Source organism: Medicago truncatula, chromosome 3 (assembly GCF_003473485.1).
Source record: "Medicago truncatula cultivar Jemalong A17 chromosome 3, MtrunA17r5.0-ANR, whole genome shotgun sequence".
Classification (NCBI taxonomy): domain Eukaryota; kingdom Viridiplantae; phylum Streptophyta; class Magnoliopsida; order Fabales; family Fabaceae; genus Medicago; species Medicago truncatula.
In genome coordinates this window covers 28160028-28269534 of record NC_053044.1, presented here as the reverse complement: position 1 = coordinate 28269534, position 109507 = coordinate 28160028, and the positions used below count along the sequence as shown (strand labels likewise).

At 34.0% G+C, this 109507-nt stretch overlaps 10 protein-coding genes across 11 annotated transcripts; 2 read left to right on the top strand and 8 right to left on the bottom strand.

Moving 5' to 3' along the window:
- Positions 1-32347: 32347 nt before the first annotated feature.
- On the bottom strand, positions 32348-33733 carry LOC25490784 (potential E3 ubiquitin-protein ligase ariadne-2). The gene has a single exon (XM_024778873.2). It carries the CDS (start codon positions 33731-33733, stop codon positions 32348-32350), a length of 1386 nt encoding a protein of 461 aa, XP_024634641.2.
- A 7570-nt stretch (positions 33734-41303) lies between these two features.
- Positions 41304-46025, bottom strand: LOC25490783 (probable E3 ubiquitin-protein ligase RNF144A). The gene is made up of 5 exons (XM_024778872.2): positions 45365-46025; positions 45140-45211; positions 41983-42142; positions 41806-41869; positions 41304-41399 (listed from the first exon to the last, which is right to left on the bottom strand). Exons 1-5 carry the CDS (start codon positions 46023-46025, stop codon positions 41304-41306), a joined length of 1053 nt encoding a protein of 350 aa, XP_024634640.2.
- A 215-nt stretch (positions 46026-46240) lies between these two features.
- LOC25490782 (probable E3 ubiquitin-protein ligase RNF217) lies at positions 46241-47155 on the bottom strand. The gene is made up of 2 exons (XM_013604683.1): positions 46486-47155; positions 46241-46329 (listed from the first exon to the last, which is right to left on the bottom strand). Exons 1-2 carry the CDS (start codon positions 47153-47155, stop codon positions 46241-46243), a joined length of 759 nt encoding a protein of 252 aa, XP_013460137.1.
- Positions 47156-51675: 4520 nt separating this feature from the next.
- LOC120579576 (uncharacterized) lies at positions 51676-54222 on the top strand. The gene is made up of 4 exons (XM_039832020.1): positions 51676-52389; positions 52446-53430; positions 53629-53754; positions 54218-54222. The coding sequence occupies exons 1-4, from the start codon at positions 51676-51678 to the stop codon at positions 54220-54222; spliced, it is 1830 nt and encodes a 609-aa protein (XP_039687954.1).
- A 10997-nt stretch (positions 54223-65219) lies between these two features.
- LOC120579758 (uncharacterized) lies at positions 65220-66642 on the bottom strand. Of its 2 annotated transcripts, XM_039832470.1 has the most exons (5): positions 66485-66642; positions 66156-66226; positions 66018-66074; positions 65784-65918; positions 65220-65688 (listed from the first exon to the last, which is right to left on the bottom strand). In XM_039832470.1, exons 2-5 carry the CDS (start codon positions 66183-66185, stop codon positions 65326-65328), a joined length of 585 nt encoding a protein of 194 aa, XP_039688404.1. In that variant the 5' UTR covers positions 66186-66226; positions 66485-66642; the 3' UTR covers positions 65220-65325. The 2 variants fall into 2 exon arrangements, with proteins under 2 accessions (XP_039688404.1, XP_039688403.1); XM_039832469.1 differs by having other exon boundaries at positions 66018-66226.
- A 3239-nt stretch (positions 66643-69881) lies between these two features.
- LOC120579575 (probable E3 ubiquitin-protein ligase RNF144A) lies at positions 69882-70781 on the bottom strand. Its single transcript, XM_039832019.1, has 2 exons — positions 70121-70781; positions 69882-69964 (listed from the first exon to the last, which is right to left on the bottom strand). The coding sequence occupies exons 1-2, from the start codon at positions 70779-70781 to the stop codon at positions 69882-69884; spliced, it is 744 nt and encodes a 247-aa protein (XP_039687953.1).
- A 7472-nt stretch (positions 70782-78253) lies between these two features.
- LOC112417971 (uncharacterized) lies at positions 78254-79312 on the bottom strand. The gene is made up of 2 exons (XM_024774141.2): positions 79144-79312; positions 78254-78841 (listed from the first exon to the last, which is right to left on the bottom strand). Exon 2 carries the CDS (start codon positions 78801-78803, stop codon positions 78375-78377), a length of 429 nt encoding a protein of 142 aa, XP_024629909.1. The 5' UTR covers positions 78804-78841; positions 79144-79312; the 3' UTR covers positions 78254-78374.
- Positions 79313-83083: 3771 nt separating this feature from the next.
- On the bottom strand, positions 83084-83983 carry LOC120579574 (probable E3 ubiquitin-protein ligase RNF144A). Its single transcript, XM_039832018.1, has 2 exons — positions 83323-83983; positions 83084-83166 (listed from the first exon to the last, which is right to left on the bottom strand). The coding sequence occupies exons 1-2, from the start codon at positions 83981-83983 to the stop codon at positions 83084-83086; spliced, it is 744 nt and encodes a 247-aa protein (XP_039687952.1).
- An 8148-nt stretch (positions 83984-92131) lies between these two features.
- On the bottom strand, positions 92132-92666 carry LOC25490779 (histone H4). Its single transcript, XM_013604680.3, has one exon. It carries the CDS (start codon positions 92582-92584, stop codon positions 92273-92275), a length of 312 nt encoding a protein of 103 aa, XP_013460134.1. The 5' UTR covers positions 92585-92666; the 3' UTR covers positions 92132-92272.
- A 4694-nt stretch (positions 92667-97360) lies between these two features.
- On the top strand, positions 97361-98305 carry LOC25490778 (probable E3 ubiquitin-protein ligase RNF217). Its single transcript, XM_024780194.2, has 2 exons — positions 97361-98138; positions 98217-98305. The coding sequence occupies exons 1-2, from the start codon at positions 97408-97410 to the stop codon at positions 98290-98292; spliced, it is 807 nt and encodes a 268-aa protein (XP_024635962.1). The 5' UTR covers positions 97361-97407; the 3' UTR covers positions 98293-98305.
- The last annotated feature ends 11202 nt before the right edge of the window (positions 98306-109507 follow it).

Below are 109507 nucleotides of genomic sequence, written 5' to 3'. Positions count from 1 at the left end.
TAAAGCAAGTCTACAATGAACGTCATAACCTCAAAAAGGCTCAAAGAGGAAACATGACGGAGATGCAATATCAAATCCCAAAGTTGGAAGAGAATAAATGTGACAATGATATTATTCAAGACATATTTTGGACTCATCCACAATCGGTTAAGTTGTTTAACAATTTCCTGACATTTTGATAATGGATTATGTAACAGCCCGATTTTTAGCTAGATTTATTTTAATTACTTTTATTATGTGTTTGTGTGTGATTATTGGTGCTTGTGTGTAATTAATTGTCAGTGGGTGCATTTACATGGATTACCGTATCAGGAGGGTATTTTGGTCATTTGCCGGGTAAGGGTAAAATAGTAATTTTAGTGAGAATTATTTTAATATTTAGTGAGAACCCTTATTTTACTAAGTTAATAGTGTAGTGATTAGTTTTTACTGTTTGTGACCGTTCGTTATATTTTACCGTTGTTAGTAATTACCGTTGAGTGTATAGAAACTTTTTAGAATTATGTTAGAATGGGTTACGCCCATTAGAATTTGGAATTGAGCCCATTAAGGGAGATAACATTAGGGTTGTCATAGAAAATATCATTCATTCACTTCACAAAATATTTTCCTAGAGAGAGAGGTAGAGAGAGAAAGAGGTGAAAAGAAGAACAAGGGTTTTGAAGAGAATAGCTTGAGGAATCAATTGGGGTAAGCTTAGGAGCTGAATTGAAGCAAAAATTAGGGTTAATCTTCTTCAAAGGTAAGGGGGTTAGTTATTATCATAATCATGCACAATTTTTGCATTTTCTCATGTTGTATGAAAATGGGTTGATGAACAATTGTTGCTAAATTCGTGCTCTTGCTGTGATGCTATTTTCTTGTGCATGAATTGATGATTATGGTATGTTTGTGGGTGAAATTACATGTTTCAAAGTATGTATAAATGTTAAGTTATGAAATTATGCTTAATTGATGAAATTTGATATGTTTTGATTGAAATGAGATGTAATTCATATTCCATTGATGTTGTTATTGTTAACTTATGCTATTGTGAGTGAATCATGATTTGAGTATACTTAATTGTGAATTGATGATGAGAAATGAGATGTTGTTGTTGTTTTGAGAAAATGGGTCAAATGGTGATTTTGATTAAAATGATGTGTGATTCAAGTTTGTATATGGATTTAAGTGTATTTTCATGTCTAAAAACATTTGGGTAAACCTTTGGAATCAATTCGGGTAATGGGGAGTCGAAAATTGGGATTTTTGGGGTGAAAATGGGTTTTTCCCGTAAAACTGAATTTTTCTGGACTGTGCACTTCCGCCAGGCGAGCTAGTGGCGAGCAAAACCTTCTGCCAGGCGAAATTGCCAGTTCCAGCATCCCCTGTTTCGCGTTCTTGCGTCTTTTTCATCTATTTCTGTTTTGAATTGGCCTTTGGTGTAAACATGAAAGTTTTAGATAATTTTGTTAGCTTTCTAATGGCGTTGGTTTGAGGTCCAAATGATTTTTAGAACTTGAGTTATGATCAAATTACTACACATAGGTCATGTGGATTTTTGTGAAAACTTATCGTAACTTTTTCTTTAAGCCGTGAAACTTTTCCAAACTTGATATTGGGTTTAATAAAGTACTTAGAGTGAATGATTGAGTATGCATTTATGTATTTTGGGAATGTGAATGTGTTGATGGTTTAGGAAATATTTTGGGCGGAGTTGAATAAGTGAAAACGGGTTTTGAGCTAAATGTCGTTTTGTCTTGGTTTTTCTCATATGAACTTAAGCTATCCTTTGAACTAATTTCTAATAGTTTTTAAGTGGCTTAAGTCCTTGGCTACATGATTGATTAAGATTGAATTGTAGGATTTCAAATTTGAATAAGTTACCTAACTTTGAAAATTATCAATGTTGGCCGTTTACCACATGATTTGGATTTTTGTTGGAAATGTTTCTTTAGTAAATTGTCTTGTGAGTTATTGAGATTATTCTTGTATGACTAAGGGAAGTTGTATGAATGAATGATTGTATTTTGGATATGATAATTATCATGATAAGTGTATGCTATCTTACTTAAGATGTAAAGAATGTTTGAATTTGCGAAACTATATGTGATAGTTGATGATTGGATGACATTGTTGATTATTGATAATCATATTGATGTGTAATGATGAATACTATGATTTAATTATGAATGGGCATGTTTTCTTGATAATGCAAATGTTGTAGAGATGAACAATATAATTGGGTGTTGTCCTATATATTGTGGAGAAAATTGTGATTGTTGTCGCATTATCGAGTCCTTGTACATGTCCATGCATCATAGTCGTGTTGAGATACGATGTTTTATTCGTCATAGGGCTTCAGCCTGGCAGAGATCTTTTGAGATCTAGTTTTGGACTTCGGTCTAGCAGAGATCTTTTGAGATCTGGATACGATGTTTTATTCATTATAGGGCTTCGGCCTGGCAGAGATCTTTTGAGATCTGGATATGGGTGACGACCTTGTGGAGATTTGGTACCACATGCATTTATGTGTCAATAAGTGCATATCATGACATGAGTCTTGTTTGATAAATGTGATTGGTGATTGTTCGTGAAATGTGACTAATGACTATTCATGAATATTTGTGATTGGAGATTGTGAATGAATATTTGTGAACTGATAACTGCTCATGTGATTGATGATTATTGATGTGAGATATTGGGATGTGATGTAAGTATTAATGTGTGATTATTATTGATCAAATGCATGATGTTTATATTGAGATATTCATGTTATCTGTTATTTGGATTATGATAATGTAATACTTACCCCCAGTGGTTTTAACCGCCTACTTGCCTGTATGGGTGAGTAGACGTTGTGCAGGAGTAGTGCTCGGTGAGTCTTTGCTTGGGATATCGGGAGCTTTCTCCGATATCGGTGTTGAGTCGGCTCTGATCTAGGCTTGTTGTGTCGGTCTAGATTAGGTTGTTTTATTTTCCTTTGGATTATTGTTTTGTTGATGACTGTCCGTATGTTTGGGTTTTGAGATTCATCTTTGGGATATGATTTATTTGTTCATGACATGTACATATTTTGATCACTCTGATTTATATTCCGCTGTAACTGTTGATGTTTACATACATGTCTATCGGTTTTTGAATTTTGAATGTGGCGTAACCTCTATTTCTTGAATAAATGTATTATTCGCATGTTTAATTGCTTAAATAGAAATAGGAGTTTTACAGATTACACGTAAAAAATCAACTTGTACAAGATGCCATTGTTTGAGTTAGTTGGAGTCACCTCAATCGATATGACATATTCAGTTGGTTTTGCGTTTATGACGGCCGAGAAGGAGGATAACTTTACTTGGGCTTTACAAATGTTGCTTAAACTTTTTAAACCAAAGAGTGATATGCTTAAGGTGGTTGTGACTGACAGGGACACAACTTTGATGAATGACATAACATTTTTTCTCCCTGAAACTAGTCCAATACCTTGTTATTTTCATGTTGGAAGAAGTGTCTGAGCAAAAATGCATCACCGATTGTAGAGTGAAACCAAAGGTTGTCAAAGTGGACGGGAAAGAGAAGCTTGTCAACGAGGTGAAGCCTAGTGAGATAGTTGATACCATATTCAGTGCATGGGAAAAAGTGGTTGAATCTCCTACTTAAGAGTCATATGCAAGTAATGAAATGCAATTCCGAGATATTTGTAAAAAAATTCTAAAGTTTGTTGACTATGTTCAAAGTACCATTTTGGACACTGTTAAGGAAAAATAGCGAGGGCATGGACAAACCTTGCGTTACATCTTGAGTGCAGGATCACCAACAGAGTCGAAGGGGCTCATGGTAGAGTAAAGGCATATTTGACCACTAATATGTGTGATTTGGGTACTTGTTGTAAGAAAATACATGAGATGTTGGTAATCCAGTTAGTGGAGATACAAACATCATTTGATAGGAGCGTTATCTTGGAACATAGATACAAATATGTCATTTTGTACTCTGGATTTGGGGGGTAATATGTCTACTAATAGGATAAAACCGCAAGTGCACGGTTCTACCGAAGTAGTAATAAAAGAGTATCGTTCCGACAAGGAGTTATGAATTCAATTAACTTTCAACAATGATTAGATTGAAAGTTTAAAAGGTAGAAAGTTGTATTTTTGTTTAATTAAAGGAAAATAACAATAATAAAAGGAGCCTTGGAATTATTGGTCCATCATGGTGACAAACCCTTCTCAAATTAAACCTTTAAACCTAGAACTTTATGTTAGACCTAATTTCTAAAGACAAGTTTCTCTTTAGCCTATCACATCTCCTTTCGGTCTCAATGAGTGTGTTCCTCTAGCAACCACACCTATTTTCATGGTTGATTGCTATTAGAATCCTTGAAGTTCGAAACTTTATATGTCTCAAGGTTTGCTAGACTATTTTCATGTTTCGCAATCCTTGTCTAAATTCACTTGTTCGAATATCAAAACTCCACTTTCGTTTTATGAATTGATATTTGAGATGATTGATTAACAATTATCAAACCCTCCACTTTCGCTTATACAGTTTGATAATGGTTAATTCATGTTAAAACGATGAATTTAGATTAGAAACTAGGGTTACATAAGATTAGGGTTTAAGGCTTGGTTTGATTAGGATTATGTCATTAGACTTATCCAACAATCCCAAGAAAAGAAGAGTCTACTCACTAACGTTCATTGTAGACATAGAAGAGAAGAAGAAGAAGAAGAACGTAAAAGTAAATAACAATAAAATAAAGGTGAACTTTTATTCCAAGAACAAAAGATGAATTGTTATGATAGCTAACTACTCTATTTATAGTCTATAACGACTTAAAACCTAAACAATACATCACTAGAATGTTCCACAAGAAACCAAGGGCTTCTAGGTCAGAAATAAACAAATAGGTAGCTTGTCCGGAAAGCAAAAGCAGCAAAAGGACTAAAGTGGGGCGCGCCTCTTGTATATATTTGTACAAGATCTTCAAATTCTTTGCACATAATATTTTTGTATGAGATATTCATATTTTTGTCCTCAATCCTTGCACCAGATATTTTTTTGTATAAGATCTTTTATATTTTTGGCACGAATTAGCTCCAATTCTCCTTTCTTTTGCTCCAAGACTCAATCTTTAGAATATTTGTTCCTAAAATATAATAATATGCAATTGTAGTAAAAGAGTTCTAAAAAGGAAACAAACTTAAATAAAATAAACTCAAATATAAATAAAACGTATTTAAATATTATATTAAAATGACTAATTATTGACTCATCATCTACACAAGCCACAAACAATATTTTTGTGGAAGAAGAGTGCCCTAGGAAAACCTTCTGCATGGACAAGAAAACTTGCGGTTTTGTTCAAATGACATTGTATGGGCTACCTTGTGCATGCATCATTGCTATGAAAATCCCCACAACAAGCCTATTCGATTGGATGAGATAGACCTTCATTACCAAATGTTATATATGGGTGGAGAACAAAGTAATGAAGAATTTTTTTCTGACGCGAATGAGTGAAGTGATATTCAGGAACGTCTCTAAAGAGTCCCTTACCAAATGGAACCACAATGATGTCACCACCTCCAAGAAAGGTACCAACCAAAGAAGCCAAGAAAAATTCAAATCTAAATAAAAAAAATAACATTGACTGGTTATGGTGGGTTTAGGGCTATAGCCGAGTCCATGGGTTTGACGGAAGAAAGTCATGTTATGGTGCGGAGAGCACTTATTTGAGAGGTGAAAGTGCATAAGAACCACTACATGCAGATATATGCGGGCGAGGACCGTTATAACTATATTTTGAATGGATTGCATCCTCCACAAAATAACTAAAGGAAGAGATTACCATTGAAGGTGCTCTAAACACTTGACGACAACATACTCATTGTCTCTCCACCTATTCAATTACGTACCGTCTTAACCCTTGTTTTTTTTTTTGGCTTAATTGCACTTTTGGACCCCTATCTTTCCAAAAGTTGCGGTTATGGCCCCTTAACTAATTTAAATACAAAACAGCCCCCTATGTTTTGATTCTTTTACAGTTTTGGACCCCCCAGTCCATTAGTGAGGTGCCACGTGTATTATTTAGGGGGCCACGTGGCACCTCACTAATGAACTGGGGGTCCAAAACAGCCAAAAATCAAAATATAGGGGGCTGTTTTATATTTAAATTAGTTAGGGGGCCATAACCGCAACTTTTGAAAAAATAAGGATCCAAAAGTGCAATTAAAACTTTTTTTTTCTTCATCTACTGGTGTTTTTTTTTCCTTTCAATCTGACTTGCGTTTTAATCATTCAATTTATGTAATAATTTTTTTAGATATCATGTGATTCCAATTTTGACTCTTACTTCAATATGATATTAATTCTTTTAAATCGATAGATTATATCTTTAGATTCAAAGTCACATACTCCCGAACAAACTCATGTCATTCAAGTTAGTTAAATCATTAGAATACCATGTTTTAGAATTTATTAACGTTGACATCTAAATTATTGATTAAATCTGTAATTGATTGAAGTCGATCTTTTAATATAAACCAAACAAAAATCGCAACATGATGCAAAATCAACTCAGACCATGAAATCACACATAAACATATGAAAAAACTTGATATACGTGTAACTTATTTAGATTATGATACATATTTATTATTTATATAAAAATAATAGTAACATTTGTATACATAAAAACATAGGATAAATTAATGTCATCTTTGTCATTTTGCATTATTTTGACAAGTTTTTTAGTCTATCACTTTATAATATTTAGTTAAATTGAGTTTTTTTTAATGTATCTTCCAAATAATAATGATAATAATAAAAGTTATTATTGTCAAACTCGTAGACTCATACGAGTCTATAAGTCAAACACGAGTTGAATTGCATGTATAATCGTTTTTGCGGTAGGATAGAATCGTGTAGGCTCGTACAGACTCGCAAGTCTATTAGATTTTTTTTGAAAAAACAATTATTTTTTAAAAAAACTCAAAAAAGTTCAAACTAAACAAAATTTAAAGAAAAAAATAATCTAGAATCCTATATTTTTTTTGTCCTCACTCTCAATTTAGAAACGATCCTCCCACTCTCATCAAAGATAGAAGAATTCAGGTTATGCTCACATTTGTTGATATTTTCTTCTTCCTTATTCAACGATGTTCTCTTGTTTGTATTGAAATGTTGTGGAAGTTGATGTTGTTGATAATGATGTGCAAAGTGGCGGTGGAGGCAATGACGAATTAGGTGGAGGCTAAAATAATTCAAGTTAGGTTACGGTTAATGATGAATAAGATGTTTTATTTGGGGTTGAGTTTGATGATGATAGTTAGGATGGTGGTGAAGATGATGATGATGATGACAACAATGGTGATTTTGATGATGGAGAAGATTGTGGTGATTTTGATGATGGACAAGATTTTGCGGAAGCTTTAGATGTTCAAAACCATTAGCATATATGTTTTATGATTTTTTGGTATATGTAGTAGCCAATTAGAAGGAAACTAGGACCTTATCAACTTACTTTGATACTTTGCTTGATATGATATTTTTTTTAAAGTTTGTTATGGATTTTGAAATTTAAATTTTTATGATGATTGATGTTCTATTATATAAATATACAAGTCATTTATGTGTTGCTTACATATTTCTTTTAAGGTCAATTTTAATTTTTCAAAGACTAGTCTACAACTTGAGTTTACGAGTAGAGTATATAGACCTTTTTTGTGTCTATTTAGACTAACAAGTCTGACAACTTTGATAAAAGTAATTACAACCTTTTGTGTGTGGGTTCCTTAAACAATGTGCTCATTACATTTCTTAGCAAGACCCAAAAAATAAATTGTGCACATGATACATATTTAATATATAAAATTACAAATATTTGTCTATTACATATAAAAAACACATAACTCTCATCCTTATCATCCATGAAATGCTTATTATTTGTAGTATTTTGACATATTTTTAGTTTATCACCGTTTAATAACAATTATTTCATCTTCTTTATTTTAACGTTATCTTTATCATTTTTTTCCTTATTTTTCGATGCAAATAACATTGCAAATGCGCTTCAACCCATAACCCACACTTCGACGCTCGGTCCTGTAGAAGATGAAATAGAGCCAATTTTTATACCATCAATTTAAAAGAGAAGTAAAGGAAAGAGTACTCATAGTATAGATTATAGAAAGCAATGACCAATTTTACGTTGTTATTTTGTGTTTAGACTTTAGTGTCTCTTAAATATGAATGTGTGATGGATTCATATTGTGTTCCTGCTACGCATTCATAGTTTTGTAAATTTAGTTATAAGTTATTTGAAAAATTGCAAGTTAAGTTTGACTTTGGCAATACGAGTCAACTCTGTAATTAAACGTTTTTCAGACGTTCAATTCTTCTCTTGGAACAGATGAAATATTTTCTTTAAAATTGCAAAATATTAAATATTCATGTTCAATGAACGTGAATAAAATATCTATTCAACAATATGTAATAATGATGAGGAATCAAAACACAAAATATATTTGCATGACAAATACACCGATAAAGAATCAAAGCTTTTGCAGTACAATAATTATTACGACTAAAAATGATAATAAATTGTCTCCAAAGCTCTTGCTAAAAAAAAGTCTCCAAAGCTAAGTTAAAAGTAAAACATGCCAAATCTAGTTTTTTTATTAATCCTAGTATTATGTTGGTGTAACGTCACTTTTTGTTTTTAAGAAGCTTAAATGAGATATATATTAACACAGAAAAATGTTATTCACAGCGAACGTTATTTCACGATTGGTTTCCGAATTATGTGGCAAATTATTATCCCTTAGATTTCACGCTTATTTGACCACCGCTTCATCAAAAAAATATATAAGGCCCACCACCCCGTGATTTCCGTACAGGCATTAATATTATTGGTTAAGATTTGTTTCGTGATCACTTCGTGGTAAAATCCTTCGAGATGTTTAACCACCTTATCCACTTCCAAGCCTCTCCCTCATCCCAACCCAAGTGTTGCATCTTTGCTACCGTGCACAAAGAATTTTTAGCTAAAACATGCAACCGACTAAACCTATCACACAAAGGTACATCCCCTAACAACTTATCTGTCAAGAAAATACTACCATCTCCAACTTCCCTATGAATGTTATCATCGAACCAGCTCCCCACACCTTATACCTATACCGTCACGGATACCCTTCATACACTACCACCAAGGTGAGCGTAACCTATTCCCATCCTTAAGCCGCCCCCTTCCTCCCCATAACGAGCCTTAATTCATCACATTGTACCATAACCCGTCTTTATCAACCAACACCATTTACCTAGTAACGACAGGTTAAACTCCCGCAACCTCCTGACACCTAACCCTCTATCATCCTTACTCTGGCAAACTGAATCCCAGTTTACCCAAGATATTTTCCTAAAGTCCTCATCCCCCCGCCAATATTTAAAAAAAAAAAATAGATTTGATAGAAGAGATTATACCAAAGGTTTTACAACTCGAGAGTTTACCTCAACTCGTTTTGCCCAAGTAAACTCGACTCGAGAACTCGGACGAGTTTACCTAAAATTAATATTAAATAAAATTTATTATTTACATGACATATGTAAACTAATATAATATTGTAAATAGTCCAATACTGTAAAATATGACTAAATTATAAAGGTTTTCAACCACCATAATAAAACATTATGTTCAACTAAACATCAAAATACAAAATAAACTTGCAAAATCATAAGCCTCTTAAGTCTTAACCATCCAAAAATGCAAGTTTCACAAGTTCCCAAAGGTGTTAATAAAACTATAAACAAAAATTAGACTTACATTCCGATTTTACTCGATTTTACCCGATTTTACCTGTGTTTGACCGAGTTAACTCGAGTCAAACTCATCAAACATTCCGATTTTACTAGAAATCGAGTTTACCTCCGAGTTGACACGATTTTGGTACCTAAAAACGTAAACTCGGCGAGTTAACACTCGATTTGTGGAACATTGATTATACCTGTGGGCGCCTTGAAGAAGGAAAGAAAGTAAACCGGGAGAGAAGACATGACAAACTTCAGAAGGATCAGACGACCAGAGAGAGAGAGAGAGAGAGAGAGAGAGAGAGAGAGAGAGAGAGAGAGAGAGAGAGAGAGAGAGAGAGAGAGAGAGAGAGAGAGAGAGAGAGAGAGAGAGAGAGAGAGAGAGAGAGAGAGAGAGAGAGAGAGAGAGAGAGAGAGAGAGAGAGAGAGAGAGAGAGAGAGAGAGAGAGAGAGATTCTTACTTTTCCGACAAGACAACATGAGATTGATGCGTTCAAGGAGAGGGTCCAAGAATCTTAACGACGACTGACAACTATCCCCTCTGATAAGAAATCCTAAATACACAAAAGGGATACAACCAATCTTGCAATTCAGAACTTGAGATGCTTCCTTCAACCACGAATCAGAAACATTCACGCCGGTTAACATACTCTTCTGAAAATTAACTTCTAAACCAGAGATTTCTTTGAATAATAACAACATAGCATGTATTGACCTGACATTGGCCCAACTCTTATTTTCGATAATTAAAGCGTCGTTCGTAAATTGCAAGTGAGAAATATGCACGGGGGAGGTCGACCTGAGTAACCATGAAAAAGACCCGCATCAGTCAAGGATTGCATCAATACATTCACTTGATTAGCATGGATCCTGAGGTGCAAAATCATGACTTGTGTGGATTGTAAAATCTAGCATTTGCAAAGCATTTTTCTGCATAGTGAAAAGGAAAGACATTTTTTTTTGGTGAATTAAAAGGCAAGACATTTAAAAGACATGCACGGGAGAAAAATCAAAATTATTTAAATTATCCGAATCTTTTACCTTTACCTGAGATTGCTGGTTTGATTTTTCCTTATAATGAACCAACATTTAAACTAGTATTGCAAACCCCTCTAAAATTCAAAACACTTGAATTATCATCATTTTGCATGGTCAGTTTCTGTTTGCGAAAAGAATCTACCATCTTATACAGTTTTTATTTATTTATTTATTTTTAAATAGCAACCGTGACATTTATCATTCATCTAGTTCAAAAGAAGACTTGATGCCTCAAACAAAAGGCGTCACATCCTATATACATATATAAAATAAATTAACAAATAAAAAAAAGAATTTAATATATATATATATATATATATATATATATATATATATATATATATATATATATATATTTTCTCCACTAATTCAAGTGACTCAATGTTCCTTCAAAAAAAAAAAAAGTGACTCAATGTCTTTCATCTCTTTATTCATTTGTTTGTACCTTTGCACCTTCTTATACAGTTCATAGATGTTCATTTTAGCATTAGTTTCAACAATTTTTCCATTCATGTCCATGTCTTCACAATGTAATGATCTGGAATTTGTTTCACATCCCATATATATTACATACTTTCAAAATATGGCAACATAAAACACCCATTGTTTCACATTTGCTACAAGAAATTGTTTTATCTTTTGCATTGCCAATGACTTCATACTCTCCAACTCTATCAAAATTCCAACCGCGTATTTCATCATTTGATCAATTTCATTGCAAGAAAGAATATATGCATCAGAACTCCAATCAAACTCGTTTTGAAATAAAGAAAATGCAGGAGTATAGAGCTAGTCCAGCTTGCTTCAGCAACGGGGAGTGTTCCATCATCAGTCGAGGTAGCTTTTTGCACTTTATATCGCTAAGAATCTACAACTCGCTGAAAATATTTGAAAAGTTGCACTCTATCAAGGCTTTATGTCATGTATTTAAGTGCGTGGCTGTTAAAACTTTCACTACACATTCTTGGCCCTTGAGTACTACACATTCCAATTGTGTAAGCCTTCTTCATGGATCAACGAGAAATTTTTTCCTTCACCTTAAAAATACTCTCCGCCCATGTGTTTCCATCAACTTTGTATTTATACCAAACCTCGTGAAATTTTGATTCATCTTCATAATCATACATGCAAGCTTTAAATTCTTTCAAAATACCGGAATCATTCTTCGCCAGATTTCAAAATGCCTTATAAGTTATAGCATTTTGCATGATATGCCATACACAAAACCATGATAAGTTCGGCATTATCTCAGCCAAAGATTTTGCCATGATCTTTATCAGTGTCAAAATAGTTCTACGATTTTCAAATACGCATAGAAAAGACTCAGCCATCTCATCATACAATAGAGTAGCTACAAATATTTAAGTTTCTCGGCAATGATTAAATCCAAAGAAAACACCCAATGACCTATTTTTTTTTTTTATATTTTTTTTGCAATATGCGGTGTCAAAAGTGATTACATCACCAAATAACGTATAATCAATCATCATTCTTGCGTCAGCCCAGACAATATTATTAATCTTTTCCTCAAAATTTAATTGTATAGTATATTGAAAAGAGTGATTATCATGTAATCGGCGTAAAAAGTACTTTTGTATACTTCCAGCTTCTCCATAAACTAACGTTTGCTTCAAAGATAGCTCTTTTGGTCTTGTTTGATGTATCCAATGTCATTTTCCCCACATGTTCGCCTACTAACCAATTCATGTGTTTCCTTTGGCCTTATATCGGAGTCGTCTGCAAAATCAATCTGTAACTCTTGTACTTCTAAAATATTTCTCTGTGAAAGCATCATGTGACTAGTTTTTGATGTTCGGAGAATATGATTGTGATTTAACACAAGGTGAAAAATTACATACTATCCCCTTTCGCGGGCCAACTAGAGACTAGAGTGTCACTCTTACTTCACAACCTAACCTTGCCTCAGCACGAGGGTTTTCGTTAACGAGTCATCCTTATCTTGTCTTTGATATCCTCCTTTGAACATACAAACCTTATGCTATTCACACACTTGCCTATTTGTATACAATTGTCGTCGAATGTCAAAATGAACAATTCCACCGTAATATCTCAGAAACTCTCAAGCTTGTTGTATTGTATTAAACTCCATACCCAATTTTGGTATTTGTTATGCTGTAATTGGCCAAGTATAAAAAGATAGTATTAATTAAACAATGAAAAATATGAAAAACATTTTTTTATTTATAACAAAGTGACTATAGGTGAATTTTGAGAAAAAATACTCCTATTTATTGAATGTTACTGGTAAAGAAAACAAATACGGACATGAGAACCGCCTTCTTGATTGAGTTTTGTCAATTTCTTCCAAAATACGCAGATGATTTCTTCCGAAACACGTAGATGATTTAGAAATTTCTCTATTGAAACATCCTTCCATTAAACCACTTCTCACACAACATAGTGAATAGAGATGATGATTTTTCGGGTAAGTGGATAAACACGCGGGAAGCAACTTCTAATATTCAAAACATTATTTATTTTGATCCAAAAGACCAACTTCACTCTCACTTCATTAACATGAATGAAAGGTTGTGATCCAAAATACCCAGTTTCACGTTCACTCTCACTTCGATGTCGTTCCCGATGGTGGATGAAATATGTTGTCCCATCTTTTTCAAAGTCGCTGCTTCTCGTCTTGGCCAAAGCTTCAAAAAATGGCTCAAATAAAGAAAAGGGAAGAGATATGCAAAGAAACATTGGTCTTCCATTTTGCACCATTCAGAAAACCTTAAACATGCATGTCTATTATGCAATAAAAAAAAATGCTTCTAGGTTCAATTGGGTGATGCAATGTTAACGTGACTTGGTCTTGTACTTTGCAGAGTCACAGTGAAGTTTATATGGATTGTTCCTAAAGCTTAAGGCTCTGTTTGGATAACATGAAACTAACGGAGCGGAACAGAATGGAGCGGAGTGGAACTGAATGGAATGGAACGGAGCGGAACAAAGGTTCCATCCTATTGTTTGGATATTTTACTACGGAATTGAACTAATTTTCCACTCCATTGTTTAGAAAGTGAATGGAACGGAATGATTTATAACTTTTTTATTCCATTTTTACCCTTTACTTAAAAACATCACTATGTTGAATTCTCAACTCAATTCAATCAATACGTAGTTATTTTGACATTATTCATAAATAACACAAAATAAACAAGTAAAGGAATAAACACAAGTAGAACCACAAATTAAGATATGAACAAAACATTTTTAAATTTCGGTTATGGCATAATTTGCAACTACAGTATTTCCATTTGTCAGGTTAAATAAAACAATAATAATATAGGTTACACGTTAAAATTCATCTATTTTCTAGCCTATGTAGGTTACATTAGTTGCAAATTACTATTCATCGTATTTTTATATATAATTCAATATCAATAGTTTTTAGATATAATTCAAAATCGATCTCAAAGAGGTTTATAAATAAGAAACCTATGTGTTTTTCCATTTGTAACTACTATAGTCAATTTTCGCGACACTTTAATAGGAATGAAGAAGAAAGAGATTTATAAACAAGAAACAATCAATGGAAAAAAGAAACAGGGAATGAGGAGTGACTAATGAAATAGAAATAGTAGGGATAAAAATGTAATTGAGTTATTAATGTGTTCCATTCCATTGGATACACTCCAATTTGGGAGGAATGGAAAATTGGATGAATGAGTGGTATTGGATGGAATGAGTTCCATCACATTCCATTCCATTCCATTACAATTTTGCAAAACCAAACAATGGAATCTAACTCTATTCCATCCCATTTCATTCCATTCCATTCCACCACTCTCCATCAATCCAAACATAGCCTAAATGATTTATTTTACTTTTTACTATTTAAAAAAATAACAACAATAAATCCATGATTTAAAAATAACTGACTTTTTCTTTAAAAAAAAAAAAAAAGTAACTGAATTTTTTTGGTCGAAACAAAAAAGGTAATTGATTTTTACCGTGCAAAAAAATCATTCCCACCATTTGGTATATTTGAACAAAATACACTGATTCCATGCACTTTATTAGGACAAGTAAGTTACACTGAACCTGTACTCTCCCGTCAAATTCCAATACCGTCCATATTTATAGACCTCTCTTCACTTTGTTTCTAATATTTCTCTCTCTCTGACTTTTCTTTTTGACTATATCCTTTTCTTTCTCTTGTCCTTGTCACTCTATTTTCTTAATTTAATTTACTCACAACTCATTAACCATCCACAGAAAAATGAACAACCCTGTAACACCATTTCAACGTATGTTTCTCCCTGGTGCATCAAATTCTCCTCCACCACGTCAAGAGGTTGCTGCTAACAGTAATACTGGTCGTGTTCGCCGACGAGGTCTACCACGTAATGATCCAATCCCAGTCCCTTTCGTATGGGCAACCGACCGCCGAGCAAAAATTCACAACCTTAGTCATCTTCTACAAAATGGAATCTTTAACATCACCGGTGAGGTTCAATGCAAGAGTTGCCAAACAAAATTTCAAATGTCCTTCGATTTGGTGGCAAAATTTGATGTAATCGCTCAGTATTTGGTCACAAACATGAATACCATGCATGATAGGGCACCGGGAATTTTGATGAATCCAAGATTGCCAAGATGTGTGCATTGCAACAAAGAAAACAGTGTGAAGCCGATAATTGCCGAGAAGAAGAAGAATATCAATTGGTTGTTTCTGCTGTTGGGACAAATGCTGGGTTGTTGCAATCTTAAACAATTGAAGTATTTTTGCAAGTATAACAACCATCATAGAACAGGTGCCAAAAATAGGGTTCTTTATTTAACTTATCTTGAACTATGCAAACAACTTGATCCTTCTGTACCCTTTTAATGTTTATCGTTTACTCAACAAATTGATGGTACTAAGCCTATAAAGAACTATGAATAGAGTCTTTTTTCTATAGCTTTTATGAATTTATGTTAGTTTTAAGGTTTGTGTGTATTATTCTAATTGAAGACTCCATGAATACACTTATTTTATGGATTATGGAAATGTATAATTTTCCTTATGTATTCAGCAAAAACCAAAAACCAAAAACCAATTTTAAGTTTTATGAATTTTGTTCTGTCATTTTTTTTTTATTTTTTTTATATTTCATATTGAATTTGATTCAAATCTTTATATACACTATCCTCGTTAAAGCATACGACTTTGTGAGTTCCTTTATATAACCATGCAGCATAATCACATAATCTTTATATAACCATTAGACCCCCTTAAAGCTACTGGTTCCAGCGACACAAATCACTGCTCCTAAACATATCAATAAGTTCTTTTCATTGATGTGTAGTTAGTCTATATATATTTTGTGTTTGCTTTAGGAATAATGATGTTTGTTTCCATTTCTTTTTTCATAAACTACAAAACAATTATTGGTTATTGTATATGCATATTTTAATTCAAAGGTGTTTGATTTTTATTTTTTGGATACAATTTTGTTATTTGATCTTGTGTACCCACGGCAACAACACTTTGGAGTTTCTGTTAAGATACAACAAAATTTATTCTTAGTTTCCTGGACAGATTTTATTTCCAAGGCATTTGCTTTGGTTATTATTATTTTTGGATGTGATTAGTTATTTGATCCTTGTGCACTACGTTACCTGAAAAGTTTGCCACAAATAGGAATTTCTATTATATTAAGTCTGTGACTGTTATATCTATCCATTGTTATATCCCAGTCTTACTCATTCCCTTGAATATACATTCATGGAACAAACCTTTCCATTCATAACTTTTCTATCCTAGTCACTCTCCTCAATTCTTTCACAATCCATAAGAGAAAAATGAACGACTCTGAACAACCGATACAAAGTCTTCCTCTTCCGATGCTAACGCTGTTTCAATTCATATTTTCCCACCCAAAAATTCCACCACCTCATGATGTCCGCGCTAACAATCCTTCCATTTGCACTTGCTGACGATGTCCACACGTAACGGACCAATCCCTATCCCTTTCATATATGGGCTACCAACCGCCGAGAAAAAATTGATAGTCTCAATCATCTTCTCTAAAACGGAATCTTTAATGTCACTATCGACGTTCAACGCAAGAGTTGCCAAATAAAGTTCTAAATGACGTTCGATTTGGTGACGAAATTTGACGTAATCTATCAATATTTGGTCACAAACATGAACACCATACATGATAGGGCACCAACGCTTTTGATGTATCCAAGATTGCTGAAGTGTGTGCATTTATCGAGATAGTGTGAAACTGGTACTTGCCAAGAAGAAAAAGATAATATCAACTAGATGCTTCTGTTGTTGGGACAAATGCTTGGCTGCTGCAAGCTTGAACCACTGAAATATATTTTCAAGTCAACCATCATCGTACCAGTGCCAAAAATAGGGTTCTATATTTAGCATCAAATGTATGTTTAAGAGATTTCAAACAAACTATAATCAAATAAAATTGCATTATTAATAATAAAAATAAAAGCTTGCATTCCTTAAAAAAAAATTGCATTATTACTTTTAGGAAAATGCTAATTTAGCATGACCCAATAGTATAATTTCATGATTGCAAGGACTTGCAAAGGTGATTGTTAAGGACGAAACTGATGTAAACTAAATATTAATTATAGATGATTTTTTTTTTTTTGAAGAATTTAATTAATTATTGATGGATAACAAATTCCTTAATCTTTTTTTTTTTTTGAGAGAATTCCTTAATCTATATCTATGTTTTGTTTCTCCCTAAAAAAAATCATTAATGGGGCACACGTCATTAATACTAAGAGAATTAATTTAATCAATTAATTCTTTCAATATAGGTCAAGTCTGTTAGTTATTTGACTTGAACAAATTCCACAGATTCATAGGCAATTTTATTTGGAGCATTCATTTTTGTTTTTGTTTTATGACTTAGTTATTTGATAGTGCAACGGCAATTATTATACTAAGAGATTTGATTCTTTGAACTTGGACATGCAGTATATTCTTAAAACAAAAAACATAAGTCTAGGAGTTTCAACATTGAACTGAATCTATCTTTCAAAAAAAAAAAAAACATTGAACTGAATCTACATTCCATTCTCTTCAAATTTAAATGGATTAATCTATTTATTAGTAGTATTTTTCTCATTCCCTTTTACTCGTATGAAGCCCAGATACCTGACACGATACCGATACGGGAAATTTTCAAAATTCCCGATATGATACAGCCTCAATACGTTATTAAAAAATTAAATTGAAAATTAATAGTATAAGTGCACAATGTATAAACATAACTAAAAATGATGAGAAACAAACATTCACCTTAATGAAAATGATCAAAACAAGTGACAATTACATATTTTTCCGCACAAATTAGATAGAATATAGCTAAACATCATTAGTGCCATCCTAACAAAACATCATAAGTACTATAAAAAAAGAACATCTTTGTCTAATGTTGACTACTTAACAGTTAACACTAATTTATATCGAAAACAAACAGCAGAAGAAACATAACATTAGAGAGAAGAGAAACAGAGTAGAATTTAATCAGTGGTAATGGTTAAAAAAGAGAATAGCTATTGCTATGTGGTGACGAGAAACCCTATTTTTTTTAGGTTAGAAGAGACAATATGATTTTGATAGCGCAGCCAGACTTGATAGGTGTCGGAGTATAAGTAAGCTGTGTCGGAGTACAAGTTAGTCGTATCCGACACGTATCAGTCATTTTATTTACTTCAAAAAATAAATATTAATTGTCCGATACTTCTCCAATACGCGTATTGGGACGTATCCGACACGTATCGGTCATTGTTTTTCAAAAAAATAAATATTAATTGCGCGATACTTTTCTGATACTCGTATCGGGACGTATTGGAACATATCGTTATCAGATACGATACTTCACCATTTTTGAAGTATCGGGGCTTCAGAGTTTTACTTAATCCCTTTCACACTTACGTTTTCTTTCTCTCCTGGTCAATCTCTCCTCTTACTTTTTTCACAACCAATCCAAGAAAATGAACACTTCTCTAACACCATTCCAACGTATATGTTTATTCCCAAGGCATCAAATTCTCCTCCATCTCAAGATGTCTCTGCTAAAATCCTTCTGTTTGTCCTCGCTGACGAGGACCACCACGTAGCGGACAGATCCCCATCCCTTTCATATGGGCAACCGATCGCCGAGCAAAAATCCACAGCCTCAATCATCTCTTACAAAACAGAATCTTTAACATCACCGGCGATGTTCAATGCAATAGTTGCAAAACAAAGTTCCAAATGTCTTTTGATTTGTTGGTGAAATTCAATGAAATCTCTCAATATTTGGTTACAAACATGAACACCATGCATGATAGGGCACCACAAATTTTGATGAATCCAAAATTGCCAAAATGTTTGCATTGCAATCAAGAAAATAGTGTTAAACCGGTGATTGCTGAGAAGAAAAAGAATATCAATTGGTTGTTTCTGTTGCTGGGACAAATAATTGGTTGTTGCAAGCTTGAACAATTGAAGTATTTTTGCAAGTACAACGGTCATCATCGAGCTGGTGCCAAGAATAGAGTTCTTTATTTGACTTATTTTGAACTATGCAAACCTGATGAGCAATATGGTCGTACTATGTATTTATTATGGCTATGATGATCTATGAAGTTTTTTTTCTTTTCTTTTTCTCTTATGATTTAACTAGTTTTAAGGTTTGTGGTTATTTAATTTTTTGAATTCGCGGACTCTATCTAAAAGAATACATATTCAACAAGAACATGATGCAATTTTAATTTTCCTAGTCATTTTTATGACTTATTATGAATCTGAGTCAAATCTTCCTTCAAAAAAAATAATAAAAATGAATCTGAGTCAAATCTATATACCAAGATTCCGTTCCTTAATATTTAGTTTATCTAGATTTTTTTGTATGCGATCAGGAGTATTGACGTGGATCCTTTGCATTTTATTGTTTATTCACGCTAATAAAGTCAGCATAGGTATATAGAAATGCTAGATGGTTTTTTTTTCTTCAATTCTTCTTCTTATTCTTTGATTATTTCAACTATTGGATTTTTCCCCTTCAAGTTTCGTGGATGAGTGAGTATATATTATTTACCTTTTTTTGTAATTTATATTTGTTTTTAAAGAAAGATTGGATTTACAATTTTTTAGAATAATAGAATAGGTACTGGCCTGCCACAAATTCTCATGGGCATGTGTGTAAAATATTGATACATTAATTTTTTTTAAAGTCATTACGTCATTGTATATAGAGAAATGCTATAAATATTCTCTTTCAAACACTCTTTCTTTCTTTCTTATTCTTTTTTTTTTTTTTTTTTTGGTACATCTTTCAAACACTCTTTCTAATACTCTTTTATTAGGACAACTAGCCCAATATGAGTGCACCAACAATGAAGTTGTAAGTCACATTTTTTGAATAAAAATATTCCTTGTTTATGGATTACCTTTCAATAATCGAACTAATCTTAGTGCAGCTTCCCAATTAATATTCAGTATGTGATTGATGCATGAATTGAGACGGTGTCGGTATCCGTGCTTCATAGATGGACACTCTATGATACTCCTTGCCGAGTGAAACATATATAGATTAACAATCAAATGTTGATATTGATCGGTATTTGAAAGAAACTATCTAGTAGCAAGTGTGTATTTACCCTGACAGATAAATGCAGTAGGATTTCTTGCGACTTCAATACCTAAAAAATACTATTTTCAATGATCAAGAAGTGCAAATAAATGCTGATGGTCGGTTTAGAAAGTGTACTACATTACCACCAAGTATTAATATTTACAAAAGTTAGTATCCGCGAGGATTGTGAAATTTCGACCAACGACTACGATTTTGATTAGGATATGTAAATTAGGTTGAACTTCTCAATGGTTGATGCACTTGACAAAATAAAACAGACAAAACAATGATTATATCATGTTAGATTCCCTTCTCTTTCACTACTTGGTATAATTGGGTCCAGTGTTTATAATTGCTTATTTAGTTTCACGATGTTTTAACAAAATAGATAAGTTCAATGTCTTGATACTTAATCCGCTTCTCCGGTCACAACCCCCTAATATCTAAGGTGATTTTTTAACCTTTTAAGGTTTGTTAAAACTCTTATTACAAATTAGAATATGTCTAAAGTTATTACAGATTTAACACTTAAAATTAGGTCAAGCCCCAAACTAAGAGTTAATAATCATTGAAACCTAGATAAGTTTATAGACATTTGTAAACGCATAATAAGCATTAAAAATAATATTAACCAAATACGTAAAACTAAGCAACACAATTGCAATCAAAAGTAACTCAAAAGATTACATGGTTTAAGTAGCTATGTCAAAAAGGTCAACTACATGACCTAACCTAGGAAATTAGCCACTCATGCTAACTAAACATAAACAAATGAATGTAAATGAATACATGAATAACGATCATTGTGTGATGAATCCTCACCTCAAGGATGCTTCCGGTCTCTCCTAGCCTTTCCAAATCTCAAATTAACCTATTTCTGATCGTCAGACTGTGTTTTTCAAATGAGGCAGATTCTTTCTATATAAACGCGAGAATTTCCAATATTTTCGATTTCTATATGCGACGTACACAATCTTGTGCACATCATGCATGAGAACACTTGACAAATTTTCCAGTCTGGCGCGATGCGTAGCTCTGTGCATGTATCGTGCATCTACCCGCGGCTTGACACCTCTGAATTTCCTTCAATTGTGTGATGTGTGGCTCGTAGTTGATCCTTTACATTCTCTTCATCCCTTGTCCCATTTCACCTCATTGAAACATATGAGGCGAATATACCCCAAGAAATCAGTTGATATATAGCACGCCCACATAGTTTTCTGGTTTTTAGTGATTTTAAATGTTTCAAGGTCTTGTATGCTTAAAAGCTCTTGCATGCAACAATTTTGTTTCTAACAATGAACAATATGTTGATAAGCTACAATTTGTAACAATTAAACGATATATAAGCTACAACTTAAGAATTTATTTTTGTGTATTTTGATAGAGAAATGCTAAGGATTTTGTGTATTTGCATTTGGTTTGTTAAGTTATCGACAATTTTATTTGTATATTTGTGCTATAAATGAAAATTACTACGAACCAAATAATTGAGGATGTCATTACTGTAATGAACCAAATTCTTCTCTAACTTCCCTTTCTTTTTAACATTTTTTAAAGTAACTGTGTGTTAATAATAAGGATGTTGCTATCATGGTATAAAAGAATTTATGGATAAACACTACTGTTTTGGTTACATGAGATGATGATTTTTTTTTTATAAATTTGTGGTCATGGTTGATGCTTCTGTTCCAGGAAATATTGGCTTGGATCCATAATAGAAATGAGTTTTGGTATGATGGTAATAGAAATGGATGTTGATAAGCTATAATTTGCAAAACTTTGTTGTTTATGATGCTATTAATCGTTATTCTACCAAAAAAAAAAAATAACAGTGCTTATTCCTCTACCATTATTTGAGGATAATCTACATTTTACATTTTTTAATTTGACAATGGGTTGTGGAATCAATAACACAAAAGCTTTTCATGCTTCGTTAAGGAAAGCCATACAAGTTATTGTCTTACAAAGTTTTTTTTTTTTATTGCATGTATCTATAGTTTTAGAAAGCATTCTCTTTCATGAGTCCAATTTATTGCACTTTGAAACAATTTTTTGCTGCTTCATATGGATCGAGTTTTGAATTTTTTTATTCTAAATTTGAAAACTCACAAGTCACAACTCTATCCATTCAATGTAACAATGAAACTCTACATTGTGTTTGAGGATACTCAACGGATGAAAGAAAAATTTTAATCTAAAAACTAATTGTTAACATTTGGCCATTTAAAAAAAAAAACTATCCTTTATAAAATTAAAAATTACACCAAAATAGGGAACATAAGAAAAATTAAGAAAATCAAATTTTCAACATTATTTCTCTTGTTGTGCCTGGAAAAACATTACTACTATTTTTTTGGAACAAAATAAACATTACTACTCTTTTAGCGAGAATGCAATATTACAAATGTTATTTTCTTGTGATAAACTATAACTAAGAACTTCATGCAATTTTCCACTTGAGATTTCCAACCCTTTTTCCACCTGTGATATGCCAAACTGTTAGTGGTTTTACATAAGTAAAAATTATATGTATTTGATCTGAACATAAACCAAATACACATAATAATTTGATTTTTTTTTTGTTTCAAATTTTGGAGACTATATAAGGAGTATGTCATACCAAATCATCTTAAAATATTGTACTAGAAAACTCAATACCCCATTGTCATTATAAAATTTAAGAACTTCAATTTTTTACCATTAAATTAATTATTTCAATATGCAAAGTTACCTATGAAATCTTATGGTGACTGCCGCCTATTGCATAAATGTCCATGCCCCCAATTCTTCCCACACATGTAACAGAAATTACATCCACACCTGAAAAGACAAAATGAAGTTATTATAATTTTTTTCTTCATTTTCATCGTTATAGAATTAGTAAATAAGTGAAATAAATCTACATAATACAACCTGCAAAGAATATGTTCACATCCATGACTTTTCTCAACATAAATAGAGCATGTAGGACATCTCTGCCATGATTCTCTTTTGACCAACTCCAAAAATTTCCTATCATTTTCAACTTCATCTTTCATCTTCACCAGTTTTTTTACTATACACATCATATTTTGAGTCCCACCATTTATAGGGATTTGGCTATTTGGTTCCCATAGTAAAGGAGTAAAAAAAGGGGTCAGCATAACAAAATTGCAGTGGATAACAATTAATTATTTAGTGTATAACGATACGAGTGCACAGAATTATTAAACGAGAACCTAACCGATAAACTCCCTATAGTAGGATTGGAAATAGCTGGCCAGGTCATCAAAGAATATTTTCAAGTCTAGTCTTACTTTTCGAAACTTTAATTGGAATAAATTATTCAATTTTCTATATAGAGAACTAGTAAATCACCAATTTTTTTTTTGTTAAGTAATCACCAATTTACTTCGTCATTTTCTTGATAAATTTATTTATTTATATCAGCGGAAAGACAATCACTAACGTGTCTGTTGATAAGACCGCAAGATCAATGTTTTATCATCCTAATAAAAAATATTGATCCCACATAGACTTGTGAATCTTAATGCTACTTTTTTTTTTCTCTCCTATAAATATACAAAATAGTTAGTTTTTTTTTTGGATTTTATAAAATTAATGGTTGAAAATGTTTCCAAAATATGCAATAATAAAAAGGTCTTGGATAATTGTAGTTCATCATTAAGAAGAATATTACAAATCGTATTCCTTTCTTTTTCCTTAATTTTTTTTTTAAGAAGGTAAATTAACCCACCCAAATTGACACCGGTGAGAATCGAACCTGAAATCTCGAGGAGGAGCACATTCTCAGGTCCCAAGCCAGGCCAACCCAAGTGGGTTTCTTTTTCCTTAAAATTGTAAGCATAAGGATGAAATATTCTCTTTTTAATCAATTAATCTCTATCTAGCAATAAAAGAAGTGTTTCACCAACATGAATATTCCTATGGTTTCGACGTTGGTATGACCCGTTAGGCCTGAATCATCACAAACGTCTGTAGGCTTTCTCGTGCTTCAAACCTTTTGTCGAGTTTTATATTTTTAGCAATCTTCCTTCGTTCTCTTTTTTTGGAAGATTGCATAAGTTGTGATTAAGTAAAATAAAGCTAGATTTAGGTGAATGCATGTTTCTTAACAAAAATTGTGATTATGTAAAGCTTCATAAAACTACTTTCCATGATCCCAAGACTAAAGGAAACTACTCACTCATTATAAGGATGAGATTCCTAAACAAAATAAAGAAAATAAACAAAGTAAAAACAAAAAAAGAATCAACTGAAAATACAAGTACAATAGTTCTTTGATGGTAAGTGGTGCCAAATCAAAGCAACACTAAGCCTATTTATTGGCTAGGCACTGATAAAAGAGGATTTATGACTTTCCTCAACACACTCGTAAGTATGCCGACTTTTATCAAAAGATAAAATATCGAATCCACGGATTAAAAGTACTACATAGATTTCTAACTATTTACATTCAATCTTAACATAAAAGAGTTTAGTTATCCATAAAATGCATAACTAACATAGGAGAGTTGATAGATGTTGGAGAAGCATCAACAAGCTTGATTCCAATCTTCCTAAACCTCCAATGGTGACTCATGCTCTTTGTCCTATGTCTTTCTCTATTTTGGTTCGGTTTTACAATGGCTAATTCTACTGAATTGACCTACACCTCTATTTATAGAGGTCTTGAAATGTTAAGTTCGTTAGGAGAAGTAAGGATCACTTAGCGAATCGAGGTTTCATCTTTGGGAGGAAAAATCAGTTGTGTTCGGATATTTTCATAAACCACCTTAGTTCGCTTAGCAGACCACATCTCGCTTATCAAACCACCTTTGGCTTTTCCTTCTAGAACTCTTTGTTTTGGCCCGCTTTCACCTTTCTCATCTCGCCCAACAAATTGGGCTTTTCACTAGATGTCGTTGTGGTGCTCTAGCTTGGCTTCTGACGCGTGTGCTTGCTTTCTTTTGCTCCGTATTGGTGTAGTCATTCTCAAAACCTATAAAAAAAAGGTATGGGAAATAGATGTAATAGCTTTCTGGCGTAATTTAAAAATATAAACTATATCTATGTCAAATTGGGGGGTTTTTATACTGAATTACTTGCAAAACTAGTCATAGGTGCTATGGAAAATAACAGTAATTCGACAGTTATCAAGCACTACTGAATTCATGTACATTTAAATATTTACAAACATAAGATTGGCATTACACAATGATCTTTCAAGTGCCAAAAGAAAAACCACAATATTGAAATCATCAAGATTACGGTTGTAGCCACTTACTATAGGACCGGTAATTACTATCATTGACCTTGCATTATACTAAGAAAAAAGCATCACCCATTGCATATTTTTAAGCACTGTACACATAAACAAAGAATCAGTTTAAACATTAACCAGTCTAATCAGAAAACATGTATCAAACCCCTCTTCTCTTTACAAGGCCAAAACAGAACCATTGTAATACTCAATGTAAATAAAGAGATTGAATTGTATTTGTACTTTGTAGATTCATAAATGTTTAGTTTATGATCTTTATTAGAGTGAGTATGTCACTATGTCTATAATTTTAGAGGTATACTATATAGGATTATTTCTTAAATATTGTTGATTTGATGTACATAACAAGGTTGAGTAGGTTTACGTGCCATCTTATATTGCCTTATTATTTGGCTATAACTTGTTAATGAGTTTCCTCAAAAAAAAAACAAAAAAAAAAAAAAAAAATGAAAAACCTAATGTCTATTGACTATTGCCAAACAAATCATCCCAACACTTTAAGTATGTTTTCACCACATAAATGTGCCTAAGAAAAACAGAACCAATCAATACCCAATAGAAAACTTAAAATTTCCTGCTCCATTGTCATACATTACAAGCATAGAACTAATCCATACACCTAACACAAAATTTTGCAATTGACATGTTCAAGGAGTTAACATGTCTATTATGAATAACCTCCATATTCACATAACAATATAAGATTAAATATGTTCATTTCAAATAAAATAGCGACCATTCCAGTTTTTACATAAACTTTATCCAATTTTAATCTCTATTTTTACAACTCTTTACAAAAAGTAGATATTTCTAGTTTCATTCGGACTAAAAAAGTAGTCCCTTATAAGGTAGGAAATGCACTTTAAAGTACACGATTTTTTATATACAGAATAAAAATAGTCCCTTATTAAACCAAGTGATTGAACTCAAGTGGTTAACAAGCTCAATTTGGAACAATTCTTGGTTAGGCTAGCTATACATACCTCGCGGATGAACTCCTAATTATCAAGTCCCCCTTCCCTTGAGAATCAGAGAGTATACATCATATTCTAACCAAAAAGGTCGTGTATCAAACTAGGTACGGGTTAGCCAGAGTCTTTTGATTGGTTCTTTAATAGTACCTCCATAAAGGTTAGAGATGGTCGGTCTACAAATTTTTTGAATGATCCCTAGTTGAACGATATTTCTTTGAGGATTTGTTTCCCTAGGTTGGTTTAGGTTTCTATCCAAAAAGAAGCTAAAGTAATATATATGATTCTAAGGGAGGGATTTGAGTGGGTGAGGGATCTTTGTGATTTTGAGAGAGTTGCTTCACAAAGTCTTATCTTCTCTAAAGGTGTATATTTGTGGGTATGGAAGAATGATTCATCTAGCATTTATTTGATGAGGTCAGCTTATAGGTTCATTCATGAAAGATCTAGTGAGGTGGATGAGAGGCCGGGATAATTTGTGAAGGCGGTGAGTCTTGGTCTCCTATAAAGGTGAAGGTTTTATCGGGATAATCTCTTCCTTAGGAGGATTATAGTTGACCATGTGTATTTCTTGTATTTTCTGCAATGAGCATGTAGAGTCGGCTTGTCACATTTTTCTTATAGATGTCCTTTTTTAGGGCAATAGCGGTATCATGTTTCGTTGAAAAAAGGAGGTTAGGTTTTTTTTTTTTTTTTTTTTTTTGAGGAAGGAGGTTAGGTTTGTTATTAGTCTGGAAAACCGTTGTGTGGTCCTTATGGAGATCTCATATTGCTGACATCATTTTGGAGCAGGAGATGTTTTTGCTATAATCGGTGTATATAGTTATCTTTATCTCTTGAAAGTGATTTTTAGAAAAGCATTTTGCTCCACATGTTCCTTCTATGCGTATGTGTCATGTGGCAGATTTGTCTATGAGTTGGTTTACTGTGAGATTCTGGTTCTATTCCTAGCTTTCCTCCTAATAGGCTAAGCTTCGGTGTTCCTAATAAGAGGTTAGATGGTCTTGCGCACGGGCGGATCTAGACTTTTGATACATGTGGGGCTAAATTTTCAAAGGAACAATAATGCAAATTACATTAAAAATAAGAAATAACATTGTTTGATACAATACATTACAATGAAAAACACGTTCAACACTTGCAGTTGCTACCGCGGCAAGAGCAAAACCAACTTCAAAAGTTAATAAACCATAATAAATGTGTTGCATTTATTTGTTTCCACAAGTATTTGCACAAAGATCTGAAAGCCGTTTCAACTTGCCAAATTTTGGATTAAATTGAACATTTGTAACATAATTCTTAAGTTCGCTCATGTTTTTAATAGGAAGGTTTTTTTTTTTTGTTACTATTCCACCATTCAAAATCTATTATTTCAGCTCATTGCTTATTAGAGTTAATTTTAATTGTATAGATGCAAAGAGTTTCATAGTTACCGCGAATGTTATAATACAGGCGTATCACACTTTCCTCCATGAATCCCCTCCTTACCACATTTGCAGCAGAATTGACATCCATACCTGCAAAGAAAAAATGGAGTAATTATAATCCATTTTTCAGCAATATAATAATGTAATTATAATAAACTATACATATTTAATTAAAGTTAAATTACCGAAAATGATTAAGGGTGCTTCTATATCAAGGTAATGTGAGGCTAAAAATATAAAAATTGTTTATTTTTAATTCTTTGGAATTAAATTTACACACAACTTCTCAAATTTTTTAATCCATGTTTAGAGTTTATGAATTCTTTTATTCCCATGAATATAATAACTATTAATAACTACAAATTTTCTCAAGCACACAAAATTTACCAAACACATTTGTGGAGGATTTCTAGAAAAACTAATTTGAGAATAAATTTTGAAATAAAAGCACTCTAATAATAAACCAAAGAGGGTAATATATATATATATATATATATAGACACACACACATCCACTAGCTCTCTGGACATGCATAAACTGTTAACTACTTTTTTTTTTGGTATATTGTTATGGTCGAAATTACCCTTATTTTTTTTTTTTTGGAAGGGTCTTTTTTAAATCTGTTATTAATCTACTAATATAAAAATACTATAATAAAATCGAGAAATTTCATAATTATCTTCGCTCATAATATTCTTAATTTTATGAGTTAAATCGTCATTTTGCAAAATAAAAAACATATTCATTTATATTTTGAAATTTTGTTTTGTTTATCTTACAAGCCTAACTAATTTCCCATATAATGTGTCATTTTGTAGATTTATCACTTCCAAACCTAATTAATTCCCTATTTTAAATTCTTTTCGTTTATCACTTTCAAGCTTAAAACAATTCCCTATGTTTTGCAAATAAAAAAGCCAATTTTATTTTTATTTTTTATCTTATTATCCGATTCCCTTTATTTTATATATTTCATTAATTTTTTTAGTTTATCGCTTCAAAGCCTACACATAATTCCTTATATTTTGTAAATAAAAAGTCAATTTGTTTGCTCATTTTTATCCTCTTTATTATCTGATTCCTTTAATTTAGTTTAATTAATTATTTTAGTTTATCAGTTTCGAGCCTAAAACTATTTCAGGGAGAGAATGTATTTCATAATCTGTTCTCAAAAGCAATATGAGCTATGAGAAAGAGCAAGAACTCGTAGCAATTGGCTTGTTTTCATTGACTTCTTTATCTTATATTTATTTTTGTGTTTAAGTTCATCATGAGATAAACCCCTTTAGTGGTTAAGACATGGCAGGGTTACAATTATATTTGCAAAAGTTTGGTAAGTTACATATTTAAGCTTCTTTTAAACAAGTTGTATAAACTCTATTGTATACAGTAAAAGTTGATCACTTTTATCTTTGTTGCCAAATTCCTTGATCATCGAGAGAGGATGGGAATGTAACTACTTATTTAATATGAGAGATATTTTTATGAGAGAGAGAGGGGGAGAGAGAGAGGCCACTTGAATGTTTATTTGAATTTGTTAACTTTGCAATCGCGAACCTCGAGAGATTAATACCCCTAAGTTAACCATATGATGTTTGTGTTGAGAAACCATTGATACAACACGATCTCGATGAAGTTGTAAATTTCTACTTCTTTGCAAATCTATGTTCATAACCACGTTTTGTCATTTGAGATCTTTAAGTATTTTATGACTTCAAATTTATTTTTAACATGTTAAAACCTTTAATGTTTTTTTGTTTGTTTTTGCACAAACAATTTTGCTTACTGAAAAGTTGCAGCGCCATAATCACTTGAGATAGTATATGCTTGCACTAGTTAGAACTTAAACATATAGTAGTATTTTCAAAGCCACCACCTGCCCATAAATTCATTCACCTTACTCGCACTATTCACGTCAAAAACGTGTTTTTTTTTTATTTTTTTTATATATACCATGCGCGCATAGTGTACTGCGCACAGTGCATGTTTTATGCGGAGTTTTTCCTATTTAAAGCATGTTACGAGCTTAATCTATTCATTTGGAAACCGGGCAGTTCATAGCCAAAGGAGTACGACTGAAGCATCAAAGAGGGGTGTTTTCCAACCCCCCTTCTTCTTGTTCTTGTGTATGTTACTATTTCTTTCTCTTTGATTATGTATTCAGTTTCGATGATGACTTAAACATCTTAGATTAGGGTTTACAGATGAACCTATGTTATTTCTTGGATTTATCTACAAGTCCATGATACTTTCCTTTATCAATACTATTTCTTGAATTGATCCTAGGTTAGAATTTCTAGATTCATTTTATTTTGTAATTGGAAATTCCTCTTGTATGACTAGGTTTAACGTTCTCAAATTCTCGTGAGAATATAAGTCCCTACTATATTTGTTCATACAAGAGGAAGGGAACAAGAGGGAGGGATTTGAAAGATCCTAATCGCCGTTAGAACTCCATCAACCCTTTTTTAATTGCGTAACAATCAACAAATCTTGCAAAGTCCCCCCAACTTACTATTTATTACTTGAAATAGTTTGGTCATGCAATTGCCAACTTCGCCATCGGTGTACTGCTGAATCCTACTATATCAGTGTGTATGTGATTACTTGTTGATGTGCATGATTATGGCTTTTAATAGCGATTTCTTTCCCTTCTTTTTGCACATGATTTAGATTCTAGAGTTATATATATCGATGACATGCGATTGTAAATACAGAGTCATCATCTCCCACATCTGATAATATTTTTTTTGTGTGCTCTGCTGCTGAGTGCTCTCCCACTAAGTTTGCAGATATGTTTTAGGTCTGTCACTAGCTGTTGTAGGTAGTTGGGCTTGTCTAATTCTGGTAGCAAAATGATTCATAATATTCCTAGATTTACCTGATAATTATGAACTTTGCAATAAAAATGATAATTTCATTCCACATTTCCACTTGTATTTCTCTGAAATACTTACTCCAAAGTCGAATAACTGTAGCGTTAAAACATATCATCATTACCATGAATAAATTCAAAATCACCACTACTAGAAAAAGAACAAAAACAAGACAAAAAGAAAAAGTTTGCAACATTGATGCGGTCTTTTAGCTACGAACTAGAGTGCCATGTACCAAAATTTCTATCTTTGTGATCACTAAGAACTAGAACTTCCTGCATTTTTTCCATGCGAACTTCCTCACTCGTAATAACCAAATATGTTTTCACCTGAGCTATCGTTATTTGCGTTTGCATCCGTGATGCGTAAACGCTGTAAACATAAACAAATTACAATCAGTATAAACATTAACAAGCTGAATATACAAAGGAAATTTAACAAACCCCTCTTGATATGGCCAAAACAGAATGCAGTAAAATAGAACCACCGTAAACTCAATGCTTTAGTTTGTGATTGTGATAAAGTGGAAATGGTTTCCAAATTTCCAATTGGCAACAATTATTTATGCTTTAGAAATCCTACTTACTAACATTGAGAACTTCTCTTTTTCAATTTTATTAGACTCACAATCCTAGTATGTGGGTGTGTGTGTATCGTGAAAACTAATACCTATTGCAAAATTACACAATTCGTCCATTAACTTAATTTCAGGTAACAATTTTGACTTTTATCATATATTTTCTCGATTTAATCATTTATGTTATAATTAGGTAACACTTTCGATCTTTTTCTTTTTATGTTATAAAATGTCAACATTGTTATCCTTTTTTATCAAGACAAAATCATAAAAATCCATAAAAAAAAAACTTACAAGAAAATCATCAAACTCATAAATACATCTAAATCTTCATCATACAAATATGTGAAAAACCGTATCCCTTAATACCGTTTTACAGTATTATGCTTCAAATATATGTTTTAAAACTATTTCCCTTAAAAAAAATTAAAACCATGTTTAATCCAACGATATACTTGGGAATTGGCAGTTGAAACTAATTCCGCAAATGGAAACATAAAACAGGTCGTGTATATCAAAATTCATCATTCGACAATTCAAAATCTTTTATTTCAGCTCATTGCTTATCAAAAATCAAATTTAATTCTATATGCAAAGATTTTCATAGTTACCATGAATGTTATAGTCTAGCTAGCTTGGAGTATTGCATGTATGTCCATAAATCCAATCGCTACCACAGTTGTAGCAGAAGTTACATCCACACCTGAAAATAAACAAAATGGAGTCTAAAATACATTTTTCATTAACATAATGTAATCATAATGAATTATACAGATTTAATAAAATTAAAACTAATGAAAATGATTAACGATGAGCCAAAGAAGCCAAGATAAACAACCTGCAGCGCATGTGTTCACATCCACCATTTCTCTGGACATGCATAGAGCATTTGGGACATCTCTGCCATTTTTCACTATTAGCCAACTCCAAAAATTTCCTTTCCAATTGTTCTTCATCTTGGTTGTCTTTCCACTCCTGAAACTCCTGACAATTCATATTTGTATGCCACGGAACTTTACATTGTGCACAAAACAGCCTATGACAAGATGGACATTCACAACTTGTAACAACCTCTACCTCGTCGTTCACCAACAAAAGAGAACAATTCTCATAAGGGCAGTACATTTTTTGCATCATAGCAATAGAAGATTCATAAATTGCAGATTCCCATTCAACAATGACTTGTTTAGGTATAATGGATTCCACATGTTCTGGTTTCAGTTCCACAGAACAATCTGGATTTGGACAATTTAGTTTCACCACGTTTTCTTTTCTCTGAACATCCACATACATGGATATGCAATTAGTACAAAAGGGATGATTGCATGAACTTGTTGTGAACATTTTAGAGACTGTTACAGAATCAAAGCATATACCACAGCTGAAGCTTTTCGAGGATTGACCTTGACAGATAATTGTCCTAGTGGTTGCTTGCTTCTTTTTCTCTTCACCATGATCTTCTAAAAGAGATTTTCTGTTCCTAGAAGATTGAGTTTCATTTGCAAAATGAGAAGTCAAGGGAAGACTATAGTTTTGACTCATGATTTTTTTAGGTCCCAGTGTTTTGTTTGCGGCACGATCTTCTAAAAGAGATTTTCTGTTCCTAAAGGATTGAGTTTCATTTGCAAAATGAGAAGGAGTCATGGGAAGTCTATAGTTTTGACTCATTATATTTTTAGGTCCTAGGGTTTTGTTTGATTCACGATCTTCTAAAAGAGATTTTCTGATCCTAAAAGATTGAGTTTCATTTGCAAAATGAGAAGGAGTCATGGGAAGTCTATAGTTTTGACTCATTATTTTGTTAGGTCCTAGGGTTTTGTTTGATTCACGATCTTCTAAAAGAGATTTTCTGATCCTAAAAGATTGAGTTTCATTTGCAAAATGAGAAGGAGTCATGGGAAGACTATAGTTTTGACTCATTATTTTCTTAGGTCCTAGGGTTTTGTTTGTGTCACAATCTTCTAAAAGAGATTTTCTGTTCCTAGAAGATTGAGTTTCATTTGCAAAATGAGACGAACAAGACCGAGTCATGGGAAGACTATAGTTTTGACTCATGATTCTTTTAGCTCCTAGGGTTTTTTTGGTGTCACCATCTTCTAAAAGTGATTTTCTATTCCTAGTAGTTTGAGTTTCATTTGCTGAAAGAGAAGAACTAGACCGAGTCATGGGATCACTATGATTTTGACTCATGATTTTTCTAGAAACAGAAAATGAAAAGGTTTTGGCTTGGCATGTGTTGGTTGGTTTGAAACTTATTTAATTAATGTATGTACGAATGCATTTGTTGTTGTTTACCTTCACTCTCGTAACTGTGCACACTCAACACGGAAGATCAAACGTATAGGCAGAGATGCAAGGCAACAGTATCGGATTCCTCATGAAACAATTAGCAGATAGATACGTGACTTAGTGAAACCCACCTATATATGTGTTCCTTTATTATGGGAGTGGGAAGGATAGCGATGGATGAGATGTGGTCTTTGCGACGTGGTTTGATTGGATTTTGACATTAAAAACAATATGAACAGTAAAAAACTAAAAATATGTGGCTTGGTATGGTTCAGTTGGTTTAAAAAAATTGAAGCAGACCAAACCATTTTGTTGTTTTTATTTTTTTCCTTCCGAGACAACACATAATTTAAAAAAAAAAGGGTTAATGGTGTTTTTCACCCCTGTAATATATGTCATTTTCGGGGTGTGTGTTCACATGGGAAAGGTTAATCCTTTCCCACCATGGGAAAGTTTGATTCAATGATTAGATTAAGAGAAGAACATATTCTTAACATGTTCTCTCAACACTAGATTTTTCTTCACACTATCTTCCAACAATTTAAAAATTCTGAAAATTAATTTTCAGAAATTAAAAAAATATAAAAAAATTCAGATAGTTTTTTAAAAAATTCTGTATTTCATTTATTGAATGTTACAAATTGTTTTTTGAAAAAAATAAAATTTTGGAAACTAAGATAAGTTTTTATTTTTATAAAAAGAAAATATTTTTTAATTTCATAATAAAATAAGATATTCTGAAAAATAAAATAAAAATCCTAAAAAAATATTTTGAAAATAATTTTTTTTATTTTTCTAAGAAAATAAAATTCTGGAATATTTTTTTTCATTTTTTCAAAAAAAAATTCTAACATTCAATAAATGAATTACAGAATTTAAAAAAAAAATTATTTGAATTATTTTCGATTTTTTTAATTTCTGAAAATTAAATTTTCAGAATTTTTAAATTGTTGGAAGATAGTGTGAAAAAAAATCTAGTGTTGAGAGAGCATGTTAAGAATATGTTCTTCACTTAATCTAATCATTGAATCAAACTTTCCCATGATGGGAAAGGATTAACCTTTCCCATGTGAAATGCCACCCATTTTCGGTTTTCGTCCCTATAAAATTTTCGGATTGATTTGCACCCTTGTAAAATTTTTATTTTCCGGGAAACACCCTTAATAGGCCATTCAAAAACCAAAATTTCTTGAAAAAAAATTCTGAAAATGGCCTATTAGGGGTGTTTTCTGGAAAATAAAAATTTTACGAGGGTCCAAATCAAACCGAAAATTTTATAGGGGCGAAAACCGGAAATGGCATATATTACAGGGGTGAAAAACACTATTAACCCAAAAAAAAAAGGTTAATAGTGTTTTACCCTTGTAATATAGGTCATTTCCGATTTTTCACCCTGTACAATTTTTTGTTTGGTTTTCATCCTTGTAATTTGAAGATTTATGATTTTGGACATTTTTGAATTTTGACAGTACAAAATCGACGATATGGCAGGGGGCTAAATCAAAATTTGCTCAAATTAACAGAGGGTAAACCAAAATTTTCTAAAATCACAGAGGGGGTAAACCAAAATTTGCTAAAATTACAGGTGGCGAAATTTGCCATGAAGGTCCAAAACAAAAAAATCTTCAAATTACGAGGACGAAAACCAAACAAATTTTTTTATAGGGTGGAAAACCGAAAATGACATATATTACAGGGGGTAAAGCACTATTAACCCTTTAAAAAATTCTATTAACAACCTCTCTAATCCTAGCATATCTAGCCTCTCTAGCTACTCCATCTCTAATCCTATCAACCTCTCTCCACCAATAAGAACAACTCCGACCCCCAACCGCCAACCTCCCTGCCTCCTCACCATATCTAGCTTCCAACACCCTATACCAAAAACCATCTCTATCCACTAACATCCTCCAACACCATTTTCCTTAAAGAGATAAATTAAACTCCCCCAACTGCCTAACTCCCAACCCTCCAAGCTCCTTTGTAAGACAAATTGTATCCCAATTAATCCAGGGAATAAATTGATGGAACAATTAACTAGTTTCCAACAATTAAAAATTAAATTTAAATATCAATGGTGTGCATAAATTGATCACCTTAGAACTGAGATGTAAATGGATATTTATGGACGCGAATAGTATAATATATGTGTCCCCTCTGTTGGATAAATGTTGTTTTTTGAATTCAGAATAGTAACTTTAATAAATTGAAACTACCACCCAAGAAATTATCGGTTGGGTGACGACCATATTGCTTTCCTTGAGACGTTTCACGACACTACCTCAGTTTGTGCAAGGTAGACTAACAACCGTGCCGCCTCCAGGATATACAAGCCCAATTCACTTGTTCGATTACGTACTGCACCGTAAGTAATCGTTCTAGAAATAACACACTCAAAATATGGTTTGATCAATCGTTCGATTAAACCACTCAAAACGGTACGTAGACCGCATTCGAAATCGACGGGACAGAAAGGAGTAGAAGAATAAGAAGGACTCGTCAACAACTCGAAAAAGGGAGAAGAGAGGAAAAACATAGGAAACACTAACTGTGAATTTCGATGTACTGAATGAGTGGGGCGAGCTCTCCTTTTATAGGGAGAGCTCATAACAAAAATCGGAGTGACTTTCTGTTGGATTTATCCGGAACCTTTCGGATACACGTTTTGGATTGGATCGTAACAAATTTATTTGTTAATCTTTTTTTGACCCAATCCCAAGCCCGACTTGATAGACGGCGGCGGTGACGTCGTCGCGCGTGTGTAATATATATAATTTCTAAGTGCTCACCCGTTCGCAAAAGTGGGTATCCCAAGGGCACACCCTCGTAGACCACTTCCTACTTAGATAAACACTTACTAGGTAGTATGTCCCTCCAATGTGGATCATTTTTAAGTCATACCCACACTAGCTCTTTCTAACGTGTTTATTTCTTATCCAATTTTTTTTTCACTATGTTGCTAGTGTTTCAACAATTAATACGATATTCGTACCCTCTTCATATTTACGCAGATATCCGTTAAAGCGTATAATCTACAAATTTTGATGTATTCGCGGTTATATACAAATATCAATGGATACAACTTTTAAAAAAATATTGTTTACAAAAAATTATAATTACCTAAAATTTAACAACAAAAGTTCTTCAGATTAATTTTCTTCTTTTTACTAAAATATAATAGTATCCATACATTTCATTTCAAACAAAAAACGGTTAATCACATTTAACAAACACAAAGTTTCTTGATTAAGAAAAACATGAATAATGGGTAATATTATTATTATTGTTAAAGGAAAAACACCACTTTTCGCCCACTAAGTTTCAAAATGTTACGATTTTGGCCCTTTATTAAAAATGGCAAAAGTGACCCCCTATGTTTAGGGAAATATGCTCTTTTGACCCCATAACATAAGGGATATATGTTTTTTGAACCCTTATCTTTACAAAAAGTTGCGATTATGACCCCTTTTCTGGGACACGTGGCATCTTCTGAGCAATTTTGGGATGAAAGGGGCCAAAATTGCTATTTTTTTAACAGGGGGCCAAAATCGCAATATTATGAAACATATGGGGCAAAAAGTGCACTTTAGCCTATTTTAAAAAGAGATTTGAACCAACGTGTAAGAATATTGTATAATATTAGGTTTTGTTTTCACAAAGTTGAAAGGGTAGTAAGATTATTTGTGTAATTTACTTAGTTTAATATCAAGTATTGATGTGCGGAGACCATCAAATCCACATGTTTCGTCAAAAAAAATATAAAATCAAATCCACATATGTATCCATTAAATAACGGGTAGTTAAAATATCTATTTATATTATCCATGAATATCAATTAAGGTATCTATTCCATATTCATGACATATTTTATCTGCATATATCCGCGGATGCGGATTTTTTTTGTCATCCCTAATTAGAACATGTAACATTTCTTACTGTTACCAAAAAGTGAAATAATACAAACTTTTTCCAATCCAAAACAAGCTTTTCCTTGGAGCTTGTAAAAAGGGAAGAACTTGTCATTTGTAAACCAAACAAGTAGAAGCAGGAAAATAAGATTTCAATACCAAGTCCCATTTGGTGATGATTGCAAGATTATAGTGAAAGGCAAAGGTATTAACTTAATTCACTTGAAAGATGGAAGATATAATTATTTTTTAAATGTCTACTATGTTCAAAATATGAAGACCGATATTTTGAGTCTCAGACAACTGTTGGAAAAGAGTTATGATATTACATGAAAGATTTAAGTATCTCCATCAAAGATGGAAAAAGTAGTCTCATCACCAAGGTAGCAATGTCGAGAAATGGGACGTTCTTGTTGAGTATCAAAAATGATGTTGGAAAATGCCTCAATTCTTGCTACCGTTATGCTTTGTGGATTTGGCACCTTCGATTTGTGCAATTAAATTTAGAGGCTTAAGCTTGATGGAAAAACAAAATATGGTTAGAGTGCTTCCACTTATCAACCATCAATATCAATTATGAGAAAGATGTTTGGGAAGCAATTTCAAATGAGTTTTCCAAAGGAGTTAAACTCAAGAGCCAAGAAGTCGCTCGAGATTATACATGATGATGTTTGTGGGTCAATCTCACTAGATAAAAACGTTTATTTTCTCATTTTCATTGATGATTTTTCAAGAAAAACATGGGTTTATTTCTTCAAACACAAATTAGAAGTCTTTCCTACCTTTAAGAAGTTTAAAGTTATTGTGGAGAAAGAAAGTTGTCAGTGGATAAAAGTTGTGCGGACTGACCGAGTATGAGAATTCACTCCTTAAAGAGTTCCAAGAGTTCTATGGAGAAAATGGAATCAGCTGTCCACTGACATTTCCAAGATCCCCATAACAAAATGGTATGGCAGAAAGGAAGAATAGAACAATACTTGACATGGCTTGAAGCATGCTCACAAATAAGAAACTACTAAGAATTTTGGGCTGAAGTTATGGCGTATTCTATCTATATATCTAATCAATCTCCAACAAAGAATGTATGGGGAATGACACAACAAGAAGCATGGAGTGGAAGAAAGCCAAGTATTTCACACTTAAAGGTCTTAAAGAGTATAACCCATTTTCACATTCTAGATGAGAAAAGAGCAAAGCTTGATGAAAAGATTGAGAAGTTCATCTTTGTCGGTTATGATCAAAGCTGAAATGGCTACAAGTTATACAACCCATAAAACAACAAGATTGTAATTATCTGAGATGTGGTATTTGATGAAAAAAGGAGAATGGAACTTTGGAGCACACATATAGGAATACACATTCTTTACCGAAAGGATTACGACGAAGTGAAACAAGTGCCCTTCTCACCAACATCACGCACTTCTAAACAAACAAACAAGTAGTGAAAGGATTACGACGTCTACACGAAGTCTTCAAGATCTCTATGACAACACGTAAGCTTTACCACCACGAAGGCTTGAAGACCTCTATGAGGAAATTACAGAAATGGAGATCCAACAATCTAGAAGAAAGATCCAATAATTGCAACACTAGAGGTATATGCAAGGATTGGTCCTTTTAATTCTATTAAGAAAAGAATGATGAATAGCTCATTTAGAGAGGATCAAGATTGGAATCAACATGCAATGACATTACGTTTAAGGTATAGTCATCTCAAGACATAATTTTTTCATGCCTCACATACGTGCAGATCAAAGGCGAACAAATTATCACGGTGACATGACGATGGAGAAATAGTTGTGGAGGGTCTCTTCCTCCTCCAATCCAAAAAAAGGAACACAAGTATTTTGACGAGTTGTTTGCTCACAAAACTAGTGCTTGTTCCTGTGTTAAGAGTTATTGATTCTTGAATCTCATCAAATGATAATGACTTTCAGGTGACACATTTCTCTAGTTTAAGATTTTTTTAGGCTTGAAACAAACGGATTCAGATAAGGCTCGTGATGGGTCTGATATGGATTGAATCCTGGTTTTTATAAATAAATAAATAAAATTGGGATATTTGTGGAGGATTTGTTACCTATATCTGTTGGGTATTTAGGTATTGGCCTCATTGTTGTTAAAACAAATACTCATGTATGATGTTGGATACGATGTTCCAACATCTTGCCACGGTTTAGTGTGCCTTGTTTGTGTGGCTTGGTTTACACGAGCTTTATCTTTTTTAAGAAAACCACACCTTATTTCTTGTTCACCAAGTAACGTATTTTTCTCCAGAATCAGCTGGCCGATTTTTTCTTAAAGTATAGACAACAATTTAGGATTCCTTGGTGGTGTTATTTGGCGGTTCCTAAAAACGATCATACTTTTTAGGAGTTGTCATATTTGTTACTAATGTCAACTCTTTATGAAACCATTCAACTCTGTATGAAAGGGTATGGTTTGATACCTTATGACTATTCATGAAAGAATTGGTAGAACCATTGTAACCCTACATGAAAGGGTAGGTCCCCTCTCCACTTTCTCTATAAATATGTCTTGGGGATTATGCAAAAGACAATTCCATGTTATTACATACTTACCCATCAAAGTTTGAGAAAGAAGGAGAGGAAGATCCTATCCAACATAATTGGAATTTCAAGATCATCAAAGATCATACATACTCGTTGACAATCAATGGCTTCATCAAGAGGTAAGTTCTAAACCCTCTTATTTAATTTTAATGGTGTCCTAATTCATGCAACTATGATCAAGGTTTATTGCTCATCATGTGTATATTACATTTCATGATATGTGATGAATATTAACAAGCACCAGAATTTTAAGGATAGAAGCCATTATGGAAGTTAGTAATCAAAGCGGAAAAAAAATTAGTTGAATTAATGATTAGGGATAAGCAAGAGGTAAGTTCTAAACCCTCTTATTTAATTTCAGATGGGTTTATTGCCCATCTGAAATGTGCCTACGAGACAACGTCTTTACCAGAGAAAACAAATCAAGCTCAAAGGTTGTGAAGTGTGTATTATTTAAATTTGAATTAATTCTAAACTTAACACCAACATAAAAAATCATGTGCTTAGAACTTCTATATATACACAACACAATTTGTGTTGTTTCACACTTGCAAGAAAGCACTTAGAGGTAGTAGCATGTGTTATGTTTTAAAATTTTCACTTTGCAATATAATTGCCTGAGAAAAAGTGCACACTAGATGCTTCACTCCTACACAGTCTCGTTCTATTTAGTTAGACACAACAATTTTCAAGTATCATGGATATGTTAATATATTTCCCAGGTAATTATGAGTGTTATAAAGATGAATTATGAAAAGTTGAAAAAAAATATCAATCAAATATAAATACCAAATTGATTATTTAATTCCAGTTCCATCTCTGAAATACGTAAGTCGACTAAGTGTAACATCAAAACATATCTCTAATATTTAATTAAAATTCGCTTCAAAAAAAAAAAAAAAAAACGAAAAAACAACACAAGGAAAGTTTGCATCAATGATGTAGTCTTTTAACTAGGAATGTCATGTTACCAAATCTTCTATTTTTTGATCACCAACAGATAGAACTTCCTGCATTTTTGCCACATAAGCTTCCTAAAACCCGAATGTTCTCATTTGTCTTTGAGCCTGTAACATGCTCTTTGCCCTGTAAAAATTCATAAAAAAACCAGTTTAAACATTTGGAAGTCTAATGTACAACCAGAAGAAATGCAGTAAACCCATCTTTCGACTTATTTCTTTACATTTCATTATTGACATTTTCTAGAAAAATTATTTAAATTGCCTTGCTTATAAATACCTTGTAAAGTAACAAGAGAATAAATGAGTGAGTAATAAATAAACAGCATATTTACAAACAACATATTTAACCCAACTATATATCTGAGAGCTGAAACATATTTGGCATGGAAAGATAAAACAACGGGTCATGAATTCAAGAATTCATCATTCCACGGTTCAAAATCCTTTATTTCTGATCATTGCTCAACAAAATAAAATTTAATTCCATATGCAAAGTGTTTCATAGCTAGTTACCGTGATATCTTGCATACATGATTTGCAAAGTGAAATTCCTTGAATTTCTTACCACACGTGTAGCAGAAGTAACATCCACACCTGAAAAGAAAAAGGAGCCATTATAACCCTTGTTTCATCAATCAGTACAGTGTAATTGTAATGAATTATAGAATTATATAGATTTATAAGTGAAATTTATAAAAATGATGAACCTGCACTTCATGAAATCACATCCCAAAGTTTTCTCGACATGGATAGAACATCTCGGACATTTCTGCCACATTTCAGTTTTAGCCAACTGTGCTAATTTCTTGTCAAGTTGTTTTTCACCTAGAACCTTTTTTGACTTCTGAAATTGACGGCATTTCTTATCTGCATGCCATGGAACTTCACATTGTGCACAGAATAGCCTATGACAAGAAGGACATTCACAACTTGTAACACCCTCTAGCCCGTCATTCACCAACAGAAGAGAACAATTCTTATAAGGGCAGTATATTTTTTGCCTCAAAACAATAGAAGACTCGTAAATTGCAGATTCCCAATCAACAACAACTTTTTTGAAAAGTTTCTTCTTTTTATTTGGAAAAACTAAGGTCCGTGAAAAATAATAAACCAATATTTTTTTTTTTTAAAACTCGGTATTCGATCCAAGAATCGACTAATCCAAGGAACCAATCCCACCGCCCACTTGCGGGGCCTATGGACTTAGCCCACCGAAATTGACACTAGATGGAATCGAACCTAAGATCTTTGGAGGAGCAAACTCCAAGATCCAAGCCAACATCTGGGCCAACCCCAAATGGGTTTAATAACGCAATATTAATTATGCATATCTGCAACTTTCAAAATTGGTACCATAAAATGCCTGAGTTTCAATTTGACTTTTTTGTTTCACGAAATAATTCATTCAGATTTTAATTCTCTGACCTCTTGATCATGTATATAAACCATTTATCATCAATATGAACAATGTTTTGTTTTTTTGAAATAAATGGACGATGATGTTATACATCCCTACAAAAGTTGGTTTATGGGACAAGCTAACACCATCAAACATTGATATACAAATTGGCTTTACACTACAAGAAAATATGTGATTTGCTGCGATGTCTTTTGCAGCTAATTTCTAGCGAACAAAATTAGCTACAGATACACCACGAATACCTATTAAATTGGTCGTAGCACGGATTGAGTGACAAATTTTCTAGGGAAAAGTGAGAACCAGATATTCAGCGTTGAATCAAGGATTCGGTGAATCAATGATCGGCGATGGTGCATTGGTGAATTTGGGATTCAATGATGAAGAAATTGTGGATGAATCAGAGATGGATAGGAGATAATGAATCGGAGATGGTGAATCTGAAGCTGGTAGAGATCGCAGATGGTGAATCGGAGATGCTGAAACGGTGATCGGAGATGCTGAAATGGTTAACGGAGATGGTGAATGGTGATCGCAAATGAAGCTTCTGTTTGGGATTGAGAGTGGTATTTTTTTTATTTTTATCAAAAAGTAATGACGTAATATAAACTTTGTAAAAAAGTAATATAATCTCAAAAAATATAGTAATAATAAGTAATAATTTGTATTTTGTGGTATTTTGGTGGTATTTTTAATTAAGATTTGCTAGCAACACAATTTGTAGTAAATAATGGTAGCAAAATCTATATTTTGTTGCGGTGTTATAGCATTTCACATTCGCTGCAAAAGAAAGGTCTCTACTATGTAATAGTTGTCCTATGATGTAAAGGAACTTCACAAATTCGATCACAATAAAGTTGAACCCTCTTGCGACCATAATTTTTTGTCCTTTTACGACAAACATGCATGCCACTATTTTTTCCTTGTCTACAAATTCGACCACTATTTTTTTGGCCGGGGTTTGAATCTGAGACCTTGCATATTTTTCTTTTGGTTACATCTTGCATATATTATGCATTATCCCTATCAACTGAAGTAAGTTCACAAGGGCGTTGAACGGTACTTTTTGAAACTGAAAACTGTGATGCCACCATTTGAAGCACCCCATTTATGATTTTTCCTTCAACTCACTCATTCAAATGAGCATTATATATCATGAGTCTATCAGCATTACACACACAAAAATTCCTTGTTGGTGCTACTGAAACTTGCAAATTTGACACATCATCAACGCTATTTTCTTATGTAAAAGAAAAATATTTACGGTTTGAAATTAATGTATTCCATACCCAAAAGAATATTATGTATTCAAGTAAAATATTCAAATTATAATAATTATTCAAATTATTCAAGGAAGAGAGTCATGATTGGACTTGAGGCGGAGTGTTGGAAATTAAGTAATCTCACGTATGAGGGAACAAGAAAACCTATAATATTTATAAGTAATGGGAAGTTTTAGTCCATTTCTTCAAGCTTTTAAACTGTGTACCTCGACACTATAACACGAACTTACTCTTGTTATATTTCTACACTCCAATTGAGCTTGAGCGATAGTGATAATCCAACAGTGAATCTCCCAAAATTTAAAAGAAGGGATCAGAAAGTAAATCAGGTTTCTAAGCACACAAAAATCAGTAGAAACATAAAAATAACCGAAGTTCCAAAGAATAGGTTCAATGTCAACATGTCTGATTTTGGAAACTAATATGAAAGAAGGCAAAATTTTAGACACCCATAGAATAACATATAACCTTGGATTTATCCTGCCAAAAAGTTTCTTGATAAGCAAGATTGTGCAAGATAAAGCATTGGTTTGTAATTCTTGAACTTGCAAACTATCTGAGATGCCAAAGGAATACAGTACTAGCTTGTTCCTGAATTCTCTAAATCGATAAAGCTACATCCACTAGTAGATGAACATCTCCAAAAAAAAAATTTACTCCAAGTCTTGAGCTCATGTTTCAACTTAAAAACCAGAAAATAAAATATATAGCCCCGAAAAATAGGCACAACGTTAAAAACAGCGCACAAGCCTCCTCCAGCCATCTGTATGATCGGACCACATTTTAGAATAAAATTAGTCAGTGCTTTGTGGCTTATCTTCAATGCCTGCTTATAAAACACACTGCCTTATTTGAAGAAAAATTCTTTGACAAAGAACTTGTAAAAACATTTTAACTGTGCCTTTAGCATTTTAAATGATTTCAAGTCTTTTCATAGAGAACACTTATTGTAAACAAAGTGATTTTGTTAGAGTGAATATATGTGTGATTTTGTCGGTGTGGTATTAGGATTACATGCATTCTTATATGCAAAGAGTTTCATATAATCAAGTCTTTCATAGATTTATAAGAGTAAACAAAGTGATTTTAATTAGAGTGAGGTGTATGTGTAATTTTGTTGGTATGTTTTAGAATTGCATGCCTTCTTATAGTTTCGTATAGTACCTTGCCCGATGATTGCAAGTATGAAACCCATCCCAATCCCTACCACAAATGTAGCAGAAGTGACACCCACACCTGAAAAGAAAAAGCATTGAGTAGTTTTAAATAATTTTTCATCAATACAATATAAAATTAATTAAACTTAAAATTAGTGAAATTAATGATTAAGGATAAGCAAGAGAAGGTAAGATATAATTATAAAATACAACCTGCATCTCATGTGTTCACATCCAGTAGTTCTCTGTACATGCATAGAACATTTTGGACATCTCTTCCACTTTTCTCTTTTAGCCAACTCCAAAAACTTCCTATCGGATTGTTTTAAGCCTTGACCTATTTCCGACTTCTGAAATTCTTGACAATTCATATTTCCGTGCCATGGAACTTTACATTGTGCACAGAATAACCTATGACAATAAGGGCATTCACAACTAGTAATAGCACGGCCTGCTTCCTCATTCACCAATAAAAGAGAACAATTCTTGTAAGGACAGTAAAATTTTTCCTTCAAAGCAATGGAAGCCTCGCAGTTTGCAGATTCCCAGTCAGCAATGATTTTTTTAGGTAAAATGCATTGCAAATGTTCTGGTTTGAGTTCAACAGAACATTCTGGATCCGGACACTTGATTTTAACCACTTTTTCTTTTATTTGAATCTTCACATACTTGGATATGCACTTAGTACAAAAGGGATGATTGCATAAACCGGTTGAAAACATATTAGAGTTTGTTACAGTATCAAAGCATATACCACAACAGATTTTAGAGGATTGACCTTGTTCTATAGCTGTCTTTGTTTTGCTTTTATCTTTTTCTGGCTTGATCTGTATCTGTTTGTTGGTCTGAGTGATTGCTTGCTTGATGAGCTTTGAAAGAGATTTGGTCTTCATTGTGTTTTGAGATCGTTTTGTGTAAAGAAGTTGAAGTTGCTTTCATTGGTTTCTTCTTTTCATCGGCATGGTGGAAATCGCAGTTGACATGTGGGAGGACTGCGTTAGGGTTTTATTTTTGGGGAACTGCTGGTTTTGTTTTTTTTTTTAAAGGATATATACTACTCTTTTTTTTTACGAGTAGGTATTTTTTGAGGAATATTTCTAATTACACCCTATGTATTCATAGTACCTTGGATTTTGATTGCAAGTATGATACCAATTCCAATCCCTGCCACACATGTAGCAGAAGTGACAGCCACACCTGAAAAGAAACAGCATTGAGTCGTATTAAATATTTTTTCATCAATACAATAATATAAAATTAATTAAACTTAAAATTAGTGAAATTAATGATTAAGGATAAGCAAGAGAAGGTAAGATATAATTATAAAATACAACCTGCATCTCATGTGTTCACATCCAGTAGTTCTCTGTACATGCATAGAACATTTTGGACATCTTTTCCACTTTTCTCTTTTAGCCAACTCCAAAAACTTCCTATCGGATTGTTTTAAGCCTTGCCCTATTTCCGAATTCTGAAATTCTTGACAATTCATATTTGCGTGCCACGGAACTTTACATTGTGCACAGAATAACCTATGACAAGAAGGGCATTCACAACTTGTAACAGCACCTGCTTCGTCATTCACCAATAAAAGAGAACAATTCTTATAAGGACAGTAAATTTTTTCCTTCAAAGCAATGGAAGCCTCGCAGTTTGCAGATTCCCAATCAACAATGATTTCGTTAGGTAAAATGGATTGCAAATGTTCTTGTTTGAGTTCAACTGAACATTCTGGATCTGGGCACTTCACTTTCACAACTTTTTCTTTTATTTGAATCTTTGCATACTTGGATATGCTTATAGTACAAAAGGGATGATTGCATAAACCGGTTGAAAACATATTAGAGTTTGTTAAGCATATACCACAGAAGATTTTTGAGGATTGGCCTTGTTCGATATCTGTATTTGTGTTGTTTTTGTTTTCTTTTGGCTTGATCTGTATCTGTTTGTTGGTCCTAGTAGTTGCTTGCTTATTCTCCTTCTTTTCATCGTCTCGGTCTTCTGAAAGAGATTTTGCCTTCATTTTCTTTTCAGAAAATAACCCCTTTCTATATTTTCTATACTATATATCTTTATTTTCCCGAGTATATATAAAGAAAATAACCCCGGTTTTTTTCTCTTTTCAAAAATAACCTCAATTTTCAATACAAATAATACATGTAACAAATAAAAAAGAATAAATTTAAATATTAAAATAAAAGTGTAACGAACACAATGTCCAGTTTTTGCCTTATCATTTAAAAAGTGTAACAAACTAGATGAATGTATATATACTTACTTTTTCATTATCTCAATTATACCCTTAAACAACAACTTTTTCTATAATAAAGATAGTTGTTGTTGTCATTAAATAAAAGAATTTAAATTATATTTTTTTGTTATATTGCTAGTTTCATTGAAACAGATAATCATGGATAGTTTAATTTATTATAATCAAAATCAAAATTTCATATAAAATCACTGTTCATAATTTTTAAACGTTAGCGCAGTAAAAAAAGCGGAAAGATGGACACCCGTCTTTTCGCTAGTATATACGGTGGGAGGGAGATCTCACACAAAAACTAAATCATACTACTATGTGGATTCAAGTTACGAGAATAATTTAAAAATTGAGATAAAAATTGTGATTTGTTGGGAAAGTTCATCACGTATATGTTGGTCTCCTAATTAATTTTCTATTTGATCTTTATGCTTAATTAAGTTTCTCTATATTCTATGTTCTTCACTAAACTATCATTATATTGTTTAATTAAATGTAGCTTCTTTTTTTTAAGTTATCTCTTTTGTTAATCGTTCATTTTCTTGAAAAGAAGCTTGTTATTACAGTCATTTTGTTCCTCTGATGTTCAGTCTTGGTCTGTGTTTTTTCGATTAATTATTAATAAGGTTGAATTAAGATTGTGCTTGTTAAAGTTTTCTCTCTTGGTTTGATTAGGAGGACATAGTGAATAACTAAAATGAGATTTTACATTAGTAGAAGGGAAAATATTTGATAGACAAACACCTCCTCAACACAACACCATCAGAGAGATAGAAATACCTCTTCTACACCACACCATGAAAGAGATGGAATTAGATACAGTATGTTGGTGAAGTCATGGGAAGAGATATAGAGAGAAAATAGAGAAGTTGTTGAATGAGTGTAAAGATATTGAAGATGTACAAATATCATTGCTCTTATATACATATATCAATTGTCAAAATCAATAGTTTTCAAATAAATTTGTTCAAAAAAAGTTTCCAAAGAAATGTTAACGAGTAATGTGTATTCTTAAATATTTGGTTATCTGTAGTTCTTTTTGTGAAAACAATATCATTTTAAGGGAATTTATCACTGAAATATTATTAAAAATGATATAGGTTCTATTTTTCGTCGACTCTTAATTGATTAGTTTTCTGTTATGAGGTTGATAAACTTATAGACTACCAATTTTGAATACAGAAAAAAAAACATGGTTATGCCTTTCTAAAATTGTGGTTATACACTTCAAATATTTGGTTATCTGTAGTTTTCTTGTGAAAACAGTATCATTTTAAGGTAAGGCAATTTATCACTAAAATATGAAAATTAATAATTCATACAAACATTTGGGTAATTCCCAACAACCATGTTTCAAATATGAGAATAACGACCAATTTTGTTGTTAAGGGCATCTTATTTTATGTTGTTAGGTCTAATATGAGAATAACGACCAATTTTGAATGTAGAGAAAAATGGTTATGCCTTTGACAAATTATGGTTATATTCTTCATTTATTTGATTAGCTGTAATTTACCTGTGCAAAAAAAGAAAAAAAAATCAAAACAGTGAACATGTACTCAATTTAGACTCCAAGAAACATGGAGGGCCCATAAGTTTTACGATTTCCTATTTATATGGCACAAAATTAAGTTTTTCTTGAAAACTAACAGTAGTTACACATTTGATAAATATTGGTTAAATGTTTCCTCGATTTGGTTAGTATATGTAAAGTCTGTCAAACTTACAAGATACTTCACCTCCCACTTTATTAACATCATTCTACTCACAAGTGTGTCCAAATATATTATATTCCATCATATCACATGGAGGACTAATGAGAAAAACAAATTGGTTAGGGAAAGAAATTGTGGTTACGCATTTGATATTTAGTGGTTAACTACATCAGAAATATGGTTTGTTTTCCTAAAGACTGTCATGGATATGAAATAATTCACATAAGTCATGGTTAGCAGTCGTTAATCACTTATGGTAACGGTCCAACATACCTAATCTAATTTGATCACTGCACTAAAAGTATTTTCAACCATAAATAACTTTTTTTACAATCTGCTAGATTATCACGCCTAAAAACGGACAAGTTCTAATTTCTGAAACAATTGTGGTCACGCACCTTAAAAAATGTGGTTACACAAACCATATATTTGACTATTTTATCTTTCCCAAGTATAAATAATCTTGTTTTAAGCGAATCGAACACATAATCTAATTTGATCACTGCATTTAAAGCCTTTCCAACCATAAATAACTTCTTTTACAATCTGCGAGCTTATCACGCCTAAAAACGGACAAGTTCTAATTTCTGAAACAATTGTGGTCACGCACCTTAAAAAATGTGGTTACACAAACCATATATTTGACTAGTTTATCTTTCCCAAGTATAAATAATCTTGTTTTAAGCGAATCGAACACATAATCTAATTTGATCACTGCATTTAAAGCCTTTCCAACCATAAATAACTTCTTTTACAATCTGCGAGTTTATCACGCCTAAAGACGGACAAGTTCTAATTTCTGAAACAATAATGGTCACGCACCTTAAAAAATGTGGTTACACAAACCATATATTTGGCTAGTTTATCTTTCCCAAGTACAAATAATCTTGTTTTAAGCGAATCGAACACATAATCTAATTTGATCACTGCACTAAAAGCCTTTCCAACCATAAATAACTTCTTTTACAATCTGCGAGTTTATCACGCCTAAAGACGGACAAGTTCTAATTTCTAAAAAATAGTGATCAAGCACCTTAACAAATGTGGTTACACAAACCATAAATTTGGCTAGTTTATCTTTCCCAAGTATAAATAATCTTGTTTTAAAAATCTGGTTGAGAATGGTCGAACAACTGAAAGATTGTGGTCACACATACCAAATTTATGGTTAACTGTAACTTCCTGTTTAAAAAGAATGACATTGTAGGCCAAACGAACATCGAAGCACACTAGTTCACCACATTTAATGTTCGTCTGACCATAAACAACTTTTATAAGCTGCAAGTTTTATCAAAAGTGGAACCACATTTTATCCAAAAATGAGATTTGAGGTACATTTTTATCTCTTTCTTACTATTTATCCACCTAAATTCTGTGAAAGAAATACATTTGGGAAAACTAGATAATCTTGACTAATGAGCATGGGTGAGAGGTGAACTATAAATTTTATGATACCCTGTTTGTATGGCACAAAATTAAGTTTTTCTTGAAAACTAATAGTAGTTACACCAATTAAAAGGATATTACATTAAAGGCATATCATTGGCTAACAACATATTATGTTTCACCAATACTATCACCTTGACAGGGTCTTAGGAAATTCAAAATATTTAAAAATAATTTACTTAAAAATTTCATCATGGAACTTCAGTATCTTTCTTCCTCTTCTTCATATCACCTTTCACCCACTGTGTCCGCATAAACCCACTATCCACACGGTTTCTTGGCTTATCTTTAATTCCGGTGATCAAGGTTGATGCTTGCAGATGTTCATTACAAGAAACATTTGCTACCTCTCTTTCAGTAACCCTTTCAATATCTTCCATTGAGATGTCTCCACACCATTTCCTTCTTTCAATACATCTTCGTCCATGCAACCTGAATGTGCAGCTTCATATATGGATGGAGGTAACAATTGCCTCATTTCTCTACATTCCAATTCAAATACTATTATCCTTGCCTCGAGCCCTTTGTTAGAAACTGTTATACCCTGTTTTTGGACCTAAAAATACTGGGCCCAATTTCATTTCAAACTTTGTCTATTATTAAATTTCAACTGCACAGTTCAAATTGTCTCTGCCTCGCAGTATTTTCAACCACAATTTCATCTATGTTTTTCTTGCATAAAACCTTTCGAAGTGTCTTTACTTGTCTTGTAAGTCATTCAAAAGTGTCTCTGAATCATTACATTGCTTTTTCCACAGTTTATTTCAAAATTTGCAAAAAGTCGTACAAAAGGGTATTTTGGTCATTTCACACAAAATTTCGGCATAGAGAGGTTACTTTGAAGTACCTCATTTAAGCCATTGTCCGTTTTGTCAATTTTATTTTTTTGTTTCGCTTTACGTTTGGTCAAATTACGTTTTTTATTCAATTTTATTTTTAATTGCATTTTGGTCCCTCAATTGAGGTCCCAAAATTGCATTTTTTGTCCAAACAGTTTTTAATTTCATTACTCCCGCTCTAGAAGAAGAGGAGATGACCCAAACTTTCTTGAAAACCTTGAAGAAAGACTACATTGAAAGGATGATTATTGCTGCCCCTAGCAACTTTTCTGAAATGGTAACTATGGGGACTCGTCTAGAGGAGGCCGTCAAAGAAGGTATCATTGTATTTGAGAAGGGTGAGTCTTCTACAAGTGGGTCGAAGAGGTATGGCAATGGCCACCACAAGAAGAAGGAAACAGAGGTTGGAATGGTATCCTCGGGAGCAGGTCAGTCTACGGCTACTGTCGCCCCTGTTAATGCTGCTCAGCTACCTCCACCATACCCCTATACACCATATTCTCAGCATCCATTCTTCCCACCGTTTTACCATCAATATCCTTTGCCATCAGGACCACCTCAGGTACCCGTGAATGCTATTGTGCAACAGAAGCCACAACAACCACCAGTTCAGCAACAACAACAGCAACAACAGCAGCATTTTGCTAGGCCTACTTTTCCTCCAATCCCGGTGTTGTATGCTGATTTACTTCCAACATTACTTCAGAGAGGTCATTGTACGACTAGGCAGGGTAAGCCTCCGCCAGATCCATTACCACCAAGGTTTCGTACTGATCTCAAGTGTGACTTTCATCAGGGGGCCTTGGGTCACGACGTTGAGAGGTGTTATGCTTTAAAGTATATTGTCCAGAGGCTTATTGACCAAGGAAAGCTGACTTTTGAGAACAGTACTCCTCATGTCCTTGATAACCCTCTTCCAGACCATGCTGCAGTAAACATGATTGAAGCGTATGAAGAAGCGCCCAAACTAGATGTCCGTAATGTTGCGACTCCTTTGGTGCCCCTGCATGTTAAACTTTGCCAGGCTTCTTTGTTTAAACATGATCATGACAGTTGCTGTGCGCCCTTAATCCCTTGGGTTGCCGCATTGTGCAAGAGGATATCCAGAGCTTGATGAATGATAATCATCTGACTGTTAGTGATGTTTGTGTAATTGTGCCGGTATTCCATGATGTGCCTGCAAGGAGTTCACCCATGAGAGAGAACGTGGTGCCACTAGTGATAAGGTTGCCTGGGCCGGTACCTTATACCTCAGACAAGGCCGTCCCTTATAAGTATAATGCTACCGTTGTTGAAGATGGAAAGGAGGTACCTTTGGCGTCCTCAGTTGTGATGAATAACAATGTTGAAGGGACCACAGCGGTGTTAAGGAGTGGAAGAGTTCGTCCTCCTTTGTTTCAGCAAAAGATACCTGCTGCATCACCTGCTGATAAGTCAATCCCGACTGATGTATCTCCCGTTGTTCAAGGTGTGGGACAGTCCAGTCAGTCTCTAGAGGACTCCAACCTGGACGAGATCCTGAGGATAATCAAAAGGAGCGATTATAAGATCGTGGATCAGTTATTACAAACACCGTCGAAGATATCTGTCCTATCTTTGCTTCTGAGTTCTGAGGCTCACAGAAAGACTTTGTTGAAGGTGTTGGAGCAAGCGTATGTCGACCATGAGGTTACCGAGGATCGGTTTGGTGATATAGTGGGGAATATTACAGCTTGTAACAATCTGTGGTTTGGTGAAGACGAGTTACCTGAAGTGGGAAAGTGCCACAATTTGGCTTTGCATATTTCGGTGAATTGTAAATCTGATATGTTGTCCAATGTGCTGGTGGACACAGGATCGTCTTTGAACGTAATGCCCAAGTCAACGCTGGACCAGTTGAGCTACCGTGAGACTCCGCTAAGAAGAAGCACTTTCCTAGTGAAAGCATTTGATGGGTCCCGCAAGAATGTCCTCGGGGAGATAGATTTGCCAATAACTGTTGGCCCTGAGAACTTCTTAATCACGTTCCAAGTCATGGATATTAATGCTTCATACAGCTGCCTCTTGGGAAGGCCTTGGATACATGACGCGGGCGCGGTAACCTCCACCTTGCATCAGAAGTTAAAGTTTGTGAAGAATGGAAAACTCGTTACAGTCCATGGTGAAGAAGCATATTTAGTCAGCCAGCTGTCTTCCTTCTCTTGTATTGAAGCAGGGTCTGCTGAAGGGACTGCTTTCCAAGGTTTGACCATTGAAGGCGCGGAGCCTGAGAAAGCTGGGGCTGCCATGGCTTCATTGAAAGATGCTCAGAGGGTTATTCAAGAAGGTCAGACTGCCGGTTGGGGCAAGTTGATACAGCTTCATGAGAACAAGCGTAAAGAAGGTCTCGGGTTCTCCCCGTCATCAAGGGTTTCCTCGGGAGTCTTCCACAGTGCTGGGTTTGTTAATGCTATCACTGAAGAAGCAACTGGATCTGGTCTCAGGCCCATATTTGTCATACCAGGAGGCATTGCTAGAGATTGGGATGCCATTGACATTCCTTCAATCATGCATGTTTCCGAGTAATGCGTCTTGTTGCTTTAGTACTTTGTTTTCAAAATAACAATCCTCTCGCTCTGCCCAAAGCGAAAGTGATATTTTCTGTAAGGGCGTGTTTGTTTCGGCATTGCCGTTGATGAATAAAAATTGTTGTTTCTTTCACGACTGCTTTTTTTTTTAAGTGCTTTTTTTCCTTGGAAATAATGGTAATGCCAGAAAAAACCAAAACATCTGTATTTTCTTATTAATTTCAAAAACCCGCATGAAAAAAAAAACTCTTTCTAAAATCATCCAATCATTATATGCAGGTTGAACCATAATAAACCCATTGAACATAGTAATCCTATGCCTCTTCCAAACTTTGAATTCCCAGTATATGAAGCTGAAGATGAAGAAAGTGACATACCATATGAGATCACTCGGTTACTTGAGCAAGAAAAGAAAGCCATTCAGCCTCACCAAGAAGAGATTGAGCTTATCAACATAGGTACCGAGGAAAACAAGCGAGAAATCAAGATCGGTGCTGCTCTAGAGGAAGGGGTTAAAAAGAAGATCATCCAGCTCCTCCGGGAATATCCGGACATTTTTGCATGGTCGTATGAAGATATGCCAGGTCTAGATCCTAAAATTGTGGAGCATCGGATTCCCACGAAGCCTGAATGTCCTCCCGTTAGACAGAAATTGAGAAGGACTCATCCAGATATGGCTCTCAAGATTAAGAGCGAGGTTCAAAAACAGATTGATGCAGGTTTCCTCATGACAGTTGAGTATCCTGAATGGGTTGCCAATATTGTACCTGTGCCAAAGAAGGATGGTAAAGTCCGGATGTGTGTTGACTTCAGGGACTTGAACAAAGCCAGTCCAAAAGACAACTTTCCATTACCTCATATTGATGTGCTTGTTGATAATACTGCTCAGTCTAAGGTGTTTTCCTTCATGGACGGTTTCTCCGGTTACAATCAGATCAAAATGTCTCCTGAAGATAGAGAAAAGACATCTTTTATCACCCCATGGGGGACTTTCTGCTACAAGGTGATGCCATTCGGCCTAATTAACGCTGGTGCTACCTATCAAAGGGGAATGACTACTCTGTTTCATGATATGATTCACAAAGAAGTCGAAGTATATGTGGACGACATGATTGTAAAGTCAACAGATGAGGAGCAGCATGTTGAATATTTGACAAAGATGTTCGAGAGGTTGAGAAAGTACAAGCTTCGATTGAATCCTAACAAATGTACATTCGGCGTCAGATCCGGAAAGTTATTAGGCTTCATTGTCAGCCAAAAAGGCATTGAAGTCGATCCTGATAAAGTCCGGGCCATCCGAGAAATGCCAGCTCCACGGACCGAGAAGCAAGTCAGAGGTTTCCTCGGACGTTTGAATTACATCTCCCGATTCATATCTCATATGACCGCAACCTGCGGGCCGATCTTCAAGCTACTCAGAAAGAATCAGCCTATTGTGTGGAATGATGAATGCCAAGAAGCTTTTGATAGCATCAAGAATTACCTGCTGAAACCACCTATCCTTGTCCCACCCGTGGAAGGAAGGCCTTTGATTATGTACTTGGCAGTATTTGATGAATCCATGGGATGCGTACTTGGTCAACAAGATGAGACTGGAAAGAAAGAACATGCCATCTACTATCTAAGCAAGAAGTTCACCAGCTGTGAAACTCGGTATACAATGCTTGAGAAGACTTGTTGTGCTCTAGCTTGGGCTGCCAAACGCCTGCGTCATTATTTGGTGAATCATACAACTTGGTTGATATCCAGAATGGATCCGATAAAGTACATCTTTGAGAAAGCTGCTGTTACTGGGAAAATTGCACGCTGGCAAATGCTTTTGTCTGAATATGATATTGTGTTCAAAACTCAAAAGGCAATCAAAGGTAGCATTCTTGCCGATCATCTTGCTTACCAACCTCTTGATGATTATCAACCAATTGAATTCGACTTCCCCGATGAAGAGATCATGTATTTGAAATCAAAAGACTGCGAAGAACCGTTGATTAATGAAGGTCCAGATCCCAATAGCAAGTGGGGTTTAGTCTTTGATGGTGCTGTCAATGCTTATGGTAAAGGAATTGGGGCAGTCATTGTATCCCCGCAGGGGCATCACATCCCTTTTACCGCCCGAATTCTATTCGAATGTACAAACAATATGGCTGAGTATGAAGCATGTATCTTCGGGATTGAGGAAGCAATTGACATGAGAATCAAACACCTCGACATCTATGGAGATTCTGCGCTCGTCATCAATCAGATAAAGGGAGAGTGGGAGACCCACCATGCTAAGTTGATTCCTTATCGTGATTATGCGAGACGTTTGCTGACATATTTTACAAAGGTTGAGCTGCACCATATTCCTCGTGACGAGAACCAAATGGCTGATGCTCTGGCTACTCTATCCTCCATGTTTCGAGTAAACCATTGGAATGATGTGCCAATAATCAAAGTGCAACGCCTTGAAAGACCTTCACATGTGTTTGCTATTGGGGATGTGATCGATCAGACTGGTGAAAATGTGGTTGACAATAAACCATGGTATTATGATATCAAGCAGTTCTTGCTAAGCCGTAAGTATCCACCAGGTGCTTCCAACAAAGACAAGAAGACCCTGAGAAGATTGGCCAGTAGATTCCTGTTGGATGGAGATATTCTGTACAAAAGAAACTACGACATGGTATTGTTAAGATGTGTTGATGAACACGAAGCAGAGCAGTTAATGCATGATGTACATGACGGTACCTTCGGGACCCATGCTACAGGGCATACTATGTCAAGGAAGTTGTTGCGAGCAGGTTACTACTGGATGACCATGGAGCATGATTGCTACCAGCACGCCAGAAAGTGCCACAAATGCCAAATCTATGCTGATAAAATCCATGTGCCTCCGCACACTCTCAATGTTATTTCATCCCCATGGCCATTTTCAATGTGGGGCATCGACATGATTGGAAGAATTGAACCGAAGGCTTCAAATGGTCATCGTTTCATCTTAGTGGCGATTGACTACTTCACCAAATGGGTCGAAGCTGCATCTTATACCAATGTAACCAAGCAAGTGGTAGCTAAGTTCATCAGGAACAACATCATCTGTCGATATGGTGTTCCCAGCAAGATCATTACCGACAATGGTACTAACCTGAACAATAATGTAGTGCAAGCTCTTTGTGAAGAATTCAAGATTGAGCATCATAACTCTTCTCCTTATAGACCTCAGATGAATGGTGCAGTTGAGGCCGCCAACAAGAATATCAAGAAGATTGTTCAGAAGATGGTGACCACTTACAAAGACTGGCACGAGATGTTACCCTATGCTTTGCATGGCTACCGTACTACAGTGCGCAGTTCAACCGGGGCAACCCCTTTCTCTCTTGTATATGGTATGGAAGCAGTTCTTCCTTTGGAAGTGGAGATCCCATCTCTCCGTGTGATCATGGAAGCAAAGTTATCCGAGGCTGAATGGTGCCAAAGCCGGTATGATCAATTGAACTTGATTGAGGAAAAACGTATGGATGCCATGGCTCGTGGACAGTCATATCAAGCAAGAATGAAGACTGCCTTTGACAAGAAAGTCCATCCTCGAGAATTCAAGGAAGGTGAACTTGTATTGAAAAGAAGGATAAGCCAGCAACCCGACCCAAGGGGCAAGTGGACGCCTAACTATGAAGGTCCTTATATTGTCAAGAAGGCCTTCTCAGGTGGTGCTTTAATCCTTACACACATGGATGGTGTTGAACTTCCAAATCCTGTGAATGCTGATATAGTCAAGAAATACTTCGCCTAGATATATGAAAAGAACAGCGTGGTAGGTCGAAAACCCGAAAGGGCGGCCTAGGCAAAAATGCGCTTCCCGGTGGATCGAAAACCCGAAAGGGCGATCCAGGCAAAAATAAGGGACAAAAAAAACAAATATGAAAAAGCTCGCTGAGATTGTACGCAACTCAGGCAAGAATGAGCGTCTCGATGAGCCGAAAACCCGAAAGGGCGGTTCATGCAAAAATGAGATTGAAACAAAAGGCAAGTAACTATATCTGGCAAATCACAATCCCCTTGGGGCATCTGCAGCTGTTAATGACCATCTTCATCTGAAGCTTCTGTGCTTGCGAATTCAAAGTTTCCAGGAAATGTAGTGATTACTGTGTTCAATGTACCACCAACCAATAAAATTACCATTTTCCAAGCTTTGTGAATCCGTGGAGTCATGCCTTTGGCTGACCACCACTCTTATACATCAATTTGAGCCTTTGCTTTTGTTTGAAAACTCTATTTTTTCTTCTACTTTCAAAGCTATGTACAAAAAAACATTTTCTTTCTATTTTGATAATGACAATGCTTGAAACAAACATTTTGAAAATTGAAAACTTTTTGTCTATTTTGAAAAGCAAACCTGAGCAACAGGGTACATTCAAATGAAACATGCATGAGCGAGAGTATGTTGATGTCTATTTCAATATGTGTTACAAGCAGGCTTTTCCCCAGGATAGTCTGTGGTCAATGGCAAGAATGAAAAAACAGAATGAAAATGCATGAAAATAAATGAGCTCGCTAAGTTGAAAACCCGAAAGGGCGACTTAGGCAAAAATGAGCACCCCGCTGGATTGACAACCCCAAGAGGGCAGTTCAGGCAAAAATGGGGCAAGGAAAAAATTTATTTCCCCGGTGGATTGAAAACCCGAAAGGGCGATCCAAGCAAAAATGGGATGCAATGAAAAATGAAAAAATGAGAATATAACATGCAAAAAGCATTGACCACAGATGCAATATCTACAACATACCCAGCACTGAAATGCCCAGCATAACGGCGTTATCCCCAGTCGGGTCTTCCAGGATTCTATCCCCAGCAAATTGATTAACTATCTGCCCTCAGCCATGGTTCCGGTACGTCTCCCAACGACGTTATCTCCAAAGAGGATTTCTATGATGTAGTACGAGCCACTACGTGCCCAATACTCCAATGTCTTGTCTGTCTCTTCAAAACTGTGTCTACAAACTGCCAACAATCATGCATTACAAGCATTCATACATGCATAATCATGCATACTACGTGCCCATGCATTTAATGAAACTGTTATATCATCCATACATATTGCATTTCCAATGTCAACATCAGTCTCAATTCAATACTCATGTCAAATTCTCTGTCAAAATCTTGTGAGCCAATGTTATGGGTCACTTTCTACCTTTCAAATCAAATCGACGTCAAGTCAATTTCAATCTATATTTTGTCAAAACAAACCAATTCCCTCGTACCTTTCTTTCTGTTTGGTCAAGCGGCAAGTTCGATCCAAAGAACAGCTTGTACCCATCAAATTTCTTTCTTTCTGGTCAAGTGGCAAGTTCGATCCAAAGAACAGCTTGTACCCATCAAATTTCTTTCTTTCTGGTCAAGTGGCAAGTTCGATCCAAAGAACAGCTTGTGCCCATCAATTTGTTTCTGTATGGTCAAGCGGCAAGTTCGATCCAAAGAACAGCTTGTACCTTTGTTTCCGTGAGATCAAGTGGCCAGTTCAATCCAAGAACAGCTTGCATCTGTTTACCTTTCAATGTTATCGGTCGAGTCACCAGTTCGAATCCATAAGAACAACTCGTACTTGTCGTTTTTTTTCTTTTCCAAGTCGAGTGACCAGTTCGAATCCATAAGAACAACTCGCACTTTCCAATATCCCCAAGTGAGTTACCAGTTCGAATCCATAAGAACAACTCATGTTTGTCCAGTAACCTCTATCCCCTGTGAAGTGACCAGTTCGAATCCATAAGAACAACTCGCAGTTGTCTGTTTGTTTCATTCCCGGTCAAGTGGCTAGTTCAAATCTAAGAACAGCTTGTACCTGTCCAACTTGTTTCTAGTTTCCCGTTACTCTGCTATTTACTATCTTGTCAATGTCTATCAGTCCCGCAATGGATATGGCATCTTTTGTTAATTCCAATCCCCATGAGGTCTTGCATTCATAATCCAAATGATGCATGGCATGCATATTATTTGAAAATGGGTAGGCGTATTTTTACGTCCAAACACAGTGCAAATGCTAATATTTAAGTATCTTCGTCCTGTCAAGCCAAAGACTCCGTCTCTTGACTCTCCAGACAAAGAAACTTAAATAGGGGCAGCTGTTATACCCTGTTTTTGGACCTAAAAATACTGGGCCCAATTTCATTTCAAACTTTGTCTATTATTAAATTTCAACTGCACAGTTCAAATTGTCTCTGCCTCGCAGTATTTTCAACCACAATTTCATCTATGTTTTTCTTGCATAAAACCTTTCGAAGTGTCTTTACTTGTCTTGTAAGTCATTCAAAAGTGTCTCTGAATCATTACATTGCTTTTTCCACAGTTTATTTCAAAATTTGCAAAAAGTCGTACAAAAGGGTATTTTGGTCATTTCACACAAAATTTCGGCATAGAGAGGTTACTTTGAAGTACCTCATTTAAGCCATTGTCCGTTTTGTCAATTTTATTTTTTTGTTTCGCTTTACGTTTGGTCAAATTACGTTTTTTATTCAATTTTATTTTTAATTGCATTTTGGTCCCTCAATTGAGGTCCCAAAATTGCATTTTTTGTCCAAACAGTTTTTAATTTCATTTCAGTCCTTACTTTCATTTTTCAGTCCAGTCCATATACTTTTCAAATTTGCAAATAGGTCCTTCAAGTCAGAATTACAGGGCAGCGCCCTTTTTTCAGTCCAATGCCACATGTCAGCTTTCTATTGGTCCAAGATCACACATGTTAGCTATAAATACAAACAGTGTCAGAAACTTCCAGATCCATTAACCACACGCCACCTCAACAAACACTTTTCAACTTTCTCTTTCTGATCTAAAAGATCAAAACTCAACAATTTCCAGAAATCACCAAGAACACTCAAACCCTAACCGTTTTCCGGAAACCGAAAATTCATCAAAAATTCTCAAAGATTCATCACTGAATCATCATCATCGAATCACTGCTCTGCAATTCGAGTGCAGATTCACCACCAAAAGCGGCGAATAAGCACGATCACAGAGAAGAGGAGAAAAGAAGAAGGAACCGAATCTGCAAGGAAGAAGAAGAAACCGAAAAAACAGCAAGCAAAAGAGCAAGCAAACGCGAGCAAGCAAACGCGAGCAAGCAAACGCGCGAGCAAGCAAACACGCGAGCAAGCACGTGAAGCACAAGCAGCAAGGACCGTAACAGCAAGCAAGAAGAGGTAAGCATCCTCTTCGTTTGTTCCTTTCCTTCATCTTCCGTTTCTTTTACAAAAATTTCATCAAGATTCAAACTCAGATCTACTCCGATTCAAGCTTTTTTCGAAAAATCTAAGTTCGGATTCGAGAAGTATATAAAAAAGGATATTTAAAAATGTAAAAATTTCTCGAATCGGAGCAGTTTGATTTTCCGGCACGGTGGCGCCTCCGCCATCCGCCGCGCCGGAACGGAGGAGTTCATCGGAGAAGATGACCGGAATCCTAGAGAGAGATGAGAGATGAGAGAGAGAGAAGAATTTAGAGAGAGAGAGGAAAGTGAAAAATGGAAAAAACCGGAGCTCTTTCCCTTTTATAAGCCAGCGAACCGGACCGGTCCAATCCGGTCCATTCCCCTTTGATTCCTGGCCGTTTGATCTAGGGTTTCAGAATCCTGGATCAATCGTGTGGTCCCTGTACTTTCCTGTGTTTTGGCTTTGGGTTTTGGTTTGGGCCTAGGTTTCTTGTGTGTTTCTGCCTTTTGTCTTGCTATTTGCACTGTTTTTCTTTGCTATTTGAACCAGTGTTATGATCAAAAATCTTGATAAATTTCCTAGAAAATTCATGCTTACTTCTTGATATTTTCTTGATGTTTTTATGGTATTTTTGCATATTGAGGTTGACAAAATTCTTGTATGATTAATCCATGGCATTTTAATTCTTTCTTGGATTATTTCTTATGATTGTTTTGGTCAATTTTATCATTGATTTGTGGATATGTGATAGAGTCCATTTGATATATTAATGTGAGATGCTTGTGCCTACAATCATATGTTGATTTTGCTGTTTTAGATTGATTCATGAAACCTTGATTTTATGAGCAATGTATGCATATTCTAGAAAATAATAAAATGCTAATTCTATCCCAAAAATTGGTATGAAACTAAGCTTGCTTGTTTCTAATGATCCTATGATTATAGCTTGAGATAAAAGAAACTATTTCAAACTTGCTATAGCATGAGAATTAGAAGCTACAAATGCCTTAGGTTCCATATCCAAATTTTAGGGTTTATTATCATTTTATTACTATCTTTGTGGCATTTTATGTGTTTTTGCCTCTTGCTACTCTTTATGCTTTATTTCACTAACAAGTTTATTTCCATGTTTCATGCATCTCATTTAGCATTCCCTCCACTTTCTTTAGCTTAGCATTTATTTTTGCAAGTTTTAATTCATTTAGTGATGTAATTTGTTACCATTGGTTTGTAGCTTGGCAAAGGGGCCATAGAATGTATTTAGGCAATTTTTGTAATATGGACTATGGACACTATGACGCACCGACACGCACACACTCACCCTAGATGTATGCTTAGGATTGTATGCATAGATGTATGGCTAGGATTGCATGATTAGATGAACGTTTAGTTTTGAACACTTAGAGAAAATCCAATTTTTTCCAAAAATATGCAAATAAACTCACTTCAAATATTTTTATGAAAAATGGAGTCAAAACTCCAATAACTTTTCCCTTTTATTTTCTTAAGTAAAACTTTTAATGAACTTTAACCATACTTAGACTTCATTTAGCAAAACGATTAATTCCACCTCACGTTTTCCAAATCTTATGCCCTTGAGGCCTCTCATCTCTATTCTTCAAAATCTCTTTTCAAACTTAAAATCAACCAACAAAAACAAAAACCATTTTTGAGAACGAACTACGATCGGTTTTGATCCCGTAAAACGGTACGTAGGCAATGAGTCAAAACTCATCCAAGCCGAAATAAAATCAAATTCTACTTCTTCTCACCCCCGTTCTTAACTAATCACACCTTCTTTTTTACAAATAAGCAATAAAACTAAAGCGTAGAAATAAACTTAGGAAAGTGGTTCTTATGGAATACCATAATCGCTCCGGGTGCCTAACACCTTCCCGTAGCGAAAACGACCCCCGAATTCGGAAACTCAAGGGTTTTTCTCCTTTTACCCTTCCCAAGAAAAAAGAGAGATATCAACGGTCAAAAGGTTCAAGTCTAATTAATGGCTTGGCACCCAAAAACCATGATAACAGAAACTACCGATTGTTAGCAACTAACCGAGTGTGAGAAGAATCTTGCTTCCATTTAATATATTCACTGATCATTCTAACGCCTCCCTAACAACTTCATCTGCAGCCTCTTCTTTAGTTGCGCTCAACTCTTCAATAACCTGTGGAGGTTAATATGATATAAGAATTAATAAACTATCAACACGGTTGCATTTATACATGTTTCTCTTTACAGAATAAATTTACCTCACACAACAACAGAGCAGAGGAGTTTAGTTAACAAGTTTGATAAAAAGTGTTTACACCTTTGATAAAACATGGTTAAGTCTATCTTTATTTTGGTTAGGTTTTCAAAATTCTGTCAAAGATGGACAAAAGTTCACCTTTCACTCATGCTCATCAGACAAGATTCATAAGCTAATATATCATATGGTTCTGCATCACAAACTAAAAAAAACTTGCAACTTAAAGGTATTTAGCCAATGTTTATAAGAGGCCTGTCAAAAATTGAAAAATCATTCAACCTCACTTTACATTAACACACTATGATCATGTGTTTTCCATGTTTATTTAAAGACATAATGAGTCATTATGATACTAAAATCTACTTTAATATCACTTACATGCATAATGAGTCTTAACAAGCTATCTACCCTTGGATTTGATAGAAACTAACTAAAATCAAAATACCTACATATGTTTTCCAAATACTGATATGATTTGACCAAGTAATGATAAGCTATATGCATTTCAAAAGCTCACGCACATAAAGGCTAAGAAACAAGATAACAGAAAAATCTCCTTCATGATATCAGAGCTAACACACCAAGCAATCAACACAAAATAACAAATTATGTTGCATAACAATTCAAACTACACGAATGCTTCAAGGGTGAAGCACCGATAGAAACAACACGCCAATGCTTCAAAGTACATCTTCAGTGTTCTTCATCAAAAACCATTTCACTCAACTTCCTTCCAAGCTTCCTTGATTATGGCCTCTGCACATGATAAATACATACAACAAATAACTGAACCATATAACCACAAATTTTCAAAGGCATAACCATAGTTTTTCCTGCGTTCAAAATTGGTCACCTGAATGTGTGGCAACCTCACAACAAAAATCTAGTACAATTAAGAGACCAGGAAACAAAGAATGTGGTCACTTTTGATATTTTGTGTATAAATTTGTAAATAAATTATATTGTTTTCCCATAAAAAAAATACATATAACCAAATAACTAAACCATACAACCACAATTTTTGAAAGGCGTAACTTAATTTAGATAGACTTTATCCATCAAACGCAAGCAAACACTTACATCAAATTTCACCCACCATTAACTTCACATCTTCAATATTTTAGCTAAATTACATATATAGTTCTAAAAAATCAATTTATTCCATATCAGTATTCTGAATTAACCAAATTGTGATTTACAATTTTCACAAAAAGGATTAAATTTAATTCAAATTAAACTGGTATGAAAAACATGAAAATTGAATCACACCAAAAAATAAGAACAAACAAAAATCACAAGATGGAAAGAGTGAATCGAACAAGAACATGGAAACAAGCTAGGGATTCCTAATCGCGGAGAAATCGACAACGATGACAAGGATGTGGGAGGAGATCGACCTTTCAAGAAATCCATCAAGACGTAACGGCGACGACGTGAAAGAGAATGGTGGAGGAGATGGGCTCACCGAGAGAAAATAGATAAGGGTGAGAGAAAGAGGAGATGAGAGTGAAAGAATTTACAGTTTTTATTTTTTTTTGGTATCACATGGATTATGCCAATTTTTTTTTATTAATTATGCCACACAAGGGTGGTAGATGAATGGTAGCCACCTGGGGTGATTTACGTATCAGTGCCCTTTTGTAGACACACCGAGGGAAAAATATGCACTTGAGTATGCAACAACTGAACAACTTACCTCTCTGAATATTGTAGATGGACCGATCGTGGATGTGAATTTAAAATACTTACCAAAAATAATGATTTCTTTCGAATGCTACAATTAACAACAACTAATGTTGTTATACAAACAAGTATTTGAAAAAAATAGAGATAAGTAGATTTTTTCCTCCTCTCAATAAATAAAAAAAGTAGAATTTGTCTTCATTACAAACAACTAAAGCTGACGAGATATTAAAGTAACAGTAACTTATAAAGGAACAAAACGAAATGTTTAAGTTTAACTGCCCTTTCTCACATCAGCAAAACAAGAGCCTAGGTTATAGTTTCGCAGGGCAATTTCAAAAACGACATCAAATCCATCACCAAAGAGCCCAAGATCGTGGAAGGCATTTGAATCTGGGCCAGGAGCACCATCCACTCCACGTGCATACCACATGTGCTTAAATGGATCATTCGACATCACAAACCCGTCTAGATTAGCTCCACCACCACCATTGACCATGGCAGGATCATGCTGATTTCGAGCAAACTGCTGATGTTGCTGAGTCAAAACAGCTAAAATTGCTTGTGCAATAGCAGGAGATATATGAAACATAGCATTTGTAACAATGTGTTGCAGACCTTGGTCTCGGAAAAGGCACTAACAAAACAAAATAGGATATATCAATTTAAAATAATTAATTAAATAACATTAAAACTCACCGATCCTATATAAAAATCAATTGTTGAACTTACCATGGCAGGATCATGCTGATTTCCAGCTAAATTTGCTAAAATTGCTTGAGCAATAGCAGGAGATATTTGAATCATAGCATTTGTAATCATTTGTTCTAGACATTGGCCTTGATCACCTTGGCATTGGAAAAGGCCCTAACAAAATAAAAGGGGATATATTTACTCAAAATAATTAATTAAATAACATTTAAACTTATCGATTCTTTAAAAAAAAAAAAAAAAATCAAAACTTACCAATTGTTGAACTTGAGGTCCTTGAGAAGCGTAATCGGCAGATTCTGGATCTATGGACTTCCACAAAAAAAATAAAAAATAAAAAATAAATAATACATAATAAAATAAAAATGTTAACCGAGAGAAAATGAAACATACCTTCAGAGAGTTCGATGAAACGTCGTCCATAATTGGATGCCCAAGAGAGAGGAAGAGTCTAATTTTTAAATCTGCAAAAAAGAAATAATAGAAACGAAAAAAAATATAAATAATTTTTACATCTGCAAAAGAACAAACAAATTGAAAGGAAAAGCGAAAAAATCTAATATTTATTACCGCAAATCAAGAAAATAAAATAACAGAGGAAGAGGATTAAAAAAAATCTGATTTTTAAATCTAAGAGCAAAAACAATCCTTAAAAATAACCTAATCTTTAGATCTGCAGATTAAGAAAATAATAGAATAGAAGAGCGGAAAAGAAAAAATACCCGAACAAATATCCGTCTGGGGAGAAAGAAGAGGAAGTGGTGGCTGACAGTGAAGGTGATTAGAATGGGGTATTTATGCGTGAGAAAAGCACTAGGGTTAGGTGATTTGTTTCGGGCTTTTTATCATCGGGCTTCATATCAAAATAGACACGAAACATATAAAATGTTAGCTGCAACAAGAAAAAAATTATATAAAAAATGTTTTACTCCTATACGTTCGCATTCCATGAACAGCTACGTATATATCCTTTTTGGGCATTTCTAACTTCAAATTACTCATTATGATAACTTAAAAACTAGAAGTTTGAAACAATTGCACTAAAGTCTAAAACTCTGTTTCACGTATCAGAGGACAAAAGGTGATTTTAAACATAAAATTAAATATGATACATATTAATTTTTCAGAATTTTCTTCAAATAGAGCATCACTTCATTTTTTAATCCCTTAAAACGTCCATTAGGTTTCAATGAAATACAACTTTATTCGCTACTCCCTTTGTCCCTTTTTATAGGAGTACATTACAAAAATTGCGAGTATAAAGAAAAGTTGTTGGAGCAATAAAGTTGTCTCAAATGTGTGTGACTATCGCTAAATTACCCTTTGTTAAAGATACATTTAATGTTAACTTTCATATACCATGACAAATTGGTAGTTGTTGAGGACAAGCCCGGAAGAAGAAAAAATAAATAAGGAAGAGAGTCCTGTTTGGACTTGAGGTGGAGTGTTAATAATTAAGTAATCTCATATATGAGAGAACAAGACACTCCTACACATGGGACCTTTAGTAGCAATAGTTCTTCTGTGCGCTGCTGGGTGTCGTTGGTTGATGCAGTCAGGCTTCAGTCTTCGGGTATGTGAGGGAATGTCTTGCTTGTTTGACAGCCTGCTAAGTTTAGGGGTGGCTGTTTGTTCTGGTGCTGCTGCTGTTGAGCCTTTTCCCCCTAATCTTTGCGGGTAGCAGCTTGTGAGGCTGGGGTATTCTTTTGATGGTAGTACCTTGGTTTGTCTTGGTACCTTGCTGGGTTTGGTCTTTGTGATTAGGCAGCCAGGTGTATACCACCTTGGCTCATGATTCTTTAGGAGTTTAGGCGTGACACCTTTTTTGGTGCCTTTATGTAATTTTATGTTGCTTTCCGCGAGTTTTTTTTTTTTTTTTTTGAGAGATGCTTTCCGCAAGTTGTTGGTGTATCTTTCACCCTCTCAACGATGAATAATATTTTCCGTTTCAAAAAAAAAAAAAATGTCTTCACTATTAAGTAACATTTATGCAACAGAATTTGCTACAATTGCTCCTAAAACAGTTAGCTATAGATTTGCTACAAATTAGCTACTTAATAAGTAACATTTTTTAAGCATTGCAGTATTATTCACAAGTGTTACTGAAATCACTTAGTAACACAGGTTTTACCTAACATTTTTCAAATGTTACAAGATCTAAATAGTAACGTTTGTTTTTTATTTAGTTACAATTTTGAAGTGTTACTAAATCTCATATATGTTGTAGTGATAAAACCTAAAATATTTATAAGTAATGGTAAGTTATATCCATTTGTTCAAGCTTTTAAACTGTGTACCTCGCACTATAACACAAACTAACTCTCGTTATATTTCTACATACCAATTGAGCTTGTGCGATAGTGATAATCCAACAGTGAATCTCCCAAAATTTAAAAGAAGGGATCAGAAAGTAAATTAGGTTGCTAAGCACAAAAAAATTAGTATAAACATAAAAATAACTGAAGTACCTAAGAACAGGTTCAATAGTAGACATGTCTGATTTTGGCAACTATTATGAAAGAAAGCAAAAATTTCGACACTCATAAAAAATCATAGAACCCTGGATTTATCCTTCCAAAAAGTTTCTTGTAGATGGACATATCCACACAAAAAAAAAAAACTTCTACTCCAAGTCTTGAGCTCATGATATTGAAAAGAAGATAATAGAAAATAGACCAACCAAAAATAGGCACGTTAATGAAAACAGTGCACAAGCGTCCTCCTGTCCTCTGAATGATCGGACCACATATCAAAATAAAATTAGTCAGTTCTTTGTGGCTTATCTTCAATGCCTTCTTATAAAACAAATAGTCTTATTTGAAGAAAAATTCCTTGACAAATAATCTGTAAAAACATTTAAACTGTGCCTTGTGCTTTTAAAATGATTTCAAGTCTTTTCATAGAACACTTATTGTAAACAAAGTGATTTTTGTTAGAGTGAATCTATGTGTAATTTTGTTGGTGTTGTATTAGGATTACATGCATTCTTATAAGCCTTATTTTTAATTTAATATGCAAAGAGTTTCATACAATCGTTTAGTGTTAACGGTGAAGTGTTATTGGTGGTCGTAACACAAACATTGGGGTGGTCTCGTTTTTTATTGTTTTTAAGGTGGTGATTTTGTATTTTGAGATCCAGGTGTTGATCATAAAGGTTGAGGGTTTTGATGAGGAGGGGCAAAATCGTGCGTCAATTGGTGGTGATGTGATTTCGTTGGGTGTCAGTTGTTTGTTTCTAGAATCTCGTTTTATTTTGGTTATAAATTGGATTATGTGGTGATCTCGCATCTCTTCGTCGCTGCTTACTCGTGTTAGTTTTGGGTCGTTTCTGTATTAATTTGTGACTTAATTTGGGTGGTTCCTTATTGGGTTGTTATCAAGCTGGTTGGTTATGCTTGCGCTATTGTTCCACATGCTTACTAACTTGAGATTTGTCTTCTGGATTCTAGTGGGCCGAACGCTTTTGCTTAAAGATCAGAAGTTAGCGTCTAGTTCCAGGTTATTGGGATGGTTAAGGTGTCTTCTCCGAAGGTCCAGGAGTTGAGAGGTACCTTAGTGATTTGTTTTTGGATTATGGTGGGCCGACCGCTTTTGATTCGAGATAGGGAGTAAAGAGTGTTGACTCAAGTTTTTTGGATTATGGAATCCGAATGAGTGCTGGAATTTGGATCGGTTGTGGCGATCAGAATGTGAAGTACTGTTGTTAGGGGTTTCAGTGGGTGTGATGGTTTTTTTGGAGCGGATTTGGTGTGAGAAGCGGACGATAGGTATTTGGATTTTGTTTTTGTGCCCATTCACGTTGGAGGGTGATGTTTTGGCAACTTTTGGTTTATGTTGGTTTGTGGGGGGTTTTAGCTCGATTTTGGCGTTGATTTGGTTTCGGAGGTTTGCTTTATATTGGTTTTTACGATGGACGGTGTAAGCATTTTCTTTCGGGGCGTTCCGCCTATATGGCATTATTAACAAATTTTGCCATTCAAAAACAAAAAAAAACAAAAAGTCTTTCATAGATTACTAATAGTAAACAAAGTGTTTTTAATTAGATTGAGGTATATGTGTAATTTTGTTGGTATGTTTTAGAATTATATGCCTTATTTCTAATTCCATATGCAAATAGTTTCATATAGTACCTTGGATTTTGATTGCAAGTATGATACCAATTCCAATCCCTGCCACACATGTAGCAGAAGTGACAGCCACACCTGAAAAGAAACAGCATTGAGTCGTATTAAATATTTTTTCATCAATACAATAATATAAAATTAATTATACTTAAAATTAGTGAAATTAATGATTAAGGATAACCAAGAGAAGTTAAGATATAATTATAAAATACAACCTGCATCTCATGTGTTCACATCCAGTAGTTCTCTGTACATGCATAGAACATTTTGGACATCTCTTCCACTTTTCTCTTTTAGCCAACTCCAAAAACTTCCTATCGGATTGTTTTAAGCCTTGACCTATTTCCGACTTCTCAAATTCTTGACAATTCATATTTCCGTGCCATGGAACTTTACATTGTGCACAGAATAACCTATGACAATAAGGGCATTCACAGCTAGTAATAGCACGGCCTGCTTCGTCATTCACCAATAAAAGAGAACAATTCTTGTAAGGACAGTAAAATTTTTCCTTCAAAGCAATGGAAGCCTCGCAGTTTGCAGATTCCCAATCAACAATGATTTTTTTAGGTAAAATGCATTGCAAATGTTCTGGTTTGAGTTCAACAGAACATTCTGGATCCGGACACTTGATTTTAACCACTTTTTCTTTTATTTCAATCTTCACATACTTGGATATGCACTTAGTACAAAAGGGATGATTGCATAAACCGGTTGAAAACATATTAGAGTTTGTTACAGAATCAAAGCATATACCACAACAGATTTTAGAGGATTGACCTTGTTCTATAGCTGTCTTTGTTTTGCTTTTATCTTTTTCTGGCTTGATCTGTATCTGTTTGTTGGTCTGAGTGATTGCTTGCTTGATGAGCTTTGAAAGAGATTTGGTCTTCATTGTGTTTTGAGATCGTTTTGTGTAAAGAAGTTGAAGTTGCTTTCATTGGTTTCTTCTTTTCATCGGCATGGTCGAAATCGGAGTTGACATGTGGGAGGACTGCGTTAGGGTTTTATTTTTGGGGAACTGCTTTTATTTGTCCAAGGCATCCTAGGTTTTGTTTTTTTTAAAGGGTATATACTACTCTTTTTTTTTTACGAGTGGGTATTTTTTGAGGAATATTTCTAATTACACTCTATGTATTCATAGTTACATTTTAAAATGACAAAATTATCCTTAACTAAAATTTATTTTTCATATTCACCCAGAAAACTAACGCATCTTCCTTTTTTACTCTTTCAAACTTAGTCTAAGTAAGTCGTGTAAACTTAGTTTAAGTAGGTCATGTAAATTGAGTTTAAGTGTAATTACTAAAGTTAAATTTTGCTTTAACATCTTCAACCTTATTTAATGATTCTGTGTAATTTTATTTTAAGTGTGTGCATGTAAACTCAGTTTAGGTAGGTTATGCAAACGAAGTTTACATAAACCTGCTTAAACTAAATTTAAGTTAACATTAATACACGTGTGTGCTGAACCATCAAATAATCGTCATTGTAGAGTGCATAACATATCGACATTGAACAACAAGAAAAAATAAAAACTCCAGCATCATTGAAAAAGAAGAAGAAATTTGCTTACATATATGCAAGTATCGATGAAAGATGCTTTGATTAACTCTTTAATCTTCTATAGAGATTGATTGAACATCTATGATTGTTCGTGAGTGAAAGTGGATGAAATTTTACAGCAGTGACAACAAACAGGGGCGGAGCCACTCAGGGCTAAGGGTGTGCACTTACGCACCCTGGAATTTCCAAATTGACCCCTACTATCATGCTTTATTTCTATTTGCACACTCTGAATTTTGATTGTTGCACCGATCCAAAGGCTTTCTCATTTTAAGGCTGATGCAGAACAAGTTTTAGTAGCACCATATTTTTTCTTGTTACTTATATCATTCTGTTTGGTTGCTTTTTATTTTCAACTAAATGTTGAATAAGTGAAGAGGCCATGTCTCCATCCCAAGACCCAGGGGCGGAGACACCCCCAGCTAGCCTGGGCTTAGCCCCTACTTTCTTTGTATCACTACAAGAAATTTAACTTTTCGGGTATGTGAGGGAATGTCTTGCTTGTTTAACAGCCTGCTAAGTTTAGGGGTGGCTGTTTGTTCTGGTGCTGCTGCTATTGAGCCTTTTCCCCCCTAATCTTTGCGGGTAGCAGGTTGTGAGGCTGGGGTATTCTTTTGATGGTAGTACCTTGGTTTGTCTTGGTACCTTGCTGGGTTTGGTCTTTGTGATTAGGCAGCCAGGTGTATACCACCTTGGCTCATGATTCTTTAGGAGTTTAGGCGTGACACCTTTTTTGGTGCCTTTATGTAATTTTATGTTGCTTTCCGCGAGTTTTTTTTTTTTTTGAGAGATTCTTTCCGCAAGTTGTTGGTGTATCTATCACCCTCTCAACGATGAATAATATTTTCCGTTTCAAAAAAAAAAATGTCTTCACTATTAAGTAACATTTATGCAACAAAAATTAAGTAATCTCATATATGAGAGAACAAGACACTCCTACACATGGGACCTTTAGTAACCATAGTTCTTCTGTGCGCTGCTGGGTGTCGTTGGTTGATGCAGTCAGGCTTCAGTCTTCGGGTATGTGAGGGAATGTCTTGCTTATTTAACAGCCTGCTAAGTTTAGGGGTGGCTGTTTGTTCTGGTGCTGCTGCTGTTGAGCCTTTTCCCCCCTAATCTTTGCGGGTAGCAGGTTGTGAGGCTGGGGTATTCTTTTGATGGTAGTACCTTGGTTTGTCTTGGTACCTTGCTGGGTTTGGTCTTTGTGATTAGGCAGCCAGGTGTATACCACCTTGGCTCATGATTCTTTAGGAGTTTAGGTGTGACACTTTTTTGGTGCCTTTATGTAATTTTATGTTGCTTTCCACGAGTTTTTTTTTTTTTTTAGAGATGCTTTCCGCAAGTTGTTGGTGTATCTTTCACCCTCTCAACGATGAATAATATTTTCCGTTTCAAAAAAAAAATGTCTTCACTATTAAGTAACATTTATGCAACAAAATTTGCTACAATTGCTCCTAAAACAGTTAGCTATAGATTTAGCTACAGTTAGCCTGGGCTTAGCCCATACTTTCTTTGTATCACTACAAGAAATTTAACTTTTACTGACGGCCAAAATCCGTTAATATAGGGAAAATTTCTGTAGCTAAATTCATCTGTCATTGTCAAATGGTTGTCACTACTTACAGTTGCGGTTGTCATTAAAACTTATCATTGTTTTATTTTATTTTTATATTTTCTATTCTACAATAAATTCTAAAAATGAATAATTCATAAAATTACCACTAAAATTAGTTTAATCAATATAACAAAATATTATAATCAACATCATTGGAATTTAAAATTGATTACTATAATTAATTTTAAGAATAAATTCCTGAAGTGAGTTAACTAAAATAATTCTCCCTAACTATGAATTATTATACCATTCACCCAAAACAGCAGTCAATACTCGAAGAAATCAAAATACTCCTTTGCTCATTTAATTTATGGTAACATTTGAATCACTATACATAATAGCTTATTAGACAAAGAGGTCTAGGACAAGAGAAATTATAATTTTGTATATCTTCATTTGATGATGTTGATATTATTCGAACATTCACCGCAAAGAGGTCTCCGAAAGGGCATTTATCTCCTAATTTTATTTAGCACACTATTGCCAGATTATGTTTCATCTCTCTTATTTCAAATTGTACTTTTATTGACAAAATGACGAGTCTCTTTTATTTTGATTTGTGATTATTTATAAATTATGTCACATGTGAATTTGTGGTCAAAATTTTACCCACACTCTATATAATTTCTGACTCCACCACTACAAAGACCTGAGCTTCTACTAAAATAAGTAATGTCACTACACACCAATCTAAAACTTGCTTAGATACCTCGCAAACAATTAATATAACGTAGAGTATGCTTAAACTTTTTGTGAGGCACGTGTTATCCTTTGAAAAATTGCGACTATTCTCTCAACACTAGGGATCTCAATGAGTATCCATAGATACGAGTAATATTATATTTGTCCCCGACTCGTTGGATAAATATGTAACCTATTTTACTTTTCAATAATACCCTGGATGGTTTTTGTTTTTTAAATTTAAATAACTTCTTTTAACTTCTGAAACTGACAGTTTCCTCTACACTTTTTTTTTTAGGTTTGAGTTTTTCCTCTACATTTGAAATAAATATGTATCATGTTTTCTTCCAATATTTGTCTTATCTCATTCCTTCTCTCGCTATTCATTGATTATTTTTTTAGTAAAAAACCGTAAAAAAAAAAAAAAAAACACAGTAGCAACATAAACTTTCCTCCTTTTCATTATCTTGCTTCATAATTTGTTAATTTAATTTTCCTTCAATTCCCTTTTGCAGAGTGTTTGCAGGGTGATTGCTTTCATTGGATATCAACTACAACAAGAGTATAAGGTTTGTTTTCCATTCCAATTCAATTTTGTTTTCTTATTCTTATAAGAGGAATATATTTAATTGGTATTTGATTCGATACAAATATCAGTAAGATATATTAAACCCGCACATACATATAATTGCATAAGCAACAAGATAGACAAAAGTACAAATAGAATATGTTTTCAACTCAAGACTTTCAATATCAATTCATAACTAGAAGATTTGAGAAGTATCACTTATACTCTTCATCATTAAGTTAGTGTATGATTGATTGGTTAGATCCCAAAAGGAAAATTTATGCACTGATCAAATATGCACTAACACCGCCTGATACTATTAGATAAAATCAAATGAGGAATTAACTAAACCAATAGATTGTTTTAAAAAGATACAAAGGCAAACCACCTTTTTGTTGTGACCTATTTTCTTTTCCATCTTACCCTCTCCCTAATTGATCTAAGTAAAGTGGTTGGATGTTGAAGTTGGTTACAATATATTTCAGAAACAAAATGTAATTGCACTGTGAAATTTAGAAATCTACAACGTTGATAGGAAGATATGAGAGGGAATATAGACTCTAGAGGGATGGCTTGAACATGGAGATAGAGAATTAGTATTACTTTTTCTATTGATTCAATTTTTATTTTTTTAGAAAATGGGGAGCATTGGTGCTACATTTTTGTATAATGGTCTGCTCTTGATTGATTATTTCTTGTCTCGGTCGTATTTTTTTAGTTTCTGTTGTTTTTTCAGTTCCATGGCTAAAAGAGTGAAATCAAGTTCTTTGGATGCCAGGAATCAGCCAATATTTTTTGGGGGCTGGTTTGGTGAAGCCAAATTATATCATTTGGTGAATTAAATTGGTAATACATCCTATCCATATGTAACTCAGTGTACATAATAACTTAATCAATAGAAAAAGTAAGCGACTGCCTATCGTGGTGTATGTCAATAATCTTTAATTTAATATCTCTCTGTGAGTTAGATTTTCTTTTTCAAATTCAATGTATTTGATTTGTGCCTATTACGATCTCTTCTAATGTGATTGCAAATTTACAATAGACTTTTGTGTTTTGTTTTTGGTGGTCTTTGTAGTTGATAATACTATTTTTCAAAGCACGGTATGCTATGTTCAAAAGATCGTTCTAACCATTTCGTTTTTGTGAATAATTACCATTTTCTACTATATAATTCAAATTCTTTTTCCATGAAATATATTATATAGTCTGTTGTTACAACTTAAAACACAACTGCATGATATTTATACTTTTCATACTGAGTTTTGCTCAATCCATATCTCAAAAAGGAAACATGGGAAAAGATAGAAAAAAAAAAGAAGAAGGGAACTACTTGGGGTCCTTGGACAGCGATAACCTTGAAGCATGCAAATGAGACGTGGCTAATGGTGGCTAGAAATAAAGGAGACTGTGTCGGCCAACCCTCGGCACCAAGCCGATGTTGACGGTAACATTTGCAAGGATACAACCTAGCCCTCAAAGAAAAAAGTTGTCAACATTTCCCTGACGTACGCTTTCGTTTTCTTCTTTTTTTCTATTTTTTTTTCATTTCATTTTCAGTGTAATGATAAAAAAAATTGGTTGTTTATTTCAAATATATCCTTCATTTTTTTCTATTATGTCATCAAATTTTCATATTTTGTTTTTGCTATTGACTCTGGTTACTTTGTAAGGAATGTCACAAGCCTCATAAAACAATCAACATCATATGTGTAAGGAGAGACAACTTGAAATCAAGGATATTGAGAGACGATGGTGGGGATTTATACAAAGAGATGAACTGTTTGGTACCTTGCAGTTTATTTTCTTCTTAGAAGCGACATATATGAACGAGGAGGGAGGATATTACAACAGGAAACAAAAATGTGCAGATTGAAAGTAATATGTGTACTTCAATGTTATGAGAGGTACTCATATGACAATGGTTCTAAAGGATCTTATATTATCTTAATTATAAATTTGTAAACATTGATAGTGACTATTTTTCAACAACGTGCATCTCACTTTAATTACCATCTATTTCAAGTATTCAATTATTTTCAACTGTCAATTACTAATTTTTTGTGATTGAAATTAAAATATAGTAAAAAATTGATTCACACAAAAATATTAACATCAAAATTGATTTACACAAAAACAAAAAGAAGTAACAACTCATCCCTATCTTTATCATTTTTCAATTTACTCTAATTGCACTTTTGTTTTTTAATTTTTTTCTCTTTTGGGTTATTTGTTTTTTTGGAATAAGTTTTTTGGGTCATTTGTTAATATACGTGATCATTTTTTAATTCTCTTTTGTTTACTACTGTCATTATTAATGTTGGTGCATTTTTTATACCTTTCTAATATTAGGTTTAATGTAACAAAAAATATGATTTGGTTAGTAAATGAAGACAGTAAGTGTGTGTTTGTGTCTGTGTATGTGTGTTTTAAGTGTTTATATGTTTAACGTAGAGATGAATGACTCTTCTGTAGCTTTTTTATTTTTTTATTTTTTTGGTGCTCATATGGTACTTACTTGGTAGCCCTACTTTCTCATTAGACTTGAGGTAGGTTAAAAGTATTTCTTAATTTTTTTACTTACAGTTTGTACTCAAATTAAATTTGCATTTTGGCCTTTTTTACTTTCATTTTTACAATTATGTGAACCGTTATTTCAGAGAAATTGTTTTATCTTTTGTGTCCAACTTTACTTTGGGTGTATTGTATTTGTGTTTTAAAAGACTATTTTGGTAAAAAGAATGTCTTAAAGATTTTATAAAACTACAAAAACAAAGTTTTCCTTATAGTTAAATTGAAGTTTTCTTATCATTGAAAGCTCTATGTTAGTTACGTTCTTAGTTAAAATTCTCTCATTAATCTTCTGTAGTTAAAATTCTCTCATTAATCTTCTGTTAAATCTAAGTATGTTCCTTACACGGTTTCAAGTGGTCAACACATTAACATGATGCAAGATGTTTGTATTATTCTTAAAAATAATATTTAAAAGTCAATATGCTTTGTAAAATGATACTTACAAGTTCACATTAAAATTTTGGAATCATTTTAAGACCAAGTATATATGCTATGCTTTTTTTATCTTGAATATATCAAATAATATTTAAAAGTCAATATGCTTTGTAAATGATACTTATAAATTCACATTCAAATTTTGGAATCATCTTAAGAGCAAGTATATATACTTTGTTTTTTTATCTTGAATATCCTATTTCTATCCCATATGAGGAATTTATAGGTTCAATATCTCCTATATCAAGTGGAAGGGATGAGAGATTGAGACGAGTGAAGGGATTGAAGAAGAGTGCAGAAGAAGATCGTGTGGAACGAAAAAGAAGAATTTGAAGTTATCAAAAAATATGCCCCAGTTTAATTAACATTCCACTTGCTATGTCACATTGACTTTTTCAATTAATATCGAAAAGTATGAGAAGTTATATGACTAATGTGTAAATAGTCTTTCACTCTTGTTGAAATGTATTCGTCCTTTGAAAGACATAAATGTGTTATCAAAGTTTTGTTCTTATTTCTTCTATTGGTTTTCCTTCTATTTTCCTAATTTTATATTTAGTGACAAACTCAAATGGCTTGATAAATAATATAGAGTAGATGTTTACAATGTGTTAGCGATGGAAAAGATTTAATATCTTCATCAAACCAACCATGTTGCATGCATATTTATCATCCATAGATATATTAAGTAACTCCGTGTTAAAGAAGTGCATGAATTACCTATCTTACATTTTTTATCAAGTTTAATCTTCCCTTTTTGATCAAGCATGATCATTCTTTTAATTCTAATAATTTTCTCCAAGATATATCAATGAAAAACTAAATAACATTGATGTTGAAAAACATATTGTTTGACGCTAGTTAATAATAGCACAAATAGCATAAGGATAGTATTTGCGAAAATTACATCTAAATGTAACACTGTAAATAATAACACAACGAACATAAAATACTCTTTTTATTTTTTTATTGTCGAGGACTAAGTCCAATGTGCATAGAATAGCAAGTAGAAACATAAACAATAGTCCACCATTCAAGTAGAAACATAATCAATAGTCCACCATTGAATCAGTAGTTGCACGAGTAGAAGCAGCACAAGCAGAAGCACCAACATGACCGGATGCAGAATTGGAGGCTTGGAAAGCATAACCTCGGTTAAAACAATCTTGAGCTATGCTGAAAATATGACCAAGTCCATAATCTATAAAGACGACCTTTGAAGGTGGACTACCACCTACCATTCCCTTCTCGAACCAATAACGAGAAAAAGTCTCCCTCAATTCAGGTGAGAATACAAGGGGAGGAGTTAACCTCACCCTCAATTCTCGTGGGATTACAAGGGGACGATCCCAACCCACAGGATCACCAACTCCATCCTCATCTCCAACTCCATCCTCCTCATCTCCATTCTCGACGTCATCTAACAAGAGATCACGAACTCCATCCTTGATATCACCAACTCCATCTCCATCCGACATACTTGAAGAAGAAGAGAAAAAACCAAAAATCTTCAGATCTGCAAATAAAAAAGAATTAGAAAAAATTTAGATAAAAAAACCAAACGATAAAAATAAAGGCACAAAAATAATAATAATTTTCACATCTGCAAAAGAAAAAACAAATTGAAAGGAAAAGTGAAAAAAAAAATCTAATATTTATTACCGCAAATCAAGAACATAAAATAATAGAGGAAGAGGATTAAAAAAAAAATCTGATTTTTAAATCTAAGAGCAAAAACAATCCTTAAAAATAACCTAATCTTTAGTTCTGCAGATTAAGAAAATAATAGAATAGAAGAGCGGAAACAAAAAAAAATACCCAAACAAAAATCCGGCTGAGGAGGACAATAAACAGATCAAGGAGTGAGAAGAGAAGTGGCGGCTGACAGGTGATTAGAATGGGGTATTTATGCGTGAGAAAAGCACTAGGGTTAGGTGATTTGTTTCGGGCTTTTTATCATCGGGCTTCATATCAAAATAGACACGAAACATATAAAATGTTAGCTGCTTTTGCAAGAAAAAAAATTATATAAAAAATGTTTTACTCCTATACATTCGCATTCCATGAACAGCTACGTATATATCCTTTTTGGGCATTTCTAACTTCAAATTACTCATTATGATAACTTAAAAACTTGAAGTTTGAAACAATTGCACTAAAGTCTAAAACTCTGTTTCACGTATCAGAGGACAAAAGGTGATTTTAAACATAAAATTAAATATGATACATATTAATTTTTCAGAATTTTCTTCAAATAGAGCATCACTTCATTTTTTAATCCCTTTACACGTCCACATTAGGTTTCAATGAAATACAACTTTATTCGCTGCTCCCTTTGTCCCTTTTTATAGGAGTACATTACAAAAATTGCTAGTATAAAGAAAAGTTGTTGGAGTAATAAAGTTGTCTCAAATGTGTGTGACTATCGCTAAATTACCCTTTGTTAAAGATACATTTAATGTTAACTTTCATATACCATGACAAATTGGTAGTTGTTGAGGACAAGCCCGGAAGAAGAAAAAATAAATAAGGAAGAGAGTCCTGTTTGAACTTGAGGTGGAGTGTTAAAAATTAAGTAATCTCATATATGAGAGAACAAGACACTCCTACACTCTTATGTGCGCTGCTGGGTGTCGATGGTTGATGCAGTCATGCTTCAGTCTTCGGGTATGTGAGGGAATGTCTTGCTTGTTTGACAGCCTGCTAAGTTTAGGGGTGGCTGTTTGTTCTGGTGCTGCTGCTGTTGAGCCTTTTCCCCCCTAATCTTTGCGGGTAGCAGGTTGTGAGGCTGGGGAATTCTTTTGATGGTAGTACCTTGGTTTGTCTTGGTACCTTGCTGGGTTTGGTCTTTGTGATTAGGCAGCCAGGTGTATACCACCTTGGCTCATGATTCTTTAGGAGTTTAGGCGTGACACCTTTTTTGGTGCCTTTATGTAATTTTATGTTGCTTTCCGCGAGTTTTTTTTTTTTTTGAGAGATGCTTTCCACAAGTTGTTGGTGTATCTTTCACCCTCACAACGATGAATAATATTTTCCGTTTCAAAAAAAAAAAATGTCTTCACTATTAAGTAACATTTATGCAACAAAAATTAAGTAATCTCATATATGAGAGAACAAGACACTCCTACACATGGGACCTTTAGTAACAATAGTTCTTCTATGCGCTGCTGGGTGTCGTTGGTTGATGCAGTTAGGCTTCAGTCTTCGGGTATGTGAGGGAATGTCTTGCTTGTTTAACAGCCTGCTAAGTTTAGGGGTGGCTGTTTGTTCTGGTGCTGCTGCTGTTGAGCCTTTTCCCCCCTAATCTTTGCGGGTAGCAGGTTGTGAGGCTGGGGTATTCTTTTGATGGTAGTACCTTGGTTTGTCTTGGTACCTTGCTGGGTTTGGTCTTTGTGATTAGGCAGCCAGGTGTATACCACCTTGACTCATGATTCTTTAGGAGTTTAGGCGTGACACCTTTTTTGGTGCCTTTATGTAATTTTATGTTGCTTTCCGCGAGTTTTTTTTTTTTTTAGAGATGCTTTCCGCAAGTTGTTGGTGTATCTTTCACCCTCTCAACGATGAATAATATTTTCCGTTTCAAAAAAAAAAAATGTCTTCACTATTAAGTAACATTTATGCAACAAAATTTGCTACAATTGCTCCTAAAACAGTTAGCTATAGATTTGCTACAAATTAGCTACTTAATAAGTAACATTTTTTAAGCATTACAGTATTAGTCACAAGTGTTACTGAAATCACTTAATAACACAGGTTTTACCTAACATTTTTCAAATGTTACAAGATCTAAATAGTAACGTTTGTTTTTTATTTAGTTGCAATTTTGAAGTGTTACTAAATCTCATATATGTTGTAGTGATAAAACCTAAAATATTTATAAGTAATGGTAAGTTATATCCATTTGTTCAAGCTTTTAAACTGTGTACCTCGCACTATAACACAAACTAACTCTCGTTATATTTCTACATACCAATTGAGCTTGTGCGATAGTGATAATCCAACAGTGAATCTCCCAAAATTTAAAAGAAGGGATCAGAAAGTAAATTAGGTTGCTAAGCACAAAAAAATTAGTATAAACATAAAAATAACTGAAGTACCTAAGAACAGGTTGAATAGTAGACATGTCTGATTTTGGCAACTATTATGAAAGAAAGCAAAAATTTCGACACTCATAAAAAATCATAGAACCCTGGATTTATCCTTCCAAAAAGTTTCTTGTAGATGGACATATCCACACAAAAAAAAAAAACTTCTACTCCAAGTCTTGAGCTCATGATATTGAAAAGAAGATAATAGAAAATAGACCAACCAAAAATAGGCACGTTAATGAAAACAGTGCACAAGCGTCCTCCTGTCCTCTGAATGATCGGACCACATATCAACATAAAATTAGTCAGTTCTTTGTGGCTTATCTTCAATGCCTTCTTATAAAACAAATAGTCTTATTTGAAGAAAAATTCCTTGACAAATAATCTGTAAAAACATTTAAACTGTGCCTTGTGCTTTTAAAATGATTTCAAGTCTTTTCATAGAACACTTATTGTAAACAAAGTGATTTTTGTTAGAGTGAATATATGTGTAATTTTGTTGGTGTGGTATTAGGATTACATGCATTCTTATAAGCCTTATTTTTAATTTAATATGCAAAGAGTTTCATACAATCGTTTAGTGTTAACGGTGAAGTGTTATTGGTGGTCGTAACACAAACATTGGGGTGGTCTCGTTTTTTATTGTTTTTAAGGTGGTGATTTTGTATTTTGAGATCCAGGTGTTGGTCATAAAGGTTGAGGGTGTTGATGAGGAGGGGCAAAACCGTGCGTCAATTGGTGGTGATGTGATTTCGTTGGGTGTCAGTTGTTTGTTTCTAGAATCTCGTTTTATTTTGGTTATAAATTGGATTATGTGGTGATCTTGCATCTCTTCGTCGCTGCTTACTCGTGTTACTTTTGGGTCGTTTCTGTATTAATTTTTGACTTAATTTGGGTGGTTCCTTATTGGGTTGTTATCAAGCTGGTTGGTTCGGCTTGCGCTATTGTTCCACATGTTTACTAACTTGAGATTTGTCTTCTGGATTCTAGTGGGCCGAACGCTTTTGCTTAAAGATCAGAAGTTAGCGTCTAGTTCCAAGTTATTGGGATGGTTAAGGTGTCTTCTCCGAAGGTCCAGGAGTTGAGAGGTACCTTAGTGATTTGTTTTTGGATTATGGTGGGCCGACCGCTTTTGATTCGAGATAGGGAGTAAAGTTTGTTGACTCAAGTTTTTTGGATTATGGAATCCGAATGAGTGCTAGAATTTGGCTCGGTTGTGGCGATCAGAATGTGAAGTACTGTTGTTAGGGGTTTAGGGGTTTCAGTGGGTGTGATGGTTTTTTTGGAGCGGATTTGGTGTGAGAAGCGGACGATAGGTATTTGGATTTTGTTTTTGTGCCCATTCACGTTGGAGGGTGATGTTTTGGCAACTTTTGGTTTATGTTGGTTTGTGGGGGGTTTTAGCTCGATTTTGGCGTTGATTTGGTTTCGGAGGTTTGCTTTATATTGGTTTTTACGATGGACGGTGTAAGCATTTCCTTTCGGGGCGTTCCGCCTATATGGCATTATTAACAAATTTTGCCATTCAAAAACCAAAACCAAAAAAAAAAGTCTTTCATAGATTACTAATAGTAAACAAAGTGTTTTTAATTAGATTGAGGTATATGTGTAATTTTGTTGGTATGTTTTAGAATTATATGCCTTATTTCTAATTCCATATGCAAATAGTTTCATATAGTACCTTGGATTTTGATTGCAAGTATGATACCAATTCCAATCCCTGCCACACATGTAGCAGAAGTGACAGCCACACCTGAAAAGAAACAGCATTGAGTCGTATTAAATATTTTTTCATCAATACAATAATATAAAATTAATTAAACTTAAAATTAGTGAAATTAATGATTAAGGATAAGCAAGAGAAGGTAAGATATAATTATAAAATACAACCTGCATCTCATGTGTTCACATCCAGTAGTTCTCTGTACATGCATAGAACATTTTGGACATCTCTTCCACTTTTCTCTTTTAGCCAACTCCAAAAACTTCCTATCGGATTGTTTTAAGCCTTGACCTATTTCCGACTTCTCAAATTCTTGACAATTCATATTTCCGTGCCATGGAACTTTACATTGTGCACAGAATAACCTATGACAATAAGGGCATTCACAGCTAGTAATAGCACGGCCTGCTTCGTCATTCACCAATAAAAGAGAACAATTCTTGTAAGGACAGTAAAATTTTTCCTTCAAAGCAATGGAAGCCTCGCAGTTTGCAGATTCCCAATCAACAATGATTTTTTTAGGTAAAATGCATTGCAAATGTTCTGGTTTGAGTTCAACAGAACATTCTGGATCCGGACACTTGATTTTAACCACTTTTTCTTTTATTTCAATCTTCACATACTTGGATATGCACTTAGTACAAAAGGGATGATTGCATAAACCGGTTGAAAACATATTAGAGTTTGTTACAGAATCAAAGCATATACCACAACAGATTTTAGAGGATTGACCTTGTTCTATAGCTGTCTTTGTTTTGCTTTTATCTTTTTCTGGCTTGATCTGTATCTGTTTGTTGGTCTGAGTGATTGCTTGCTTGATGAGCTTTGAAAGAGATTTGGTCTTCATTGTGTTTTGAGATCGTTTTGTGTAAAGAAGTTGAAGTTGCTTTCATTGGTTTCTTCTTTTCATCGGCATGGTGGAAATCGCAGTTGACATGTGGGAGGACTGCGTTAGGGTTTTATTTTTGGGAAACTGCTTTTATTTGTCCAAGGCATCCTAGGTTTTGTTTTTTTTAAAGGATATATACTATTTTTTTTTTACGAGTAGGTATATTTTGAGGAATATTTCTAATTACACATTCCTAGTTACATTTTAAAATGACAAAATTATCCTTAACTAAAATTTATTTTTCATATTCACCCAGAAAACTAACGCATCTTCCTTTTTTACTCTTTCAAACTTAGTCTAAGTAAGTCGTGTAAACTTAGTTTAAGTAGGTCATGTAAATTGAGTTTAAGTGTAATTACTAAAGTTAAATTTTGCTTTAACATCTTCAACCTTATTTAATGATTCTGTGTAATTTTATTTTAAGTGTGTGCATGTAAACTCAGTTTAGGTAGGTTATGCAAACGAAGTTTACATAAACCTGCTTAAACTAAATTTAAGTTAACATTAATACGCGTGTGTGCTGAACCATCAAATAATCGTCATTGTAGAGTGCATAACATATCGACATTGAACAACAAGAAAAAATAAAAACTCCAGCATCATTGAAAAAGAAGAAGAAATTTACTTACATATATGCAAGTATCGTTGAAAGATGCTTTGATTAACTCTTTAATCTTCTATAGAGATTGATTGAACATCTATGATTGTTCGTGAGTGAAAGTGGATGAAATTTTACAACAGTGAAAACAAACAGGGGCGGAGCCACTCAGGGCTAAGGGTCTGCACCTACGCACCCTGGAATTTCCAAATTTACCCCTACTATCATGCTTTATTTCTATTTGTACACTCTGAATTTTGATTGTTGCACCGATCCAAAGGCTTTCTCATTTTAAGGCTGGTGCAGAACAAGTTTTAGTAGCACCGTATTTTTTCTTGTTACTTATATCATTCTGTTTGGTTGCTTTTTATTTTCAACTAAATGTTGCATAAGTGAAGAGGCCATGTCTCCATCCCAAGACCCAGGGGCGGAGACACCCCCAGCTAGCCTGGGCTTAGCCCATACTTTCTTTGTATCACTACAAGAAATTTAACTTTTACTGACGGCCAAAATCCGTTAATATAGGGAAAAAATTTGTAGCTAAATTCCTCTGTCATTGTCAAATGGTTGTCACTACTTACAGTTGCGGCTGTCACTAAAACTTATCATTGTTTTATTTTATTTTTATATTTTCTATTCTACAATAAATTCTAAAAATAAATAATTCATAAAATTACCACTAAAATTAGTTTAATCAATATAACAAAATATTATAATCAACATCATTGGAATTTAAAATTGATTACTATAATTAATTTTAAGAATAAATTCCTGAAGTGAGTTAACTAAAATAATTCTCCTTAACTATGAATTATTATACCATTCACCCAAAACAGTAGTCAATACTCGAAGAAATCAAAATACTCCTTTGCTCATTTAATTTATGGTAACAATTGAATCACTATACATAATAGCTTATTAGACAAAGAGGTCTAGGACAAGAGAAATTATAATTTTGTACATCTTCATTTGATGATGTTGATATTATTCGAACATTCACCGCAAAGAGGTCTCGGAAAGGGCATGTATCTCCTAATTTTATTTAGCACACTATTGCCAGATTATGTTTCATCTCTCTTATTTCAAATTGTACTTTTATTGACAAAATGACGAGTCTCTTTTATTTTGATTTTTGATTATTTATAAATTATGTCACATGTGAATTTGTGGTCAAAATTTTACCCACACTCTATAAAATTTCTGACTCCACCACTACAAAGACCTGAGCTTCTACTAAAATAAGTAATGCCACTACACACCAATCTAAAACTTGCTTAGATACCTCGCAAACAATTAATATAACGTAGAGTATGCTTAAACTTTTTGTGAGGCACGTGTTATCCTTTGAAAAATTGTGACTATTTTCTCAACACTAGGGATCTCAATGAGTATCCATAGATACGAGTAATATTATATTTGTCCCCGCCTCATTGGATAAATATGGTACCAGTGTCCGTCTCCGTACCCGTGTGGATATCTCTATACACGTAATCCACGAGTATTTAGATACCCACGGATATTCGCGGGTATCCATGGATTTTTGAATTAATTTTTTTTTACAAAGAAAAATACTTTTTGTAATTACCTACAAACTTCAACTTTTAAAGATCCATACATAACATATTTCATTCAAATTTCATAATCCATACCATAATCCAACAAAAATTATAATTCTTACATAATCCCAAGCAAATTCATCATACTAATGCATGTCATTCTTTCATAATCCATACAAATTCTTGAAGTAAAATAAAAGAATAAAAACATCCAAAATTCAAATAAATATCCAAAAAGCCTAAAAACCTCCAAATAAAAGGTAGAAAACACTAAAATCCAAAAAAACATCCAAAACTTCATATGCATTCGAAGCTTCAATAATAGAATTTGAGACACCAAACTAGGTTTTTCTTGAGACACCAAATTCTTATATATGTACACATATATATTTTAGTAATTTATTTAATTTATTAATGGGTACGGATACCCACGGGTACGGATACCCACGGGTACGGGTATCATCAAATCCGTGTTCGTGTCCATAAAGTAACGGGTAGTTAAATACCCGTTTATTATACCTGCGGGTACTCATTTAACTACCCGCCCCATGCCCATGGCGGATTTTATCTGCGGATACCCGCAAGCACGGAATTTTTTGCCACCCCTACTCAACACTAATGAAAATTAGCAGCATATAAATCACAAATATATAAAGTAATTTTAATTCACTTTACATGTATATTTTAAATTTGGAAATCCTAATTAGGGATGGCAATGGGTACCCAATGGGTAGGGTACTACAATGCCCGTCCCCATACCCGCATTTATAAAAAATACCCGTGCCCGTGCCCGTACCCTCGTGGGCAACAACTTTAGTCCCCTTCCCCATACCCTATGGGTACTTAAGTACCCATACCCGCATCCATTACCCGCACTTTAACTATGGAAAAACAAAAAAAACATCACAAATGAAATAAAACTACGATCCCAATTTTTTAAAATTAACTCATAAAATAATATGAACCGTGGTATTTGGTCAAATAGAAAACATCCGAAATATTCCTAAAAAATTATACACCGGCATGATGGAGTTGTTATTGTATTAAGTAGTAGTTTGGTTTAAGTTTAGGTTTAGGCTTAAATAGCTAAATAAATTAATTAATTATACATAAAAAATAAATAAATAATTTATGATATTATATAAATATGTATATGCGGGTATGCGGGTCTGGGCAGTATAGTACCCTTACCCGTGCCCATACCCATTTAATTTTGTGGGTATTACCCGTACCCGTGTCCAGACCCATAAAAGCGGGGTTTTACCCTACCCATTGTGGGTATTTTTTGCGGGTATCCATTGGGTTTGGGTCCAATTGCCATTCCTAATCCTAATATTATGGTTTTTGAGGGGTTTAAGACAACTTTGTAGGTATTGTTGTTGGTGTTTGATTTTTTTTCCTGAAAGATTGTTGGTGTTTGGTTTTGTGAGTGCATATATAGGAGGGAGATCTGTAACAAAAAAACTACGTGGACTGCAGTTATTAGAAACATTGAGATAAATACTGTGATTTGTTGAGCAAGTTCATCATGTTTATATTGGTCTCTTAATTAATTTTCTATTTGATCTTTATCTTTAACTAAGTTTCTTTTTATTCTGTGTTCTTCACTAAACTATCATTATATTGTTTAATTAAATGTAGCTTCTTCTTTTTTTAAATAATCCCTTTTGTTAATTGTTCATTTTCCTGAAAAGTAGCTTTTATTATAGTCATTTTGTTCCTATGATGTTCTTTCTTGGTCTGTGTTTTTTGGATTAATTAATGTTAGGGTTGAATTAAGATTGTGCTTGTTAAAGTTTTATGTCTGGTTTGATTATGAGGACATAGTGAACCAGAGGTTAGCTAGAATGAGAATTTTTACATTATTATAAGGGAAAATATTTGATAGACCTCTTCTACATCATCATAGGAAGAGATAGAGAGAAAATAGAAAAAGATGTTGAATGAGTGTAAAGATATTGAAGATGTACAAATATCATTACCCTTATATATATATCTAACAATATTCAAAATCTTTCCAAATAAGTTTGTTCAAAAAAAGTTTTCAAAAAAATGTTATCGAGCAATGGGGTAATCTTTTCCAAGCAAAATTCTCATATATACATACATTAAAAGTATAACAAGCAATAGTGATTAAGTTTGGAGTGGTTTTGCCAATGAAAGTCTGGAAAATGAATTACAACATATTCCACAAGGACGTGTGTTTAACTATCGTTGTTAGTGTAAAGATAACTTTTTATTAGTAAAATAATGGATTGTTTTTGGTTGATCCAAATTATTATTTAAATAGATATTAATTTATATATTGGTGTACAAGTTTGATGCAAAATATAATATGACTAAAAATTGTTAGTTTTTTATTTGTTTAGATCGCTTTATAGTTTGAGAATTTCTTTTCCCACCCTTCACTCCTCTCGCGCCCTTTAAAATTCTCATTTTACTTTGTTGGCATTATATAATCTCAAGCGTGTATTGATATCTTTGGATTATAGAATCCGAAATCATATAGAACTTAAAGTACCAGAAAATCTACATTTAAATCACATTCTACCTTAACAGCAACAACAACTTAATTCAACCACTCCAATTTCAATAACAATATAACATAATCAAGGTAAATTCAACAACATAATACAAATAATAACGGCAACAACATAATTAAATACAAACAAGATTACGGATGAGCAAAACTAGCTAGTTTATTTATCGGATTCATCCATGCACCCGTGATTTCTTCTTATGCCTTGGATCGAATCAAACTTTCTCAAATATCATGAACAGATATTACCAAGGTAGCTTCTAACTCGGTCGGTGTCCCTTCGAACTATATTGACCAAATATAGAGAATGTAATTTTCACGTCATCGTCATTCTGGTGTTTCGTCAAGGTGAATTGAACACTTCTATATGAGTCAATCGACCGACAATGATACTCAACATTGGACACCCTTCTTGTATCTTTGTGATTGAGACGATTATTAATTTGTTCTAGTTGATCCTTCATATCGAATAGTTTGAAATCAACACGACCCCTAAATAGATTGAGTTTTCCCTTGCTATCGAAAACTATAATGTTATGGACCACATAAGTTGTAGATACATTGTGGACTAGAAAAAATCATGTGTCTAACTAGTTCGGATTACATAATTCAAACTAATATTTTATAGGTTTGATTTATAGAATTTGAACCAAGTATACACGGTCTTTTGCAAGTTCTTGAACTTGCCTCCATGTTTTCTAAACATAATATGATAAATTAAGTAGAACACAATATTATCTAAAACGTAATAACCACGTGTTAACACATAATATTATCCTAAAAAACTTATTCAAATATAATCCAAATGAGATAAACTATTAAGCAAATGATAGCCACAACACCAATTATCTGGCAAATTAATCTTAAAAATGTTGTATAAATGTCTAATATCTAAAGCCACTCATAGATTTGCCTTCCGGCAGCGCTGCATCCTTGGATTAAATTTTGAAAATGGGAAATGAGTGAAAGTGTGTATATGTTGGTATGGACGTATTGTTTGGATTATAAAATGTAAAACGATAATAAAATGAAAAAATTGGAGGACGCGCAAAAGTGTGGGAAAAAATCTTACAACTTTAATTTAGATTCATTTATGCATAAACATGTCTAAGATTATGAGATAATACAAACATAGTGCACCCCAAACGTCTTCTACAAGCCTCCGAAATCTGCATGATCAAACCACATTTTATAAAAATTTAAAGAGGAAAGGTGTACATTTCTTCAATATCCAAAGGGAAAATGGTCAGATTGACTTCTCTGAAGTGCAACAAGAAATGATATGAGATGAGACAACTCGAGCCACAATTGGCATCTAATGAGATGAGAAGTCGAGCATAAATGGCCGAGATGAAAATCATTTCGAAATCAACCATTTTAGAGAATGAACAAATCACTGGCCGACTTACACACACTGTAGTAAAATGGTAATCACAAAAACCATCAGAAAGCCTAATAAGAATAAAATCTTGCGGAGATAATCGTTTTTATTTCAGAGGAGTATTCCTTTTTTTTTTTCTACTTGTCGGAAGGGAAAAATTAATGGAAGAGATAACTTTTTTGAAGGGATAAAAAGAAAGATGGAGTAGTGGTTTGGAAGTGCGTCAAGTAGAAAAGGGAGAAGAGAGAAAACTCTATAATGCTTTGAGTTTTGGTGTGAGTTAAGATGAGATCCGAGCACCCTTTATATAGTGCGAAAACTAAAAATGAAACAATAATGATGACTTATATTGCATATCTGTTGGGAAACGAACGACCCGAAAATACCGAAAATTAAAGCGGATGCGGAATGTGTTGGACACACGCAAACATATTTAGAAGCGTGACGTTGAGATGGCATGGACAGGATCTTAATTCGCCATAGTCCAAGCCCAGCTGACTAGATGGTGCCGGGCGCTCATGTGATTTGATCATGTTGACTGTGTCATCTCCCGGTTTTAAAATTGGGCACCCCTTCGAGCACAGCCCAAGGTATCATACATGCATTATATAAATATTAGTATTGTATCTAGTCTCTCCTGTGTGGGACGTATACAAAAAATTCAATTCACACACTGGCATACGCATTTTGTTCCAACATACGTAAATATGTAAATCAGTTATATATTGAAATGGAAGATCCAGAAGCAACAAAATTCAGGTTTTTTTTTTGACATGATGAATGTTAAGGAGTAAGGTAGAGATCAGTAGCAAGCTGGAGATGGCTAGTGTGCAAAAGGGAAGGTTGTTGAGTATATGTGATCCACCGGCATTGATACTCAAAGTTAGTGAGAGGAGAATGCACAGGTAAGTAAATGTGAACATTGAGAAAATATTATGTGATTGAGCTTTGTGAGTTGTGATTGCTTGAGAAAAAGTAATCAATACAGCAGGTGTGGTCACTCAACTCATATATTCAGTTCTTTATGTGGAGTGTGGACATTAGAATTAAGGCAAACATTTCATTAGAGATGCAAATATTGATTATTGGTCATCAATATGAATCCCTCAACCTTGCTAAGAACGTTCTGCAATACCTTGATGACTGTGTTTCTTACAAAGTGTCATCTTCTCACTTTTCTAATGTTAAAGAATCGCACACATATTTAAGTGTTTTGTGCAAATTTTCATACTCCTAAGGCTATATATAGGACACTAAGAGCAACGCATTCATAAATTGTGCATCATTTCTCAGGTGTAATTTTCTCGATCATTGAGGATCATTGAAGTTGAATTTCATCCTTCAGACATAGAAGTTCATCTCTGAACTGAGTAAACAAATTTCTCGTGTGTTCTTACAATTTAATTTCGTATTTCTTGCTTTTCATGCACTCAATTGGTTTGCAATCAATCGAACTGCATACACTTTGTTGGAAACTAGGGCCATATAGTGTTTAAGAAACACCCTCTATAACAGAACTGTCAACCCCATATTTTACTCTTGTTCCACATTTCATCTAGCACTGGTTCACTAACTCCATTGTTTACACCATGAATTTCTCTCATCTTAAGCATGTATGTAACAATTTGGCATATATATGTAAAAAAATATCTCAAGAAAGTGTATATCATAAACTGAGAAACTAAATACCTCTTTAGATTGACTTATTTGAGTTTATTTATATATAAGCACTAAAAGACTGTATAAAAGATCTGAGAAAAGCATACTAAAATTTCAGCTTATTTTCATTATCTCTAACACAAATTAAGACACTAGATTATACATAAGTGCTTATCATGATGAACACTTATCAAACAAGCTACAAACTAAGCTATTAGATAAGTGCTTAAATAATCAGCAGAATCTTTCTCCTAAACTTGTGGATCAAATACCTAAACTATAGACCACAGAATTTTAATTAAAATGATTTTCTATAAGATTAAAAAGTCAAAACAAAGTTAAAAACAAAGTAGAATCATAATTCACCAGAAAATATTAAAGAACAGTTTAATTCATTAGATTCAAATCTTGTTGAAACTTACAAAGGAACAATCCAAATAAGCATTTTAAAGAACAATCACATGTTCAAATTACACAGTTAAAGCATAAAACAGAATATAGTGTTACTTCTTCTTCAACCACCGAAACCATAGAGGGTTCTTCCTTGTCTCTTCAAAGCATAGACAACATCCATGGCGGTAACAGTCTTCCTCCTAGCGTGCTCAGTGTATGTAACTGCATCACGGATGACATTCTCCAAGAAGATCTTCAAGACACCTCTGGTTTCTTCATATATCAAACCACTGATTCTCTTAACACCACCTCTTCTTGCCAATCGACGAATAGCAGGCTTGGTGATACCCTGGATGTTATCACGAAGAACTTTCCTATGCCTCTTTGCACCTCCCTTTCCTAGTCCCTTACCTCCTTTTCCACGCCCTGACATTTTCAAAAGATGAAAATTCGAGAAAAGAAATATAAAATTTGGGAAATTAGAGAAATTTGAATTGTGAGTGGGAAAAAAGAGAAGCGGATCTGAGTATTTATGAATGGTAGCGACTAGCGAGCGGGTTGAATAAGAGGGAAACTGAATTTTGTGTTTTGATCTGAGTCGTTGGATTTCATCTTATCGACGATCTATATTAGCGATCCGCGTGTAGTTGCATAAAAGAATACTGAACGTCGATAAGTGAAATTTAACGGTCCGATTTGTTTTCTTTGCGTCAGTTCGGATCACCACTTTCTTCCTTTTGCTAGTTTGTGTGTTCATCTATTTTGAGATGTGCTAACTCCGAGACTCAATTTAATATAGTACTAGTATATATTTTACATCCGTTCTTTTTTAATTGTCACATTTTGACATTTTGCACAAACTAAGATAATCAACAATTGATACTACTTTTGATGCAATAAACTATACTTTTACTATAATGACCTTATTCATTTAATATATCATTTCATATATTTCTCTCTCTGCAATAAATAACTAAAGACAATATTGGTAAAACAATATTTAATGTTGCATCGAACTTTGAAAGTGATAGTTTTGAACAAAAAATTTCTTCAAAGTGACACTTAAAAAGGAATGGAGGGAGTACTTTTTTTTATAAAAGATAGTTTTGCTATTTTAATTATCATTTTCTTTTTTAAATAAATCAATGGAAGTTTAAAAAAAAAATTAACAAGGAAAAATAGAATTATATTAACACCAAAAGTATAAGTTTATCTAGTACAATATGTGTCAAAGAAAACAACTAAAGTTTGCAACAAAGTCCTCACAATAATAACAAAAAGGCAAACTATGCGATGCCCAAGAATACAAACGGGCACTACCCACCAACGTTGAAGACCTAGTACAAAGTTAGCATTAGCATCCTAAATTACCAATAAGACTGAATTTTTATATTATGCAGCAGCTGGTCAATCAAATTCTCCTTATGGTTGAAAAGATGATTGTTACGTTTACTCCTTATGGTTGCAAAAGAACGTCGCTCTAACAAGTCACTTGTCGAATGAGTAATCTGCACAAAGTTATCAGAAATACAAAAAGGTTCAACTGTGAAAACACCTATTCAATCTTAGACTAAGGACCAAAGGTCCTGAAGTTTATTACAAGAAATAAATAAATGTTGAGCTGTCAGCTTCGCCACACCCATTCACACATAACTGCGTGTCATGATTGACAATTCCGTGTGCCACCAAATTGTCCTTAGTCGGTAACCTTTTACGAAGAAGTCATCAAGCAAGAATGGTCACCTTTGCGGGAACCTATTTGTGCTAACCGCCAATGGGATCTAACTGCCAAAGTCATTGGTCTACTGACCAGTCCTGCAAAGTAACATTAACAAGCAAAATCCTACACTTCCTCAGCATCTTCTCCTCCCGCTCCCACATACGCCGCCTCCATCACTACCACGCCTCAACCACCCACCCACCCACCCCCCGTCCGCCCAACCTAAAACAAACATATCCTCCATCGTATATAACATAAAAGTTTAATTATTATGTAAGTAACAAATTATTTGAGAATTTTTAAAGATTTCTAAACTACAAAATTATAATCGAGTTTCTGAATTTGTTAAAACTATACCTGGACTATCTTTTTTTTTTGTTACCCCTGGACTATCTTTTAATAACACATACTAAGGCAAATAAAATATTCATGTTATATTTATAATAAGGGTCTTGCTAAAGTTAAGGCAACCAAAATTAGTAACTTTATGTTGGAAACAACAATTTATAAACTGTTGTGAATTCGATGAGAAAACACACCAATAACAAACTTGATGTGTGGAGCAAGGGATAATCAGGCAACCAAAATCAAAGTGTATGGAACAATTATAAACACAAGCCAAAAGTAGAAAAACAACAACGAGAGAAAAAGAAGAGAGAACACAAAAGAATTTGTTGACCCAGTTCGATCCAAATTGACCTAGTTTGGGGGAGAGAGCAGCCATCCGTTTCACTATATGATGAGTAACGTTTACAAAAAAGATATTAATTTGTTACAAGAATAAGTCTCCTGCCTAATTCTACCCAAAGTCTCAATCTCTTTCCGTAACCAAGAGACTCAATCCTAATAGTATTTCCCAAGGTGAATCAACCCTCAAACCCTAGTGTTTGTTCCAAAGAGACAAACTCTATACAAACCCTAGTTTTGTTGTTGTCTTTCTAAACCCTTGTTTCAGCCCCCTCTATCTCAAAGTTTACTCTGATACAAGGTATATATTTATAGTGAAAGTATTACTTAAAATTTGGAACAAATCTGCACCAAAAAATATGTTTATGTTATTCGCTACCAGCGTACCATCGTGCCACGAAAAATTCAGTGACTTGCCACAAAGCTGAAACCTCCAATCGTAAATGATTTTGGAGGAAAATTCACTGACTTGCCTCAAAGCTGAAACCCTTCTTAATTTGGAACAAATCACATTGTCACGAAAAATCCAGTGATTTTCTCATTTTCAATGTCAATGAAAGTCAAAAAATTAAGGAAATCAAAACTCCTGATTCCTTATGTGACAATGTGATTGTTGCTTCTCTCACGAATTGAGAAGGAATTTTTTGAAACCCAAACACTAAAAAAAAAAAAAAAACTTCTTAATTTTTATCTTTTGCAAATGATTTTATTGTAAAAAAAAGTATCGATCTTTTTAATTTCCAATACATAATAATAAACCTTTCAAGTTTCTATTTACTAGGAATTGCGGCTGTTCTATTAATGGCACCTTTGCATTGGTAACTTTTACTTTCATACTCCCTCCGTCCCAAATTGTACGATATCTATTTTGGGTATTTCACAAATATTAAGAAATATAATTAATATTGTGTGAGAAAGAGATATTATGAGTTGTTCTACAAAATTATTCTTAATAAATGATATAGGAAAGATAAATGAAAGAATTGAAAAAAGAAAGAGTAATAAATAGTTAAGGATATAATAGGAAAAATAACATTAATGTTTCATTGGTATTCTAAAGTGACATACAATTTGGGACAAATATTTTTTCTAAAGTGACATACAATTTGGGACGGAGGGAGTAGAAAGTTTTTCTATCATGTACAAGTTTGCACATGTTAACAAGTTTAAAGTAGTTACGTTGACTTGAAACTTGTGTTTTTTAAATTTAATATGTAATTTTTAATCAATAATTATTGGTTCTCAATAAAAAGTTACTATAACATCTGCAATATTGCACAAACCCTTTCATAAATTGAATTATTGATTTTTTTTTTTTCAATTTCTCATTATCACTTACGACTAAAAATTTACTTAAGAATTGGTATTTTTAAAAAAGCTGATGCTAACTTGTGTCATTACGACATACTATGTTAAAGATTTTATAAATGGTAAATATTTATTAAAAAATATTAATTTTCAATATTATAAAATTAAATTGACATAATTTTCTAGACAAAATTTTCGGTTAACGTTCCTTAGCATATGCCTTAAGGGCACAAGTTAGTATTTTCAGTATAATGTAGGAATTGGAGTTTCAGTTGCCTAGGAACATTGGAATCACATTTCTTACATTTATTTGTCACATTTTCCAATCCTTTTTTTTGTTTTTGACCGAACTTTTCTAATCCTTCTTTCACACTCTTCCCTCTCATATATTAGGCTATTATCTTCTTTGGAGGTTCTTCGTTTGGAGAGCATATCAACCAACCTATGCTGGTTAGTTTTGTATTGTATGAGTTTTTCTTCTTTTATGCTTTCTATATTTGTTTCTTTTTGCATTTTCAAATTTTATTTATTCACTGTTTTCTTCTCCTGTGTTTTTCTTGGTGGCTATTTGTATTCCTGGAGGAAGGTGGGCTTAGGTAGGTTGGGTGTTGATACACAAGAATTTTCTTAAAATCATACTATATAATTAAAATCATCAACTTGCGTTCTTAAAAGAATTTATAAATAAATATGATTACTCTTAACCATTAACAGCTTTTTCTTTCTTTCATTTTTCTTTTTCGAAAGAACCATTGACAGCTTTTGATAACATAACTATTTCTCTATTGTGAAACTAAATAGATAATTATTAATTCATCTTAATATACAACTCCAACATTGTGCCAATTTAATCTGGAGATCAATTCTACCGTCCATTAACGGAAAAGCCATTTAAGGGAAGAATTAGTTTTGCATAGACTGACTTACAAAAATCGGTACCATAAAGATTTGAAAATGAACCCTTGAAAGGAACACTCCAAAATCTCAAATGTATACCACCGGATTAACCAATGTGGGCTATAAACCATTCATAGGTTGATTCAAGTTTTATTTCCTTCTTTTCAGTTATCTATAGACTCTATTTAATTGTTTGGTTTTGCTTTTGTTTGATACATCTCACGTCATAATCAAGTGATTATTTTTTGTGATGCCTCTTAGATAGGAATTACATTACTATTATGTATTGAACAAGTAATTGAAAATTTTCTTCTCTTTTTCTCCTAATGTAGACTTGATGTTGGGAGGCATATGTGCAGTTATTTATATGAAGGAGAGTGCTTCAAATTGTTAAATGTAGTGTTAAATAAAGTATTCAAATAAAAAATTCCCTGTGCGGTGCACGGGTATACACATTCGTATACATTTATATCAAAATTCAAAACCCTAAAATCCTTAAAATCTCTTCACATAGTCACGACCATAGGTCAAATGCATATGTTTTGGTTTGCTTTTTCAACATTGTGTGACAATTCTTATTCTAATGCAGAATCCAAAACGGCGTCGCGCTGCTAGTGAAACAAGTTCCAAAACAAGAATCAATCATGAAGCGCTCACTCTCAGCATGTAATAGGATGAAGAGAAAATCTCATTCAGAAATCAATGATCAAAAGAAGAAGAAACCTGCACTCACACCGGTTAGGAGTTCATCACAATCATTGATCTTTGATAGCAAGCCAGAAAAATTATTCACAAAGACGATTGGTGGTGAATCCTCACGAAGCTTATGTGGTATATGCTTTGATTTGAAAACAGATTCAGATATGTTCAAAAGAAAGAGTTGCAACCACCTCTTTTGTGTTGAATGTATTTCCAAATATGTGGTTTCTCAAATTAACAACAATGTGGTTAAGGTGACTTGTCCAACTCCAAATTGTTTTGTGAAATTTGAGCCGAGACATTTGAAACATATTTTGCCTAGAGAATTTATTGATAGATGGGAACTTGCAGTGTATGAGTCTAAAATTGCATTGGACCAAAAGACTTATTGTCCATTTAAGAATTGTTCTGTTTTGTTGGTTAATGATAATAATAGGGGTGTGGTTTTGACTAGTTGCGAGTGTCCATCTTGTCACCGACTATTTTGTGCACAATGTAAGGTTCCATGGCATGCGGAGATGAATTGTCAGGAGTTTCAAGATTTGAAACGTCCTAAAAAGGAACAAGATTTGGATGATAAATTTTTGGAGTTGGCTAACAGAAAGAAGTGGCAGAGATGCCCAAATTGCTCTATCTATGTCAAGAGAAGTGATGGATGTGAACACATGAAATGCAGGTTTATTTTGTATTCAACATTCTCATAGCCAATCTTTATCATTTCATAATATTATAATACTAGCTCCATTTTTTTCAGGTGTAAATGTAACTTCTGCTACCATTGTGGGGAGGAATGGAAGCATGGGCATTTATGCGAGAAGAGAAAATATTGATGATTCCCCTATTTTAGAGGTAACTCTTCACACGTTGAATTAGTTTTTACTCCCTTTGTTTCAACTCTCTTTCAATTCCCTCTGGCAAAAATTAGTTGTTTCAACTCCCAAATGAATAAACTGTTTTCAGTCTTGAAATATATTGTATTTTCAAAGTGGTCTTCTAAATTATTTGGACATATCTTTAATTGTTTCTATATATCGATTTGTCATTTGATTGTCACGGACGGCATTCAGGCAATGGGATTTTAAGTTTTTTATCGTTATTAACCAGATTTCAATTGGTATCGTAACAAAAACAACAATAGTTTATTAGATTATGTGGTATTGAAATTGAGTACCAGCATCATATCAATTCTTTTACATAATATAGTAGCCTTCATATCCAGCTATTTTATACTTTTAGGAATGTTGTACAATGCCTTCTCTATTATGACTTTTCAGAAAATAATTGGTCAATATGGAACAGATCAAACGATAGCCTATGTCATGTTTATACCAATTCATTCTTATTTTGTATTAACATTTTTATATGGAAAACCTATAAATCTTATTTTGTATTAACATTTTAGCATATTACCAATAGTAGCAATAGCCTCTTTTTCAAGTCTTTTACATATAATTCTACTATATTATGGAGTACTATTTTGCTTTTTTTGCCTTTATAAAAAAAAAAGTTTCAGAATGCTTGAAAATTTGAATTTATTTTGTGTTGATGGTGCAATCACAAATTATCAGTATACATGTCAATAGATGATAAAGAGAGCCAACTATTTTTTTGACAACAAAACCCAATGCTAGATCCATTATTGTCACAAATATCTCTTGAGGGACTCTGGATTTAGAGCCTATGTAGTTTGCACCAAAGACGACATCTTAGAATTGTTGCATTCGTGGCAAATTTGGATTAGTTAAAAGAAATTTTAACAAAATCATATTTATAAAAATGTTAGAGATGTTGGTTGTAATATGGTTTTAACCAAGAAGGGTTCAATTGGGAGAAGGGGGTGGCGAATTCTTAGAACCAAGTGAAATAGATTTAATTTTAAACTAAGCCAATAATGGTTCTTGAATCCATTGGAATGTTTGGGGGTTGCAACTTGCAAGATAGGAGCACGAGCTTCTCACTTAGGTACAATTCAATGATAATTTTTATTTACGATGAGTGTTCATGGATAGCACAATACAATGGTTCGATTTTGGCCTTGTAAAGAGGGATTTGGTATATGTTTGCTGGTTGGTCATCATTTTCTCAAAGCTTAAAATAACTGTAATTTGTACTATGTTTATGCAGATGACAGAAGTGTTGGAAGTGTGGGAGACGAGTATGAAAGAAGTTCTAGGAAGTTATTACAGAGGAAAGCTAGAAGAGCAGGAATGTTGAAAAAACCTATATGTTTTGATGTTGCAAACAATTTTATTTCTAGCTAGAAGAGCAGGAATCTTAAAAAAAACTTAATGTTTTGATGTTGCAAACAATTTTAAATTTGGTACAAGACTTTCTAGCATAACAGTTGGTCCATGACATTCTAGCTATGAAGTTCTCTTTTTTATTTGGTTATTTTTCTTGGTGATTTTCAATTTTTATATAGTGAAATGTTTTAATCTAAAAGGTACGTTGACCTAAGCATTTTATAGAGTTATGAGCTTTGGTACGATGATAAATAATAAAGTTAATGATTAAGTCTGTTATGCAATATATTCCATCTCATGTCATGAGCATATTCCTCCTCCTGCACACATGGATTGACGAGATAGAGAAAATGCTAAACGCTTTTTGGTGGGGTCTTGGGATAAGCTATGTCATAAGATGCATAGAGGTATGTGATTTAAAGACCTTTCCTCTATTAAACAAGGGTGGAAGCTTCAGACAAATGAAGATTGTCTAGTATCCAGGCTTTTTAAAGTGAGATATTTTCCTCGTAGTGACTTTTTTCGGGACAAAAATTGGCCATCATCCAAGCTACATGTGGTGTTGTATTGAGTCCGATGTTGAAAATGGGGGCTCGATGGTGTATAGGTACAAGTTCCAATATTCCATTGAAGGATAATCCATGGGTGGAAAATGGCAGTTGTATCTTGACTGCAAATACAGGAAATGCACAGTTTCAGACACGTACATTGATGTATTGACCCATCAGAATACGAAAGCTTGTAAACCGAATTTAGTTTATAATTTGTTTGATCAGAACACAGCTGATGCCATCCTCAATACATCTCTGTTCCCACAGGTTACGGCATATACATTAGTCTGGAAAGGTGAAAAGAGTGGTTGCTATTTTGAGGTACTTCTCAGCTGAGAATGTAGGGTAATTGGAACTCAATTTGGAAACTTAAGGTCCCACAAAAGGTCAAGAATTTATTTTGGAGGATTTGGCAAGGATGCTTTCCCACTTGAGTTTGTCTCGCAAGTAGAGGAATTATGTGCCCTTTGGAATGTGTTGTCCGTGGAGACGAAGAAGAGGATAATATGCAAGCTTTGTTGACATGTACTCGAGCTGAACAAGGTTTGGCGTGATGCGCAACTGTGGGACACCATTGAACAAACATCAGGTCATAATGGAAATATGGCAGACAACGTGTTTAGCTTGTTGTAGTGTTTCCAACACTCACAAGTTGAGCGCTTCGCCGTGATATTATGGGCTGTTTGGAAGAGAAGAAATTTAAAGTCATGTCAGTAGATAGATGAGACCAGCAACCAAGTTCTGGAACGTGCTATTCACACTTTGGAAGACTTGAAGCAAGCACATGTATTGAATTCGGGTAGCAACATGAACAGCGCACAACAAATAACAAGTGGAATAAACCAGCACCTGGAAGAATGAAATGCAACATAGATGTCTCCTTTTCATCATCCCTCAACAAAGTGGGTATTGCTTTGTGCATACGTGATGAGGATGGAAGTTATGTGCTTGCAAAACCAGGTTGGTTGTTACCTTTCTGCTCAGTTGAGGTTGGTGAGGCATTGGGTCTTTACAATGCGGTAATTTGGACTGCCGATCTTCAGTAAGATAATATGGATTTCACGCTTGACTCGAACCTAGCAGTCGATACCTTTTACGGAGATAACAACTACAAAACTGAATTTGGTAGTATTATCCAAAGTTCTAAGCAGATGTTTTCTTTGTATTTTCAGAACTCTATGATCGAGTTTAGTCGGAGACAAGCTTATGGGATCGCTCATGTTTTAGTGAAAGAAGCTCATTATATGCTAACTCCCATGTGCTCCTTGATGTACCATCATGTATTTCTCCTTTGATTGATAACAAAATGCAATGAGTCTTTTCACTTCAAAAAAATTCACGTTTCATCCTTGAATCAGTCTGCATATACATTAAATGCTTTAAAACTTACTTTTCACCTTGGTTAACACTAAACTTTTTTTTTTTTGTAGAACACTAAACATTTTAATAATTAAAATCAACGATACCATACCTTGTGACCTTCTTTGGAAAAATATTTGCTACTCCATAAACTTATTCTTTTTCCAAATTCGATCCTAGATGTAACCAAATGTAGCTTTCTTGCTTCTTCCTAACATTAAAGGCAGCCCTAAATATTTACCGGTGCCAACACCGCTTGTACACCAAGAATATTAGTGATAGAATCCCTCACTTGTTGCTCCACAACCGTACAACAAAAGGTATTTGATTATGGGAGGCTTATAGCTTGACCTGAAGCGGCGGCTCCATAGGTATTTGATTTTGAATGTGCCAGACTTATTTAATGTACTTATTTTTCTCCTTTAATCTCGTAACTGCCACAATCCACTCACACGATTAAAGCTAAAACTTCTCTATTGGTTTGGTTTTCAGAATTGTGTGAGATCACTAAACACCAACAACAAAACCTAGCACGCCTGCCTCTGCAAAAATTCATGATGAAAAACGAATACAGTCCTCCCATGTCTCCTTCTGTTACTTTTATTTCAGCAAATGAATATCAGAATTCGATGAAGAGAAAATCTCTTTCCGGCAATATTGAAAAGAAGAAGAAGACAAAGAAAGCAATAACCCCTCGTTCGCAAGCTCAATCCTCAAAAAGCTTATGCGGTATATGTCTTGATTCTGTAATAGACTCTAAAATATTCGCAACTGGTTCATGCAATCACCCCTTTTGTACTAAGTGCATATCCAAGAATGCGAAAGTTCAAAGAAAAGAAAAAATGGTGAAAGTGAAGTGTCCGGATCCAGAATGTTCTGTTGAACTGAAACCAGAACATTTGCAACCCATTTTACCTAAAAAAAGTCATTGTTGATTGGGAATCTGCAATTTATGAGTCTTCTATTGCTCAGAGGCAAAAAATTCATTGTCCTTATAAGAATTGTTTTCTTCTGTTGGTGAATGACGGGCTAGAGGGTGTTACAAGTTGTGAATGTCCGTCTTGTCATAGGCTCTTCTGTGTACAATGTAACGTTCCATGGCACGCAGATAAGAATTGCCGGGAATTTCAAGACTTTCTGAAATCGAAAAAGGGTCTAGGTGAAAAACAATTGGATAAGAAGTTTATGCAGCTGAGTAAGAAAGAAAAGTGGCAGAAATGTCCCAAATGTTCTATATGTGTAGAGAAAACCGTTGGATGTGCTCTCATCCGCTGCAGGTTGAACTTTAAATCTATATAATTCAATATTATTAGTTACATTATATGAATTGATGAAAAATGAATCACAATGGCTCCATTTTTTTTCTTTTCAGGTGTGGATGTGACTTCTGTTACTGGTGTGGTGAGGATTTGGATCTATATAATACGATACATGATTGCAAGAAGAGGCCTCCCACAAAAAGAATTCTTGAAGATTTTTTTAATCTGCCGAAAGGCTCGCTCTAGAGAGAGACAGTTGGAGTCCGTTCTTCATAGTCTTTTAGCCTGGCCAAATCCAATACCAAACGGCACTGGAATTTTTTTTAATAAGTAAGCATATTTTTTATACTTAATTACTCTAATAATATACCAAACGAATTCACTTGTCCAAAGAGATATAACATTCAAAAAGACATTGCTAAATCTTTTTAGTACAGAATAAAATGTTAACTATTTGAAGTGTTGTCTAGTTTAACTTTCTTAGTGTAAGTTGAATTTTTTATTTTTCTTTTGCATATTGATTAAGTTTCATATTAGTTTTGAAAAATATTTTGGTAGTTCCGCCACTGCGTGAAAGCAATATATCTAGTTTATAACATTCACGTAGGTCGGTAGCTATGAAACTCTTAGCATGTGGGACTAGGAATTAAATTGGGAATCCTCTCAAATTTTCTCCATGTTCAATCTCCGCCATTATAACATACCATCCACTTTTCTGTATAATTTAACTCTCCTTTTCTCTGTCATGTTTGACGGATGAGACTGCACTTGAGAAAAAATGAGGGGATTATCAATGAAGAAGATCCAAATCCATTTTATTTTGATAATCAATGATCATAAATAAAAAAAATTTGAACTGTAGTTTGTAGAACGTTGATTCTTTTATACTCGACCTGTTTTATGTTTCCATATGCCCTATAATGTTTCAACTGCCAAATAAGTTGATTCTGTTACAAGTGTGTGTAACCAAGGCAATTTAATTGATTTTCTAGAAAATGAGTCAATAATGAAATACATGTAAAAAAATGTGTTGATAAAAGGTGTTGTTACTTGTTAACATTTCTAACAAGCAAGTGTTGAAAATAAGTTGAATCCTTATATTATTCAGTTTAAGTTGCACTTCAATTTAATATTCAAGGTTTTATTGTGCAAGGACAGAACCAAATGTTGTAAGTTAATGGCTTAAAAAGGTAGAATTCAATCACTTCTTTATAGTGAGTGTTCATTGAAAAGCATTTGTGTGTACAAAGTTCTGTTTTGGCCCCTTTTTAAACTGCATTCTGTTTTGCTACATGTCTTCTGGTTGGCCATTCAAATTGTTAATGTTTAGACTTTAGATAGTTTCTTATCCCACCTTACTAGCTTCTCGCGTGCATTTCAACATTTCAGATTATATCATCCGAACAGTCTAAAAACACGTTAAAAACACCTTGCAACATTTCGGACTTCATAATCCGAACCAGGTGTAGAGGGTGGGAAATGAAACTCTAATGTTTATAATGATTCTTTGTTTATGTTTACAGTGCTCATACGTGACGGATGACATTCAGATTAGAAGCTTACATGGCAAAAAGTGATCACTAAGATGGAAGATTTGGTACATGACATTCTAGTATTATTAAAAAAAGAACTTGATCACATTTTAGTGATGTTATCGTTTTGTTATTTATATTTGATTGATGATATATGTTTTCATAATTCATCTTTGAAAAGTTCATACTTACAAAATGTTGATCCCTCGTGAAACAAATTTAAATTTATCATACATAACTGTAACTATTCCGTGTGCTACAAGTAAATTTCTTTTTTCTGCCAAAGTTTTTTTTTTCAAGGCAAACGGAAATATAAATTAAATAAAAAAAAGTAGAGAGACAGGGCGCATAATGTTAAGCATATTTCATTGTTTTGTATATGGTTAGTTTTAGAGGTTACACAAATAAACTAGTTAATTAAACCTCTGTCATGAACACTTGCTATATAGTTAGAAGAGGTTAGTTTTAGAGCTTACTTGTGACACAAGTAAAATAGTTAGTTAAACCTCTATCATGAACACTTTCTATATAATGCCTTGTATCAACACTATTGAGTAATGAGAATTCATTTTCACCCTACAATTAGTATCAGGAGCCCGGTTAAAGGTACTTTGAAGTGTTTCGCAAAGCATTCATTTTTACAAAAAAAACACAGTTTTTTTGGAGGAAAGTTAGTGACAACCGTTTTTCATCTCATTTTCTCATAGATCTTCATCAAGATCCTTCGCTCTTGAAGCTGAATTGAAGATTCAGCTATAGCAGATCATCATCCTTTTCATGCCACAGGCATTGACTGAGCCAAAATTGGACAAAAGGATTAATATTGCAAAAGGGGCTAAAGATAGGGGACTACATTTGTCAATTTTTGTTACTAGGAGGTTAAAATTGTAACATTGGGAAACATAAGGGGTCAAAAGTACACATTAACCAAAATTTAACTAATAAGGCTTAGGTTATAAGAAAAAATTGCAGACTAGGAAATAATTTGTCCCATGGTGGAGTGAGTTGAGGGGGACACCCCACTCATCGGTTAGAACCGGGGTACCAAAGGAGTCAAATAGAACTGCTTCATCACCAAACAATTCACGAACGTTAAAGGACCCTGCATGAACCTCGAATACGGCACCATTAGTAACCACCCTATATTTTGTCGTACCATCTTCCTTACCAAAACCTGACAAACACACACAACAATTCATCTGTAATATGCAACTAGAATGTAATTTAAAGTTTGGTACAATCAGAATGTAAGTAAAGCCTGATAAAAAAAATTCTTCCAACTAGAATTCGAATTCAGTTTATTTTAAACCATTTCTTTTTAATTAGAAGTATTAACTATTTGAGTTTAACCACTTTGCAAATGCTGATATTAATTACCTTGAAGTTGATCATTAATGACTGTTGGAATTGACTTCAAATTAGTGGTTTGGAAGAACAGAGGAATCGTGTCACGATTTGGCAATCGTGACACGATCGGGGAGGCAGTGAGCCAAGTTTGCTGGAAGCAAAATCGTGGCACGATCTTGGGAAATCGTGACACGATTCAGAAACTTGCTGGTTAAGTTTCTCTGATAAGGACTGGTCAACCTGGGGACCGTTGCAAATCGTGCCACGATCTAGGGAAATCGTGGCACGATTTCTTCAGGGCAGGACTAGTATTTAAAGTGTTCTTGTGCTTATTTGAAAGGGGGCTTAAGACAATCTTGAGAGAGCTCAAGAGAGATAACTTGGAGATCAAAGAGGGGATCCTTTGGGGTGTGTTCCTTTGATGAGAGTGTATCTTAGGTTGGGAAAACAACATTGTAATCACCTTGGGATTTAGGGTTCATAGTGTGAGGATGGGAAAGTACCAAAGGGTAGATCTCGGGTTTGTTCATGTGTAAAGCTTGAATAGCTAGATTCTTGTAACTCTTTTGTAACACATTCACATATTGGATTGGAGAGCTGCTCTCTCCCCCAGATTAGGCCACATTGGCTGAACTGGGTCAACAATCTTGCTCGGTGTTTGTTCGTTTTCTTTTATCGTTTATCTTGTATGCTTGTTAGCTCTTAGTGTGGTTTTGCTATACATTAGGCTTAGGCTGTTTTGTTGTTGTTAGCTTGGAGGCCATTTGCACTCATAGATTATCTCTATCACTTGCTCCACACATCATTGATTTATTCTCATTGGTGTGAAGGTTCATTAGTTGAGCCGAATTCACAACAATTGGCGCCCACCGTGGGGCATAGGCGTGATTGATAGGAGGTATCATGGGGTCAAAGTGGGACATCGAGAAGTTCACCGGAAGTAATGATTTCGGGTTATGGAAGGTTAAGATGCAAGCGGTATTGACACAACAAAAGTGTGTAGAAGCATTGAAGGGTGAAGCGGCGATGCCGGCTGTAACAGCCCGATTTTTAGCTAGGTTTATTTTAATTATTTTAATTATGTGTTTGTGTGTGATTATTTGTGCTTGTGTGTATTTAATTGTCATCGGGTGCATTTTCATGGGTTTTCGTATTAGAAGGGTATTTTGGTAATTTTGTGAGAATAGGTAAAATTATAATTTTTAGTGGGAATTGCTTTAGTAATTAGTGAGAATGGTTATTTCATTAAGTTACTAGAGAAAGTCGAGATTTTACCGTTAGTGACATTTTACCGTTATTAATTAAAATATCGTTTGGAGTATAGTAATATTTTTGGTTTGAATAGAAACGGGTTAAGCCCACTAGAAACTAAGTTAAGCCCATTAGAAGAGATAACCCTAGGGTAGTGTTAGAAGAACCAAATCATTTTCATTTCACAAAACATTTCTAGAGAGAGAAAGTGGGAAGAGAAGATAAGGGTTTGGAGAGAAGAACTTGAAGAATCCAATTGGGAAAGCTTAGGAGCTAAATTGAAGCCTAGGTTGGGTCTAATCTTCATCTAAGGTAAGGGGGTTAGTCTTTATCATAATCATGTTCATTCTTCGCAATTTTTCATGATTTGGATGAAATGGGTTGAAATGAATGAATGGATCATTGTTGCTAAATTCGTGCTCCAACTTTGATGATATGTTTGTATGCATGAATTGATAATAATTGTATGATTGTTGGTTAAATTACATGTTTGAATATGTGAAAATGAAAAGTTATGAAAATTGTACAAAATGGATGAATTTGACATGTTGTTGTTGAATTATGATGGAGGGTATGATTATATGTTATGATTGTACTTGATTGATGATGTTGATCTCATTTCATGACTTGGGTATGATTTATGTTGCGATGTTGTTGAGAATTGTGTTGAATTTGAAGAGATGAATTGTGGTTGTTTGAGAACTTATTGTTTTGAGAAAAATTATTTTAAACAATTTCATAACTTATACAAATGCCCCGAAACGAGCGAGTTCGATGTGTTAGAACCTCGGGTTATGCCTCAGATCACTTTTGATGATTGAGGATTTTAAACGTTCGATTTTTGATCGAAATTGGCGAAAACCCGCGGCCGAGACACGTGAAAACGCGCGTTTACGGAGCGCTGCGCCTGTAGTGGAGCGCTGGGCGCCCACTTACAGGGAGTCAGCGCTTGGGCGCTGCACCTCTAGCGCCAGGCGCCCATGACAGGACAACGGGAACGTTGTTCCGTGTCCGGGTGCTTGGGGGTGGTCGAGCAGGGGTCCTAGGCGATCGTTTTGAAGCGTTCTTTTGCTGTTTTCACCTACTTTTCTACTGGAACACATTTGGCTTGTCGGAACTTTAATTTTCTAAATGGTTTGAAACTTGGGTTTGTGTCGTTTCGTTTTTTCGGAAATTGTTGGAACTTGGTCTTTGTGAACAAAAGAATTTGCAAGCTTAGTCTACAGTTCTGATGGGCTTAGGCAATGCTTGTAAGGTTGGTACAATGTCTTAATCATGTCAAACTTGATTTTCGGGTGGGAATGTGGAATGTTTAAACTTGGGATTTTCTCATACGAACTTAGGCTAACCTTTGAACTAATGATCGATAGTTCGTAAGTGACCTATGCTCATACTTATATGATTGATTAAGATTGAATTGTAGGATTTCAAACTTGAATAAGTTGCCTAGCTTTGAAAATTATCAATGTTGGCCGTTTACCACATGATTTGGATTTTTGTCGGAAATGTTTCTTTAGCAAATTGTTTTGTGAGTTATTGTGATTATTCTTGTATGACTAAGTGAAGTTGTATGAAGGAGTGATCATATTTTGGATATGATGTTCTCATGAGATGTTGTTTTTCCTATTACTTGGAATATGAGAATGCTTGGAATGATGAAATTATATGATATAGTTGATGTTGCATGACATTGTTGACTATTGATAATTACGTTGAAGTGTGATGGTGAATACTATGATTTAATTGTGTATGGGCATGTTTTCTTGATAATGCAATGTTGTGGAGATAATCAATATAATTGGGTGTTGTCCTATATATTGAGTTTGAAATGGTGATTGTTGTCGCATTATCGAGTCTTTGCACATGTCCATGCATCATAGTCGTTGTTGCTGTAAAGGGGATGACTCTTTTACTTCGAGATTATTGTAAGGCAGAGGTGAGCCTTACATGCGATGTTGACTTGTCCATCGGAGGTGACGACCTTGTAGAGATTTGGTACCGCATGCATTTATGTGTCCATAAGTGCATATCATAGCATGAGTCATATGTGAATTATGTGATTGGTGATGAATTGAGATGAATGAATGTTGCTGATGATTGTCTATGACTGATGTTGTGAATGAATATTTATGATTGGATAATTATTCATGTGATTGATATATGTGGATATGAACTAGCAAGTTGTGATATAAGTATTCATGCATGACTATTTTTATTCAAGTACATGATATTATTGAATTTGATTATTATCTGGATTATGATAATGTAATGCTTACCCCCAGTGGTTTTAACCGCCTACTTGCCTGTATGGGTGAGTAGACGTTGTGCAGGAGTAGTCTCGGTGAGTCTTTGCTTGGGATATCGGGAGCTTCCTCCGATATCGGTGTCGTGTCGGCTCTGATCTAGGCTTGTCGTGTCGGTCTAGATTAGGTTGTTTATATTTTCGTTTGGATTATTATTTTGTTGATGACTACCCGTATGTTTGGGTTTTGAGATTTATCTT

Coding starts and splice junctions, on each gene's coding strand:
- LOC25490784 (XM_024778873.2), bottom strand. CDS start 33,733: ATGAGTCAAAATCATAGTGATCCCATGACTCGGTCTAGTTCTTCTCTT.
- LOC25490783 (XM_024778872.2), bottom strand. CDS start 46,025: ATGAAGACCAAATCTCTTTCAAAGCTCATCAAGCAAGCAATCACTCAG. Junction 45,212..45,364: donor TGTACAGAGAACTACTGGAT/GTGAACACATGA, acceptor TTTTCTTTTCAG/GTGTGGGTGTCACTTCTGCT. Junction 41,400..41,805: donor AATTTCACTTTGCAAATCAT/GTATGCAAGATA, acceptor GAATTTTTACAG/GGCAAAGAGCATGTTACAGG.
- LOC25490782 (XM_013604683.1), bottom strand. CDS start 47,155: ATGAAGGCAAAATCTCTTTCAGAAGACCGAGACGATGAAAAGAAGGAG. Junction 46,330..46,485: donor TGTACAGAGAACTACTGGAT/GTGAACACATGA, acceptor GTTTCTTTTCAG/GTGTGGCTGTCACTTCTGCT.
- LOC120579576 (XM_039832020.1), top strand. CDS start 51,676: ATGGGGACTCGTCTAGAGGAGGCCGTCAAAGAAGGTATCATTGTATTT. Junction 52,390..52,445: donor GTAATGTTGCGACTCCTTTG/GTGCCCCTGCAT, acceptor TGATCATGACAG/TTGCTGTGCGCCCTTAATCC. Junction 53,431..53,628: donor TATTAATGCTTCATACAGCT/GCCTCTTGGGAA, acceptor TGACCATTGAAG/GCGCGGAGCCTGAGAAAGCT.
- LOC120579758 (XM_039832469.1), bottom strand. CDS start 66,185: ATGGACGACGTTTCATCGAACTCTCTGAAGGTATGTTTCATTTTCTCT. Junction 65,919..66,017: donor GACCTCAAGTTCAACAATTG/GTAAGTTTTGAT, acceptor TTATTTTGTTAG/GGCCTTTTCCAATGCCAAGG. Junction 65,689..65,783: donor ATCAGCATGATCCTGCCATG/GTAAGTTCAACA, acceptor TTGTTTTGTTAG/TGCCTTTTCCGAGACCAAGG.
- LOC120579575 (XM_039832019.1), bottom strand. CDS start 70,781: ATGAAGACCAAATCTCTTTCAAAGCTCATCAAGCAAGCAATCACTCAG. Junction 69,965..70,120: donor TGTACAGAGAACTACTGGAT/GTGAACACATGA, acceptor GTTTCTTTTCAG/GTGTGGCTGTCACTTCTGCT.
- LOC112417971 (XM_024774141.2), bottom strand. CDS start 78,803: ATGTCGGATGGAGATGGAGTTGGTGATATCAAGGATGGAGTTCGTGAT.
- LOC120579574 (XM_039832018.1), bottom strand. CDS start 83,983: ATGAAGACCAAATCTCTTTCAAAGCTCATCAAGCAAGCAATCACTCAG. Junction 83,167..83,322: donor TGTACAGAGAACTACTGGAT/GTGAACACATGA, acceptor GTTTCTTTTCAG/GTGTGGCTGTCACTTCTGCT.
- LOC25490779 (XM_013604680.3), bottom strand. CDS start 92,584: ATGTCAGGGCGTGGAAAAGGAGGTAAGGGACTAGGAAAGGGAGGTGCA.
- LOC25490778 (XM_024780194.2), top strand. CDS start 97,408: ATGAAGCGCTCACTCTCAGCATGTAATAGGATGAAGAGAAAATCTCAT. Junction 98,139..98,216: donor TGTGAACACATGAAATGCAG/GTTTATTTTGTA, acceptor CATTTTTTTCAG/GTGTAAATGTAACTTCTGCT.